Source organism: Argopecten irradians, chromosome 1 (assembly GCF_041381155.1).
Source record: "Argopecten irradians isolate NY chromosome 1, Ai_NY, whole genome shotgun sequence".
Classification (NCBI taxonomy): Eukaryota; Metazoa; Mollusca; class Bivalvia; order Pectinida; family Pectinidae; genus Argopecten; species Argopecten irradians.
The window spans coordinates 1,521,869-1,636,273 of record NC_091134.1 but is presented as its reverse complement, the minus strand read 5'-3'; the positions used below and the strand labels follow the sequence as shown (position 1 = coordinate 1,636,273).

Sequence of the window (114,405 nt, the reverse complement as noted above, 5' to 3'; positions counted from 1 at the left end):
TCGTAAAAAAAAAATTTCTTAACGGATGTAAAAGCAATATATCGGGAATATCATATTTGAGGATATCACTGTCATCATTTATCAATGACCTTTATCAAACTTAATCCAAATTAATCCAATGATAATAAAACTCCGGCGTAATGGGAGAACAGTGTTTTGTTATATCTCAGTAATAAGAAGCAGGGAAAGTGTAAAATCATCAGTCCCACGGTGTCTACTTTAGTTACATGTGGAGTAGGTAACTTAGAATCCTGAATAAGCGTCCCTGGTATAAGCTTCAATACAGCGCAAACTGCAATGAAATTAAAACACTCATGATAGATAAAAAATTGTTGTGATATTGTAGTTTATTTATTAAACCAAGTACAACAATAATGGCCATACAGGTTCGCTTTGGTATATCTAAACGATATAAGGACGCCATTTGAATATAAGAATTTATCAGCCATATTGGTTTTGACGCATTAAGGATATGTGATATAGGCAAAGAAAATGGACTTATACATTTCATTAAAATGTATATACTTTTATAATTGATGTAATATCGATCTGCAGAATATTTTGTACTACTGTATTATTATTTAAATAATATTATGACTTACATTATGGTGGGCTATATGTTGTAAAAGAGCTCCACCGCCATCAGATCATAAACGATTTTCATCATTTGAACCTAATTAACACAAACATATAGGATGTTACATGAGTGTTCACATCATATGAGATATTATGTATTATATTATAGGGATATTATCCTTCGCTTGTAAAGGATTTTTTATCCCCTTGCCGAGACACACCCAAATCAAATAACTGATATAGTTTCAGATTCTGGTTTTATAAAAAGGTAAGCAGTAGGACGTACGTGATGGAAAGTATAGATCAGTGAATCTGGATATGTGACTTAGTGAGTTAACAATATAAACCAAAGCTATTTTCATTTACATGTAGTTCTGAGTCTTCAAACTTGCCTTTTGGGGTAATAACTTGCATCGTTTGAAAATTGTGTTGACAACATTTGCAATAGATATATTTTGCCTTTGCCTTTCTAAAACAGCCGTGGTAGACAAGTGTCAATTACGAACACTTTATGACATATGTCAAAGTTATGCCATGATTTAGATAGCAACATAGACCGATTTTATTATTGGCTTTTGGCTGTTGACTCTTTGACTTTCTACGGTTTATATATATTCTTTATAGAACATACCTAGTACGTACTTAAGTGATGCAAAACACATCCGGAATGAAATTGTATGCTTTCTCTGAAATAAATGACTCATGTAAATAAAAAACTAAATTTTAAATGAAATTAAATCTCAATATGCTTATACGTCATGCAATAATCATCCCGAACTATATTTTTATAAATATTTTCTGAAGGAATACATCAGCAAAATATTGTATTCTGCAACAGAAACACACTTTTGATTTTATTGAACAGAATTGTATGTTCCTTTTTTGTTTGTTTGTTTGATTAATTAACGTCCTATTAACAGCTATGGTCATGTAAGGACGGCCTCCCATGTATGCGGTGTGTTGCGTGTATGCTGTGGGAGGTGCGTGTTTTGGGAGACTGCGGTATATTCATGTTCCTTGTTATCATTGCAGCTATCATCAAAGAAAGATGTCGACGGCCTATAGTAGCAGGGAGTCTGAACGGATCAGTTTTGAGTCCTTGGAGAGTCATGATAGTTTTAAAGATGTGAGCACAAATACCCTATGTGCGGACAGAGGTAGGACATCTTGACTGACAGGGCTATCTGTATAAATAGCTACCCAATTTAGATATGTGACATTTATTTTCAAGAAGATGCATTTTATTATTATTTCGAAATCTCATTCATTTCGACAGTCGATGTGTATCTGACATAAATACGGGATGCCTAACGTCACTATCCAGGGTTATTCAGTACAATAGTCTGTTTGAATACTTTGGCGGATCTTATGTTTAGATTAAAGTTCTTGCTCTCACGATCTAACCAACCGACCATAGAAAACGCGCGTTCTTCATGTTAACAAAAATGAACTGAAGTGATGACAATGACCATTGCTACATATCACGTCCGTCAACGGCAGTTTTAAACGAAGTCAAGAAGGGTGTAAGTTCATTAAATGGTTTCTGTTTGACAAAGTAGCACAAATTATGGAAAGATGGACTTCGATATCGTGACAAAAAATGCAAACATTAAAGCATGAAACACAAAAAAAACTGGTGTCCGAACTAATACACAACTAAATGTAAGTCTTTGGTATTTTGAATCTGTAGCATACACAAGTTTTCAAATGGCGCAGTCATTTTGTAACTATAGATCAATGATACAAGCGTTTTGGTTGTTCATTACGTAAATGGAAGGGGGACAACTGCGGTGATCAAGCACGTGGTGGAGAGCGAGAACGTAGGGTGTACGAAGGGTTTCAGGTATCGCACTGAATATCTTTGGCTTACGAAGCTAGGGTGTTTCCTACAGGACACCACAGTCGACTCGATTCGACGTAATTTTGCGTTTCTATGCCGTCTATTTGATCTTGTATGAACTATTTCTTTTATTTGTCATTGAAAATATCCCACGAAAAGTTTAGTCTACAGTACATGTTTATATATTTCATTAGAAGATATGATCAGGGGAGTAAAGTAGACTAACATGAGATAGAAATGAAATTTAAAGATGGAAAGACGAAAAGCTATCACTATTTAAAGTTGTTTGGTTGTCGAATGTTAATTTTTTTGTGATTTGTTTGTCGACTTTAAGGTCCGTGTGGTGACCAGTCTATGACAGACATTGGTAAGAGAATCCAGCTGTTAAAGATGTTGTGTCTGACAGTCATACCTATCCTTGGTCTATGGGGCTTTACATTCTATACTCTAACTGATACCATCAGCAAGAAGACGGCAAACGAAAAAGTAAGCCATTTACTTATCAACATTACGATTAATGCCCACCCAATGTTGTAGAAAAGAACTTATTTATAAAGGTAGCGATTTAATGGAAATACTGCCTAGTTAGTACATGCATTGACTTGAAACAGAACAACAGATGGCAAAATGTCGGACAGTTTAAGCACAATAAAATCGGTCCTTTGAATGTTCCAAGGTTCTAATCGTATACATCATATTTTCATTGTCATCATAATAAAATAAATGTTTTGTTGCTTTATTTTGAAAATTAAGTAAAAGAATAACACCACCATTGTTTCCTTGTCTGATAGCAAAAACCAAATGCCTTAAAACAATCTGCAATGACCATCGTAAAACATTTGGTATCGAACACAGAATTTACATGCAACTATGTCTTAAAGGTTAATGAATTGTGTCCACTTTGATTTAAAACAGACGAAGAAAGAGTTACAGTTGAGTGTAGAGTTAGGAAACTTGATACATCACTTACAACAAGAACGCGACATGAGTGTCCTGTACCTGAGCGCCTTAGGGCCAGAGACGAAGACATTCCTCCTAACAGATTACCTGGAAACAGATAAAGCCATCTACGCCCTGAACGACTGGCCCTCAAACTTAGACAACGAGAAGAGAATGGAGTTCGAATCGCAAGACAAACTGCAGGCGAGTTATGCGTTGTGATTAGTGATTTGGGGTCTAGGTTTTAGAAGAACTATGACAGTACTCAATTATAAAATCATAAAAAAATAATTAAACTTTAATCTGAATAATGATTGTAGCGTTTCCAATTTATCAAACTTATCGAAGAATGTGATCAACTTAAAGTTCATAGATAACTGGTGCAAGCTGGTTTGTAAATCGGCAAAGTGATATATTGGTCATGTCTTTTTATTTCTAGGAATATTTGTCTCGCCATCGTCAACTTCTCAGTAAGAACCGTTACAACATAAACAATGAGCTCGAGTTCTACACCAACATCATTGACGTAGTCATTGTGTGGTTGTACAAGTCTATCACACAAGGAAAGTTTGCTGTGGTCTGGAAAACGCTGGTAGCATACCTCAAACTCACCAGTGGCAAACAGGACATAGGTAAACCGAAACAAAATCTAGTTACAAATCTTAGTTAGCAGCATGCAAGTTTTCGTAATTCTTTTCGCCAAACCAAGTCGTTGTTAATAAATCTTTATCAAATAAAATTTCATTTCGTTTTAGGATTGGTATTTTGGAGATGCATGCATGTTTAATTTTGTGCGTTGGAATTTTTGGCCCAGAGTAAGATTTCTGTATTACAATCTCAAGATCTCGACGACGATATGAATGAGTATCCTTATAACAGCTCTTTCCAAATCCATATTTATGCATTTCAATGTCCGATAGAATCGTGGAAGACTCAATCACGCAAAATTATTCGTTTTAGGATTGGTATTTTGGAGATGCATGCATGTTTAATTTTGTGCGTTGGAATTTTTGGCCCAGAGTAAGATTTCTGTATTACAATCTCAAGATCTCGACGACGATATGAATGAGTATCCTTATAACAGCTCTTTCCAAATCCATATTTATGCATTTCAATGTCCGATAGAATCGTGGAAGACTCAATCACGCAAAATTAGCCGGCAGAATATTTCTTTTCTTTTATACCTACGGGTGTAATACTGGTTCATACCATGCAATACACTTATGTCGTCTGAGATTGTATTACATGGCTACCTATACACATGAGCCCTGCAGGTAAGGCGTTAGAATTGTACCTGCTGCCCCTATTGCATGATCGTAAAAGGCGACTAAGTTTAGGATATTATCTTTTCTCTTCTTCCTAACTGACTTCATCTTTCCTAATGCCTCCCTTGGCACCGCCTCACTTTTGGCCTTGAGTTGTGCGTTAGCCCCTGTGAGGAAGGATCTGGGTTCTGTCCCCGGGCCGAGACACACCAAAGTCTATAAAAAGTGGTAGTTTCTGCTCCTGCGTGGCGCTCATCATACAGGGAGTGGGACGACTGGTTCGCCCGTTGTCAGCATAATGTTACCGGGTGGGGTGTGTTGCTTGGTGTCTTCGGCGGCATGCTTCAGTGATATAGCACTATAAAAAGGGCAAAAGTTCCACTATACAAGAAGATACAACACGAACATACCGCAGTCTCCCAAAACACGCACCTTGCACTTCACACACGCTACACACTGCGTTCATGGGAGGCCGTCCTTACATGACCCTGGCTGTTAATAGGACGTTAAAAAAGAGCAGACAATACACTTATGTCGTCTGGGACGGTTTTACTATAAAAGAAGCAGACAATTGGTTATGGTTTAAAATATCACACATTTTTTTCGAACTTATTTGAAAATGACCGGATATCATATTTGTAGAATTGTAATAGGAAAGTCATGATTTGAGACAACAATACTCTATCATATGTGGATATGAAGGATTTTTTAATTTTGAAATACAAAAGCCTCAGGTTTTATAACATATTGTGACCCCCGATCAAAAGAGTAAAATTCAATTAATGATGTATGTGCTGCCGTTTATTCTGCTAAGTGATTTATTATGAACTTTATCGAATGTCCAATCTGTGAATGTGTTTTCTTTTTTACATCTGTTATAGGCATTGAGAGAGCTCTAGGAACTCTTTTCTATGTGCAAGGCGGTTTTCAGTCCTATAAATATTTCGAGATGTACAACAACCGCATCAATAGGTACGTATGTCAACAGTGTGTCGTAGACAACAAATAAATGTTAGTATAGCATTGGACATGTTTAGTTGAGAGTTGTTTACTTTTTTTCGGTGATCATTAAAAGATTGCGGAATACCGGAAAAATTTCATTTTATACCATAATATAAGTTTGCTCAGGGGAGAACCACATAAGAATATTTTCAAAAGAATGCAAAATTTGCGAGAAAATTCTCAAAAGATAAAGGTAATCCCTTAAACTATATCACTGTAAAAATGCGGCAGTAATTTTTTTAGGATGCTTACTGCATCGTAGATTATGGCTGCATCTGCTGCAGCATATCGATCGGAAAGGTCTGACATCTTCATGTATTATTGAACATGTCAGATTTACCTTTGTCTGTAGACTGTGATTACAGTACCTTTGATGATGTAACTATATATTGTCAGCTGTGTTATCGCGTTATTACTTGGTATGAATCACAAACGTACGGTGGCTGGGAAAGGACAAGAAAAAATAAAATAAAATATTGCGTGCGAACGCAATACTAATGCGTTCGAAAGCAATACTATTGCTTGTGAACTCAATAATTTTATTTATTTCATGTCCGCTCTTAGCCTCCGTATCTTTCTCAATCTGCAGTAAACTGACAATTGAACTGTGAATTACTCAAGTTATATTTTATTGCGTTCACACGCAATAATTATTGCGTTCGCACGCAATACCATTGCGTTCACACGCAATACTTTTGCGTTCGCACGCAATAGTTTTATTTATTTCATGTCCGCTCCCAGCCACCGTACAAACAAAATACACTCGTCTGAATCAAATACGTGTTATATGTATGTATAGTTATTGGAGATTATTTAAGCATACAGCCCATGGAAATGACTTGTGTATACTACATGTATTGTATAATCCGGCCCTACATCTGTTTTATAGATATATCGATACGCCATAGAAAACCTACACGTACGGGCAAATTCACAATTAGTTTCCGGGACAGATAAGAGAACCGTGGTGCCTTTGAAATAGATTATATCATACGGTTATTTCGACCTTCTTTGGCTAATTAGTGATGTTCAAGGTCAACGCTCTAAACACATAAACATACCATGTCCTATTCTAGGTGCCGTGCGCTCTATATGAATACATTTCCCATCCTTTCTATTCCAGGCTCCGTACGTTCTATAGCTACTCTAGGTTTGATGCACTCCACCTGAAATTTTTCTATATCTCTTATAGGTTCCACACCCTATTTTCCATGCAAAGCATTTATTCTAATTCTTTGTTCCGCACTCTCTAGCGATAAATTCCACACGTTCTAAATATTCCATTTTTATTTTGCTAGGTTCAGAACATTCTATACATTTCATATTACATCTCCTATTCTAGGTCCAGTGCGTTCTATGCATCATATTCCACATCTCCTATTCTATGTTCATTTCGTTCTATACATCACAATCCACATCTCCTATTCTAGGTTCAGTGCGTTCTAGACATCACATTCCACATCCCCTTTTCTAGCTTCAGTTCGTTCTAAAACATCACATTCCACACCTCTTATTCTAGTTTCCGTTCGTTCTATACATATTACTCCACATCTCCTATTCTAGTTTCCATTTGTTCTATACATATTACTCTACATCTCCTATTCTAGATTTCATGCGTTCTATACATAATACTCCATATCTCCTATTCTAGGTTCCGTGCGTTCTATACATTTTACTTAAAATTTTCTATTCTAGGTTCCGTGCCTTCTAGACATATTACTCCACATCTCCTATTCTAGGTTCCGTGCCTTCCATACATATTACTCCACATCTCCTATTCTAGGTTCCGTGCCTTCTATACATAATACTGCACATCTCCTATTCTAGGTCCTGTGCCTTCTATACATATTACTCCACATCTCCTATTCTATGTGCCGTGCCTTCTATACATTTTACTTCAAATTTTCTATTCTAGGTTCCGTGCCTTCTATACATATTACTCCACATCTCCTATTCTATGTGCCGTGCCTTCTATACATATTACTCCACATCTCCTATTCTAGGTTTCGTGCCTTCTATACATATTACTCCACATCTCCTATTCTAGGTTCCATGCCTTCTAGACATATTACCCCACATCTCCTATTTTAGGTTCCGTGCCTTCTATACACAATACTCCACATCTCCTATTCTAGGTTCCGTGCCTTCTATACATATTACTCTACATCTCCTATTCTAGATTTCATGCGTTCTATACATAATACTCCATATCTCCTATTCTAGGTTCCGTGCGTTCTATACATTTTACTTAAAATTTTCTATTCTAGGTTCCGTGCCTTCTATACATATTACTCCACATCTCCTATTCTAGGTTCCGTGCCTTCTATACATATTACTCCACATCTCCTATTCTAGGTTCCGTGCCTTCTATACATATTACTCCACATCTCCTATTCTAGATTCCATGCGTTCTATACATAATACTCCATATCTCCTATTCTAGGTTCCGTGCCTTCTATACATATTACTCTACATCTCCTATTCTAGATTTCATGCGTTCTATACATAATACTCCATATCTCCTATTCTAGGTTCCGTGCGTTCTATACATATTACTCTACATCTCCTATTCTAGGTTCCGTGCCTTCTATACATATTACTCCACATCTCCTATTCTAGGTTCCGTGCCTTCTATACATATTACTCCACATCTCCTATTCTAGGTTCCGTGCCTTCTATACATATTACTCCACATCTCCTATTCTAGATTTCATGCGTTCTATACATAATACTCCACATCTCGTATTCTAGGTTCCGTGCCTTCTATACATAATACTCCACATCTCCTATTCTATATTTCATGCGTTCTATACATAATACTCCACATCTCCTATTCTAGATTCCATGCCTTCTATACATAATACTCCATATCTCCTATTCTAGGTTCCGTGCCTTGTATACATATTACTCCACATCTCCTATTGTAGATTTCATGCGTTCTATACATAATACTCCATATCTCCTATTCTAGGTTCCGTGCCTTGTATACATATTACTCCACATTTCCTATTCTAGATTTCATGCGTTCTATACATAATACTCCATATCTCCTATTCTAGGTTCCGTGCCTTGTATACATATTACTCCACATCTCCTATTCTAGATTTCATGCGTTCTATACATAATACTCCATATCTCCTATTCTAGGTTCCGTGCCTTCTAGACATATTATTCCACATCTCCTATTCTAGATTTCATGCGTTCTATACATAATACTCCATATCTCCTATTCTAGGTTCCGTGCCTTGTATACATAATACTGCACATCTCCTATTCTAGGTTCCGTGCCTTCTATACATATTACTCCACATCTCCTATTCTAGATTTCGTGCCTTCTATACATAATACTCCACATCTCCTATTTTAGGTTCCGAGCCTTCTATACATTTTACTTAAAATTTTCTATTCTAGGTTCCGTGCCTTCTATACATATTACTCCACATCTCCTTTTCTAGGTTCCATGCCTTCTAGACATATTACCCCACATCTCCTATTTTAGGTTCCGTGCCTTCTATACACAATACTCCACATCTCCTATTTTAGGTTCCGTGCGTTCTATACATAATACTCCATATCTCCTATTCTAGGTTCCGTGCCTTCTATACATATTACTCTACATCTCCTATTCTAGATTTCATGCGTTATTTACATAATACTCCACATCTCGTATTCTAGGTTCCGTGCCTTCTATACATAATACTCCACTTCTCCTATTCTAGATTTCATGCGTTCTATACATAATACTCCACATCTCCTATTCTAGATTCCATGCCTTCTATACATAATACTCCATATCTCCTATTCTAGGTTCCGTGCCTTCTATACATATTACTCTACATCTCCTATTCTAGATTTCATGCGTTCTATACATAATACTCCATATCTCCTATTCTAGGTTCCGTGCGTTCTATACATAGTACTCTACATCTCCTATTCTAGGTTCCGTGCCTTCTATACATATTACTCCACATCTCCTATTCTTGGTTCCGTGCCTTCTATACATATTACTCCACATCTCCTATTCTAGGTTCCGTGCCTTCTATACATATTACTCCACATCTCCTATTCTAGATTTTATGCGTTCTATACATAATACTCCACATCTCGTATTCTAGGTTCCGTGCCTTCTATACATAATACTCCACATCTCCTATTCTATATTTCATGCGTTCTATACATAATACTCCACATCTCCTATTCTAGATTCCATGCCTTCTATACATAATACTCCATATCTCCTATTCTAGGTTCCGTGCCTTGTATACATATTACTCCACATCTCCTATTCTAGATTTCATGCATTCTATACATAATACTCCATATCTCCTATTCTAGGTTCCGTGCCTTGTATACATATTACTCCACATTTCCTATTCTAGATTTCATGCGTTCTATACATAATACTCCATATCTCCTATTCTAGGTTCCGTGCCTTGTATACATATTACTCCACATCTCCTATTCTAGATTTCATGCGTTCTATACATAATACTCCATATCTCCTATTCTAGGTTCCGTGCCTTCTAGACATATTATTCCACATCTCCTATTCTAGATTTCATGCGTTCTATACATAATATACTCCACATCTCCTATTCTAGGTTCCGTGCCTTCTATACATAATACTCCACATCTCCTATTCTAGGTTCCGTGCCTTCTATACATATTACTCCACATCTCCTATTCTAGATTTCGTGCCTTCTATACATAATACTCCACATCTCCTATTTTAGGTTCCGAGCCTTCTATACATTTTACTTAAAATTTTCTATTCTAGGTTCCGTGCCTTCTATACATATTACTCCACATCTCCTATTCTAGGTTCCGTGCCTTCTATACATAATACTCCACATCTCCTATTCTAGGTTCCGTGCCTTCTATACATAATACTCCACATCTCCTATTCTAGTTTCGATTCGTTCTATACATATTACTCCACATCTCCTATTCTAGGTTTCATGCGTTCTATACATAATACTCCACATCTCCTATTCTAGGTTCCGTGCCTTCTATACATAATACTCCACATCTCCTATTCTAGGTTCCGTGCCTTCTATACGACTGCTGAGTTGTACTCTACTAGAGTTGATCGTCTGTATTCTTCTGGAGTGAAAGGTGTTGGCACCAATATCACAGGTATAATAAACAACTTCCGGTACGAGATACAGCACCACCAGACGGGCACTATATGGGTACCGAATATACAGGATGCACGCTACTGGTAAGTTACTGTCTTTATCGTGAATGTGTCATCTTTTCGTTTTCGAATTTACAACATACTATTAAAACAGTTTTCCTGATTAACTTGTTTTATTGACCAATCGAACGCGTTGCCGCATTGTTTCAGGTTTGACAACATGACTTTGTATCTGGACACACTATTGGACATCCAACGTGACCTTGGTTACGAGATTATCGCCCGCCTGGACGTGGTCATTGACGGAAGCACACGCGATTTGTCTATCAGTGCTTCTTTCCTAGCTGTGGTGTTGATCATGTGCCCACTTGTGATATTTGCCACTGAGAACCTCACCAGTAGTATACAGAAATATGCCTTGACCCTTGTGGATAAGACTCGAGAACTGATGGAGGAGAAGAAGAAGACAGACTCTCTTCTTTACCAGATGGTCCCTAAACCGGTCGCTAATAAACTACAGAAAAACATACAAATCGATGCCGAGTACTTTAACTCTGTGACGATTTTGTTTTCTGATATCTATGGATTTGCCGGGATGTCCACTGAATGTTCCCCTATCGAGATTGTTGACTTATTGAACACCCTGTATCGGATGATTGACGATCTGCTCGATGATTATGACGTTTACAAAGTAGAGACAATCAATGACTGTTATATGGTTACATCAGGTACTGGTTATATAGCTGATAAAGTAATCATCGATTTGATTTATATTAGTTCAATAGATAGGACTAACTATTATTTGTACGGATTAACATATTTGCATAATTTTCTATTCAATGCGTTTGACATTTTACATAATAAATTTGACAATTTGAGGATTAACTTGAATAGATCTTTTATGTTATGGAGATATAACAGAAAAAAATTGATTGTACTCAAGCGGTTTATGATGAGAGTACACTCAGATTTTTGTGTTATATCTCCATAACATAAAAAATCTATTCAAATTAATCCTTATAATTCAATTTACTAAAGATAATCTCTCTTCAATACTCAAAATTCATTTTGGGACTCTTTTCATTACGCCATCATTTCAGCTAATCAGAAGCAACGTCACAAACGGCCACGAAATTTTTTGCCTTTATGGGCTTATAAAGTAAATTTTTAAGCTAATGAAAATGCTCGTAACAAGCAAAATTGAATTATTCGTATTTAATTTTTCCGGCAAAGAACAAAGTCCAAACGTGTTTCGTTAAATTTTATCATTTTCTTTCCTTTTATACTGATGTCTTGTTTATTCCTATATTATTATCAGTTTGTATTGATCTCTACCTTCAGGTATCCCGACGAAAAATGGAAATCAACATGTTTCGGAAGTTGCAAATTTCTCTCTGGCGCTGCTCTGGCTTGTCCAGACTAAAACGTTCGTAATTTCCAGGAACAGAAATATCCAGCTTAGGGTCGGAATCAATACCGGTAAGTCTTCTAATATCCAGCTAAGTGTCAAAATCAATACCGGTAAATCTACTTATATCCAGTTAAGGGTCAGAATCAATACCGGTAAGTCTTCTTATATACAGCTAAGTGTCAAAATCAATACCGGTAAGTCTACTAATATCCAGTTAAGGGTCAGAATCAATACCGGTAAGTCTACTTATATCCAGCTAAGGGTCAGAATCAATACCGGTAAGTCTATTTATATCCAGCTATGGGTCAGAATCAATACCGGTAAGTCTTTTAATATCCAGCTAAGGGTCAGAATCAATACCGGTAAGTCTACTAATATACAGCTAAGTGTCAAAATCAATACCGGTAAGTCTACTTATATCCAGTTAAGGGTCAGAATCAATACCGGTAAGTCTTCTTATATACAGCTAAGTGTCAAAATCAATACCGGTAAGTCTACTAATATCCAGTTAAGGGTCAGAATCAATACCGGTAAGTCTACTTATATCCAGCTAAGGGTCAGAATTAATACCGGTAAGTCTATTTATATCCAGCTATGGGTCAGAATCAATACCGGTAAGTCTTTTAATATCCAGCTAAGGGTCAGAATCAATACCGGTAAGTCTTCTAATATACAGCTAAGTGTCAAAATCAATACCGGTAAGTCTACTTATATCCAGTTAAGGGTCAGAATCAATACCGGTAAGTCTTCTTATATCCAGCTAAGGCTCAGAATCAATACCGGTAAGTCTACTTATATCCAGTTAAGGGTCAGAATCAATACCGGTAAGTCTTCTAATATCTAGCTAAGGGACAGAATCAATACCGGTAAGTCTACTTATATCCAGTTTAGGGTCAGAATCAATACCGGTAAGTCTACTAATATACAGCTAAGGGTCAGAATCAATACCGGTAAGTCTTCTAATATCCAGCTAAGGCTCAGAATCAATACCGGTAGGTCTTCTTATATCCAGCTAAGTGTCAAAATCAATACCGGTAAGTCTTCTTATATCCAGCTAAGGCTCAGAATCAATACCGGTAGGTCTTCTAATATCCAGCTAAGGCTCAGAATCAATACCGGTAAGTCTACTAATATACAGCTAAGGTTCAGAATCAATACCGGTAAGTCTACTAATAGCCATCTAAGTGTCAGAATCAATACCGTAGGACTTCTAATATTCAGCTAAGGGTCAGAATCAATACCGGTAAGTCTTCTAATATCCAGCTAAGGCTCAGAATCAATACCGGTAAGTCTTCTTATATCCAGCTAAGGCTCAGAATCAATACCGGTAGGTCTCCTTTCTCACAACCTTAAATATCCTCGACATGTTTATTTTTTTGTTTTTTTTTTCGAAAAAGCCAAATAGCGAAAATGGCACAAATCAGCCATAATAATGTTGTCAGCAAAGTAATTTCCGTGTTTATTTCTCTCTTTCATACTATATTATCCGCAATAATTTTGTTCGCATTCTACCCAGGTGTATTTCATTTAATAATGTATTATTCTATATCAGCCACTTAATTTGTGTGAGTTCTTACAATTATCTCTATGTAAACTTAATATGTCAATCTATTTACTGCTAGTAAACGTTTGTCCAATCCCATTGTTTATATTTAGTATAAATAAAATATGTTTAAATCAAAATTTATTTACAGTAAAAATAATTTTTTTTTCGGTTAAAAAACAAATAATTTTCCAATTTTATTATATGTTCAAAGTGATGTTCTCCATCGGTCGAAAAAAAGTTCTTGTACATAATACAGTTTGTGCGTAAACGGCCATTTTAACCTGCGATTTCAACAGCAATTTATTGTAGTCCAATGTTCCATACAAAATAAATTAGACTTCATTGCTGATACAAACCTGTTCTCATTGTTATAGGTCCTTGTATGGCTGGAATTGTGGGGTCTGTATTACCGAGGTATTGTCTTTTTGGTGACACCGTTAACACAGCGTCCAGGATGAAATCATACGGACTACGTAAGTTGTAATAAATTTTATCAGGAAACCAAAGAAAAGGCAAACTTCCAGATAGTGTGCTATTAACGAGTGAGACGATATGATATTTAATTAAGTGTAACGAATACCCAGATACTGGTAAAATCATTGGCAAACAGGATTAGAGAAAGGTGACAGTTGGTGCACTGAATTGTCCCTGAATTGCCATAGTGTTGCTCATGACAGTTATCATACTGAAATGTTAGAACGAATATACCTACCGGCCTACAAAGACGACACCATTTTCTGTCAAAAAGTCTTTTGAGCTACAATATTGCTGCTAACTGAAATGTGTGCAAAACAATTGACGAGTAATTCTCGTTTGTGTATGACGTCATATTGATAAAGAGAGTATTTTATCGCAACTATAAACGGTACATTGTACCTATCAACATCTTGGGTATTTAATTGAAACAATAATATGTATTTTTACTTACATTTACCTTTTGCTTTATACAGCCAATCGGATTCACATTAGTTCCAGTACAGCAAGTGCTCTCTTTAAGACTCGAAAATATGTTACCCGGAAACGCGGGAGTATAACAATCAAGGTAGGGACTGTTTGGTTATCAGTACCAAACAAGTATCTATAACAGAGTCGGATGGTAATTAACTGTATTTTTCTGCAATGTGCTGTTAACTTGGTGAAGGTAAGCGCTAAGACATCAAATTGCTTTCTCGTGCTCTCTTTGTAAGTTGTCATTGACTTTGAAATACATTGAATTGGGTACATGGCTATTATTTTCTGGGTATTCTATGTGTTAATAGCCAAAGTATGTTTTAACATATTTATATTTTAGAGACACTAGCATTGCCAATTTACCTCATTATTAATCTTTTTACAAATTCGTCTGACTATTGTCAATTAACCGTAACAAGACCGATCGACCTAGACATTATCATTTGACCTTGCAGGGTAAAGGTGAGATGAAAACAGTATGGCTGATTGGTAAGGTCGGGGACGACAAGAAATTTGATCCAGTTGACCAGGACGAGGCTGTCAATCAGACAATAACAACAGATGAGGTTCCTGGTGAAATATTTCAGCATTATAATCACAGCTTCATTTCTAATCTCCCAATCCCACGCCTCGGGAGGATATCGCAGGTACGAACTCTTCATGTTGTTTTAATTAGTCCGGTATACTTGCCTATATCGGTAGGTTTTTCTTTTTTGACTTTTCCTTATAAATAATTTATATAAGGCAATTCTTTTTAAAGCTTATACTATAGGTAAATTTAGCGGACTAGTTGTTTATTTGTCATAGTATTGATTTTTAACGGTAAAAATATGAACTGAACTTACCACTTATCTCTCGATGATGAAAATAAGAAATTTTTGCCTTCAATTTCCAAGTCTTCAGAATAGAGAGTTCGTGATAGTAGAATTCTAAACGTCTACAGTGTACAATCAAGGAACTAAAAAACACGAATCTATCATTATCAATATTGTAATTGTTTTAGCAACTTTTTATGAGATTTATATCGAAATCCGCTTACGATATTTTACAATATGAATTATGATGTTTCGTTCTGTAGCGCGACCCTAAACCGATGGCCCCAGTTCTTGCCACGTCTAATAATTTGGTTGGAGCTTTTGGCAAAAACAGTAGAAGTGACGAGATAAAGAAGATGGAGCTGCCTAAAACGCCGTTAATAGACGAAATGAACTGTCCTGAGACAGACGTAGAGGACGAACAGCGCGATATGAACTGTCCTGAGACAGACGTAGAGGACGAACAGCGCGAAAGTAATCACGACCAATGTGAAATAAAAGATTGACCTACTTATGGACGACTGTATTGAAACTTAACGTCACCGGTAATGACGTTAAATGCAGGGTTTGGTTGTCACCTGCATGTTTGACAAACTGTTGTGTACCTTACAGGGGACTATCTAGATACTATATTATCTAATGGGTGACGATTAGCATTTGCCCGTAGTTGAAATAATTAATTGTTCAATAGAATTCAGGTATACACAAAGGAAATCACGTTATTGTAGGAAGTAATTTATGAGGTCCTCCTACTTTGTAGTCGACCTCTGTGGACACATTTAAAGGAATGTTTTGATTGGTATGCATTGCAAATCTTATAAGAGGCTTTTAGTAGATTGAAATATGTTTTTATGTACATTTACCTGAAGATGGCCAAGAGGTCGAAAATTTGTGGAAGGGATATTTATACTATTCAATATTTTAGTAGATTGTTTGTTATCATTAATTCATTTGTTTTTCCATGTAGAACATACAATTATACAATTGTGTAAAAAATATCAATTTTAAGACAATTATTCTTTGGTAATTTTATAGTTCATCATGTCACATTCATGCATCGAGCCGAAACTGTAGTAACTCTAGATTTAGATCTAGTACTTGTCTGTAAATGAGGTATCCGTATCTAAACTGAGAACCAGAGTTGTCTGTAAAATATCTAACTTACCCCGTTGTTTTCGGCGCTCTAGCATAAAGCTATATTATAAGATTAGGCATGTAACACAGCCATATGTATGAAAGCAAGAAAATGTATATGTATAACGAAAGTATTATGTCCGGTGTTTTCGCTGGATTATTCCATCTTTAACGAATTCTTTCATCCATAGAAAATATCACAGAGGTTGGTGGGGGGGATAACAAGTTAAGAAACTTGGCTTTAACTTCTGTAATGCTCTCCTATGGGAAATGTTCAGTTAGGAAATTTCTTTAAGTTAAGTAATGTTCGTGAAACTTAATCCCTGATTCATTCGTAAATTTCTTCGAATTCAATTACATAGTAATTTTCACGTTGTTCTGTAACTGTTCTAAAACAGGCATACACATAGAGTACACACTATCTCGATGGACTTTTTGTTTAAATGATTGTCCTGAAGTGTGTAGTAATACACAATGCATGTAACTTTAATATCGAGTAATGATATGCAGGCATAAAGTCTAAGCAATGACGGAGGCATGAATTAAATGAAATATTCGTAGGATTTGCACAAATATCAAATGTGAGATATTTTTCTTTCACAAATATCAAATGTGAGCAATTTTTCTTTCACAAATATCAAATGTGAGATATTTTTCTTTCACAAATATCAAATGTGAGATATTTTTCTTTCATTTCATTCAAATTGTTACCAAATTGCCAAAATTGTTTGCATACAAATACCAAACATACGTGCAATGCTTTAATTAGTTTTTGATATATATCATCATACCTAAGTTGTTTTACTTTTGTTGATATTTGCTTCTAACTATTTTTAATAGAACCCAAGCCCTCTTTCGTAATACTATTTGACATTGAGATATTTTCCAAAACATTTCAAGAGAAGAAAATTGCGTTCGCTATTAATGAATAGTTCATCTTCATTTAATTTCTGTGTTATTCGTGAAAAAACACTTCTTTTCAATTCAATCCTTGAAGATGCTATTGCCGACAGGTCATAAAGGATAATCATCGTTTGAACTATAGTTGGTGTTTAATGTGTATATAAATGTGTGTCTTATTAACGCAAAAATAATATCAAATGATTTATTTTGCTTTTGGTGCATGCGCAATAAGGACTTCATTCCATATAGGACATAGTGTCATTTATTTTTTTCGGGATGCAATTAATTATTTTTGATATTTTTATTTTGAAGTAAAGTTAGAAGCTCAAACTTTTCAATAGTGGTAATGGTGTAAAGTAAGTAACATTTGTAACTGAAGAAAAATACTACATCATCTGCTCCTATTTTTGATAGAGAAAAAATACCATTTGTCAGAGGTGGAGCATCTTAAAGTCAGTAGTGGAATATATCATAGATAATATTCAATTTACCAATTTATTTAATTTGAAAAGGAATAGTTTATATTTTGTATATAGCTTGTGATGTTTAAATGTAAATTTTTAATTATTTTTGTTTTGTTTTCAATCAAATTTCCTGTTCTGTTTTTTTACGTTGATGTTTCAGTAGTACAATTACAAACGGATCTCTATCAGAGGGCGGTCATATGAATAAGGAATATTGACCTTTTTTGTTGTCATCAAACATACAATACATTAAAATTATCTATTCATGACTTCGTTACCAGTATGTCCACAGACAGTGTATAGGCAATGGTGAAGCAATGGATAAATAATTTTAAAATGATTTATTTAAAATATTTTTTTATATAAATGTAATAGTGTAATTAAGAAGCTTCAATGTACCATATGCAATAAGAAAGATTTTGTGTTACGTACGGACTTGGTTTTTGTAATACTTAAAGTTTTCATTTATCAATAATTAAAAGTTGATCACGGAAATTAGTTCTTTCTTGTTTTACTTTTTTTTTATTTCACGAATTTAATTCGTCCAAAGTCTGTTTTACAAGAAATGTTCGTGGGTACTTAACCTTGTAACGATTCTACATTGTTTATTGAACAATGATTACAGTTATCGTTAAAACAATCACAGAAAACAAAAATCTGAAAAGCTAACAATTTATATTACAAAGAAGTTATTTTGAACACTGATGGAGACCTACAAGACAACGGAGAGACGATGTTTTGAAGTCAACATATATCATTTATCATAACTAATCGTCACAAGCTATCCTAATCAGCAACCCAGGTGTCTCAGTGGGTTATCGCATACATCAATTAAATAAAAAAAATGAAAGCGATTTAAGATATGTAATAATATTGAAAAACAATCAATAAGTACTTAATGCGTACCGTTCCGATGACTAGTACTATTGGACCCTGTCACCTTCATCAGACATATGACTAGCACTTACATTCTATGGGTACTGTGTCTAAGCCTGACTTACATTCTATGGGTACTGTGGCTAAGCTTGACATACATCCAATGGGTACTGTGGCTAAGCATGACTTACATTCTATGGGTACTGTGACTAAGCCTGACTTACATTCTATGGGTACTGTGGCTAAGCTTGACATACATCCAATGGGTACTGTGGCTAAGCATGACTTACATTCTATGGGTACTGTGTCTAAGCCTGACTTACATTCTATGGGTACTGTGGCTAAGCTTGACATACATCCAATGGGTACTGTGGCTAAGCATGACTTACATTCTATGGGTACTGTGTCTAAGCCTGACTTACATTCTATGGGTACTGTGGCTAAGCTTGACATACATCCAATGGGTACTGTGGCTAAGCATGACTTACATTCTATGGGTACTGTGTCTAAGCATGACTTACATTCTATGGGTACTGTGTCTAAGCCTGACTTACATTCTATGGGTACTGTGGCTAAGCTTGACATACATCCAATGGGTACTGTGGCTAAGCTTGACTTACATTCTATGGGTATTGTGACTAAGCTTGACATACATCCTATGGGTACTGTGGCTAAGCTTGTCTTACATTCTATTGGTACTGTAACTAAGCTTGACTTACATTCTATGTGTGATGTGGCTAAGCTTGACATACATCTAATGGGTACTGTGGTTAAGCTTGACATACATCCAATGGGTACTGTGTCTAAGCCTGACTTACATTCTATGGGTACTGTGGCTAAGCTTGACATACATCCAATGGGTACTGTGGCTAAGCATGACTTACATTCTATGGGTACTGTGACTAAGCCTGACTTACATTCTATGGGTACTGTGGCTAAGCTTGACATACATCCAATGGGTACTGTGGCTAAGCATGACTTACATTCTATGGGTACTGTGTCTAAGCCTGACTTACATTCTATGGGTACTGTGGCTAAGCTTGACATACATCCAATGGGTACTGTGGCTAAGCATGACTTACATTCTATGGGTACTGTGGCTAAGCATGACATACATTCTATGGGTACTGTGGCTAAGCTTGTCTTACATTCTATGGGTACTGTGGCTAAGCTTGACATACATCCAATGGGTACTGTGGCTAAGCATGACTTACATTCTATGGGTACTGTGTCTAAGCCTGACTTACATTCTATGGGTACTGTGGCTAAGCTTGACATACATCCAATGGGTACTGTGGCTAAGCATGACTTACATTCTATGGGTACTGTGGCTAAGCATGACATACATTCTATGGGTACTGTGGCTAAGCTTGTCTCACATTCACATACATACTATGGGTACTGTGGCTAAGCATGTCATACATTCTATGGGTACTGCGGCTAAGCTTGACTTACATTCTATGGGTACTGTGTCTAAGCCTGACTTACATTCTATGGGTACTGTGGCTAAGCATGACATACATTCTATGGGTACTGTGGCTAAGCTTGACTTACATTCTATGGGTACTGTGACTAAGCTTGACATACATCCAATGGGTACTGTGGCTAAGCTTGACATACATCCAATGGGTACTGTGACTAAGCTTGACATACATCCAATGGGTACTGTGACTAAGCTTGACATACATCCAATGGGTACTGTGGCTAAGCTTGACTTACATTCTACTGGAACTGTGACTAAGCTTGACATACATCCAATGGGTACTGTGACTAAGCTTGACCTACATTCTATGGGTATTGTGACTAAGCTTGACATACATCCAATGGGTACTGTGGCTAAGCTTGACTTACATTCTATGTGTGATGTGGCTAAGCTTGACATACATCCAATGGGTACTGTGGCTAAGCTTGACTTACATTCTATGGGTACTGTGACTAAGCTTGACATACATCCAATGGGTACTGTGGCTAAGCTTGACTTACATTCTATGTGTGATGTGGCTAAGCTTGACATACATCCAATGGGTACTGTGACTAAGCTTGACTTACATTCTATGGGTACTGTGACTAAGCTTGACTTACATCCAATGGGTACTGTGGCTAAGCTTGACTTACATTCTATGTGTGATGTGGCTAAGCTTGACATACATCCAATGGGTACTGTGGCTAAGCTTGACCTACATTCTATGGGTACTGTGGCTAAGCTTGACTTACATCCAATGGGTACTGTGGCTAAGCTTGACCTACATTCTATGGGTACTGTGGCTAAGCTTGACTTACATCCAATGGGTACTGTGGCTAAGCTTGACTTACATTCTATGTGTGATGTGGCTAAGCTTGACATACATCCAATGGGTACTGTGGCTAAGCTTGACTTACATTCTATGGTTATTGTGACTAAGCTTGACATATATCCAATGGGTACTGTGACTAAGCCTGACTGACATTCTATGGGTATTGTGACTAAGCTTGACATACATCCTATGGGTACTGTGGCTAAGCTTGTCTTACATTCTATTGGTACTGTAACTAAGCTTGACTTACATTCTATGTGTGATGTGGCTAAGCTTGACATACATCTAATGGGTACTGTGGTTAAGCTTGACATACATCCAATGGGTACTGTGGCTAAGCTTGACTTACATTCTATGGGTACTGTGACTAAGCTTGACATACATCAAATGGGTACTGTGACTAAGCTTGACTTACATTCTATGGGTACTGTGACTAAGCTTGACTTACATCCAATGGGTACTGTGGCTAAGCTTGACTTACATTCTATGTGTGATGTGGCTAAGCTTGACATACATCCAATGGGTACTGTGGCTAAGCTTGACCTACATTCTATGGGTACTGTGGCTAAGCTTGACTTACATCCAATGGGTACTGTGGCTAAGCTTGACCTACATTCTATGGGTACTGTGGCTAAGCTTGACTTACATCCAATGGGTACTGTGGCTAAGCTTGACTTACATTCTATGTGTGATGTGGCTAGGCTTGACATACATCCAATGGGTACTGTGGCTAAGCTTGACTTACATTCTATGGTTATTGTGACTAAGCTTGACATATATCCAATGGGTACTGTGACTAAGCCTGACTGACATTCTATGGGTATTGTGACTAAGCTTGACATACATCCTATGGGTACTGTGGCTAAGCTTGTCTTACATTCTATTGGTACTGTAACTAAGCTTGACTTACATTCTATGTGTGATGTGGCTAAGCTTGACATACATCTAATGGGTACTGTGGTTAAGCTTGACATATACATCCAATGGGTACTGTGGCTAAGCTTGACTTACATTCTATGGGTACTGTGACTAAGCTTGACATACATCAAATGGGTACTGTGACTAAGCTTGACTTACATTCTATGGGTACTGTGACTAAGCTTGTCTTACATTCTATGGGTACTGTGGCTAAGCTTGACATACATCCAATGGGTACTGTGGCTAAGCTTGACTTACATTCTATGGGTACTGTGACTAAGATTGACATTCATCCAATGGGTACTGTGACTAAGCTTGACTTACATTCTATGGGTACTGTGACTAAGCTTGACATTCATCCAATGGGTACTGTGACTAAGCTTGACTTACATTCTATGGGTACTGTGACTAAGCTTGACATTCATCCTATGGGTACTGTGGCTAAGCTTGACTTACATTCTATGGGTACTGTGGCTAAGCCTGATAGAATGTGGGTACTGTGGCTAAGCTTGACTTACATTCTATGGGTACTGTGGCTAAGCTTGACTTACATTCTATGGGTACTGTGACTAAGCTTGACTTACATTCTATGGTTACTGTGACTAAGCTTGACATACATCCTATGGGTACTGTGGCTAAGCTTGTCTTACATTCTATGGGTACTGTGACTAAGCTTGACATACATCCAATGGGTACTGTGGCTTAGCTTGACTTACATTCTATGGGTACTGTGACTAAGCTTGACTAACATTCTATGGGTACTGTGGCTAAGCTTGACTTACATTCTATGGGTACTGTGGCTTAGCTTGACTTACATTCTATGGGTACTGTGACTAAGCTTGACTTACATTCTATGGGTACTGTGGCTAAGCTTGACTTACATTCTATGGGTACTGTGGCTAAGCTTGACTTACATTCTATGGGTACTGTGGCTTAGCTTGACTTACATTCTATGGGTACTGTGACTAAGCTTGACTTACATTCTATGGGTACTGTGACTAAGCTTGACATACATCCAATGGGTACTGTGGCTAAGCTTGACTTACATTCTATGGGTACTGTGACTAAGCTTGACTTACATTCTATGGGTACTGTGACTAAGCTTGACTTACATTCTATGGGTACTGTGGCTAAGCTTGACTTACATTCTATGGGTACTGTGACTAAGCTTGACTTACATTCTATGGGTACTGTGACTAAGCTTGACTTACATTCTATGGGTACTGTGACTAAGCTTGACTAACATTCTATGGGTACTGTGGCTAAGCTTGACTTACATTCTATGGGTACTGTGGCTTAGCTTGACTTACATTCTATGGGTACTGTGACTAAGCTTGACATACATCCAATGGGTACTGTGGCTAAGCTTGACTTACATTCTATGGGTACTGTGACTAAGCTTGACATACATCCAATGGGTACTGTGGCTAAGCTTGACATACATTCTATGGGTACTGTGACTAAGTTTGACATACATCCAATGGGTACTGTGGCTAAGCTTGACTTACATTCTATGGGTACTGTGACTAAGCTTGACATACATCCTATGGGTACTGTGGCTAAGCTTGTCTTACATTCTATGGGTACTGTGACTAAGCTTGACATACATCCTATGGGTACTGTGGCTAAGCTTGTCTTACATTCTATTGGTACTGTAACTAAGCTTGACTTACATTCTATTGGTACTGTGACTAAGCTTGACTTACATTCTATTGGTACTGTGACTAAGCTTGACTTACATTCTATGGGTACTTTGGCTTTCCTCGGGAATGTTCGGGGGAGTTCCATCCTAGTCACGTAAGTATGTGTATAGAACATCTGATTGTCGGAGAACAATTCTGGGATTGTCTAACGGACAATAGGTTAACAGGTACATGTTTCCTGAAGAAAAAAAAACATTACAGGTAATACCCTATCCGAAACATTATCATCAGCTTTACCCCCGTTTTTGCATTCAAAATAGGCCTACATACACGCAAACACTTGTCTATCCTCCGTACAATACAATAAAAGTCATGACTATAAAGAATTCAGTCTATATCGCTTTCGTAGACTGACACATACACGACAAACATTCAGCAGTTCAACGGTCATACCATCAATAGGCTATATCACAGTTACTTTCCTAGGTTGAAAATCAAATATGGCGGCTCGCTTCACTCCGGACCGCATCACTACCTTGACAACGATACTTACCGGCAGTCGTTCCGCCTCGGTTATCTCAATTTTTTTTGGAAATGGACATTATTGATATATTATCAAATTTAAAAAAATCAGCATAATTTAAAAATAATTTAAAGTTGTCATTATTATATTTCAAATCAAACTGTAGCCATAACATTCAACAATCGGAAATATATCTTCGGTCATCCTTATTACCGTAGTTACCCAACTTAGAAACCATCATCGTATTAAATTTGACGTAAAATTAGACCTATTTATGTAAATATAAAGATTGAACAGTGTTTTGATTGCGTTAAAGGTGGTATGAACGCAATGGGATACAGACATATTCTACATGTAGCGCTTTAAGCGTTCATACCACCTTTAACGCAATCAAAACACTGTTCAATCTCTATAAATAATATACGGGTAAACCAATGCAAACATTCAATGACATTTAGATCAATCAATGTATATAAGTTTGGCAATATGTCACAATGGTATTCACTGGTGCTTTTTGGTGACAATCTGTGTTAAGTACGAGTATACTAAACACTGGTTCACACAGATGACAGATATGCTCCATAAATAGAGTTGGTATAGATGTTCTGCACAACCAATTGTTATATCTAGATCATTAAATGTCTATTTATTACGTGTGCATCTGCTTATTTTAATTATTTGGTATAAACGAAAACATGAATCGGTACTTACGTTATATTGTTGAAGGCCCACTACCTTTCCGGAGCAAAATATAAAGATTACTTTAAAACATTAATTACCTCAGAAAATATATACCGATGGCCTACGATGAGGTTACAACATCAAACATATGCAATATTTCCTGTGTAATATATGATAACAATGGAGAGTCATTTCGCTGTTTTACCGTCTGCCGCAGTGATAGTCAACTACCGTGCGGTATTTAGGACGACGGGGGAAATCATAAGACGACCCGCGTTATGAAAATTAACATTTTACTTATTTTAATTAAATTGTTTAGGAGGTGATAATAAGTGTAGTATTAACGTTAAGTTAATAACTTTTGCCACTCGACAAAATTACAAATCTCGTTTTACATTCCCATTTTAAAAATCAAAAACCGTTTCGGAAAGGTAGTGGGCCTTTAAAGTACACCGTATTTTTCTACAGTCCACCAGCTGCATATATACAGTTTAAAAGGTTCCATACCTCATACGGTCATTTACGGTGCTCCATATTAACATCACTTATATACTCTGAACTGTTTGTCTTGATTGGTCGTCATTGTGACTCTCACTGTGGCTTCATTGTTTTAGAATTTAGATTTAGTGACTTAGTTGTTGTAATGTGTTTTGTGTGATGTATCTCCTGTTTGTATACGTATAAACATGTATATAAAGTCTAGTTGGTTATGGATAATTTTCTCCAAATTACGAGGAAATTAACACGATAATAAAAATGAAATATATTCAGGTTTACGAAATCTTCCCTTGTTATCATAAACAACGAAATAACACAAGAAAAACTGTTCAGACTACGTGATATTATTCGACTTTCTCTCGATGATTGTTCTAGCACTGCTGGTGTTGATGGGGTCTATTTTTAGACTTGAAGGTGATATCTCATTGGATATGCGTGTATGCAAATCTCTACATCTTTAAATGTTAATATAATTATATGAGCAGTTACATGTATTAGACAAAGGGTGGCGAGATCGAGCCACTCCGCCAACCAATTACAGTGTTATAGTAGTACACAATCAATGGGATCAGGGAGCCACTAAAAATCATGAATCTTCTATTTTGATTTCGCAGACAACACGTATACCTATAAAGAATTGTTTACTCCAGCTGGCTGATGGTTGATGAACGTGACAGTGTACACATCTTACGTACTAGACACCGAGTAGTCATACATGTACATTAATTAAATATTGATGAAGGCCATGAAAAAATTAAATGAGTCTAACAATTAAAAAACCCAGTTTAAATGTACTAAACTGTTCATAGGTCACGCTACAATAGTTCAAGTTCAAACGTTCGCCTGTATTAATGCTAAGATGACAATCAGTGTCTAATATAGCGAGTGGCCAGGCTCTTTGATACACTGGAAAATAAACTGTTCGTATAGTGTATATACACTACTACATTTTCTGCCACATGATTGTGACACTTTGGTGTTACTATTAAAACAAATAGACAGAAAATACATGTACGTCAATTTCGAGATACCAAAATGGCGAGAGTGAAGTATGATTTTCTGTCGCACTTTCCGTTAATTGTGACGTCATTTCCTGATATGATATCGATGACGACATAATCACCTCGAATCACAGAATATTGCATCATGACGATAAGCAAATGTTACAAAAGGAAACTTAAAATATATTTTTAAAAATGAAGTATGAGTTCGAAATACGTTTTTCAAGAATCTTAAAATTTTCGTGAGTCGTTTACAGGGGTGATATAAGTGGACTGCAGTGCATCTGGGAGAGATTGGGTAATCGTACTTTACCGATGTAATTTTTACATCTGAAAACCTCCTATTGAGGCAGTAACCCGGTTTATCTATACGATTCCACGAAAACTAACATCATTTAATCTACCTAGTTATAAATGAAAATAATTTAACTTTTATAATAAACTTTTTTATGGAAAATTGCCATAACTAAATGAGACAAAGCACAATCAAAATTATCATAATTCATTTTAATCATTTATCCATTTCGCTGCAATGAAGACTGCAACACTTTATTTGAGGAAAATCCTTTGAAAAACGAGCCAGTCTTTTGATAATTTATCGAAATTCATGAGATATATACTATAGTAAAACATGACGTGTCCGAATACTGATGTCCAGTCGCAAAAAAAACCGAGTTTAATTGAACAGAAACAATACAACAAATCCGGAATTTCGCTCTCTTATACAACACCAATAGCAGAGCCAGAAGCGCGATCAATTTATCGATCCTAGTTTCCTGCCATTTCATCACCTTCAGCTGACGAAATGATGCTGGAAAATCCCACGTGCAGACGGTAGCGAAAGTCACCTTGGCCTTCCAACAAGGAGACCGGGCCCCGCCTTACAGGGCGAATTTATTAAACAGTTTTCGACGACCAATACCGAAAAATCCGTTAGATTCCTATGATACAACCCGAGAAGTTCCGTGTACCACCATATATATCTATATGGGATTACCCTGTCTGTCGTTCGATACACACGTGCATAATTATTCAATAAATGTGTTTTGCCGGTACGTGCTCGTCTGCATGACATAGTGCAGCTCAACGATAAACACGTACCGTCTCAAATATCTGTTTGTTAGTTAACGTGGACACATTACGCAAGCTTTGAATTGTGCTTTTAAACTTACAGAACACACCTATCGTCTGCATACGGCAATACAGAGAAAAATTACCGGCGTGCGTAATCTATAAATAGCGTGTCAGCTGTGTCTTTCGTAATAGCAAGGGGTATTACCGAATCTCCGCTATATTATACAGGACCAGTACCTAGAATACCAGAGCTGATTCGATATCTAAAGGGAACACTTACATTGATATACGCTATACCCGAAGACAAATTCTAAAATGTCGAACTTTAAAGTTTATGTTACAAGAAGGATACCAGAACCTGGATTAAAGATCCTGAATGACCAATGTGACGTCACGAGCTGGGAGGGAGACGATGCTATCCCAAAGGAGGAACTCTTGAAGCACATGGGTGACATCGATGGCTTGGTGTGTATGCTGACGGATGACATTGATAAGGAGGTCATTGCAAAAGGCGGTAAGTACTTCTCTTTCCATTGTCTCTGTTTATATAATAATAATGAATAATGGAGTTTATTTGCATTCGATTGCACATTGAGTCAAATAATCTTCTCAGCATAGTTTGTACACATACAATAATTATAAAAATGCTACTAAACATATCAAAGAAATATCATATCACCAAATAAAAATATCATATCACCAAATATAAATGATAATTTCAGCCAAGAGAAATACAGGATATTGTCAGAAGTCTACACATAAAAGTCATACAACATATATCTCATGTTGCAATGAGTGATAATGGAATAATTAATACAAATGTGTGTCTTGTATACACATATGCGAATATGTCAAAAAATAACATTTGACAGATTTGATATACGCTATACTATAGCACACATTAAAACAAGAAGCAGATGTTATAAACACTGTTATCGTATGTGAGGGGGGTCATTTCATTGTGCATGTATGTGTTGTGTATATACCCATTCACTTTTTGCTATATCGGAAAATATTGCTTACGTCATATAGATTGTGTTATCTCTTCCGAAAAGCCACCAGAATCTCCTTAGACCATAATACAATAAAAGCATGATGAAAATGAGACTACATTGTGTGTATCAGCAGAGGGATCTGAGAATTAGTTACAGATTATATATGCATGGACCCACCAGACACAGGGATCTGATAATTAGTTACAAATTATATATGCATGGACCCACCAGACACAGGGATCTGAGAATTAGTTACAGATTATATATGCATGGACCCCACCAGACACAGGGATCTGAGAATTAGTTACAGATTATATATGCATGGACCCACCAGACACAGGGATCTGAGAATTAGTTATAGATTATATATGCATGGACCCACCAGACACAGGGATCTGAGAATTAGTTACAGATTATATATGCATGGACCCACCAGACACAGGGATCTGAGAATTAGTTACAGATTATATATGCATGGACCCACCAGACACAGGGATCTGAGAATTAGTTACAGATTATATATGAATGGACCCACCAGACACAGGGATCTGATAATTAGTTACATATTATATATGAATGGACCCACCAGAGTGCTCTTAGACTATAGTACCATGTAAAGTATGATTTTCATCGTTTTTTGATCTAGACCTCTGTCTATTCCGCCATTGTATTTTTTAAGCATAACTTCATATTTCTACACAAAAATATGACGTCGTTTTTTGTGGTCAAACTAGTGACGTAATAATCAAAATGATAATTTCACTGTCAATGCTGCATTCCGATTGGTCAAAAGCGAGTGAAATCAAAAGAAAATATCAAAAGTGATATATTCACTCCAGTGAAATTATCACTTATATTTTCACCATAAAACCTTACATTTACTGCGAAAAATGTAATAAATATACATAATATTGATAAACATGAATTACGTATGAGCTAAATATAGCATTCAATTCACTAATAATGTTTAGGTTGTTTTTGTCTGATGTCTGGTGCACAAACAATCTATATATATAACCTATATATACAACCTATATATGCACGTTATATGTGTTGTACATTCATGTACACATACATTTAGTACCAGGGACTTACATATGTCCGATTGTCTCTGACCGGTATCCAGGCCACCGGAAACTCGGTGTATGATGTTGTTCACAAACATGTGTACCTAAGAATGTGTATAGTTTCGGTTAAATAATTTCCCGGTCGATACGGTTTCCTATGCTTCCGATGTCACGTCGACATTTCATGCATGTTTACTGCTTGTAGTGCACATTGTGCACGTAGACCATATGGAGTAAACAAACTGTCTCTGATCTGTACAAAATATTGTGCGCCTGATAATAATAAAATTTAGGAGTAAACATTACGCAATATTATTATGATATACGTACGTGTCTGTCATTTTTAAAACGTTATAGCTCTTTATCTCTGAACCACGTTGGCTTAGTGGTGAACGCATCTAACATTGTGTCATTAGTCTTAGAGGTCAACGTGTCTGACATTCAGTCATTAGTCTTAGAGGTCAACGTGTCTGACATTCAGTCATTAGTCTTAGAGGTCAACGTGTCTAATATTGTGTCATTAGTCTTAGTGGTCAACGTGTCTGACATTCAGTTACTAGTCTAAGAGGTCAACGTGTCTGACATTCAGTCACTTGTCTTAGTGGTCAACGTGTCTGACATTCAGTTACTAGTCTTAGAGGTCAACGTGTCTGACATTCAGTCATTAGTCTTAGAGGTCAACGTGTCTGACATTCAGTCACAAGTCTTGGAGGTCAAGGTATCTGGCATTCAGTCATTAGTCTTAGAGGTCAGCGTGTCTGGCATTCAGTCACAAGTCTTGGAGGTCAAGGTATCTGGCATTCAGTCATTAGTCTTAGAGGTCAACGTGTCTGGCATTCAGTCACAAGTCTTGGAGGTCAAGGTATCTGGCATTCAGTCATTAGTCTTATAGGTCAGCGTGTCTGGCATTCAGTCACAAGTCTTGGAGGTCAAGGTATCTGGCATTCAGTCACTAGTCTTAGAGGTCAACGTGTCTGACATTATCTTTAACTCTGAACCACATTAGTGGTCAATGTTTCAAACTTTAAACACCAGGCCTACAGTATCTTAGTATGACCGTAGTTGACTGGTTTATATGTGTTTAAGTTCTAAACACGTCATGCTCTCCAAAGACATTTTGACATGTATTCATGTAACAGATAGCACAGACAGTTTATGAGGTCTTTGCCATGATTCGGACGATTTGTTATGACGCAGTACAAAACGAAACAATTACTTCTTTCTGTATCGGTGTATTAATAGAAAATCGATTCTGTGATCACAGACGTGTGTGTTACCTAATATACATTCCGTGTTGTATTAATCATACCATCTCACCTCTGGATTCATGTATAAAGACATGGCTACATTATATAGTTACCGTATTAGCCGTAATTAACGCCTCTATGTCATCAGAACCTTCCCCTCATTTTGAGGAGGTTTAGAAATGATATCGGCGCTATCACTCATCATCACAGACTTAAGTATAATCACTTTCTTATTTATATATATAACAATCACTAAATCATACGAAAAGGAATTCGATTTGGCCATTAAGTAAGTGTAATCAAATGGGTTTTATATCTTAGGATTATAACTGCACAAGCAGTTCTAAACGGTTCCTAACATTGTATTTACATAGAAATGAAATATGGACTATATCGTGTAACAATTAACAACTCTTGCTTTCAGTAGCTTTCCGTTAACCGAAAGTCTACAGACTTGGTGCTGTGCCATTCTTGACTTCTCCCACCGCGTGATATTTCACTGTACCATTACACGAGGAAAAATGTTAAGCTCATTGTATCATAAACAAAAATTACTTTGAAAACATCGGCTATAGCCGTGATATCAAAACGGTACTCGGTTTGAAAGAGGGCCGGGGAATAAAGAATGCGTCACATTGCAAACCTCAAAATAAGTGTATCTCTTACTGCAAGCACAATGATTGCTGACCTTGGTTAACCTTTGCTCGCTGACCTTGGACTGGCATCTTGTTCTTCGTACAATTGTTGATAAGAACCAGCCCTCCTGTTCTCTATAACATAGGTATAAACATGCGATATTACAATAAGATAATTGACCTTATGTATGTCTATGTAATAATATATTCGCCATTTGTATAGTACATGTACTATCTCACTGAAGCACACCGCCAAATATATACATCTAGCCCGGTTACATTATGCTAACAACGGGCTAACCAGTCGTCTCACTTCATAGACTGCTCAAAATGCGTCTCGGCCAGGGAACAAACCCCAGAGCCCCGCTTACAGGTGCGAGCGCTCAACTCAAGGTCAACCGTAATAATCTTAATGCATATATCTGGTTAGTGGTCAATTTATATCTAAATTATTCATCATAGGTCCATTTCATTTCCTTTCGTTTCATTTCATTACATTCAGCATGGATTACTCACGAGTCTTTGCTTGTCTCGACACAAATCACATTACCCTATACTAATTAGGACCAAACAGCACAATAAAATGTCGTCAGTTATTTTGTTCTGTGGCTGCATGTATGTTTAATGTTCCTTCTTATTTATCAATTAAAGTGGATATGTCTAATTCTACTTATGGGTGTGTTGGTTTGTTGTAGGGTCGAGGCTGAAGGTGATCACCACAATGTCTGTAGGGTATGACCACATAGACACAGAGGAGTGCCGAAAGAGAAAGATTGTTGTGGCCAACACTCCGAATGTCTCTACCGACAGTGTGGCCGAACTGACCCTATCTCTGTTACTACTGACTGCCAGGCGGCTGGTAGAAGGTAATTAATTAATATAAGCTACTCACTAAATAAAAAGGGTTTTGATATTATATAAAACGAATCTTTGAAAACTTTTTTATGTTTTCAACATAGACAGCAAAATGAAACCGCAAGAGAGCCTAAAGACATCCGATAACTATGTAATAACGTACCCCAAACACCTCTTTGTTTTTCCACAAAAACAAAATATTATGTTATCTTCTAATCTTCTATTTTCGATGATATGATTAATATCCTAACTTCATAGCAATGTAGTCATCAATTATAGTGTATTGCGACATTAATCTATCGATAGGAATGTAGGTTTTCAGGACTAATATACCGAGTCGAGAACAACATCTGTACATACATGTACATGATTGAAATGTTACTTTTTGATAGGAGTGGACTCTGTAAAGAATGGTGAGTGGGGTCCTTGGAAGCCGATGTGGTTATGTGGGGTGGAACTGACCGACCGGACCATCGGGATCCTCGGACTTGGCCGTATCGGTTATGGAGTGGCCAAGCGTGTGAAGCCGTTTGGAGTCCGTCGTATCCTATACCACGATGTTCACGAGGTACAAATTAATTATGTGAAATGTTTTTGATAGATATTAAGATATAATTTAACATATAATTATACATTTATAGTCCAGTAACACAGTCCATCTGTTCATCATAAATATGTATTGCCAACTTCTATTTAATCTAAAACCAATTGGTATTTAACATTACGTCATTCGGCACAGATGTGTGAGAAAGCGATTAATACTTTTCCAATGAAACTGTTAGTTCATAATTAAAGAAGGAATTATCATTTTAATGTTAGTCATCAGCTTAAGACCCAACTCCAATTCTTAATATTACTGAAGTCGTCTTGATAAATATGTCTGTCATAAACATGAGAGGAACAGAATTGTTGTTTGGTTTGTTTGATGAAATGCCCTGTTGGCAGTGGGGTCATTTAGGGACACAGGGACCTGGCACGAAAATTTTTCACCAACAGTATATATATGTATGTATTTTACTATATTATACATACAGTATGTATACTGTTGGTTAAATTTTTTGTGCCATATCCCTGTGTTTAGGGACGTGTCGGGTTTAGGAGGTGATACCCGCCCTACACGGGTTTCAAACGATACATCGCAACCACTAAAAAGTTGTGGTCATAATACCGGTCAAGCCTCTTATCCATGCATATATACGTACAGCTAATAATTTGTCCGTGCGTGATCCCGTTTGAAGCTGTCGAACTTATCATTTCAGGTGAGCTATGCTAAAGAAGTAGATGCAGAATTTACCGATTTTGATACCATGGTAACAGAATCGGACATGGTGATCATATGCTGCAATCTGACGGCCGCCACAAGGCACAAGTTTAACAAGGAAACTTTCAAAAAGATGAAGAAGACGGCCATCTTGATAAACAGTGGTCGAGGAGGCGTTGTGCAGCATGATGATCTCTACGAGGCGCTCACTTCCGGTGAAATATATGCTGCTGGATTGGACGTCACTGAACCGGAACCGCTACCCCATGATCACCCACTTGTGGGACTACAGAACTGTGTCATACTTCCCCATATGGGAAGCAACACGTGGGATTCCAGAAACCACATGGCCGAGATTGCTGCAAGGAATATAGTGTCTGTTAAAAATGGCGAGGACCCGTATGGTCTTGTGAACTAAACAGGTGCAAGCTATACTGTGGGGATTCAGAAAAGACAGAGTGAACTGTGTTTGATAAGAAAAGTTTATATAAATTCTGTTCTATCTAAGGATTATTGTTTTAGATTCCATTTTCATATTTCGAAATCAGCATTAACTGTCGCTTTAAAGTGAATAGTCGGGCAAAGAAAACCAGTCTAAATGCGTTCATTGGCCTCCAAAAGTTCTCACATATTAATACGACGGCCAAGTTCTGCTTACATTTCCCAGTTCTGACCATTGAAATGAAGAAAAGTTGAAGCATTGAAAGCGAGGCTGCGTGGAAAGGTAACCACCGACATAGTCAGTCGGGAGGACGTTTTCGGATTCCTTTACTTAAAATTAATTTCTTCATACGCAGACAGATTTTGATGAGAGATTTTCTATTTCTATTTCATTAGAAATTATACTGGATACATTATTCACACCATTTTTACCGACTTTAGCCATCCTTGCCCGACTGTTCACTTTAACGTTTAGTTGCAATATTTAGTCAATGAAATATGAAATGTTTTAAAATGGCAAGATAGGAATGCGGTTCTAAGGTAGAAAGTATGTCTACATTTAAAAATACAACCCTTCATTATTTTTTTTATATCTTTTTAGAGTCTCGAACTCCTAGAGCATTTTTTAGTATCTTTTATTGTCAGTGTTTTTTATGTTTGTGTTTATAATTTATAATTTTACTCATTCCATGCAATATTTAATCATAATGTAATATTATGATGTCAATCAATGTCTGTTTATAAGGTATTGTCACTTCACGAGCATCTCATTTTTTAATGGAATAAAAATATATGTTGTCTCATTTAATATATATTCTATATGCTAAAATAACATTTCAGTCAATTAAAATTTATTTTCATGCAAATTTTTATGAAAATATTCTTTCCTCAATACTCATATCCTATTTTACCTGTTATTTCCAGATAATGATATTCAGTTTCATAGAACGCTTTGGGATCAATCATATCAATTACAACGGCGTAGCTAGGTTTGGAAAGATCTGCATGCTTGGGGGTGCAGGAGGCGATAGCCCCCTGCTCAGGGTCCAGGGGCGAAGCCTCGGTAGGGGGTATGGGGGGAGGGGGGCGAAGCCCCCCCCCCCCTTCCCCCAAAAACTGACGGGAAATTGTTACAATGTAATAACTATTTAACCTCATTGGTAACTATAAACGTATATATGAATGTATTATTTTAACTTAGGACAAAATTTTGACGAATATTTTTAACAAAATTAAGATTAAGTTCACGTGTTTGGTTTGTTTACGACAGCAAGTCAAAAGACCAGTGCCAAAATGGTGGAAATTGCGTAAGCCAGTCCCCGAACACGTCAATAAAAAAATGAAACATTATATTTATGACTTAAGATTTCTACCTATTCTGGTCTATTTAGATATTTTTTTCTAAAAATCAACAACAAAAAATATTGAACTACATATTCGACAAAAAACAAAGCCAACTATTTCGTACCCCGGAAATCATAGGTAAACACGCGTTTTAACGGGCTGTAAGTGAACCAAAATGAAAAAAACCCAACTTTTTCATTACTATGGCGAAAAACATGTTGTAAGTGCTATTTTTGAGATGTTTTGCTGTCATTTTAACATAATTATTTGTTTTTAGAATATTTCTAACTTTCATACGATGTTGTTTATTTTGGTGATCGTAAGTGTTTGCCGATTCGAAATGCACATTTGTTGGTAACTTGGTAACTGGAAATATATTGACTATTCTAATAAATTTCCGTAATGGCCAAAAAGTCTTTCAAATGTGCACAAAGTTATGTTAGACATACAGTCGGTCACACATCACGTGTATTTATACGTCATTTATATTCTGCAGCGTTAGTGTATACAAATGTTTGTGGGTTTTTTTTCTGACTGTACAAAAATGTTAGTCAGATTATTTTTGCATGCTCGAGCATGCAAGCATGCACGGGCGCTACGCCACTCAATTAAATAATTGTTATATTCTTGAAAATTGCTAAGAACATCGGAATTCTCAACTAAGGGAGGTAAATCTTACTGATGTTGAAGCTGCCAGGCACTGATCTTAGATTTAAAAAAAAATCAAATAAATTAAACCCAAATTTTACATTATAACTTTCAAAATTGGGTCCATTTCTCTATCCGCCGCTTTTTTCAGTATTCGAATTCATTTTATTTGAGTCGATTTATTTATAATATGTATATATGTTTGTGCAACACAAATGTCTTGGTCTACATTGTAGTTAGAAGAGTCCTTGCTTGCCATTTGTTACTTTTCATTAATTTGATCTAGTATTTAACTTGAAAGTGAATAGTTTCCTTTCTATTAATCTTGAATTTTGAAAATTATATATTTTTCTCTTTTCACATTATAACTATATTTACAAGTCATTATATGTATACAATTTACTCTATAGTAGAAGCTTTATATTTTGACGCAATCTGATTAAAATACAGATCCTTATCATAAGAGGATCTGAGGAAATCCCATAGGGATCCTATATTTAACGGAGTGATTATAAGGATCTGTATTTTAATCAGATTGATTTTGACGCTTTCCAAAGGAACTGTCCATAGCATTTAATACCGGTTACTGTTATTGAATCATATGATATGCTGTTAACCTGGGTCTTTTTTGTGGGGAACATTGGAGAAAAGCACTTGCCCGCCAAATTTAATTCACGGCTATCAATGCCAGGCATGTACCAGTGAAGAGAGAATTTTGTACAAAATCGAAAATATACATGATAAGTACCAAATAAAATACTAATATTAAACAGGGTTTGCAAAACTACTTTGTACAAATATTACTTTTCAACCATTAATAAAACTAAGTTTAATTCCTGCAACAATATCCAGATTAACAGCATGCGATCTAAACACTATATAAAATATGGTGTGTAGTTCTATTTTTCAAGTGTTTACAATTGTTGAGATTCTAATTATATAAACGTTATAGAGTGGTGTATCTGTAGTTTAACACAGGCATCGATATCAGAGTGTAACACTACTGCTTTAATGGAAGGCGTCACATTGAATTGCTGAAGATGTATTATGTAATGTGAGGGAAGGCGTCACATTGAATTGCTGAAGATGTATTATGTAATGCGAAGGATCTTGCAGGTGGTCAAGCGAAAGCACATTTTCAGATCAGATCACTGATTTTCAGATACAGCAAGTTAAACTCTTACTTCGAAGAGCAATGGAAAACTTTCAACATCATCTTAAACCATCAAAATCAGCCAAAAACCGAAACTTACCGATTTTGCTGGCATCATGCATCTTTGATGACTGTAATATAAATTACGGTCACAAGTGTGTGCACAGTGCAGATGGTATTTTGGTTGTACTAAGTACTGTTCTATCCTTGTGCACAATGATACATTATAAGCTTGATCCCGTTGGACACACAATAAATTATAATAAGCATTGCAATTGGTGTCACAGGGACCTGGCACGATTTTTTTAAACTAACAGTATACATATATATATTATAGTATATATATATTGTATACTGTTGGTTAAACATTTTCGTGCCAGGTCCCTGTGATAGGTGTTCAGCTTGACACCGCGGTTAACAGTTTTAGTTACTGCTTTAACACTTGTCAGCGGTACAACCTGTGATGTCTGTGTTTGTATGGTAGCGAGTCGGTAATGAAAGTATTATGTATACAGAACGTTCGTATCACTGGTGTATAAAGGGAGATAAGAGATATGTTTTTCTATCTACAAATATGAGGGTCGGAGTCGCTTTGTTACAATTGTGCTTGTTAAGTGAACCGTTCGGGTTCTATTATATTGTAATTTTGCGGTTTTCACAAAATATTTACTGTTAACTACTTGTAATATGTTTTACTAGTAATCTTAATTTATCTTATTATTTTTTGTGTCGTATATTGAAAAATAAAGAAAAGATATTTTTGTACATGTACCTACCCAATTATTTGTGTATGGTAATAACAAGTGTATCATTTACTCAAAGATATTGGGCTAAAAGTTCAAGTCACAAAGACGTATGATATACACATGTAAAACAGTTTTCGATGGAAACCAAAATGAAAATGTATGGAAAATAAATCTGAATGCTGTTGGGTTTTAAATGTTTAACAAATCAAATACATATAGTTGGGACCAAACCGGTGTCTAATTTATTGGAGGGGGTCCAAGATATTTGATATTTGCTAGCGATTTTAAATCGCTGATGAATTCAGAATTCAGACTCGGGATATGCATGAATATAACTTACATACAAAAAGTATGTTAATTTACAAAGTGACTTTTACAGATGTATTGTGCTATTTTTAAACTTATTTTGACCTATGAGTTAAGTATTCCATCAATTATATGACCAAATGGTAATTTATTAGGATTTGATGATCTTATCGGAGATGTAACTAAAATATCCTAAAAAAATATGGTTTAGTTAAATTACATATCCTGGTTCCAGGACCATATGATAAAGGTATGCTTTGTGGGATTTCGGACCTTTTCTGACCTCAAACAGATCAGCCAACATATAACGTACAATGTACCGTTGGCATCATTCTAACTAATATATCTTCCCATATTAATTGTGTATCTATGACCCGAGAAAATGGGCCAAAATGGCCATATAATTTGATATTACAAGTAAGTGTCGAGATTTCAACCACGAGTTAGTCACTATAACGTTTTCGTTTGATCTAGTCTGACGTATTTATCAATATAGGTGCCATATAGAGTCTGAACCTGATAAAGGACATCTTAATATTGTGATAGAACGTTTTCACGTCATTTTTTTTCTATTTGCTTGAATCATGGAATAATCATTCTGATTGAGGCCAAAACTTCGGCAAGGACATCATTATAAAGTGTTCCTAGAAAACTTGTCACGGAATATAGATATTGTTTACGTTGAAAATGACGTCATGTAACTCACCGTGTCCTGAGAACTTGTTTACATCATTATGACAGATTCTTAGATATTTCTTTATTAGGTAATGTATATTTCTTTGTATTCATGAATTATTTACTTTATGTTAATGAGATAAGATGTTGTTTATATGAATTCATATTTTACACGTGGAGTGCCATGATTGTTTATTGTTAAGAATGTCAAGGTCAAGAATTCCCTGGTGTATTTACTAGTGAAATCTAGTACACATGTTTCTGGCTTTGCATGGAATTATTTCCAAAATAAATGTTTGTTTGTTCAAGACACGAGTTTAATTTGTTCATTTGTTGTGGAGTGGCAAATCCATGTGCTGTCGACGTCACGGAAGTGGTCGTCGCCGCCGACGCCACAGCAACAAAAACTATTATAGGTCATTGTATGATCGACTGACCGGTGTAACTTAACCCCTAATCCCAGTAATAACCGATCCTTTGCTACTTTGAAGTGTTATGGCTAAATAATATCCGGTTTGTGATTTCCTTGTCTTTTTCCGTATCCGTGTGAATCAGTTCTAGTTTATGCACTGGTTCCGATCTAACATAAGTATATGTATGACTACTCCAACAATGTTAGAGGTATAGCACGACGAGACACTTTTGGAACATTACGTCGTGTCTAACCTCTAACTTCCGATAGGCCATTTACCCGATGCTGAGGGTAACATTTTCAAAGTTTGGATTGTGACAATATAAAACGTTTAAATCATGATTAAATCGTCATCAATGTCAAATACCTACCTCTTTTTTCATAAATCAACATTTTTTTTGACAAAATCAGCCGTAAAATCCATCGAAAACAAATATTTACATCTCCTAACGTAAACTTTCATGACCCAGACAAAACTTTATGATGAAAGCGATCCGCCCGGTAAATAGAAAAAAACTCATTGCAAAGTCCCCAAAACGTTTGATCTGCCTTTACTTTTACTTGCATTCTGCCCGCTTGAATTCACGTTCCGTTTTTTGTAGTAACCAGCCGCCATATTTAAAACTAGGTCAAAATGTTACGGAAGGGATTCATCATATCTAATCCGCTAAAATACTTTTTATGAGGCCACAAATTATAGGTTTCCTAGATAAATGGGATAATTAATACCTAAACTGTAAGTACACATCAATGCTATCACTGTTAGAGCAAGAAATATTGATATTATTGTACTTTTCCTTCCGCCTTCATCTGACGTCGGAAGCTGCATCAAAGAAATAGGCCTTCGGAAATGAGAGTCGACAGTCAGCAAAATAACGTCCGATAAAAAAACGGCTGACCAGTCGACTCTCATGTTATGGGAGTAATGTATGACCAATTATTATACATACATATATACTTATATTGGAATCGAAAAAAATGTGGTCCGTTTCCTGATCGTTAATGACGGCTAAAATGCTGTTATATGTTTTCTTCCGAAATGATTTTTCGAGTCTTGATGATGTTTCGCTTAGAGTTGTCGTTCGTTCCTGTGTTGAAGACTCTAATATGACAAGTTTAGTTGTCATTTATTTATGGATCAATTTTATTTTATTAATCTAATGAGCTTCTGCAACAGTCCGAAACACACCATAGTCTATAAAAGTGACAGTTTCTACTATTGCTTAATGTTTTAAGCATAAATGGAGTGGGACGACTGATTTGCTTGTTGCCATAATTATTTTCTTATCTTGATGGATGTTTTATTCTACTACTTTGGCCTGCAGCGTTATAATTGCACATCATTGCACATGATCGTAAAAGGCGACTAAATCTCGGAATTTGTCTCCTCTTCTGGCTTAAGCTTCCTTCTTCCTAACGTCTCCCTCCTTGACAGCGACCACCCCACCCCCTCCCTTCTCCGACACAGACTTTAAAATTGACAGTCTCTGCTCCATTTAAAGTGGGTGAGACAACTAGTTTGCACGATGTCAGCACGGGCATTTGCAGACTAAAAATAATCCGACCGCATGCTCATCATGGTAATAATAATATATTATCTCAGATAATATTACCAAGAAATCTTTTGTAATATCTTTTTTGAAGCAAAATGCGTGCCCGTGTGTTTTTCAATACAACATGATGACCTGGTGGGCTGTCCGGTGTTTCATTGAACTAACAGTAATGAAATGTTGATATTTCGACCTTAATAAGGCTCTTAGCGCCAATTTGTCAGGTGAAATACAACTTTAATTATAAACCGTGCAATTCAGCCCTTAATTAACCACCTAGCACTAATTATTATTAATCTAAGCCATTATTGTAAAATTTTAATTCCTAACCGTACGAAACATATAGGCATGTTGTATAGCCATCGTTTTGACATAGGCTTATATAACTAATGAACTGCCAGCACATGTACATTGCATCATCATCATCATCATCAACGTCAAGTCCGATGCCAGCTATTGCGACCTTGAACATTATATGATGTAAGTCCGTTACGTACATGTACTCTTCGTCAAAACTCGGCACCTGCCGTCAACACGGCATCACCGATACCGTCTAAATGTCATTGTAGAAAATAGTAGTTGAATCAGTACATCTACTCATTATCGAAAATACATTTCATTACACAATGTGATGATATCGTACTCTCGGTAATATCTAAGGAATCTTATTAGTTCGATTTCAGATCGTCACGCTGCACTTTTTAAAGTCAGATTCGTGTATTTAAATAGTATAAATTATATGCTCTCTCTGTTAAAATCGAGCTCCAATTGTGAGAGAATGTTTGAATGATTGAAACTTTCAAATACACATTATGTTATCATAATTGCAGTATTGACATTTTGGTTGCTAATAAATTAGTTTATTCGTAAATTTAGCTGGCTTTGGTTTATTTTGTACAGAATACAAAATACATTTAAGAATGTATCACTAATTAAGTTACCTTACTACCCTTTCGTGTGTAAATTCACTGAAAATCACCTATCCTAGCTATATATAGATATCCTAGGTTATTTACGACATTTTAACCTGCTAATGAATCTAATGTCCTGTAGCGTTGATATGGACATGAAAGCTACCACATTTAAATTTGATTGAGAATTCGTTATTTATTTGATACATGCAGTATATACGTTGAATGATTCAAAATAGTTTATAACAGACCAGTATCATAACTCCATGGACATAACACAATATGTAGGACACTTTGTTTATGATATTTATCAGTGTTTTATCTCTCTTCATGTTTGTTCATTCAAATCGAACAAAAAAAAATGAAAATTTATCTTGACTTAGCTCTTATATTTGATAACATGATAGCACCTGAGTTCGGATCTGAACTAAGTTAGCTTGTGCATAATATACCATTTGTACACAATAAGCCGAAGTGCTATATCTAGATCTATTATTGTCGCTAGTTCCCTGTCCGGTCATTGACATTTGACCCAGATATACAGCTGTACAACACGTAATCAATAAAACAGGTCCAAAACACTGCTTTTCTCAGTGATAATTGATTGATTTGTTCATAAGATAATTTCGTCATCCTGATATATTGAAATATGCATGCTGTGCTTGAGGTAGGCATCAATCGATATATATTTATATATATATATATTTTTTTTATTTTTTATTTTTTTATTTTTTTATATGTTGCATTTATCCTCCCTCTCCCATATTGCTATACAAGTAGATCTAACAGTTACATGGTTTAACGTGTACGTGCAGTACAAGTGCTTACTTAAGCCAGGGCACTTGTCAGATTTACCTTAACATATTTCTAGCTTTTGGTGAAAACATTTCTGATGACTGCGTGTTTTTCGTGCTTGAGTTATTCGCAAATAATATACCTTGGGTTGTCATGTATTTGTTGTTTACGGGAAGGGTGTGTGCAAATGGCGCGATTTGATTGGTCGACAAGTTGCCTGCCCATCGCGGAAAACGAGGCTTATAACGTCATATGTGAAGGCCGTCCTATTTATAACGCGTCGAGCAAAACAAACTCCGACTTGGCTGTGTTTACGTTAGGACCGAGAATCTGACTGGAGCTTTCAAGATGAAACACCGGCCGAAAGTATACATCACCCATAATATTCCACAAAAAGGAGTTGATACCTTACTCAAAGCTTGCAATGTTGCCATTTGGGACGGAAATCAAGCTGTTCCCAGAGGAGAGCTTGTCAAAATGGTGCAGGGTGTTGACGCTATCTGGTGTCGGGCTGTGGACGAAATCGACAAAGAACTCCTCGACTCAGCAGGTAACATTCTTAATCTCGATGATAAGTTTTGTAAACACTAGACTTAAGTGTTTTGTACATATTCTTTAATGACTTTATGTCGGTTCACTCACGTCCTCTAATCCCGATAACGTTTATATAAGTACATCATATATCCAGGCTTAGTTTACATGTGTTATTTTGTACATGTGTGCATGTGTTAATTCCTCAACATTAACATGTAGTACATATGTATACCGTTTAAATTTATTCGTTCAGTGCCATTATTTCATTTTATTTGTAGGGTCCTTGATTTCAAAGTGCCGGTTTAAATTCAATTAGGCCTAATAAGCTTGACACTTAGTATATACAGTATATGTATATGTTCTGTATGAGTTTCATAACGTTATGAATGTCGTTGTTTTTGACACTATATGATCAGTAATAGACATGGACAGTGATGTTCACTCAGAAAATAATGAATGCATGAGTTTATTGGATCATTAATTAACCACGTACGTGATGACAATCATTAATTAACTGATTAGTATAAATTATTGTTTAATTATATACCTAGCGGTAATCATTTGGTATCTTGACACCTTGAAACTCCATAAATATTATATAAATTTATGTGTTCCAATATCATAAATCCAAATAAGATTGAAAAGTATAAAGCTATACTTTTTATTAATTTTTTAGATATATCAATTTCGTTAAAAATGAAGAAAAAAATGTTGATCCGATAACTCGGTTCATATTTTAATGATATAACCTGGCATTTGTCTATATGTAAAATACTTTAACATTTCAATGTAATCACTGGCTCATTTCTTGACTTGACATTCCCCCAACGTTTTTGTTCGGAATGTCTGGATTTGATTGTTTTATTTGATCTGATTATTTCATTGTATTCTACGTTGGGTATCGTTTATTATATCAACATATACTATTACCAGCAATGATCATTGAATCCAAAGTAAATTACATAGCTATTACTAGAGTCGTGGGAGATATTTCTCATGCATGCCAAACTAAAGCATGTTTACAAATATGACCATAATGTCAGTCGTGTTTTAGACTTCATTATTCAGACTGGAAAGTATACGGCAAATATTTACATTCGCTAAAATATCGTTCAAATTTAAATCAGTGATATTTTCATTAAAGTTTAGTGCCAATTACATTGGGTTTAATTAAATTTAACAGAGATAAAAAGACACTTTTGATACAAACTTTACATATATGTGTATCGCGTATCTCACTTAGTGCTGGTCCGTGATTTAAATCCTTATATTTTACGATGTACACCAACCCTTGTGGATAATTTACTGAACACTCACGTGGCCCGCCAACGTGAGATTGTAACGCTAGCCGGCTTCATTTGTATTTCTATAGTACACTTAAACTTTTTTGAACATTTTTTTGTGTGTTTGATGTAATCAAGCGACAATCACGCAACTTTTCACACGTTTATAGACAAATTAACTCAAACTTTCCGGTATTAAAGTCCGATTTTAATTACAGGTGTATTAGTTTTCCGCCCACACCTGGTATACGAAACCGCAGTGTCATGGATGTAGGTTTTTACGTATCATTTGTATCACCGAAAATGTCATTTTTTAAATATAAACAAGAGACAGCTAGAGAACTATAACGATTGAAACAAATCTTAGTAGAGTAAACGTTGATCCAAATTTATTTTCCTCCTGTTTGGTAAGTTACATGTATTTACATTGTAAAATGTAAACATGTATGATGTACATATAAACACGTCTGAATCAAATTGAACTCCATCCATATTTTTCGTACTGATATAAATAAACTTCGGGCCTCTGTTGTGTCGTTAGGTTAATTATGTATCGTTCCTTTGCCTAATTGACTTAATAATTCGGCCGATTTCATCATCTATGATCACGCCATTCTCCAGTCTTTACGCCGAGTATGATGCAAGCCCACGCACTGACCACGCTACGTACGTATACGTATCAACGTAAAACACACGTGGGGGCCCACGGCTGTTTTGGCCATCCGTATGTATATATGTATATGTGTGATATCTCACTGCGATTCTCGGTTAAAATATAAGAAGACATACGTTTACTCAAAATTAAGTTTAAAGAATGTATTAACTTGCTCAGATGGCATCTCTAAAAAATTGAAGTACATAGACTGCTTCCCTTATATATAGATGACTTTATTAATAGAACGCATTCAGATATCATTACCTGTTACATGGATATTTACATTTAAAAAAACTGACTTGACAAATATTTCGACACGTAACACTATTGCTGTATAGTAAATGTAGCTTCTTTTAGTGTCACGGGAAAGATTTTACTAATTAGCTAAATTGTATCGGCAATTTGAAAGTATAACCTCATTGTCATGGAAGTAAAATATCAGTTTCTAAGTAACAAAAGACAGATGACTGACCTTTAACCATAAAAAAGTCTTAGCAGTGGTAAACGTTGATATACATTTAGTCTCTTCTTAGTTGATACTTGCTTGGTTATTTACCGAGAAATGTAAACATTTATGATGTAGATGTACCCGAATTAAATTAATTGAACTTTATCCATACTTTTCCGTATTGTTATAAATAGATATCGGGCCTCTGTTGTGTCGTTAGATGTCAATTATATTGTTTCCAAGCCCAATTGACATAATAATTCGGCCGATTTCATCATCTATGATCACGATCACGCCATTCTCCAGTCTTTACGCCGAGTATGATGCAAGCCCACGCACTGACCACGCTACGTACGTATACGTTTTAACGTAGAACACACGTGAGAGCCCACGGCTGTTTCGGGCTTCTGTATATAGCCGGCCGTTTGACCTTACATACATATAATTTTGGATGATGCATGAGTGATTTCTGGCATTACATGTTGAAAGCCTAAACTAAATAGGTTATAACCGACCTGTTACTGTACAAAAGTATACACATTAAGTAGATTTCGCCACTTTCCTTAAAAAAAGTATAAATAAATAATTACAAAGAAAACAAGGAAGGCGTTAATAATGATGTTTATTATCCGGTGGTTCCTCTATAGACTTGAAGTACACAGACTATACATACCTCGTCGATGTCATTATCAATATAGCCCATTCAAATATATATCGACTATCTAGCTACTTTCTCAATACATTTTTTAACAATAACCTCACTGATTTGACCAATGTTTCGCCACAACGTCATGTGATAGAATACAAGTTTTTATTTTTTACCTAAATTACATCAGCTGTTAATTGACTTAATAGCATTGCATCATCGTGACGTAGTGAATCCCCGAACATGATGACGCAATCACACGCACGACGAGAGTGGACCAAATTCGTAAGAGAAGTTTCCCTCCAAGTTTAATAACTCGTTAATATTTATTATTATGTAAACTTTATAGAATCAAACAAAAAATATCGGTGGTTTCGATTTAAAGAAACATTGAGAGGCACGTGTTAAAAAATCTAGATTTTGTTCTGAGATAAGACGAAAGCATCAATCCATTTACGTTCTATGTACACAGGTTATTTAAACTGAAGGATGTTGCTTAAATGTGTAGATGTCACGAGTATTTACTCCCTTGACGGTTAAAATACGAAAGTTGTTGGGATGCTCTTGTCTGGATAAAAAACGAAGTTACGTTATAGAGAGCGCTTGTCTGGATAAAATACAAACGTTTTAGGGATGCGCTTGTGTGGATAAAATACGAACGTGTTAGGGATGCGCTTGTCTGGATAAAATACGAACTTTGTAGGGATGCTCTTGTCTGGATAAAATGCGAATGTTAAAAGGATGCCTTGCCTAATGATTTTGAATTATTAAATACCACCAGAGCATGCAGTGTAATGAACTACGGGTAGCCAACCACTGTGTGACTACAAAGCGGCTGAGTACAAACCCAGTTTTAAGTCATATTATCGAATCGTGATTTTATTTAAGATTAACATTTCTATAGATAGTCACACACTTTTTAAAAGACAGTCATTTAAAAAATTGTCGTGTTTTGTTTTTGAATAACTAACTAGAGTTTCCGAGAGAAGTGTCAATGCTAGCTGGCACACGTTTTACTCTACCGAGAGAAACGTGTCGAAAGGAGGAAAACATGTACATTTAGGCTAGATGTTATTAATTTCATCTTACCATTTCTTTTGAATTCTGCGTTACGTGCTAACTTACAAATTTCAAGGTCAAAAGTTTTCACTTTCAGTTAAGTGTAAACATTTAAATATGCAAGGCATGTACGTTCAGACACCTATATATCTATCTAAAGCTCTTCTGTAAGGTAAAATCCAATATAATCTAGTTCCCACTGCGCTGACACAGTGCTGGTCTGATTGGAACCAAGTCATGTGTGTGATGGGGCACAGGAATCGGAAATGGAAATATTAAATGTATATTGTGTATGAAGAAGAATCAATTACCTTTTACATACATAATCTCAATAAAAGAAAACGTCAAGCATCCCTACGCCATCATCTACGTCACAACTGTAATAAACGTGTTATCAAATTAGCATATTGTTGATTATTTTGTTTATGTTTTCATGTGTAAACAGTATAACTATATCTGTGTCTCTTTATTTATCAACCGTAATTTATTTTATTCGTTTGTAGCAACAAGTCAACTATAAATAATAAGTGAAAAATATTTCAATAATGTCATAACACGGACTGAAAAGGACCGGTGAATGTGTGACGTGAGGAATGTAGAAATAAACATTTTATCCTGTAAATGTAGCGTGTAAAATGCGGTCATGGTATTCATATCAAAGTGTTAATGTACAGAATGAGATACTTGGTATAAATGTTAAAATCAACGGTCTATTAAACAAGTGAAGAAATGAATTTAAAAAATTTTCAAATCGGATTTACACATTTTAACTCGAACCCCTTGGAATAGTTGTCAGGTAATGGTCATTTCTTAGTGCTTCTCCCTGGGTAACGCAAAATTTCTTCAGCCAAATTTGAGCTATATGCTTTTTGGAGTTATCGTTCCTACAGATAAGACCGTTTACCTGCAGTGCATTCTTTAGTAGACTAGATCCATATTACGTAATTGTGTGTCATTGTATTTATTGGCACTTTGCTGACTCAGCGTCCAAACAAGACACCGCTCAATTTTAAAGCCTCAGTGATATCCAGATTCTCAGATTTTAGACGTTGGTTTTAAAGTGAACAGTCGGGCAAGGATGGCTAAAGTCGGTAAAAATGGTGTGAATGTATCCAGTATAATTTCTTATGAAATAGCAAAATAAAATCTCTCGCCAAAATCTGTCTGCGTACGAAGAAATTAATTTAAAGTATAGGAATCCTAAAACGTCCTCCCGGCTGACTATGTCCGTGGTTACATTTACACGCAGCCTCGCTTTCAATGCTTTCAACTTTCCTTTACTTTAATGGTCAGAACTGGGAAACGTAAGCAGAACTTGGCCGTCGTATTAATATGTGAGAACTTTTGGAAGGCCAATGAACACATTTAGACTGGTTTTCTTTGCCCGACTATTCACTTTAAATTTATATTCAGTCTTCCACGTCCTAGTTACGAGGTTGAGCCTTACGTTCAGTAACAAGGTACTGACCGAAAGTCGGTAGTTTTTACCCCATCTTCTTTTTATTAAAGTTAGTTATAATTAACTCACAGCTTTCAAAATGTATTTTAAATATGAATAGATTTTAAATGCCTTTGCCTAACCCACTTTCCAAGAAGCGCTCAACCCTACTTTCCCGGTATTTTCCCTGTAATTATATACGGACATCCTGGATCCGCCGACACATTTAGCAACAATGACAAAACATTATCGTCGTATATAATCTCACCACCGTGGCAAGAATAATGGACGGGGCCCATGCGACCGAGAAAAAAAAAACAACCGACAAAACGAAATAAGTCATTAACTCTGAAATATTGAAGCGGGTACTTGTGCCTGGACGATTCCATTTGTTCGATCAAAGAAGGAAGTATTTTTGAAATAGTTCATGAACACATGCAATGCTCTCTAGTGACATTTCATATATCGGTCACCCGAATTGCACTTCTATGACCTAATGTATGTAAATACTACCATTGACAACAAGTTGTTTTTCAACATATATAGGTTATAGGACACGTACCGCGGCACAACTCAGTACTATAATTCTTTGTAATTTGTATCATCAACGCTTATCTCATAAAATTTTCATTTGTATCTAATTTATATCACGACATGAAGGCAAAAAAGTTTTAAAATGTAACTTTAAACAGGTGCATGTTTACCAAGTAGTCTGCCCAATGAAATGCAGACAAAATGTACAGTGAAACCCTAAACCTCAAAACACACACTAGAACATTGCGTGACATCCAATCAGAGATGATAATCAAGGGCATTACGTTACCATACATGGACAGAAAATAGACTTACTCGAAAATAAATCTCCCTTTTGACGTCTCAATATTGTACAAAGGAGACTGTTATAGACTGACGTCATGCTCTGACGAGTTTCCCCCCTATTCCCACCCACACCCAATCCTTTCTCTAAAATTCTAACTTCGACGACTCTCTCTCTTTCCCCAGCTATCATATATCATTCTTCAACATAAAAGGACAATAAATTAAATTATCAAATGTCGTGTGTAGAGAGTTCTGTGTATGTCTCTCACGTAGATGCAGCCAACTAGCCCTGATGTCCGCCCACTAACTAACGCAATAGCCCTTTAATTAGGAGTAATACCCTTTGGCCCTTTAGGGGTAATACCCTTTGGCCCTTTAGGGGTAATACCCTTTGGCCCTTTAGGAGTAATACCCTTTGGCCCTTTAGGGGTAATACCCTTTGGCCCTTTAGGGGTAATACCCATTGGCCCTTTAGGGGTAATACCCTGTTAGAAGGACGATGACCCCATATTGTCGACACAGTATATATTAAGGTTGTTCCTACATACTGTTACCTAGTCAGGTGGATCGCCATTGTTCGCGACCCGTAGTATCCATTTACGTCATCGCCCATTGATAGGGATATGCTAATTAATAGATCTATTTGTACTGGGAGAGCGTACGTGACTTATAGGAGCAACACCTGAATCACACCGTCATGTAGATACACTTATGTTATTCTGTAATTATTATCAGACGTTCACCTGGGTTAGATAAGAAACGTGACATTAATTCCATTCGTCCGTAATTTCATAAACAGCTTGTTTGGGGTGTTGTTTTGGTACGTTAGATTTGAACTCCTAAGACTGGCCAATAAATGTCCATGTACGATCTAATATTACCAGGGTGATGGCCGCATAACTGGATACAAACATGCTCGCGTGCCAAATACCACTAGCACCACCTCGGCTTCTGGCATGATCAGTGTGAAAATACACTTAGCATATACTGATATTATTACCATAAAAGTTCCTTTAGTTTGTCTACAACCGTGTGTGAAATCACGTCTTATGTCAGTTTTAGCTGTTCAAGGTCTTAAAAAGGTGAAATTAATTAATTTTAACATCTCATATTTCACTCAATCAAGGACTCCTCGCACGTGACAATTAGCCAGATGCTTGATTTAAAGGTCATGGAATTTTAATGCATTTAACCAAGAGTCAACAGCAGCAACACTTTAATATAAAAACATTTCACTATATTATAAAACATTTATAAACACTTTGCGGTCAATGAGGTGAGGATTCCATCCATCACACAATACCAGTTACATTTTGTAAGTCGTTGTCGTTCAGGTTTTACAACCATTCTACTAATATAAAGAACTCTACTGACATGTGATCAGTGGCCTGTTTGTTTTTAGGTTATGTAAGACTGATGACGCTATTTCCGCCGGAGTTCGTCTGTCCGTATATGGTTAGGCTATCCCCGGTATTATTTTGATATTAGATATGTTTTTGTGTTGTTGTTATTCTATTTATTAATAGACCAGCCACACACATTTTTACATATGGTATTTGGCTGTCTTTACAGGTCCCAATCTCAAGGTCGTCGGTACGATATCTGAGAACCTCAGCCATATCGATGTTGATGAATGTAATCGACGTGGAATCAAGATCGCTACTCCACCTAAAATATCCATGGAAGCAGTCGTCGATCTAACCATCGCCATTCTTCTCAAAGCAACATCATCAGGTAACTTTGAGGCCGTTTACTTGTACTATTATTGTATTGGAGGAATTGCTACTAATTCATTTTCGTCAATACTGCATTATTGCAAAAGAAAATACTCTGTCTATCTTGACACCCACCTTATTTTGTCGTTTTGGGGGCAGACATTTTTTCAGTCCTATGATAAAGATAAAGTCATAAGAAAGTTACTGCTTATTTGAACATATTAGAATATTATATTGGTTAATATTACAATCGTACCAAAACTGGGGTCTCCTGCTTGATACTACGCTACGAATAAGAATACAAACTACAAACGTACGATAAAAGTCATGGATTTGACAGATTGTACTTCAAAAATGATACATGTACCACTGATAGACAAGTCAAAAATATCACAATGTCAAGCAAAGACGTAGGGAAAGTGTACCTAAAGATGACCTTCACTCAAAAATGGTAAATACGAATATCACAAGGAGACCAACAATAAACACACAACTCACATAAACGATACAGTGAACGCACGTACTTCACATAAAGTTATAGTAGAATCATTTGTGTTATGAAGAGTGAAGGATTTATGGATAGGTTTGATTCCGAATTCCCTCACGACAAATATACGGACACCCCAATGATAACATCGATACATACGCACTAGCTAGGTCGCATCGCCATTGATTATCGTTTCAATCCTTTAACGAAGATGCTGTCAGCTCTGCCACACAGACCAAATCGTGTAGTTATTGACCTGCAGTGACATTTATCAGTAATAGGAATATCTTGTTTAACGTAATTGAATACCTGTTTAAACACATTAACTACATGTAGCTATGATACTCAATCCTAAACGGAACGCGTTTTATATAGGTCACTGTATTAATATAGAGGATGTATGGATTTTCTCTCGTTTCTTGGAACACGAGTTTACATTTCTTGTTTGGATAAACCTTTTGTAATGATTGGTACCAGTTTTAGGTACATGTCAAATTGACCAGTTTTGTGGTAGATTCTACATTGTATGGCATGTATTTGTTGATTTAAACCAAACGCATGTTACAAATGATAACTCATCTTTATAGTCTTAGGGTTTGATAAAACGTCCTGCTTATTATCAAAGTGTATCTTGGTATCGAAGAAAACATTAAATCGTACATACATTTGTAATTGTTTCGTTCTTTTTCAGATTCCAGTACCAGAAGTGTTACAGAAGTGACAGATGCCAACCAAAACCACCTAGTATTTCAGGGCAAGACGCTAGGGATTGTTGGCTTGGGGAAGGTCGGTCATGCTGTTGCTAAGCGACTAAGCCACATGGGAGTCAGTCGCATTGTCTACCACGACATTTCCAAAATACCATCAGCTGAAGACATCAGTGCGGAATACTGCCCAATAGAACAAGTTTTGGAAGAATCGGACATTCTGTGTCTCAGCTGTAAACCAGATACACAAAACGCACGGAATTTGTTCAACAAAGACAGTTTTAAGCGTATGAAAAACAGTGCAATTTTAATAGACGCATCAAGGGGTCGTTCCATAAACTATACCGACCTGTATGAGGCCCTCCGTACGGGGGAAATCAATGCCGCAGGACTCGACGTGCGTGAACAGGGACACATTTCCTTCAAGGCACCCCTCGAAGGACTCAGCAATTGCCATTTCTTTCCTTATCAAGAGGTCAACCATACATGGGACAACCGGAGTCAGACTTCCGGTGTCCTTGCGCATGACATCTTGACCTTACTCACCAATGCTTAATGATTCCAATTACGACAGCGGAGGATCCCAGCGACATGAATAAGTCCTTTTTTCACAAGCATCACATTCCTTCAATAGGAAACTATTGTTTTTTTAGCAAAGAGACCATTGAAGACAAGTTCTTTTTTAAGCAATACTGTTTTCTGTGAGAAAGGTAGTTAATGCAGTTTAAAGTGAATAGTCGGGCAAAGAAAACCAGTCTAAATGCGTTCATTGGCCTTCCAAAAGTTTTCCCATATTAATACGACGGCCAAGTTCTGCTTAGTTTCCCAGTTCTGACCATTAAAGTAAAGAAAAATTGAAAGCATTGAAAGCGAGGCTGCGTGGAAATGTAACCACGGACATAGTGAGCCGGGAGGACGTTTTAGAATTTCCATACTTTAAATTAATTTCTTCGTACGCAGACAGATTTTGACGAGAGATTTTATTTTTCCATTTCATAAGAAATTATACTGGATACATTCACACCATTTTCACCGACTTTAGCCATCCTTGCCCGACTGTTCACTTTAACAATATTCTTGTTACTGGGACCTGCTGGATTAAAGGGGATATTTTTGTGATAGGGGAGGGGTAAAAAGAAGGTTAAACATTCTTAAAACTGCATAGTTCATGGCAGACTTACGTATCAGTCTTGTTTTACACGTTTTATCTTGCACTACATTTTTATATTGAAGGATTGAGTCCATATCTGATTGGCTTGTCCTATAGAGCTATGTGGTGAACGTGTCCAAATGTGTTCATTCTTATGAGATTTTATATAACAGGTCACATTTGACTATATCCTATTGTATACAATTTACATATTGATAAAATGTATACATTCATTATCTGTGAACTTTTGTCAAGTTTCTATTTTAAAGGGCCATACATGCAACATTCAACACATTCTGTAATAACAGATGGCTATCATTTACGACTGATCTCTTGGAGTTTGGTGCATAGAAGTATTTACTTGTGTTCATTTATAGTGTTTGTGAACTGTGACCTGACACGATATGTCATTAGTTACAATACACAAATGTCATCGGTCACGAAAGTCATCATTACTTATGTGAATGCCATCTGCCTTTGATCATTTCGACTATATACCAATCAGTTGCCTTTTCCATTAAGCAAATTATATTTTCTCGATTTACTTGGCTGGTGAACCATGGCCAATTGCATACTATTTGTCAGAATTCTCAGTAAATACAACGCTGTATCCTCCTAGTATTTGACTAAAGAGGTTATACGCGGAAGATCGGAAATTTTAGGACTAAGTTTCGGTAATGACTCGAAACATCAGATAATTACATCCTATTAGGAATGACGCATTTAAAATTCAAAATACTAATAATACATACATTTTACCGTCAACTGTACCAGTACTCCTTTGCTGTTTATTAAAACGTCTTTATCTTCATACTAGATCTGATTACTGAGTACTGAATCTCATGACGTCACATGTTTAATTGCATGCCGTTCTTATTTCTTATTTCTTTTATTTTTTTTTACCTACCATAATTGTTCTACGTATTCACTCAATAGGTTATAAATACTGTTAGGAGTAAGTGGGGGATTTTTTCCTTGGTTACGGCATATATCCATTCCAATCTTATCAGCTTGGGTTGGTTTTCATTTCTCCAAAATGAAACGACTCTTAAACGCTACTACTTACAAACACAAGTATATAGGTTTTTTTTATAATTATCTTTTTATTCATGATTTTCATTCAGTACAATTAAATATACAAATACACTCAATAGTCTCTCAAACACATACATACTTACTTAAAAAACATACACTCATATATTTAACACATGCATACAGTATACATTCACATACATACAAATACGAAGCTTAAATTTCTAGTTCATAAGGAGAAAAAATGATACAAATTAGGAGTTTGGAGATGAGGGGAAAAATCATATTGTACTGAATATTAAGGAAAGGAATCAAAGACAGGATTAGAAGAAAAAGAAAAGAGTGATAGAGTTATAAAGAAAGAAAAAGGAAAATGATAAAAAAGTTAAAAGAGTCTTGGTATATAGTTACAGTGAATCGGAAAACAAAGTAAGAATATGGTGTTGACCTGAACAACACATCCTCAACTTACAATGACTATGATATGTTTATTATTCCACTGTTGTAACCACACTCAATGCACGATGTTATTTTACGCCATTATGCAACATTATATGGATATGTACAGGTTGTTATTTTCCAGTTTGCACAATACGTAGAGATTATTATGTATATATGATACGTATCAATCGCCATATCTGTGACAAATTGTATGTCGGTTAAATTACATGTAACTCATAATTGTACATGCCAAAATATTAATGTAGCTTAACGTCTAAATCATTGCATTAAACACCCAAAAGCAAAACAGCGGTAAGAAAATGATGTATATGATAAACACTTGATGCAGGAACATGGAATAAAGTATTGGTTATGATAAGGTTGTGTTTAATATGATATAATCATATCAATGTTAACAGGTACCCTTATTTGTGACACTAAGCGTTGTAATTATGTGGATAAATGCAACCTTTTCTTTATATTTCATGTAAACTTAAATTCTTTGTCTTGTATATGGAATACTATATTGATGACAATGATTTTAATATGATATGCCAATTCTGTACATAAAACGTGTATATATATATATATATATCATTCCCGGTGGTTCTTGGAACAGATTATCTTCCAACTCTACTTATAATATATCATGATGATGCGAAGTGGTGTGATATTCATGCTTTACTACAATTCTTTTATAATTTAGTAATATAATGATATATATTGTAAACGAGAAACACAGGCTTTGTAAAGGGAAATAACTCTATATTTCGCGTTAGACTAGTAAACAAACGTTTGTCAAACTCTCTCAATTGCTTACATTATAAATTGGCAATATGACAAATCCATTTATGTTCAAAGTTTTAAGTCTGTTAACCACTACATCAGGCTATTGTTGTTTGTTAGTTGATAGTCCCGTGTCTTCTGGACATTAAACCTTAACTGTACATATGTTAATGTAAAACATTGATAACTGGGTGTGAAATATTATCCAGTGTGAAACGTTTTAATCACGACCTAGACGGTGTAATAATGTACATATATGTGGCCTAGACATTTCCATACAATATTCACCATATAACATCATAGACTCATGTCATAATTATCTAGTTACATATCCTATCATTCTATCATATTTTGGTACTATACGGAGCACGTCTTTACTAGTGTGGATGAACCAGGTGTGTTCATTTTAACCATATAGAAACCAGCAATGGTAGTTGGTGCGAATTTCCAGGAGATATCTTAAATGTGAAAATATTATCTTAATAGTAACAGAGGAAATATTTCCATTCATGTATACTACATATTTGCGAGATGCGGATTAGTCTTTTTAAAAACTCTTTAAAAACTCTCTCTTGGTATGCAGACTACTATTACTGCTTACGGGTATATGTTCATTGCCTAACTAGTAGTACTATATCTAGGATATTCTCTATGTAGTTATTATTTATTTTACTTTCTTCACAATGCATTAGTTATGATGTGCCTTTGTATAGAATGTTCACTGGTATAAAATACAGAACATGGATCACATTGTTGTTTTGAACAGAGTGACCGACACATGGAACTAAACATATATATATGTAACTGAAGTAATCATACATTTAACTTACTAATATTAGAAATTTTTGGACTTCATAGTTACTTCATGTACAAACATTGTTGAAGAAAATTGATTCCTAAAAACAGCTTGCTGTAAAAATATCTTAAATGTTAACTACTGATGTAAAGTCCATGTGTTGTATTCGATCTATTGGATTTATCATAAAACCAATGAACAATGCAATATTGGCTTTTGTTCTGTTATGTAATGCAGTTAACAAAGACAATCGGGAACCGTCGGTACTTTCCAGGACATATAATTCTTCAGACGACCAATTTTCTTCCTTTTCTGACAACATTAAATTTTTACCGTATGGATAAAACGTTTTAGAGTATAGGATTAGATTCGTGACTCCATCAAATTTTTGACACCAACATAATGAAAGCAAGAGTAACGAATGGATTTTGTATTGCTGGAAAATACTGACGAAGTAAAGATAGACATGTTGAGGTGTTGATTGAAAACATTGACTTTAGTCAAGGCAGAATTGTGTATGTATAATATCAGGAAAACTGTTGTTATAAACAATTTTATGTTGCTTCTATTGAAATAAAACTTCGAACTTAAAACCTGTTTTTATTGTTTTTTGCCTTTTAACTTCCTACCCTTTCTTGTCATTTAAAGGATACTAAAAACCGATCAAAAGCGTGTTTACAACGGAAAAACATTTTCATTTTCCATTTGTCATTGCTTTAATAAGGGAACAGAACATAGTTTTCAATGACTAAAGGATACGGTGCATGTAACTTATTAAAGGGAAATAAGTCAAACATCACGCGGCGACAGCGTTGGATAAAGAATTCCTACATTTTTGTGTCGTATTTTTCATACTCACGGATCGAGCTGAGCTTTTAATATGTTATTCACCAACAAACAAAAATAACCTTTGAGAACTTTCAATGTACAATGTATATGTTTTAATTTTACTGGTACAAATGAGAGCTGGATATGATTTAGGTAGGACTGCAAAAAATAATTACATTTACATTTACAATGAAGTGGAATTAGTAAATACGGCTAGACAATAAAGCCAAATGTCGTTTCACATTTTATTAGTAACATGATTTCTGCTGGTAAGTGTTTCCATTTTAACTTACATATAATAATGCATAAAAACACAACAATTTTACAGTTCATATTTTCTGTGTTATAACTAGCGTTTTTAAAATATAAGGCATCTGAAGCCATTTGAATGATTTTTACTGCTTAATTCATGAATGAAGAAAGAAAATAACAAAATTTTCTATTATCTTTTTGACTTAAAGGGCGCTGAGGCGGCATTGGGGGAGCTCGAAGCGAGAGAATGGCCGACGGTAGCTGTTTACATTTTTTCAATGCGATCACAGACACATATATCGAGAGGAAAATTAAAAACCAACAATTTTTGCAAGTAGAGTGATTTTCAGTCTACCGATGAGATGTGTTGCATGAAGCCAAGGATGCACGATTCGTTCAAGCTAAACCACATAAGTCATGCGAGTATGGGCGTGGGGTGGTTTGTTTACATTTTTCGCTGTCAAAATACGGAGCATGCGGTGGTTTTATGTAGTTTACAATTCCAAAACTAGACGAATTAAGATTTTCATTAACATTTTAAGGTGCTATTAGAAGTAAAATTTCTCCATGACTTGATCTTTAAGCCAACCTGTTAGCATACAGCTCTTGTTTCCTACATTGTATCGCGCACAAATTTTGTAATAAATCATAATGCAGTATTTCTATGTTAATTAACTTTAAACACACAAATGTACCCATATATTCAGGAACTGATTGACAGGAAATAAAGTCATAAAAAGCAATTGAAATGTCGAAAATGAAAATAAGACTAAACACATAATTTAGATGTCTTAATACATTCGTCAGTACATGAATATGTCTTTTGCTAAAGATGCATATTTGAAATTTTACATAAGACATTGATAATGGTTGAACACTACACTATCATAGATAAGTTGTAACCGTTTTTAGAAAGGAAATCTTTAATCTTACTTTCAACTAATTTCACGTGACATCACTCTTGTCTCCAAAATCGTACACATCTCTTTTGTCATCAGGCGTTAACTTGTTATTTCATTCAAGATGTTTTCGACAGTGTGGAAGACGTCAATAAACTCCGTATACAGCCCATTGTGGAAAAATGTAAAATTGTAAAACACGTACTGCACCACATTGAAATGGGAAACCGTCCTTAAATGACCCTGGTAGTTAATAGGACGTTAAACATCACAAATGATACCAATCTACAAGGATAGAACTATACATAGTCTTTAACATCACTAAAACATCCTGGAGGGAGGATATACGATGTGACGAGTATTACTTCGATATAACGCAAACACGTGTGCAAATGAGAAAACAAAGTATGTTGTTCCTGACATCTATGGGAAAGTTAGAAAGGCAGCTTTTCGACTGTTTCAAACGATATTTGTTACATTGCGTCAATATTATGTCATAACACATGCATAATTTGCAGTCAAACCTTTCTGATTTTGTTTTTTAGGTTTTGGAAAATTGTAAAAACATAGAAACCACATCATATTTCATGATGTTTTTGTCCTGAGAAATTACACTTCTGTCAGACTATTTTGAGTGACATGATCCGGCATCTCGACAATCAAGTTTCTTTTTCGTATAAGGAATACGATACTACCTGATAACGGTAAATCATAGTAATAAATTAAATTCTTTTATTTAGTTTAAATTATGGTCCTGTTTAGGACACAGATATAAATACTAAAACAAAGTCAAATATGCAGAAATAGTTGCTAGGTATTGTAGCGATAGGATGCGAAAATATAAGCTTTTCCCGAAGGCACGTGCGTTTTGATATTTAATATTGGAAATCATTCAAAGAATACAAAATGTAGTATATTTTCATTTTGTTTGATCTTTTTGAAGCTAAAGTCGTCCTCAAGTATAACAAATCAGCAATAGTTTATCTTACACACTGTTAATGATCAAATACATATCGTCACTGTTACCTAAAAGGTTTCTTAACATTGTCAACTAGAATATAAAGCGATAAGAACAAATATAGAGCATTTATGTATCAAGGTAATTACTTGCTGATAATACTGAAAAAAATCGCTCTTTAAAATAAAAAGAAATGTGTTTCATTTTTTAAATCTCCTAGGATGTTGATTTCTATTGGTCAAATTAACATAGTACATGTTCTTGTCTTATTTGATTGATGAAAGTTTCTCAGAATACATGTGGATGATAAATGATCCCGTCGACATTAAAACTTACCTATATAAATACGCCTGGTAAGATTTGAAAACACAGGATACAATAATGAGGCCCGTATACTTATTGGCATTGTTCGTGGTACTGATGGTGTGCGCATCGGGGCTACAAGGTAAGCATCTTTTATTTCTCTTTAACGTAAAGCAAAAGTTATTTTAATTTTTTTTTTCAAAGAATCATATCAGTTCAGCTGGATACGTTTCATAAAACTGTCGATTTGCTATTGTTTTCCTTTTTTAAACACTCATTAAAATAGTTTTGGTTTTATAAATTTAACGTTCTATTCTCAGTCAAGGTCATGTAAGGACGTGCCAGGTTTGTTGGTGGGTGAAAGGCGGAGTACCCGGACACAAACCAATGTCCAGCGTTCAATATCTGGCAACTGTCCCACATTGGATTCGAACTCGTAACCCAGAGGTGGAGGACTTGTGGTAATATGTCAGTTCATATTAACCACTCGGTCTCCGCGGTCCTTTTTGTAACAGCATAGCGATGGTCTCGATGTCTATATGTAGCATGGAACTTTTTATTTGCTTATTTCTTTTAATAAAACAAGTTGCCATAAAAGAGAACGAGAGATATAATGATATATTGTCAGCAATGCTATCGTTTAGACGTGGCAGGCGAGCTTGCAAAAAGGCAGTGTACGATTCGTTGTTGATCTACATACATGTAGGTGTTTTCATAGGTCAATCTTTAAGTTACATATTTCAATGTTATGACTGTTTTATTTTGTTGTTTCAGTCGCCAAAACTCGCAGAAGGAGTAGCCGCTTTTGTGTCTGTGTTCGTTCGCCGTGTCCCTGCAGTAATTCATGGACAAGCCGTAGGCGAAATAGACGAACTTTCCCGAGAGGACGGTAACTGGCGTCACCCAAATGTCCAACCAAGATAATACATTACACAACGAACACACTTACTTCTTGTACTATACGGTTAAGAAAGCATTCGTGGAAGACGAAACATGTTTTTATGCAACGAACAATGATTTAAAACCAAAAATAAATATATTTTAGACGATTTGTTTTATTATTTTTTCCTGTAAAATGTCCAACATATAAGTATAAGCAAATCTTTAGGGACTTAAAGTTATCAGTACCGTAATTTTTATGCTCATGATGCATAGTGAGCTTTTGATATAATCTTTACCCCCAAACGTTACCAACATTTTGACAAATAAAAATACTGACAATACATAGGTTTCCGTTTTATGGCGCAAAATAAGAGCATTACTGCCAATATATGACATGTGCGTCTACTGTCCAGTGAAATGAACACACGCTGTCAAGACAAGAATCCAAGCTGTGGTCTACAATTTCGTTTAACAGTCTTATAGCGATATTAGTAATTACGAAATGACGTATTCAAAAATGTTTTCTTCTACACATACAGAACTATTACAGACTTACAGTGCATAAGCATCATGCATGTTTGTCCGTACCTTTGAATGATTTTTACAGTTTTAATCGTCAAAACTCTGGTTTCGATAGATAACTAAAAAAATCACGTCAAAATTTTCCCAACAGATAACTTTAACTTTATTTTAAAAATGTTTATGGGTTACTTTGATTTTCTTACAAAAACTTGTTGGAGTTCAATCACACAGACAAGCTAGCGTTGCTCTGTGTCTTTTGTTTACATGTAAACAACCCGTACTCAGAGGGGTCCAGGATACGATTGATTAAAATAACAGATAACAGACAGATATAAATCTATTTACTAGTATAAATAAATGTCAAATCTCTCGCATTCAACGGAGCAAAGTGACCGCAGCTATATGTTTGCTATATAATTTACAGAACAATAACGGAGACAGATATTTGTTGTTATTGTCATTTATTAATGACTTCTCCAAATTATAAACAATTATAGCATAAAACTGTTTCTCTGATAAATAGATAATATTGGAGATTTTCTTTTATTTGAACAGCAAAGGTAGGAGTAAAGATAGACACCGATGGCTAAATTTTCTATCTTGACTACTACATGCTATCAAGTACATATTTGAACAAGGTCAATAGAAAAAAACACTACATTATTAAAAACGCAAAGTGTACTCCAATTACACATATAAAATATGTTATTCTGAACGCCACGTTTGTATGTTTTTCCACTTGCGAAATTTTGTCATATACAAATTTATAACCTAATAAAAGTAGGTTAGTAAAGTTTTCTGCGCAGAACTCTATCACTTAACTTTTATCACAGAGTGGACTTATTTGTGCATTCCTTACTATATGAATATAAAAATCTAGAAACAAAAAACTTGGCTTTCAGATCACCATAATGCTATATATGTAAACACATTTGCTGGAAAATTCTATTTTAAAGAAACCATGAACGATTTGTATGTCGAGAGGGTGGTTTTAGTTCGTATACTTGTGTTATAGTTCATAAGATTTATTTCATTCTTTTTAATTTGTAAATTAAAAAAGTGACGAATTAAAACCAAGTTAAGGACCATAACAGTTTGCTACATATATTAATAATTTTACTCAAAACGTTTTATTACTTTATTGTAAAATTGTAATCCAATTCCTCATACACGTATTGTTGTCAAACTTTTTTATATAAGGCCTGTTAGTTTATGCTGCTCACACAATGTAATATGGATAAAATTAATTGTCTAAACATGTATGTTTTGTTTAAAATGAGCACGAGTTTCAAAATCCCTGCTGGTTACACAAACAATACACGTTTTCTCTTCAGAAATTGTTTGTCCTCCCAATATAAGCATATTTGAAGTAATTGTAATTGTTATATTATCCTAGTTGGGCGCTTGTGGCCGCCATGTTGGAATGTCGTTGGGCGTGTTCGTGTACGAATATCACGTCCTGGCTTTTTGCGGAGCGGTGAAGGAACACAGCCATGTTTGATGGCTGCAATAACAACACAAAACACCATCTTAGTCAATAAATACGACATGAAAACATTCTACGTATATCTCCGTTATGACACGTACAATGTATACATGCTAATTTATACATCATAAAACTACATCATACAACGTTAACGGTAGTGTTGTAGAAATATCATTTGCGGAAATATTTCTTAAAATATTAGCAGTAAAAACTTTTGCGTTATGTTAAAGAGAAATAAATTACATACCTTGTACTCCCGATGCGCACACCATCAGTACCATGAACAATGCCAATAAGTATACGGGCCTCATTGTTGTGTTCTATGATTTTAAATCTTGCCAGGCGTATTTATGTAGGTTAGCTCTAATGCCGACGGGATCATTCATTATCCACATTCTGCTTCATCAATCAAAGAAGACACGGGGAAGGGAAATAAAATGTTAATTTTGACCAACGGGAATCAACATCCTAGGAGAAATAAAATATTTAACACAGTTCCCAACTTTTTATCTGGAAAAACGATATTTTTCAGTATCAAAAATATTCATTACTTTTACCAAGTCATTTTCATCGAACAAAACCTGTTTTAGGTTAATGATAACATGATATTAAATTACTATTGACGGTTTACATGTGATCATTAGCAGTAATTTATAGAGTTGATTATTGCTGATTATTGATGGCAACTTTTTTTTTAAATCATACAAAATACAAATAAAGTGTATTGAGGAGTTGGAAGGAGGAACATCGTTGAAGAACTATCATTTAAAAAAATAACAACAACCTACAGTTCTGTCGTCTTTCTAAATCACCTCGGTCGGTAGGGTGTTAGAATTGTACCTGTTGCCCCTATTGCATGATTGTAAAGGGCAATTGAATTTAGGGTCTTAGCTTTTCTTTCTTCCTAATAACGTTCTTCTTCCCACCGTCTCCCTTGACACTACCTCACTTTTGGCCTTCGGTTGAGTGCTCACTCTGTGCGCAAGGCTCTGGGTTCTGTCCCCGGTCTAGGCACACCATAGTCTATAAAATGGTACTTTCTGTCCCTGCTTAGCGCTCAGCATAAAATTAGTGGGACGACTGGTTTGCCCGGGTGTGACCGGGTGGCGTATATTATTATTTTGTATAAGAAGACAAAACACGAGTATGCATCAGTCTCCCAAAGCATAAAGTTTTATTTTTTCTTGATTCGCCAATATCCTCCAAAGTAAATAACAATTCAATTCCAACCCATAACTTAAAAAATACATCCTTAAATGATATAATATTTTTCGAAAGTCAGCGGTTATAACTATTTAGCTTGTCATTAATTATTTTCTTTACTCATGACGGCGATTATTATGGATCCACCTTCACCCAAAACATCAATATTTGAAAACTTCTATTTTAATGAAAAGTTTCAGAGCATTTTATTAACTAATTATAAAAATAACCATAGAAAGTTAATACAAAATTATTTATTTGACATGATTGGATAGAAAAGAAAGAGATTTTTAACATAGCTAGTCGATATAAGATATCAGACATGTGATAATAGTCTGTAAGAGTTTATCTAGTCTTTTAAGACTCATAAGACAATAACATTTCTTTTTCCAAGTACACAAGCTTATCTAGAGTTTACCTGATCTCTGCTCTCCATCATAAACAGACAAATTAAACCTGATCGCTTCCTTTTCATTCTCTTACTTGATTGATGCAGCAGGATTCACAGAATTTGGGTAATGAATGATTTTCCTCTGTTTACTGTGATAGCAAACCTTTATAAACACTTACAATTAAAGGTAAACATAGAATACAACAATGAGACCTATATACATATTTGTGATGTTCATGGCACTGATGGTGTGCGCCTCGGATGTACAGGGCAAGTCGATTCGTATTTTGCCTGTTCATATCATTGTTTTTGATGTTGATGTTGTTTAAAATGTTCAATAAACGTAACTTCAAGCAAGACTTTCAGTAAAAAACATGCAATTGTACTATTAGAAGGTACACTGTATATGTAATATGAAATGTTGTCATGATGAACTCATAATTGCAACAGATGTCGTTATAGGAGAAGTTGATCCTCCCGGTCAGTATTTGCTTACATGTACCAAGGACCTTTTACATCCTTTGTTATTAACAAACGATAGCAGATGTATTTGAATAATGATGTGAAATGTCCTGATTTGTTACTCACAGTTTGACTTATTTGGTGCTAGATACTACAGTACGTTAGAGCACCATAACTCGACAATCCAACGAACACTATGTCAGAATAAGCGGTAGTGTTGACAAGGAGGAATACAAGATAGCTTATGGACATTAACATTTTGTTTTGTCAGCACAGAATAATTTGAAGAAAAAAAGTAAAATGTAGTCTTCTACTTTGCCATATCAAATATAAAAATAATATCACTGCAGACTGTGTTTTATTTTTACTTTCAGTCTCAGAATATGTGCATGGTAATTAAAGTATCACATACTAGTTTGGTCAGATCATTTGTAGGTTTCGCCATATCCAAACTGCTTAAGTATTAAGTTGATGAGGGAGATAGGAAGATTTGGCAAAAGCTCAAGGAAAAAACTTAATAATTTAGATTAAAAAATTTGGCTGTATTCTTTTTGTTTTATTGCTTTTTATGGGTTTATTTTTATTTTTGCCACAGCCATCAGACCAGGCAGGAAAATGCCTTCTTGTATATGCAACCACCTGCCGTGTCCATGTCTACAACCTTGGCTTGGTTCTCGTAGACGAAGACGCCCAACTAGGCCAACTTGGCGCCGGCGCTAGAGGCGCCACAACATATAGACAGCCGATGGTAAATGATACAACAGATAAAAGAATTATCAACATGTTCGGAAGTTTTTAAATCATCGAACATATGAGAAATCAACAATAAATGAAATACATAGAAAAGACGTTTATAGAACTATTGACATGTGGCATTAACGAGGGTCTTGTTCTGTTGGAAAATAAATGAAATCATATTGTGTATGTAATAAGTTGTTTTTTATCTAACGTTATGTAGAGACTGCTTACATAACGGACTCAACATTGTAAATTGGTTAAAAAAATGTATGAACATACGCATTACTGTCTCTTTTCCGTGTTTGCATTTTACAGAGTTGTCTCCATCTGCGGTTAGGTGTTGATGGTGACGTCATAGGTGTACGAGTAAAACGGCACCAGTTATTCACAAAATAATGAAGTCATAATTAATACTGAAGTTCAGTTTATCCTTTTACGTAGTGCAAAAAATCTGTTACTGAGTAATAATAGTTCTAGTCCGCTAAACCTGCCTATATCATTATACTATTTTGTGTTGCAACTAAAAAATGCCTAATAATATAGGCAGGACTATAACATTTCATGCTAATAAAAAGAAATCACATACAGTATAGCGATATCGATACAAATTTAGATGGTTTCAGTGTCTTATCACTGTCAATCCCCGTGTATGCTTGGTGTTTTATACGCTAAATAGGGATTATTGTGTGAACCTACAAAGGGAAGTAATAACACAGCACATACATTATACTGATAAACAAATCATAATCACAAATCAGAAAAGACATACTAATAATGCAATGTTCTGAAGAAGGTAGACAAAATGATATAAGGTATTATTACATTTTTCGCAGTGAAATATAAGGTTTAATGGTGAAAATATAAGTGATATTTTCACTCGCCTTTGACCAATCTGAATGCAGTATTGACAGTGAAAATATTATTTTGATTGTGAAGTCATTAGTATGTGCAGAAAAATGACGTCATATTTTGTGTAGAAATATGACGTAATAAATGCAAGGGCAAATAACTCTGTAAAATACCATAGCGGAATAACCTTTGACGGAACTAGTAGTTGTGGTCTCCTGTAAATGGAAGGGAGAAAACAAATGGAATAAATAGAATATTCATTGTTTCTTGATGAATACCAGTATTTTGCACGTCTCGTGAAAAATATCAAAGTTTCCACTTCACTCGATGACACATTACTGGTGTTCAACAAGAAATGAGGAATATTCTCTATATAACTAAACCATAATTTACAGTAAACAATTAAATGATTACAATATAAACATATTTTGATAAAGGTCTTATATACCGATCACCACAGGAAACCTGACACGAATTCCGAACAAACGGTATATATACTACACTAGATAGTCATAATGTAATCCAGACTCACCTTTCTACACACTGAAATATACACACTTTATTGTTTACATACATATATAGGTTAGGTTTATTTAATGTCGTTTGTACAGAGTTCAACTACAGTAATTGTGCATCATCCGACACTCATCCGACTGTTTGACATCTTCTTAACGGTCTGGTGACGATTGAATGTCCATGTAATTGTCGTAAAGTCTTGTTATAAGACAACGCATGGATGAAGTTTACCTGATTTGAAGTTTAATATGGACTATGACTTTACACTTATAATCAACATTATAAATGGGAAGCAGCAAAGATGGGGTACAATTCTTGCCATTTTGACATCTAGCTAATATAATGATATAAAAACTTGTACTAATGTCCAGGGTTAAAAACCAGAGATGAAAATGAAAACTATAACATAGAAGTTTCAGACAAAAGTGTAACCATAAAGGTTGTCACACATATAAAGACAACAACAGTGTACGTGTTTTAGATGAATGTGCACATGTTGACTATTAATGTATCATGAACAATAATAACAGCAATTAAAAACCTTATAACCGGGAAATCCTATATGAACACACTATAGGATCGTTGAATCACTGAAAACTAATATCGTCATAGCAATAAACAGCTTACTTTGTTTAAATTATACCCGTCCACCATTTATGTATCACCGAGGAGGCTTTTACGGAAGCGTTGCGTTACTAACGCTGCCAACGACAATGTGGGTACATTAATAAAGAGTTTAGTAGCATATTCTTAAATATTTATAACCATTGGTCCCAATGGTGGATTTACCATAGAATACCGCAAAATATTTTCCGTTTCCCTGTCCAAATCATACAAACTGGAAGCATCGCATAATTGGCGATCTCTCCTTCCCCACTTGTATTACTAAAAACTCTCAGATTCAATAAGCAGCGATGGACGAGTGATAAAAAAGGTTCTACCTTTAAAGGGACAATTCAGTCTAACAGCACATTAAAATTTGCATATATATCAGATACAAACCAGTTCTTTAGTTGGTTTTACTGTGATATGCCAGAGCACACTGTATTGAAATGTATGGGAAATGTTCAAACTCACTTGTTGTCCGCCATTACACATTGTGGTCGGACGCCTTGTATACTGAGCCCTTGCCCTTGCCAGTGCAGTAAAGCATTTTTTTGTCTAAAATTACTCAAATCGCTCTTACAGTAGTGTGTTTACCTTATTAGGTGCATGTTCATGTCTAAATATTATTTCACCAACTCCTCAGTGGTTCTGTGTTGCATTTGATTAAAATACACGACTTTGGCTCGGGTATGGGTACAGCATACATTCTATACCTGCTTAATCGTATCGATCAACGATTTGGAATTTCAACGGTATTATTCATAATACTTAACAATGTCGTGGAATTTGAAAATATTTCTTGTTATATGTTTCATAAGGAATATGGAACTATACATTTATGTCATATTTTGCTTCGTGGTTATGAAACAGAATTAGCTTCATTGAATTGTCCCTGTAACCCTTCAACTATATCATCGAGTTCGAGATCATTACTTGGTAGCGCTTGGTACTAGGCGTAGTATTTTTTTTTTTAAATTAATTTCTCATGACTTTCTATATCCTTTAAACTGTTTCGTTTTAGAATGGCTATAGCTTTTAATAAATCGGGATGCACAAAGTAAATAGTCTTACCGTGTACTGTAAATATGTTTCAATACGGAAGAAGGAATTTATTATGTCATACATGTATATATACCTGACGCGACTTAAATAATTACGCCTGATATGAATATAAATCTAGTTCCTGGTTTAACCGCTAGTGGGTGGTGTTTATCTGACGTATTATTCTTACATAAACAGTGTAACGACAAACGAAATAACTTATCGTCAAATACTTATTCATTCTTGTCAACATGAACTTATCCACGAATGTTACATTTTCGTTGGAGGATGAAGATTGGAATGAATTTAAATCGAATGGTATCCCCATTGTTGTGTTTTTGATATGCCTGTGTGCAACTGGAACTGTTGGAAACATGCACGTATTCCTGGTGTATTTACTAAAATATAAGTCAAACATATACAAGACGTTTATCCAGTGTTTAGCTGCCGTGGATTTCCTAGGATGTGTACTCGGTATACCGATGTCTCTTTACATCATCATACACACGTACTCTGTACAGTCAGCGGCTTTCTGTAAAGGTGCCAGGACACTTAGCTACTTTGTTGGAGCATACTCTCTTCTACTTCTGGACTGTATCGCCATAGAACGTTATCGGAAGGTGTGTCAAGCCACACGTGCTCAGTTCACGTTAAAGATTACCCGTGTGATATGTGCTTCATTGTGTCTTCTTGTGATAGCGGTGATCATTATACCCGTTGCCATTATCTATGGCATCAATGAGAGGATAACTAAAACTCATTCACTCATTGGATATGAATGTACAGTTTTAGACCAGTACAAAACCTCAACGCTCATAAAAGTATACCGGGGGTTTGTCTTTTTTGTTTTCGTGGTCCTCTTGATCATTGCAGTGGTACTCTATACTTTGATCGGAAGAAAAGTTTATACTCATAAAAACAAACTCAGAAAAACTGATGAGTTTTTGGCAACCGAGCCTCGCGTTAAAGAATCTAAACAAAGAGATGTCTCACTATCGTCAGCAGATGATGGCAACAAACATGGCAACAGGCAACGCCAAGACAACGACTCTGGAGTTATTACAAGCGCTGTTTCGACACCCGAAACTTCCAAATCTAACTTATCTCATGAAAGTCATGCTACGACGTTATATCCCAACGGCAATTTTGTCCAAAGCAATGTCAATGAATTCAAAAATCAACCAAAGGCCGGAGCAGAAATCAGAAACCTTGATACATTGAAGAAAAAGAAACGAAAAGCACTTGACAAAAGTATAAACCTGACTATGATATTTCTTGTTGTTTCAATAATATCGTTTGGGGGTTATCTCCCCTATCTTGTAGTCACGTTGATTCGGAATGTAAACAAATCCCTGTACCAGAGCTTCACGGACAATTATGGAGCCCTGGATCTGTTCATTCGTTGGATGATTTTCCTGAACAACGCCATAAACCCGCTGGTGTATGGCTTCATGGACAGCAAATTCCGGAGAGAATTAACAAAGCTGTATGGTCAACTTATGTCTCACTGTTCAGTATGTAGAAAGTGAATTTATATGACGTTTTGATAATGAATGTCAAAGTAACAGTTTACGAATAATTATTGAAAACAAAATTTAAAATATGTTATGGATTACTTATATTTTGTATTTTATTCAAAGAATTAACTGATTGCAGTAATTATATGGATAAACCTAGAACATTCTGCCACTTCAGAATGTAGCACACTAGTGGAAAGTTATAGTCATTAAATTTTAGATACACACACGAAGAAAATAAATTAACCAAGGGAGTTAATTCTAAATTGTGTTTCAATGCAAATAAAGATGATCAACCATTTTACGACCATGTTCATTCATATAGATCAGCAGAGTTTGAATACGATATGAATTTATTTAAGTCTTTGATGTCACTTTTCTTCATCGGAGTGTGAGAGAAATTTTATTTGCAAATTGTGTGAATCCACGTAGACTATAATCTTTGATTGTTTCTTTATAAGGGCGCAGAAGTGCGAAGCACTTCTAAGGTAACAGATACACGAAAATATAAGAAAAAACACAATCTTCAAAATTCAATCCTACACACTGACAGCTTCAGTTTGCGGCCGCCATTTTTTTCATACATATGGGGAGGTTGTGCGTTACGCCGGTACTGCTCTCCCCAGTAAATTTATATTTAACTAATGCAATTGCATTAATAATTATTTACACGAGTAAAAGAACATTTTTTATTATCTTTAATAATAATAATAACACTTAAATTAAAAGCTATAGAATGCAGTCAAAATATCCACCAAGGCGAAGATGAGCACAAGGAATCATGACGTCACATAACCTCAACAAATGGCTCGAAATCATTTTTTTCTTGAATGGACACAGAGAAATCCGAATCTTTGAGTTCATTTCTTTATGCTAGACAATTATTACATCATATACTTCTATAGTTTAAAGTGCGTCCTTTTATTTCTAAATTATGTCTTCTACATGAAAAATAAAATAAAATTAACAAGTAGAGGCTTCGCTCTGATTCCTATGCCGTGCATGATTCATATTAAAACATCAGGCTGCGCCCTTTAAGGCCTTGCCTTCAGTCATATTAGTAGTATAAAGAAAAATAATCTACCAATAAGTAAGTCGGATTTATTATGAAGACAAATATAAATTAAATATAGTGTTACATTTGTATATAAAAATTGAATCTGCCAAATAGAAAGTCGGATTTAGAATGAAGACAAATACAAATTAATTATAGTGGTACATGTATGAAAAAACGAATCTGCCAAGTAGAAAGTCGGATTTAATGTGAAAACAAATAAAAAATAAATATAAAAAACAGAACTATATTAAAAACAGGTGTCTTCCAGTCAAATGACGATGTCTGGCATGATGTACATTCCTCATAGTCTTTATTGTACTGTAACTTTAGCAGGAGTATAGCCAAGCTAAATGATGAGCATATGTCTGCTATGTCACATCATACTTAGAATTTCTCGACACTTGCAAAATTAAATCCTAACTTTATTGAAATCAAAAATTACTTTAGTTGTCTGATCAATCATTTTATTTTTCTCTTATACTTGCCGTTACATTATTAAGCCATACCACTGTACCGAGGATAGAAGACGGACGATTTGTCCCAGGTTGGTCTCCACCCAGGATCGTTCGGGGTGCCATCATTGAAATCATAACGGTCAAGCCCGGCTAACAGTTTAGCTTCTTTTGTTGCTGCAATATCTGGCATCGTATCCACAGCATAGATATGCTTCCGGTGTTCGGTATATGGATTTCCGGTTGTTGATCTGAACACTATATTTTTCTGGGAAGGCCAATGAGCGGTACTACGGAAATTATCATATGCGAATTTCTTTGTCTTGTAATCCTCATCAGTTGCCCAAATGGCCGGTGCCATGCAGACGAAAACGACAAAGCGCCATCTATCTGAATTGCTCCTGCCTCGTTTTGGTAAAACAGCGTCATGGACCGTACGTGAGTCCCATACGACCATTCCGCCCTTCGGAACCTCAATTATCCTTTCGGTGCAACCTTGTTCTTTATACCAAGCAATCCATTCTTCCTTTAAAGGGAAGAACTCTTCCTCATTTGCCTCGTCTTCGAGGACCATAGCGTCAGGAAAAGCTTCCTGGAATCTGTCGTGATAAAGATGAGACTTTTCAATAAGTCTCAGACAATGATCGCCCTGTGTAGTCTCCTCCAGGTATACAGCTCCTTGATAACAATGTAATCCTTTCCTCGTCTTTCCTTGGTCAAGGTGAAACCAGTTTGTATCCTCACTTCTGTACTTCCCTCCGCCTATTTTAATGGCAACAATACTTTGTATCAGTGATTGCTTTCATTACGAAAATTAACTCTTTGAACATATTTTCATGTCTATCCATCAGATGCATAAAACACGGTTAATTGTTCATTGGAAACATGCTTTAAAACTATCAAAGCAGATAAATGAGATCATTAAAATGTTTGATAACCATACATTGTGAGCCAAGCTATTTTATTGACCTCAACCGGCCAGTTATCGATACTTCAGTCCCTTGCTTTTTCTTCAACAACGTAGCTTATAGTGAAGTTTGTTTAAAATGTGTTTCGTATAATGTATCTTCATGCAATCTCATAACGTTAACATGCATCGAGGAGGATAATGTTCTCCTTTTCTCAACATCACGCACTTATTACTGAAAAATAGTACTTATCTATTTGAACCGATTCAATATTTCTGAGCTGTCTCATGTGTTTTCCGTCATACATTACCGAGTTCCGGTGGTATCCCTATGGCTATGCCATCCATACTACAAAGCAGCTTTTCTGTTCTCCACAAAGAGGCAAACACAGGCTTTGATTTTAGTCGAACTCTCCACGTGGCATCGAAATGACCAACTCTGTAGTAGTGCATCAGCGAGTCATGGCTGAAAGGGGGGTCGTCTCCAAACTTCTCCACCCATTCTTTGTACTGTCGGGTGTAGCTATCACAATCTTCTTTTGATACCACTCCCGGAACAATGGAGTAACCTTTTGTCTCGAGGTCGTGTGACAATGAACTCCTTGATAGATTAAAAATGTATATATGTATATATTTTATTTTAAAATATCACTAAATCTGATCACTTAAATTACCAGCCAGACATGAATCCTAATCTTCATTCGTTTACATTTGTAACAGTGGGGTTTTAAGTATTCGCCCAGCTTCGTGCTTACAGGCCAAAATCGGGTATACGAAAAACGAACAATTGTGAATCTGCATATAATACAAACGTCTTCTTAGTATACAAGTGTATATCAATCTTAACTCATATGCACCAGGCTAATCAACATGAGAATTGACATCTTCGGAAGATCAAAACTACTTAGCGTACTTAGGCCATATTTCGTGAGAATTCTTTTGCTTTGACTATCTTTTCTTATTGTGTTGGACACACTAGCTCAACTCGATTTGCGCTCTTCTAAGAAGAGAAGTCTTCTCAGAAGATCCTCCAGCCTATAGACGGAGACGGAAGAGCTTCCAGAAGAAGAAGAGCTACAATCGAGTGAACGGAAGTTATATTCTGGAAGTAGAAGAGGGCAAATCGAGTTAGGCTAATGTGAGTAGGTTAAATGTGACAATGAGTCCTATCTGTTTTAACAAGGGTAATAGTTATGTTATTATAAAGGCTCTGTAAATTTCATACCTGTCCAGGGCAGTGGGAACCATGTTCACAATGATGATGCGTCAGGGTTCTGTGATAATTACACCTACTGTTAACCACGTAATAGTATAGTATACACATTATCTTATGTAGCGGATACACAAACTGTTTTAATCTGTAAGGATATAGTCCATATATATTAGATATTCATATCTCGTATCAGTCTATACATATTATGTACCTGTATGTATCTGCACAGACAGGCCTAAACTGTACAACTACGGCGTCTTTTTTGTTTATAAATTATTCGCAACGTCTTTGTTTATAATATAAACCTAGTATAGTTGGGGTATGTCTGCTGATCAGATTTACTCTGTGCATGTTTCGTTGAGATAAATGCGACCTTTAAGCAAATGGTAGGTTGAAATACTCTTCAAACCACATACGTACTCACCACACGCTATTCTGGTTTGCCCGTTGTCAGTATAATGTGACCGGGTGGGGTGTATTGCTTGGTGTCTTCGGTGGCATGCTTCAGTGATATAGCACTATAAAAAGGGCAACAGTTCCACTATACAAGAAGACACAACACGAATATACCGCAGTCTCCCAAAACATGCACCTCGCACAACATACACGCAACACACCGCATGCGTGGAAGGCCGTCCTTACATGACCATAGCTGTTAATAGGACGTTAATAAATCGAACAAACAAACAAACAAACACACGTTATTCTGAATTATTCTATCTTCCCATTGTTTTATATACATATATACATGAAGGTAATCAGACCTATTTGGAAGATTACAAGAGACAGAATAATTAGGATTACCCACACATACTCATATATAGCATATAACAGAATATTGTCCAAATAAAATCCTCCATTTTGAGGGAAAAGAAGAATAACCTTTATTGACACTCTTCCATTTTGAACACTATACAAGCTCAGGATGAAGAATAAACGTTTCACTCCAATACAATGGTAGCGAATGAAACACTATGGACGCTTTAGAACCATGAGAGCTTATCTCAAACCACAAGAATTGACACAATTGATATAAATAAGGTCCAAATTGACATTCCAAATATATCTATATTAATGTGGAGGAAGGATGGAATTTGGAGTGCATGCGCGGTGCCAAGGCAAGAAAAAATAAGGAATAAATCTAAAATTGAAATTCGTGTGGTCAAATCACAATGATAAGTTTTATACGAAAATCTTGAACATTTCACCTTTTCCTTTATGTCACTGAAGCGTCCATATCATGATCAGCCGGTTAAATCTCTTTTTAATCAAATTCCAAAGAAAACCTCTCACGAGGAAGTCTTATTTACATAAACATGATGGAAATCATTTGTTATGCAGTGACTTTCAAAACACATCCATTCAACATCAACATTTATGCATTGTACATGTACTAATCTCCCGTAAAACATCATCAGTATATATATTCAGAGCTTTACGCCACATAATCTAAGTCTGTATCAATGTAACGTGACGCTACCCACATTCGAATTCTTTTTAAAGATAATTGTAAAACATTTCTAGCGTGTGCTTGAATGCAGGTTTGTTTTTATTGACATTCTACCAATAGATGGCTTCAGTTTTAATTCCATGATATATTTACTTGTCATCCGTGCAGATATATATAAATAGAGATCTTTGAAGCATGCCTTGTCCAGCCAATCCTCGATACTCTAGCTATATAGGCGTCCGATCACTGATGATCTCTACACCCCTGGACTATCCGGCATAATAAAACTGGAGCCAGCTGAGAGAAAAACTCTGAACCAATCACAGGCAAGCAAAAAATTCCTTTGAAGACTACAGAGAGCGACTCTCAACTTCAAAGCCACGCAGTCAACCACGGTGTACCGTAGTACGATTCTTACCTGTTCTGTTCTGTTGCCTCCAGTTTTACTATGAGGTAGTAGTCGAGGGGTGTAGAGATCGAATGTGATCGGAACCCCTGGAGTATCGAGGAAGGGTCCAGCCCTGTGTTTCAGCAGGTTTGAGTACCCAAAACAGATCGCCTCCCAAATAAAATTTGATTGATAAATGCCGTAAACATCATAAAAATGATTGAATGCGTTTCAAAGTTCAAATATTATTTAGTTCATTTAAGTCACATTTCTGTCAAAAATATCCCGTTCAGCAATTGTTTTTCTTGTTTGTAAAATATCTATAATGTTTTTAAGATTGTCGCACGACGTCATTTCCCGGAATTTTTCAGAATTTCATTATTTTCATTTTCAAAAACAGATAATAAACGATTTGAAAGCAAACGACTTATGGAAATTACAGTTTATTTATTCGGACCATTTTAATAATTTATACTCATGGCAGTTTTTTTGTTAGTTAATAGATTGTAAAAGGATAATTCTGTATAACTTGTTTTAAGATTGTTTTGTTTTGGATACCGTCACGTATACGTTCTAGAAAATAATTTTAAATATTTGTAAGAATTTTTTAATCAATGATTTATAAATAAAATCTATATGTTTATTGTTAGGTAAATAATACATTTAGCCAGTAATTATACTTGTAATGTATGCATTTATAATAAATTTAATCGTAAATGAATGAGTAAATTGTCAGTACTTACTGTACTCAGTAGTATGTGTGCTTCCGGATTTAAATTTTCCGTCAATGTACACATGTGATTCTAAAATTACACAATCCAATATGGCGGCCTCCATGAAAAGTAAAAATTGTGATTTTTGAGCAGGGTTAACGTTACATTCTCTAAAATGACGGAGATACGAGTTACACCCTTAGGTAAAAAATTGTATTTTTTTGTGTGCGTTTTAATTGATTCGATTTGTGTACTTGACAAGTGGTCAGGATAACTAAGCAAAGGATACATTGTACCTGTATAAGTCACCACGATCTGACGATCTGGATGTTTTTAACGTTACAGTACCCGTTAATGAGTTTCTATTGGTGGTAAATCTATCTTAAATGCATTATCAGATACAATTCTTATTTTATGTTATTTACGCTGATTATGTGATGTTTAGTTTTAAGTAAAAAAAAAGAAAAATAACAAAAAATGTCAATTAAGAGTTTATAATTTCGGTGGATAAGTCTTAAATGTTGCACATCTTATCATAAGATGTTAAGATCCTTCTCTTATCTATTTTTCAGGTGCTGGCCAGGGTATGTAGAACATTGATCTTAAAAAAGATTGAAGGTCATAGTGTAACTGTATACAGGGCTCTGATTATTTGACCTGCTAATTACTGTATACATAAAATTCTAGAAACCAACATGATCTGAATCAGTACATGTAATTTCTAACGTTACGTATAATCATAGACTGAAATAACCTCACATCCAATACTGTACATGCCAAAACTTTAGACAGCTTCAAAAACTCTCTCTCATCTTCTAAACTGTAAACGTCATTGAACTATGTTTTTAACCCTATTTATTTCTATGTCACTTTTTTGTGGCTATTTCCTTTTTTTCTGCAAGAAGTGTATTATTCTAATTGTGGATAATATTTGTTTTCTTCAATTATTCTCATTAAGATTTAAAATTTTCACTGCAATTTGCGCAATCACCCATGGCCAAGGTATCAAAATAGTCGGAATGTCGACTAGTGATACCACAATGGCAGAATTCGAAGCAGAAGAAGTATACAAATGTAACGGTTGTAGTGGAAAAGATATTACCATCTGACTGATTTTTCAGCTTTTCTAGGCTTTTCTACTACAACAGCTAACCATTATTACATTGGTGGGGATCTGATTTTCAAGTAATCTAATTTAAAGATCTAATACACTTTAATTCAAAGTTGCATGATCAGATCCATCCAAGTAACATAGCACAGATAAATGTAAAGCACTACTGTATTATAATATTTGTAATATTTTAATTTTTTTATTGTAAAAAATTAAAAATAATGAAAATTAATGAAAAGCGATGAACAGGATATATTTAATAAAAAATAGTATAACAACAAATTTTGTAACCTTTAGATGTTGGTCGTAGCTGTATTTTGCTTTCTATTGGCGGTAAAAATGTCATGCTGGACTGTGGAATGCACATGGGCTACAATGATGAGGTATGTATGAAAGTTATTGTTGTTCAGAATGGAGAATGAAAATCCTAATTGTCATATCATTGATCTGTGTTGTGCAAAAATTATATCTTCTAAATTTTACAATTAACTTTCAAAACTTTGCAAGTTATAAAGAAATTAGATAGACAAGATATTTTTTGAAACAGTGATCTTTTAAATCATCATAGAATGTCCTTTTACTTAACAATTAACACTAGTATATGTATAGCTATCAATGAGGGTATTACATGTGTAATAAGATATTTTCACATGGTATCAACTTCAACAAAGAACCATAAACCTATTTTTATAACTTATCTGGAACTGTAGAGTAATGAAGATGTCCTATCAACTTCAAGGGGACAAGGTTTGCATGACTGTATTTTGAAATAAAACCATTTTAATTTGATAAAATGAATATGATAGAGAGTTAATTACCTTTCTAGCATACTTTTGCATACTGTAGTCAAATGTACGGTTATAAATTATGTATATATAATTTTTGTTGATTTAAAGCGACGGTTTCCTGATTTTACCTACATCACCAAGGAAGGCAGACTGACACAACACCTGGATTGTGTAATTATCAGGTAAAAGAAACATATATAGAAGGCACATTTCCATTTCTTTCTGTCTTGAATCTCTGGTGATAAAAACTTATTAGTATAATATACTATGTAACATGGTAGTTTGCCGTGCATCGTGCGTAAAACTATTTATACAAAAGCCTACTCCTCCTAAACCCTTGAGTGAATTACATCCATATTTGGTGTGAAACATCCTTGGGGAAGGACAATCATATTTTATATAAATGAGATAGGTCCGACCCCTAGGGGCAGAGGGGCGGGGCCCCAAAAGGGCAAATTTTCTTAATTATAGCTTTTAAATCCTACTCCTCCTTCATCCATATTTGGTGTGAAACGTCATTGGGGAAGGACAATCATATTTTATATAAATGACCCTTGTTGACCCCTAGGGGCTTAGGGATGGGGCCTCAAAAGGGCAAATTTTCTTAATTTTAGCTTTAATATCCTACTACTCCTTCATCCTTGGATGAATTTCATCCATATTTGGTGTGAAACATCATTTGGGAAGGACAATCATATTTTATATAAAAGAGTCTGGTCTGACCCCTAGGGGCTGAGGGGTGGGGCCCCAAAATGGCAAATTTTCTTAATTTTAGCTGTCCCAATTCCTGTTTTCAGGTTTCGGTCTCCGATCTCAATGAAAAATTTGTCTATAAAGGTTTTAATTGATGCCGAACAACATACAACATTTTCTTAAAGATTTTTGGTATTCCAAGATGGCCGCTGGCCTACTTCCTGTTTTAAGGTTTCAGTCTCCGATCTCAATGAAAATTGGTCTATAGGGGTTTTAAAGGTCCACTACCTTTCCGAAACGGCTTTTAATTTTTAAAATGGGAATGTAAAACAAGATCGATAATTTTGTAGAGTCCTAAAAAAATTACTAACTTACTGTTAATACTACATTTATCATTTCCCGCCATCGTCCTAAATACCGCGCGGTAGTTGACTATCACTGCGCCAGACGGCAAACAGCGAATTGACTCTCCACTGTTTTCATATATTACGCAGGCAATCTTGCATATGTTTGGTGTCGTAACCTTATTTTAGATCATCGGTATGCATTTTCTGGTGTTATCAATGCTTTTTAAGAAACCTTTATATTTTGCTCCGGAAAGGTAATGTGCCTTTAATTGATGTCAAACAACATGAAAACATGGCCCTCTTGTTTGACTAAGTATTTGCACAACATATCATGATGAGTTTCCTTTGAGTAAGCAGAACCTAAGTCATAAAGAGCATTTGCCATTTCTTGGTACAAAGTTAAATATTTTTTTCTTGTCTGGGAACTCTGAAATTTTATTCAAACATCAGAAGTGTGGTTTATCACGTGATAAAAGGCCTTAAAGACAATTAAAACCAAACCTTATTCACCTGACCTTATTATAACCTTAAAATAATGTTTAAAGATGGTCCATCGCTGACAAATGGTATTTTTTTCACTATCAAAAACAGGAACAGAGGATTTAGTATTTTTTTCAGTTACAAAAGTTACTTATTTTTCACCATTACTACCATTCAAAAGTTTCAGCTTCTAATTTTACTTTAAGTTAAAAATATGAAAAATAATTAATTGCATCCCGGAAAAAATCTGTGGCACTATATCTAATATGGAATGAAGTAATGATTGTGCTTGCACCAAATGCGAAATAAATTATTTTATGTTATTTGTTGTTTAATTAGGTATATGTATATATACTATTAAACACCAATTATTGTTCAAATGATGAATACCATATATGCTCTGTCGGCAGTGGAGCATCTTTATTTACTATAAATGTCACCAACTGTATTCTAATTAGTTCTTCTCTAATGTTCTCAGCCACTTTCACCTGGACCACTGTGGCGCCCTGCCTTACATGTCAGAGATGGTAGGCTTTGATGGACCAATATACATGACACATCCAACAAAAGCTATTTGTCCCATTCTCTTGGTAGGTAACATTTCAAGTTATAGATAAGTTTAATGAAGTCTAGAAAATTATTGGTATCAGAGGAATTTCAATTATCATACACTTATATACCCATCAGATATTGACTTACGAAGGCACTCTTTATGTAGTAAATAATTTGGAAATTTTTGATACGTCATAATCTACTTTCCATCTCTAGCTCCCACAACAGTCTGTCTTTGCAATTTCTTGTATTGTAATAGTTATTTATTTAATTTCTATTGTAATAATTATTTAATTATCTATTTATCATTTATATTTCAGGAGGATTACAGAAAAATTACAGTAGAGAGAAAAGGAGAAACCAATTTTTTCACGTCAGAAATGATCAAAACATGTATGAAAAAGGTCATAGCTGTCAACCTACATCAGACAATGCAGGTCAGAGTTGTCCTCCTTCATCAACAAGTTCTGAAAGTGATATTTCTCACTCCTTCTCAAACATTTTAATATGAAATTAATGTTATCTTTGATGTCTTTTGTAAAATATTGAGCTGATCAATGTTTTAGAACATGAATTTAAATGTCATTATAAAGACTTTGCCTTTTGTACCAAGAAAATCATATTGGATGTTCCTTTTTGTGATCAAGAATGCATATGGTCAATGCAAGTAATGGTTATATAGCTAAATTCTAATGCATGTAGCAGGGCAAAATTGTCTGTTCACCTCATAACCAATGCCCAGTCTGTATATTTGTACTTTATTTAGTGTTCAGTTGTCCTAAACAGGTTGATGATGAGATGGAGATCAAAGCATACTACGCTGGCCACGTACTTGGAGCAGCAATGTTCCATATCAAAGTTGGACAGCAGTCTGTTGTGTACACAGTAAGTTTATACAGATGAGCTGAGAGGGGGCTATGATTTTGTAAGTTTGTAATTTGTAAGTCATTTTCTTCTTTGTTTCTCTGTATAGAATGTTGCAAATATTTGTTTCATGTTTCCACAATATGGTGTTAGGCTCATACTAAACAACGTATATAAAATGCATCATATTGTATTGCATATGAAATATATATTACAAAAACAGTGAACAATACAATGAATAAATCTTTTTACCACTGAATAAACAAACAATTGGTTGAGTAAATAGTTTCAGCAAGTCAAGATTTAACACCAAAGTTTTGAGTTGGCTCGTAATTTGTAAAATTACATGAGGTCTGACTAATTACATTAGGTAGCTATCAAATAAGTTAAAAGAAACAATTTAATGTTAACAGCAAAATAAATAGCTTGACGCTTATATAAATTTATACAAAACCCTATGCTTTGAAAGTTTTCCTGCTCACCGAATTCACGGACGACACAGGTTATAATGAATTATTCATACTAAGCCCTAATGCAATACAAATGTTTTCCTGTGACAATATGTGAAAATTCAAATGCTAAAAAAAATATCTTGTTGTAAATCATGCAGAGAAAGGACTAAATCAAAGTCAAGATGAGTGATCGTGATTCGGAAACTTTTGTCAAATATCAAATAAATATTGAACATCGCTCGGTGGCCCCCATTTAGTCAAACAAACCGAGGTAAGCCGACATTGTGACTTTGTTGCCAAGAACATCATTTGACTACCGTAACTATGTAACGTCTGTCCAAACTCTTTGGCAATAATCGTAAATTCTATAGCGACCTGTTTAAAATGAAGGCATTTTTCCAAGTATCGACTTTCAACAACTACTGTAACGAAGTTATTAAGAAATCAGTTCAAATATTCTTTGATAAAACTTAATTTCAACTACAGCTACTAACAATATCGGGATGAAATCTAACTGGACTTTTTGTTGATAGTTACGTATAGTGTGGTTTTAATCAGTCATAATATTCGTGAAGTTATGTTAGTAAGTATTACTTACACATGTACATCAATTGATTTGTATGATGACTAGGGTGACTACAATATGACTCCAGACCGACATCTTGGAGCCGCGTGGATTGATAAATGTCGTCCTGACTTACTGATCACCGAGTCTACCTACGCCACGACGATCCGCGACTCTAAAAGGTGCCGTGAGCGAGACTTCCTGAAGAAGGTGCATAATTGTGTCGAGAAAGGAGGAAAGGCGAGTAGAAAATTAAAAATCATTTCAATCTTACACGATTTTTTACTTGACAGACACATACTTGATTATTTTTCTCCCATACTTAAAACAGAAATGATGAAATTGCAATTGCTTTCAAGCATTTTCATCAGAGCATCATCACAGGGACGTTACTATGTGTCAAAATTGATGACGACACACAGCAATGTAAACCATAGTTATGCCATATAAAAGCTTAGCAAGCTACAGAAAACAAAATGGAATAACTAAGGCCAAAAAAAATATGTCTGTTTAGGTTTAGATTGGCAAAAAAAAAATAGGGTCAGTCAGTCGGGAGGATTTGTTTTTAGTGTCATTCACTCTAAAATAATGGCCGGAACAGAATTCTGAGATCGAAATCCCGACTTTTAACTTTTTTAAGGGTCGGGGCCTAAAAAATTAGGGTTGGTCGGGTAACCCTACACAGACGTATTATTTTTTTTTGGCCTAATCACTTTGTTTATTGGTTTCCAGGTACTGATTCCGGTGTTTGCTTTAGGACGTGCCCAGGAGCTGTGCATCCTATTGGAGACCTACTGGGATCGGATGAATCTCAAAGTTCCAGTCTATTTCTCTCTAGGACTGACAGAAAAGGTACATTTCAAGATTTTTAAAAAGGATATTAACTGTTATCAAGCCCACTAAAAATACATTTCTCTTTTGTCGGAATGATATTGCTATCAATTGTTCTGACATATTTTCTCCATAATCTTTATAATACTCATAATTAGGAAACAATTAATAGATGATGTACCTAGTAAATCTTGGTTTCTCCTCAACAGGCTAACCACTACTACAAACTATTCATTACCTGGACGAGTCAGAAGATCAAAAAGACTTTTGTACAGAGAAACATGTTCGAATTCAAACACATCAAGGTGAGTTTGATAGAATTTAGATCAAGGTCGCAGAAAGTATCAATGAAAGTCACAAGGAGACAATATGGATGAAAACATTTTAATCAAGCTTACAGAAATTGAAGATCTGTTTGGTTGTCATGGCGATAGAATGGTACCTTTGGACTTTTTAAGTTTAAGATCACCACTAGGGTTAGGGTTGTATGATCTAGCATCATAAAGTTTCACAAAAGTCAGGGGACCATATAATAAATGTAATTTGATTGGTAGAAATTGGTTCTAACAGAACTTCAGTGTATGCCTAGCCAACTGCTTATCATAGCAGATGATACATGTGGATATATTGAATACATACATACATAATACAAACAAATAAGCATATTAATCTGACAAGTTTTCATTTCCAGCCATTTGATCGTGCCTACATTGACAACCCCGGACCAATGGTTGTGTTTGCTACCCCGGGAATGTTGCATGCTGGGCTTTCACTACAGATCTTTAGACGCTGGGCACCAAATGATAAAAATATGGTTTGTAATAAAAAATTCTGTCCAAACTCTTAATTCATTTTCAAAGGTGAAAAATGACTCCACCCATCAAACTTTTATATCTGTTAAAGGTGAATTGTTTGCTGCGTTATGATTCCACCATAGATTATATAAAAAACAGTGTGTGGATTCTTCTTGTTCTGCTTGAAATTTCCTGAAATACATGGTGGCCACCTCAGCTGTCCAAAAAAGCTGTTAAAAAGCTTCCTTTTAAATTTCAGATTCAGCTGAAATTTTACTTGACTGATTTTGGTCAATTTTCATTATTAACTCTTCTTATAAATGTGTATTTAGTTTCCTGGAATGTGTTACTGACTTAGAGGTACATTATTTATGTGCTACAGGTAGTCAGATGACCCTTAGTCCCTTTTCGATTTATCCTATTTTGTCATTCATTTAATAGGTAATTATGCCTGGTTACTGTGTAGCTGGGACTGTTGGACATAAAATTCTCAATGGCATCCGAAAACTGGAAATGGAAAACAAACAAATGGTATGTACAGTGTAGACATTTCTTTTCTCTAAGTGAGGTAAAATGCCTCTATCAATTTGACTCTTATTGTTTATATGGCATCAAACCTAAGAAACAAATCATACAGAGATTTAGATATGGTATCAGGAAGCATTATATTATTTATCATGATCTTATTATCAAATATCTGTATGGAAAGGGAAGTAATTATTAAATATCTGTTTAACGTTAAGGAAGGGGAAGTAATTTTCAAACTACCAAGTGAAAACGTATATATTTACTGGCTAGGCACTTTAATTCAAACAAATTTTATTTTCATGTTTTGATTCAAAACTGCTTTTTTAGATTATTTACATCATTTAGTTAGATATTATTGTAATGCTTCTTTGCTTGAAACAGATTTGTAGTGATTTTTAGCTCACCTGGCTCGAAGGGCCGGTGAGCTTATGTCATGGCGCGGCGTCCATCGTCCGTCCGTCCGTCGTCCTTCCGTCCGTCAACATTTCCTTTAAATCGCTACTTGTCATAGAGTTCTGCATGGATTGTAACCAAATTTGGCCACAAACATCCTGGGGGAGGCGGAACAGAACTTGTATAAATTTTGGCTCTGACCCCCGGGGGCAGGAGGGGCCGGCCCAATAGGGGAAATAGAGGTAAATCCTATAAATCGCTACTTGTCCTAGAGTGTTGCATGGATTGTAACCAAATTTGGCCACAAACATCCTTGGGGGAGGGGGAACAGAACTAATATAAATTATGGCTCTGACCCCCCGGGGGCAGGAGGGGCGGGGCCCAATAGGGAAAATAGAGATCAATCCTTTAAATCGCTACTTGTCCTAGAGTGTTGCATGGATTGTAACCAAAATTAGCCACAAACATCCTTGGGGGAAGGGGAACAGAACTTGTATAAAACAAAATAGAGGTAAATCCTTTAAATCGCTACTAGTCATAGAGTTCTGCATGGAATGTAACCAAATTTGGTCAGAAATATCCTTGGGAGAATAAGAACTGAGTTTGTATAAATGTTGGCTCTGGTCCCGGGGGGGGGGGGGGGGCCCAATAGGGGGAGGTAAATCCTATTATCATACTTGTCCAAGAGTTCTGCATGGATTGTGACCAAATTTGGCCACAAACATCCTTTTTGGAAGGGGAAAGACTTGTATAAATTTGGCTCTGGCCCCCGGGGGCAGGACGGGTGGGGCCCAATAGGGGAAATAGAGGTAAATCCTATAAATCGCTGCTTGTCCTAGAGTTTTACTTGGATTGTGACCAAATTTGGCCATAAACATCCTTGGGGGAAGGGGAACAGAATTCAGAATATTACTTGGCATTTCAAACCAGGTGAGCGATACAGGCCCTCTGGGCCTCTTGTTAAACTAATAGTTTACAAGATTTTTATTGCATACATTAATCTCCCTTGAATATAAGCTTGAAGAACTTAAAGAAGCTTGAATATTATTATTAACACATAAATGTAACCAACTTGTGCCTTTTTGCTGTGTATTTCAGTTGGACGTTAAGCTAGCTGTAGAGTACATGTCGTTCAGTGCCCATGCTGATGCTAAGGGTATCATGCAGCTCATCAGTCAGTGTGAACCAAGTAATGTCCTACTAGTACATGGGGAGGCTGTCAAGATGGAATTCCTCAAAACAAAAATCAAACAAGAATTCAGTAAGTCTTAGATGTACAAGTTCCTTAAAACATAAATCAAACAAGAATTTAGTAAGTCAGATGTACAAATTCCTCAAAACAAAAATCAAACAAGAATTCAGTAAGTCTCAGATGTACAAGTTCCTTAAAACATAAATCAAACAAGAATTTAGTAAGTCAGATGTACAAATTCCTCAAAACAAAAATCAAACAAGAATTCAGTAAGTCTCAGATGTACAAGTTCCTCAAAACAAAGTCAAACAAGAATTTAGAAAGTCTGATGTGAAAGTATCACAAAACAAAATTCAGTCTCACTATAAGTCAGCTTTATAAAGTTCCTCAAAACAAAAATCAAACAGAAATCCATAAAATCACATTTACACAGTTCCTCAAATATGTAAATAAACAAATTTCAAAATGCCAGATTTGCAAAGCTAGATCATCAAAACTAAGTCTACAACAAACAAATATTCAGAAAGTCAAATATGCTATTTCTATCAAAGCAAAATTCAAACAAAAAATGAAGAAGTCAAATTTATATTTTGTCTTTGAGATTAATTTTCTGCAAATGATATCTTTTGTGCTTTGAATCTGATACATTTCCGTCTCAAATTCTTATCATCAAATGCCTCTATTTGTTTTCATTTTTTCTTTGATCACTTTTTTAGTTTTAAGAAATTCTTTCTGAATCAGTTGTGCAAACTCAAGATGTTTAATAAGCTAAATAACATATGGTAATATGATAATGTTATTTTGTGATAATAATTATAAACTTTCATAATTTGTTTTTTTTCCGAAACATTTAATAAGTGTATTTATATGCATGTAATCGTCTCCCTGTTTAGTTTTCACAAAGATGGGAGCTTTAAGAGTGTTAAGATGTTCAGTTTTTTGAGAACTTTGCCCTATGAAGTTTTGGTGACCCATTAGGTATTTAATTTTATATAAACACAGTGTTTTACATATATTTTGGGAGGACACCGTCCTATTTATGTTTTTCTTTACCTGACAGGTATTGACTGTTTCATGCCAGCCAATGGTGAGACAGCTGTGATGGAGACGAAACACAACATACCTGTAGATATCTCATTATCTTTACTAAAGAGGGAAGCCTCTAAAGTCGGTAAGTTGAACATTATAGATATATCTCATTGTCTTTACTGAAGAGGGAAGCCTCTAAAGTCGGTAAGTTGAACATTATAGATATCTCATTGTCTTTACTGAAAAGGGAAGCCTCTAAAGTCGGTAAGTCTAACATTATAGATATCTCATTGTCTTTACTGAAGAGGGAAGCCTCTAAAGTCGGTAAGTCGAACATTATAGATATCTCATTGTCTTTACTGAAAAGGGAAGCCTCTAAAGTCGGTAAGTCTAACTTTATAGGTAACAACCTAATACTAAGAACTGGTTTTCTCCAGTCTCTCTGACGGTGGAAACTCACTGATCAAACCCGTAAAATGTTATTTTTTTGTTCAGATTAAGAAAAACCATGTGTCTTGTTCAAATTAAAATCTTAATTCTATTTAATAGCTTAATGTTCCTATTAACGATAAAGTCAAAACTTTAATTCATCATGTCATTCTCTTTGGATGAATAAATCATTTGTGATGATAATTTGTGTTCCTAATTTCTTTTAATTCAATGACACTGTATCTCTATAGGATTTACATACATGTAGTATGAAATGTAAGTTTTTCCTACCTCTCCACAGGCCTACTGCCACCTGATGCCAAGAGGCCGAGGGTTTTACACGGTGCTCTCGTGATGAAGGGAAGTGTAAGTGTCTACACATCCAGGTATCATATTGTATGAAAATAGGAGCTACTGTATATTACCTATATTACCTATATGAAGTAGCATATAATGAGAATAATTCACGTACCACCTGATAGATGATTATGTTTGTGTAAGAGTATTGGTGATGGAATGTAACGTCATTTCAGCGGTAAGATTAAAAAGAGTGACCATCCATCACCACTGGAGATATTAGTACCACATTAAGGTTATCGAGAATCACATGGTATATGAATTACATGTATTTTCATTGTAAATTAATAGGGACTAATTTACTGTAGAGTCTGATTCCCTAGTGGTTCAGTCATTTATTCGGAGGCCTTCTAGTTCAATTATAGATAAAATTATTATTTGTTTTATGAATTTTTTTTTTTTTAAATATCTCATTAATATCAATATGTCAAAGACATACATATATGTAAGAACTATCATACACTTATCATTGATAATCTGTTTTGTTTGTAATGCAGAAGTTACAACTGATAGATCCAGCTGATGCGCTGAAGGATTTTGGTCTGGCAGAGCACCAGCTACGGTTTACGTCAACACTGTCGTTTGACGAGGAAGGACCCACCACAGGTACAGCGGATAAGATATACCAGCTGGTGAAGAGGTAAGTACCACAAGGAGATCTGGCAGTTAAAGGCCCATTACCTCTCCGGAGTAACTTATAAAGGTTTCTTAAAAAACATTAATAACATCAGAAAATGCATACCGATGACCTAAAATAAGATTACAACACCAAACATATGCAAGATTTCCTGCGTAATATATGAAAACAGTGGAGAGTCAACTCGCTGTCTTGCCGTCTGGCGTAGTCATAGTCAACTACCGCGCGGTATTTAGGACGACCCGCGTTATGAAAATAAACATTTTATTTATTTTAATTAAATTGTTCAGAAGGTGATGACAAATGTAGTATTAACGGTAAGTTAATAATTTTAAAGACTCTGCAAAATTATCGATCTTGTTTTACATTCCCGTTTTAAAAATTAAAAGCCGTTTCGGAAAGGTAGTGGGCCTTTAACATCATGTCTACACTATTATTAAATGTAAGTTTGATAACTTAAAACATTAAAAAAAATAAAAAAAAAAATTATGTGCCGATCCAAAGGTTTTTTTGTGCTTCGCAAACAAACATAGATATCCTATAATAATGTGAAAATTACAGCATTACAGTCATTGTGATACCATATGTATTGTATATATAGCTTAAATTGTTTTAACATTTCTTACAGCCAACTGAAGGATTTTCCGACGCACTACTCCTCCGATGGCAGTATCACAATTTCCGATTCAGTCCTTGTCCAAGTGTCTGGAGATGAGGAGTCCAAGTCTGTCCTTGTGTCCTGGTCGTATGAGGTAACTTTAACTTAAGTTTAAAATATTGATGAACTGGGCCCTGTGTAATCGTTCAGCTTGTATAGGAATTTATATGATATCAAACAGAAGATTTATCATTATTGTGGATTTGTCAATAATGTTGGTTTTGTTTGAATAAAGGATGAACTACAACAAATTCAGAATTATGTTGCTTCATTGTTATTTGTAAAAATGTAAAAAATAGTCTCACCTAGTGGTCCCTTTGATTTTAATGCACCAGTTAGGAACTGAAAGGTGGCGATTACCGTCCCTTCTCATTGAGTACTGCCCAGGTTCCATAAAACTGTAATGGTATTTATTTCTTATTTGAATTATAATAATTATAAAAATACTGAAATCACCTCACATTTTTTTCAGGATGAAGATGTTGGTAGCTATCTGTTACAGCTGCTGAAATCTGAACTAGTTACCTGAGGGGACACAGTTTATTGACTACGCAGCACAACTTAGGGGACTCAACAATCCTACACAGGAACTTCACATCAAAACTCTCTGATTATTATCCGTCATGTGAAAATAGAACTGGACTATATCATAGGAGGTCAACAGAGATGTGATTATGTGATAACTAAAAGTTATTCTTGTGTTAAAAGTCTTCAGACGTCTGAAAACAAATTCTATTGGATACAAACATGGTATGATCAATGGTGAATGACAGTTGTTGGCAATCATGGTGCAAAACTTTGTCTAGGTAAACCAATTGTTTGCATTTTAAGATGCCATCAGGATTTACAACTACGATGAGCACTCTGTCTGAAAGGGGGTTACTGGTCATTCATGGGTGTATGACTGTTCGCACAAGTGAATAAAGAAGAAAATGATGTAAATAAGTTGTTTCCTCATTTTTTTGGTAAGAGACTAGATTGTTGTATAAGTTTGTCAACTGTTTTGTCGACTATTTTTGTTGTTGTTATGAATTTATTTTAAAAGATTGCTTCATATGAGGATGTCCTAGGTTTTGAGGTGAAGGAAAACTGGTGAAGTAAACAATGGGAAATTTATCAAACATGTTTTGAATGAATTTATGATCCAGAGGTGACTAACGACACAATGATTTCCAACATAGTCACCCATGCATCTTGTAAAATACTTTCACTTTAATTTTCTGTCAAAGTTATAAAATGGCCATAACAGTCTTGATACTATTATACAATGAACTTTGCTAGTGTTTCAAAGATTAACCAACATTTAACTGTAAATCAGCATAGCAGTTTTTTAATGCAAAGGACCTACATTCGGCCTTATAAATGAGGTTTTTCATGGAAATTTTTTTTATCGATATTTAAACTCATGCCATGAAATATAAGTTTGTATAGAAGAAAGTGGAATATTTGGGTCATTTCCTTTCTTAAGATGGTGTTGAATGTTTCTGATGTGAGAACCTTACTAAAAATATTATCTAAATACTTGGTAAGGAATCAAAACCTTAAATGCAGTCAGTTTCATTGGTCAGATGGATGCAAACAGGCATTCCACTAGCTTTGGTATCTCCTCCTGCCTCTGTCTTACAAACATGCACAAAGGATAAACCATTTATTTTATCCACTGATGTATGACTTATATTTTGGCCATAAAGATGAACACTTTACAGAAAGAGGCATATTATACGAAGACATATCTTTAAGGAGCAATGAAGTCCAATGGGATGTTTCAGAAAGATAATTCATTGCTCTTGTAGAAATATATTCTCATCATGCGGACAAAACACTATGCCTTTAAGATGTATACAGAGAGTACAACTGCAATATTCTGAAAACTGTTAAAGATAGGACTATTAGTTCGATGCTAGAACTTACGACCATCTTTAGATCATATACCTAGATTAACAAACCAGAATGTAGTTTTACTGTCACGTCGTGAATTCGATGATAAAGGTAAATAATCCGAACGGCTCGTCTGAGATTTTCGTTATTGAATTCAAGCCAGAGTAGAAGAGTGCTAGAGAAATAACCTAGTGTTATGTTGGTAATTGTATCTGAACCAGCTATGAACCTGTGATTGATCTTGTCCAAATTTGATCTTCGAAATCCACCCAGTGTAGATGATATTTTAGTACATGAACTTATTTGTTAACAACATGAAGACCCCTAGAAGTTTAATCATACCCTGCCTCCACTCCGGTTCCCGGCAAGACGACCATCTGTCAGAAATCTTCCGTCCGTCGTTCAGAGCTACGTCATCGAAGCTAGAAGACCCCAACTTCAAATCCATTTTAGACTATTGAGGAAGACAGATAGTTCATAAAATTAGAAGAACTGCAAGACAGCTAACTGTGAAATCAAACTGGTAGGAGATTAGTAAGAATCAGATGTACAGTTTATCTTAGATCTTGGAGCAAAAGGAGTCGTGGGTTACAGCAATAGATAGTACTACATTCACTACCAGTGTTTCCAGCCCAAGTTACAGCAAGCGCTGATGCCTCATTCACTTCGTTTGTATTCAGCATTATTGCTTCTTGTTATCTACGTGATTTATAAGTACTTTAAGTCAGCAGAGTTTCAATTGATACTGGAACTGTCAAATTATATTATATAAATTTTATTTATTTTGCATCAATTACAAAACAAGTTATACAACTTATGCAAATCACTCGCAATGGCCCGGAAGTAAGCGCGCGAGGAATCTAAGTGTGGGAGGAAACCGGAGTGCCCGCAGAAAACCCACGTGATCCGGCAGGTGACTCCTAACCTTTTCGCGTCCGTTCCGGGGATCGAACCCCGGCCGGCTAGGTGAAAGGCGAGTGGCTTAACCATTACACCACCCGATCACTCACTTTCAAATGATCACTCAATTGTCCTTGTTCCTATTCGAAAGATTATATGTTTATCATTGTTTGGCATTACGTTAAGAGAACCCATTAAAGATAACAAGGTAAATTTTGGTTTATTATCATATGTGTATGTGACTGGTCAGTAACAACAGTTATTTAGAGAGATAAGCCCACTTTTGGCTTACAGAACAGATCGAATGAAGTGCTCCATTTCATACACTGCCGTATAATCGTGTACACATAATATAGGTTAAAGTTCTGCATCTAGTATTCACACAGTTTGTAGCTTTTAAAAATTCTTATTGTGATCATCATGATAGATTTCATTACTGTACATGTATATGTGTGTTGCTTTTGATAATGCAATAATTCTTCAAATGGTTTGTTTCTCTTTTAAATTATTTTAGTATTTGAGTATGATATATGTATACAATAACCAGTGTCAGCAATTGATAACATTGACGTCTATGGATTTTCCTTCTATAGAATACATGCCATTACTCTTTATTAATGGATAACAATTATGGTAGAATTGATTTGTAAGCCGAGATGAAGTATCACAATGTCAAAAATACATTGTTCGTTTATTATGAGTTAAAAAGCATGATTCTATTAATAGTTCAAATTGAAAGGTAGAAGTTTGAAATGAAATATGAATATTGAACATTAAGTAGATCATAGAATGGCAGCTCTTATATATTTCATCAAAGCTTCTATGTAAGATGGTTTATGTCATAAAGTCGCACAAGAGTACCTTTCGACAATAAAACAAGATTAAGCCGACACTCAATAGTTTGAATGTTGCCATAGAAACATGATATTGACACCAGGACACAAGTATTGATCCGTTCTGGCACTTTTCTCTACAAAACATTTCCCATCTATTAAGGATATGCTCTGATGAAAAGTCAAAATTTTCTGATGACTAACCTTTTTTCTAATATAGATTTTAAAGCATCAAACTGTACAGATTAATGTGACCTAAAAGTTAGAGAATTCAGCAAAAAAACGGAAAGCTGCAAGCGCAAAGGTATTTGTTATCAATTACTCATACTTTTCTGAATGTAGTGTTGCTTACGTTTATGCTTGTATTATATGGTATACTATTCGAATGTTATGTAATCACATACATGTCTGTGTCAATCTGGTGTGTCAAGAGAGTCAATAAACTTGAATAGTAATTGGGAATATACAATACACTCATACAGTTTCCTATAAAGATACATGGAAGCGTTAACGTTACCATTCATCAATCAGACAAAGTTTAACTTCATGCTTTGTAGCAATGTAACTGTGGTGGCCGAGATTAAGCAACTTTTAGACAAAATCCATCCTCGATACTCCAGGGCTTCCGATCACTTACGATCTCTACACCCCTGGACTATCTCATAGTGAAATTGAAGGCAGCTCAGCTGGAAACATTTGACCAATCACAGGCTAGCAAAGATTTCCTTTGAAGACTACAGAGAGAGCGACGCCTAACATCAAAGTCACACAGTCAACCACAGTGTACCGTTATACGGCTCTTTTGATGTACATCAAATGACTAAGTTACCTGTTCTATTGTGTTGCCTCCAGTTTTACTATGAGATAGTCCAGGGGTGTAGAGATCGTAAGTGATCGGAAGCCCTGGAGTATCGAGGATGGACAAAATCCTTCTATAAGCCAATTTGGATACTGACATTGTCAATGAACTGACATTGTCAATGAGAAGAAAGGGTAGCACATCATGGATGAAAAAGATCGCTCATTTCCATGACCATCTTTCACGTTTTTTTTTATCGTTGTTTAAGCGTTCGTACCCGAGCGTATGCAATCTACATTAATTGAAGCTTAATACTGACGAAGGCCAACACATATGAATTCAACACATATGGATTCAACTCATATGACCGAGTTTATGACTTCGACCTATATAGTGAAGCAGCTAAGCACACTTGCTGTATTTGCTTATAGTCAGCTTATCCACTTAAATGCATGATATATAAAGATATAGCTCGCAAAGTTGGCGACTATCTTGAAATACAAAATGGCGGTCCTTCTACATGAAGTTTAACACTACCAGAATGTTCCTAAGTATCAATAATATGGGTGTATCCTAAGTATCAATAATATGGGTGTAGACGTTTAAAGTTTGGGTTTAGCTGGTATAGAACGTGAGTTATGGGTCACAGAAGGCCATTTTGAAAGCCAATATGGCGGCCGGTAGGGGCCATGATTTTTTTGGGTAATTTTTTACCTGTAACTTAATGTCCCAAAGAAGCCATATGCAAAGTTTCATGCTTTCTTCAAACTTTATACGATTTTGCCGAAAAATCGACCTTAGCCGCTCCACTAATAAAGCTTTAAACAATAAAAGTACAAAAAAAAAATCCTGTAGATCATGAATTCCGCTATCTTTATACCTGAGATATTTATAACTTAGGGTTTATGTATGCGTGACTAGGCAAATTCATATATAATAAATAAAATTCTAAGCCCTACTAATCCAGGGGCGCCATCATCAATCAGTCTTTTTCGACTGCCACATCATGTCCGTAGTAGTTGAACCAAATATCGATTTCCTTTTCATTCCTCCTCATAACAGTGAATAGCTGCACTAACCGCCCGTCGGTTCACATGAACTCAAGTCTACAACCTTAAGTCTTTTACATGTTATGTAAAACATTTGTTTTGTCATTTTATATATTTTCAGGTGATTTTAGTAAAAAAAAATCTAAGGATATGTGATCGTTTTGATACGTTTATTATTTATTCTGGTTTTGACAAGTTTAATGTTTTATTCCTACGACATGTAAAGTTATTGAAACACCAAGTTCACTTTTGAAAATGAGTGGTCCTTCATTTCAGCATACATCATCGGTTTTACTCTTCCAATAAAGGAAGCAAATGCACTCTTTATTCATTTTTAGGTATCCTTAAGGACTGATTGCATCAAGACACATTGATCACCGGGCTTTAATTGATTCATTCATGAAGTAGATAGGTGAGCAGCAATCATATGTAAAATGTATAGAAAAATGATTGAGGGAATATTATATTCAATATTATACTGTGTTGAATTATTTGTCTTTTCTCTGTGTATACTATTATCAGATTGCTAATTCTACATTGACAGACAGACATTCTTTATTTCCTCTGAATCGAGATTGCGTACATGTCATTTTAACATTTCAATTTAACTGCAAAACGGACGTATTTACATTATAATTACAAGAACTCAGTCATTGAGGAGTACATTCATCTCCGTAAACATCCCTTCCACTGCATTGCTTAGAGCAACGATCATATTCTGCCATTCGATATCCTCCAATTGAATAAGTGTCCTTCCACCAAGAATGAATGAACACTTTTCATCTGGCTCTAATGTGTCAAAACTAACGTATTTCTCTACGCTAATACAGTTTACAATTTGATCATATAAGTTGTCCCTGCTTTTGTACAGTGATGGACACTCAACTAAGAAATGTTTTACGTCATTGTCCACTCGTTTGTTGCACAGTTTGCAAATTGCATCGTTAAGCTCAACCCGGTACGAAAGTTTGACCAATTCACAAATTTTCCACGTATTTTTTGGAAATTTCAGTGTTAAATCCCATAAGGGATTTGGTCCGAGAAAATGGTGAACTGCCTTATAATATGATAAATTAGGACGATTTTTACATTTTTCCGACCATATATCAAAGTAAAAATTTGTCACTGCGTTTTTAATGAACGATTTCCACTGAAATTCTCTATAAAGTTTCACCGGAGATAACAAAGTCAAAGAAGAAGGCTTCAATGCTAAATTTCACCATTGTGTCGAGGATATCCACGATAAAGCTGACGTTTCTAAGTTTTTGTGGCGTAAACATAAATGTACATAAACGAATAATAAAGAGAGTTTTCCAAACAAAAGACGACTTAGCACGACACAGCTTGTTCCATAGATACAGTTTCCTAACTTCCACATCCGACCATATATCGTCAGGTAGATCTATAGCCCTGGCAGTTATAGCTGAGGGTGATGTTTTCTCAAAGCTTTGGCATCTTCGCGCAGCGTACCGTATTGTTGTATTCAATATATCATTAAAGTGCAGTTGAACTGTAAAATTTGGACTTTATGAATAAAATAATTGAAATACTATCATTAAATTATTGATAATAAAGGTCTATCTCGATCACAAACATTCAACAATTTATACACCATTATACTTCAAATTCAGCCGCATTAATTTAAAACACAATAGTATCTGTTTTACCATCATACCTTGTCAATATTTTTGAAAATCTTCCTTTCTTTATGACCTAGTTTTGAAAGCTGTACTGATCACCTTCTGATACTTGTGATTCCGAGCTTTCATCAAGTCTGTCGCTATATTATAAAAACTGTTTACAGAGTGTCTCAACTATAAGGATGAACTGTTTCGACGTGCTATTTGTTTCATTAGGCCAAAAATAACTCTTACTTTGTGGACAAAATCTTATTTTGATAGAACAACAACTCATACTCTTTGGACAAAATCTTATTTTGATAGAACAACAACTCATACTCTTTGGACAAAATCTTATTTTGATAGAACAACAACTCTTACTCTGTGGACAAAATCTTATTTTGATAGAACAACAACTCATACTCTTTGGACAAAATCTTATTTTGATAGAACAACAACACTTACTCTTTGGACAAAATCTTATTTTGATAGAACAACAACTCATAATCTTTGGACAAAATCTTATTTTGATAGAACAACAACTCATACTCTTTGGACAAAATCTTATTTTGATAGAACAACAACTCTTACTCTTTGGACAAAATCTTATTTTGATATAACAACAGCTCTTACTCCGTGGACAAAATCTTATTTTGATAGAACAACAACTCTTACTCTGTGGACAAAATCTTATTTTGATAGAACAACAACTCTTACTCTGTGGACAAAATCTTATTTTGAAAGAAAACAACTTCTACTATGTGGATAAACTCTTATTTTCTTGATAGTTATACCCATGTTATCTGCCCTTTTTTACACATCTCCATTGGCCCTGAAGGTAGGCCGTATGAATTGTGCTTGCTGCCGCTATTGCATGAACGTAAGATGCGACTATTTAGAATCTTACTTTCTTTCTAACTGACTTTCTTCTCTCTAATGTGTACCTTGAGACCACCTGATTTGTTGCCTTCAGATGAGCTCTCGCCCTTATGAGGAAGGCTTTTGGTTATATCCCCTAGGCGAGGCACACCATAGTCTATGAAAGTGGTAATTTCTGCTCCTGCTTAGCGTTCAGCATTAATAGATTGGGACGAGTTTGCCCTTTGTCAGTATAATGTGACCGGATGGGATGTGTTGCTTTGTGTAGTCGGCGGCATACTTCAATTATATAACACTATAAAAAGGCAAGAATTCCACTATAGAAGAAGATGCATCACGAATATGTCGCAGTCTCCCCAACCACGCACCTCGCACTTTACGCACGAAAGACATCACATGCACCATATGTCGTCCTTAAATGACCATGGCCGTAAAAAATAGGACGTAAGTATGACAAACCAAACCAAATCCAATCTCTATACCACAATTTTCAGAAATGCACAGCACTGGTAGACCATTTGTGGTACTTTTCTTATGCGTATCATTTTTATGGATTCTCCGTTATGAAAAAAGAAAACTTAAAACTGACTCCCCAATAGACATCAGATCACCTGCTATTTTTCAGAGGTTATACATAATGAGCATGCAATACTCATCCAATAATTCCAAAGATATTATGTGCATTTAGTTTCTGGTAATTGCTAATAGTGGAATTTGCATAAAAAGTGGAGATTAAAATTTAAAAAAGTAACGAATTGGCGAATTTTATTGTCCTTAGGAGTCTTTCTTATAAAGCCTGACCAATGTTGTTAGGACGTAAATCATTTTTTTATTTCGCTGCGTTGAGGGAAATATCTTTTAATCAGGATGACCATAATATTGTAAATGCAGCGAAAATGATCTTCGCAGTAAAGTTTTTCCAAGGCGCCATAATATAATTCACTAGATTAAAGAAAACTTTCATTGTATATCGTAAGAATGAATTGAATGGCTGGTGTGATTGCTGTGTTTGTGTGAATGTCTATATATTTTGGTAGGCTGCGGTATGTATGTGTCAGTTTGCAAAGTCATGCCTTTTTATAGTGCTATCTCACTGAAGCTCACCGCCAGAGAACGATAGCACACACAAAATACTGACACGGATAGCACACCCCACCTGGTCACATTATACTGACACCGGATAGCACACCCCACCTGGTCACATTATACTGACACCGGATAGCACACCCCACCTGGTCACATTATACTGACACAGGATAGCACACCCCACCTGGTCACATTATACTGACACCGGATAGCACACCCCACCTGGTCACATTATACTGACACCGGATAGCACACCCCACCTGGTCACATTATACTGACACCGGATAGCACACCCCACCTGGTCACATTATACTGACACCGGATAGCACACCCGACCTGGTTACATTATACTGACACCGGATAGCACACCCCACCTGGTCACATTATACTGTGACACCGGATAGCACACCCCACCCTGGTCACATTATACTGACACCGGATAGCACACCCCACCTGGTCACATTATACTGACACCGGATAGCACACCCCACCTGGTCACATTATACTGACACCGGATAGCACACCCCACCTGGTCACATTATACTGACACCGGATAGCACACCCCACCTGGTCACATTATACTGACACCGGATAGCACACCCCACCTGGTCACATTATACTGACACCGGATAGCACACCCCACCTGGTCACATTATACTGACACCGGATAGCACACCCCACCTGGTCACATTATACTGACACCGAATAGCACACCCCACCTGGTCACATTATACTGACACCGGATAGCACACCCCACCTGGTCACAAAATACTGACACCGGATAGCACACTATATAAAATCTACGTAAATCCGTGAACTAAGTACACTGTCTTTTAAATACTCTTTCTGTAGGAATATAAACCCCAAATATCACTCGCACACTAGGACGCATTAACCTAATGCACTTAAGTTTGAACAAAAATGATTGAATATAGATTACACACAATGCATATACTATATATAATTATTCAGATGCCAAGAAAGCTTTGAATAATTTCGCCGCGGTGTCCTTTATATATAAAACTACCTACCACGCTATATAGATGTAAATGAGTCCGTCGACTGAGCGGTAAACCGTATGAAGGGAGTAATTATGCAATCCTTCTGGGTGTTTTCGATTCTACACAAATTAAATTTTAATAAACGCGATAACTTGAATCAGAGTTATATACTGTATACTGCACAGGGTCATGTCTATTTACAACTCAACTAAATGAAATACAATAACGTCAAATATATTCAAGGAATTATTTCATATGTTTGTATTTTGTATTTGTTGCTGTTTTTATGCACCAGTTAAAAAAAAACATCATTCCTTATATTTATGTTTTTACCACCCATTTCGTTTAATTTGAGATTTTTTCCGTAAAATAAACCTGTCAACGCTATAATCATATGTATTAAAATGGAAATATACTACTTGATACCATTTTAATTTATTGAACTACATTTATATCATTATAAGTATCATTAACTTTACATTTTGTAATAGGAATTGATATCTGGGCGATATTATTCAAGCATAGCTAAATCACATGCTTAGTGAAAATTCCATTTCCTATTTGCTGCAAAGTACTAAGTACAAGACGAATGGAGTTCTTTTCTGGAGTTAACCAGAAATTATTTTATATTGATTCAAAATGGTTTTAAGCCTACTGATCTTTAGAACATACTATAAATGAAAAACCCAGTATGTTTAATGACAAATTTTTTTCTTTCTAAAACTCTTTTTTAAACATTCCTGTCATGTAAGGTAATTTAAACAATATCTCGTTTCGTCCATGCTCAAACTTCTATTTATTTTTCGCTTGAAAACAATGTATAATTATGAAAGTGTATACTACTACGACGTACAGGCATGTTAGTTATATAGCTATCTACAGGATCAACTGATAAAACAAAAACTTCAACGTCAAATATCGATCCGTTGATCTTACCTATTAGATTTCTGTTACAAGCAAAAATTCTAGGAAACCTTTTGACATTAGCAACGTCAATTTGATTTATACCAAACAACACTTACCCTGGGTATAGTTGTAGACAGGACGCAATGTGCTTTACGAATTCAAATTATCCTATTATATATTTGTCAAGTGTAATTTAGTTTGTTTTGGTTTATTAGATCACAGGGTATTGGCTCTATAAATACTATATATACATCTATATATGTGTAATACTGTACCACATGAACGAATATATATAGAGCCAAAATTCTGTGATTTGATAAACGTCCTATTAACGGCCAGGGCCATGTAAGGACGCCATCCCATTTGTGAAATGTGTTGCGTTATGTTTTGGGTGGCTGCAGTATATTCATGCTGTGACACATTGTAATAGTGGAATTTATGTTCATTTTATTAGGCTATCTCACTGTCGAACACACCGAACAAAACACCCGACCCATCACATTATACTGCCAACAAGCGAACCAGTCGTCCCACTCCCTTAATGATGAGGGCTAAGAAGAAACAGAAACTATCACTGTTATAGACTATGATGTGTCTCGTCCAGGGGACAAAACCAGAGCCTACCTTACAGGGACAAGCGCTCAACTAAAGACAAAAGTGAGGCGGCGTGAAGGAGACGTTAGAAGAAAAGAAGAAAGTCAGTTAGGAAAATAGAAAAGATAATATCTAAAATGTAGTCGCTTTTTAAGACCATGCAATAGAGGCAGCAGGTACAATTCTTACACCCTACCTGTAGGTAGATAGGTTAAGCTGTAACGTGTAACGGAAATAGAGATAGAAAATGTGTGGAACCAATTTGTACTTTATACGTTCACGTTGGTTGATTTAAGCTATTATTCATGTTATATCATGAAACGTTTTTTCTTGGATTTTATATTGTCTCCCACATTATTGTGTATTAATGATCCTCTTTACATTGATGGGATATACATAATTTTGCAATAGAAAATTTTCTATTCTGAGTGGCAGTCGAAGTTAATTCTAATTTTCAATTTCAACGAAATTTTATTTCAAATAAATTGAAATCGGATCAAACAACAGGCAGTGCCTGTGTAAGTTCTCTCCCTGGTAACAAAATGTATATAAACAAATGACATGAAAGAGTATTTGAAAGCATTGGAAAGTATGTGTTTCAGGAGTCATGACAGTATATGAGATATTATTAATAAGATTATAGATAGTAATTTTGTTTTTCAAAAATTATAATAATAAAGAAATGAGAATGCAGCAGCCATGAGGAAATTATGAGTTGATTCCAATTCTTCTGCGTATATCGTCACACAGTTTTCGGTTCATGTGTCCGACATGCTGTTTTTATAGGTCTAGGAAACCCAGAAACACACCTGAAATAACTTAAAGATAAACACGCCTGAAATAACATAAAGGTCTCGAGAGTACGAACATGACGCAGGATGAATTGCTATTTATATCTTTTTGATAAGGTGTTTTTTTCGGATATGATTGATTTTCATAAATATTAAGCTTTTATTTATAGCTTTCAGATTAACGTCATCTTATAACCATCTTTCATCTTTGTGTAATTATCCACAAAATTAATAAAAGAATATATATCAATAGTCAAATAATGCAGCGCATTATTATGTAATGTTATCAAACGAAGACAAAGTCCGTTTAGTATAACCCCTTTGTAATTCAAATTATATCAATTATATTTTGTAGACTGAAAAACGTTGATACATGTATGTAATTATTTATGAATAACAAGTATAATTTATTTAATCTGCCGCTCCCACATTCTATTCAATATATGAGGCTTGTCATGAGATGGCTCTTAAACGGTTAACATTTTGACATCATCATTTAACTTATAAATAATTTATTCGATACCATTAAAACCCATTGCGACATAACTGTTTTATTGCCAAATCGTTATTTATGTTGCTGAAGGCTTAGATTTAGATAACTAATATAACGTTTCAAGATGTTGATCAATGGACAGTTAATAGTTATCAGACGAATAAAGAACGTATGGCCTACTGCTAACAATACCAATGTTAATATAATTATTTATCATCATCTGATCATGGCCTTATAGTAATATCAAGGGATGGTACAGTGCCCGAGCCGACCATGAGGACCAACACGAGGCAATACTATGAGACAATAGTGCCTTCTTAACCAGGCCAATACGGGTTGAGTTCATCACCTAATATTTGTTTAACTTTGGCATTTTGATTACTTACACTGTACATCAACCAAGAAACAGTTAATGTGACCCGCAGAAACATTTATCTTTCAGTCTACGCTATCATTTTCATATAAGTCATTGATCGAATTTCTTTAAAACGAGATTTAATTTCTCAATCATAAATATTGAAAGTAGAAAGATTCTATTGAAAAGCATTTGTCTTCTTTCTGTGCATATTCACATGCGATCCGCCATTTTGAAGTCTTGTTTCACGCAACGTTACAATGATGTTATAATAACGTGCAATGGTGATGTCATTAAACACAAGACAAGACATACATATTCACACCAGGCGATGGATGTCGTTTCACATTTCTAAAAATGGTTAAAAGTAAAACCGACACAAAACATATCTGTATAAGAGATTAAGCCTTTTTTCGTTATTCTAAAACTTATCTTTACTTTATTTCTGATAGATGTTATATATATTTACCAAGGAGATAATTATATAGGCACTACCTGCTGTTTAATCCTATTTCAATTTAGTATTGAAATAAAATTTTGTTGAAATTGAAAATTAAAATTAAAAAAAGTGTTTTCACTCAGTTTAGAATCGCAAGAGATAGTTCGAAAACAATTCATCTTATTTATGCATGATGCATATATTTAACGATTGACAACATTATGTAATCGCAATTCCCATATACATTGCGGCCCATGCATACTTTTGGAAGTTGATGTTAGCAAGGAACTGTGTTAGATGAATTCTAAACTCAGACGAGTAATAAATATCATTAGTGACTTTGTTGCTAATTCCCATGCGAGAGGGAAGCAAATATCAGTCATTTGTAAGTAAACAATTTTTTTTATTAATCATAGTCTCAAGATAAAAAAAAACCCAATGATTTTCAATATCACATGAGACCATGAACTTCTCGCTACAATCGATATTTGTAAATACCTCTCTACAACCAATGCATTTTAAGTGTCAATTACTATTTAAAATATTGAATTATATATAACGTTTGCTGCCAAACCTATCTCCAGAGACAAATATAAATTGAAGAATTATCAAGGCTAGAGGTGTTGTTCTCTGTTTACCAATATCATAACCACAGTGATGCAAAAAACACATTCATTACTGTTCTAAGTAAAACAAAATACTTGTACACTAAGGGAGAGGTGAATTTACTTAAGGTTTATAGACATGAGAGTCATGGAGTTATTTAAAACCATACTGGATACAATGTATCATCGAAATGGTATACAACATTTCTAATGAAAATAGTTTGATGGGAATATCTAGATTAATAATGTTGTACTTTATGAAAAACGGTCTTGATTACCCATTTTTTAAATAAATACATTAAGGATCTGTTCTGGTGAGGCTTTAGTCTCGTTTTCAACATTAATCAAAATCTTGTGATTTTCAAAACAAATGGTCTCAATTTGTCGCAAGTTGCCATATAGAAAATATGTCAAAAAGTAGACTTCTTTTACTTATTTTTTTTACACACAAATTTTAAGAAATAACCAATTTGATGGCCATTTTGAAAAGATTCATTTCTATTACTTTGTAGAAAAGTGAAATTTCACCCTTTTTACTTCAATAGTTTTACTTAGTTCTCCCGTGCAACAACATGTTTAGCTATATCAAGTTATTTTTTGCTATATATTTTAGGTTCACTGAGATGAAAATGATAAGCATTTTAATTTTGAATCCTACAGTACATGTATTGGTTTTTAATTTTTAGATTTAAATGAAGATAAAGTGATTTCAATATTAAGCCAGAAATGCTGAAAAATAACCAATTTGTGTTGGGACAAATATCAAGCACACTGACCTTCTATTTTTATGATGGTTTTAGAAGCAGCAACTTTTGCTGCAAAATTTTAGAAAAAGTTAGTCATCAGAGCTTTTTCTGTAAAGCTTTGAATCTGCCAAAAATTGTAAAAAAAAACCCGGGATAATTCATTTTCAAAATTTAGGGGGTAGCATATACAGCTGTTCTGAGTAAAAATGAGTTGACCATGTGATATCCGACATCTCATTTACAAATATTGATGTTGTATATTATTTTCACATTTATTTCCTTATTTCTAGAAGTCAGTTTTACTAAAAAGTCGATTCCTAAGGCACAATGACAGTACCAACTCAGAGTTGTCTACAGGTCTTATAGACGGCCTAGATCTCGCTTCGATATGCTGTGAGAAACACATCACAACAACAACTAGTCGTAATACGGGGCGCCAAATGGGGGATTTTGTACACGAAGTCCAATTTTGTGAAGACAATAATGAAACTTGTTCAACAAAAATGAATTCATATTAACAATATTTATAACATACATGTATTACAAAAATAAGTTTTGTTATAAAAACAATCTTTCAGTGGACAAAAGTAATGACAAAATTCAACTTTGTAGTACAAAATTCAGTTTTGAACATAAAATTGAATTCTGTCGTAACAAAATTATTTTAGTCTTACAATTTTTTTTATAATAACTTCATTTCCGTAATAACAAAAATAAATTTTGCTAAACAAAAATATCTTTCAGTGGACAAAAAAAATGTTATGACAAATTTCATTTTTGTGGACAGAATTCAGTTTCGTCTGGACAGAATTCAATTTCGTCTCGACAGAATTCATTTTCGTCAGTAAGTATGAAAATGAGTCCATGTTTGACCTTTACTTGTAAGCTGCTAACCGATTGGTTGAAACGCTTACAGTTCGCTCATTCTTTGGCGAAGGGTAACCAGACTTGGGGGTTGTGATAGTGAACGAATATTTGTTGAATATGTGCGTAATCATTATGAAAATTCATGTGCATTTCCCTTGAAAGACTATTTTCCATAGAGTATCCATTTCTGTATGTACGTAATAGGCCTGTACTTGATATCGTAACCTCCCTCCCTTTCTACTAGGCCTAATATATGATATTCCAGAGCATGCACCTTTCACAAGAAGTCGGAACATATTATGCTGATTAATAAAAGTATATTAAACATCCACATGATACAAACACAGATGTTTGCGGTCTTCATCACCGTGTGCGCGTGCCATACCAACGGTCACTATATCAAATAAGAGCCCACGTTACATAATCGGGATGAGATTGAATTTTGTGTTCAATTTTTACTTTTGTCTAACAAAATTCAATTTTGTCTAAACAAATGAAATTTGTCATGACAGAAATTAATTTTGTGTTCAATTTTTACTTTTGTCAAACAAAACTCAATTTCGTCCTCAAAAATGAATTTTGTCATGACAGAAATAATTTTTTTGTAGACAAAATTGAATTTTGTATTCAATTTTTACTTTTGTCTTACAAAATTCAATTTCGTCCATAAAAAAGAATTTTGTTATATCAGAAATGAATTTTGTGTAGACAAAATTGAATTTTTTGTTCAGTTTTCACTTTTGTCTAACAAATCTCAATTTCGTCCACAAAATGAATTTTGTCATGACAGAAATGAATTTTGTGTAGACAAAATTGAATTTTGTGTCCTGGAAGATCATTTTGTAAGACGAAAATGATTTCGTTATGACAGAATACACAAAATTGATTTTGATTACAAAAGATAAAGTCCCAATGGGCGCCCCATATCTAAATTGTGATATTTGACCTATATGTCATGAGATTCCTTAGAGAGTGAACATGTTATTTATTTATTTGTTTGTTCGTTATTGGCTTATTGTCGTTTGGGGTATCCAGGTCTGTTAAATGTTAATTAGACATCGGATCGTACGGCCGTCATAAAAAGGAATACAGATTAAACATTTATTGTAATACCTCGGCTAATGTTTCAAGACTTAATATTACTTGAAGAAGGATAAATATCGGTATGCATGTATTTAATAACTATTATCATAATATGGGTGAAAGACAAAGGGGCAGACCGCCTCGAAAATTTGACAATATTTTGTCAACACTGCACAGGTGTGATCAACAATTAATATTGTTCTAAAGCCTAAACATATCTGTTGATGGAGACAACTATTTACTCAATTAACCAAACACATACATCGAACCTAATGACAAATTGTATTGGAAAGTTAAACAGGAAATTTCAATATGCGTGAAACCTGACGAGAGAAAACGCCCATTGAGACGTTTTGTTAATCAGTCATGGGTAAATATTTCATGCCATCCATCGTATAGGTGGAGTCCAGAAGATACAGAGACAATCTTACTGAATGTATAAGTATGTCAATTGTATTGTATTTCTTTAGCGTGTTCTCTTTCAGAGGACCTGGCCTTCCAGGAAGAGCGTTAGACTTGTACCTGCTGCCGATAGTGTATTGCACACATGGAAAGCCGTCAGTACATAGTACAGACCGGTTATAGGACGTTAATCTAAAAAAAAAAAATGGTGAGGACATGGTATCATATCTAAATATGGCTTAAAACCGATCGTGGCGCTAAACAGTAGAATGTTGTAAATTTTGTTAAATTCTACTTGATCGTAGTATTGTATATTCTGTTCATCATGGCTTTGTTGTTTTCATATTGACAATACGCACCTTTTACCTCGATCTGCCATTAACAGATGCGTCATGATTGACCTTTTGACCAGACAATATATGTAGGACATGCTACAATATATGCATACAAGCATGAGACAATGGTTAAATAAACACTTCCCGGGGGTAATGGGTCGCTGTAATATTCATCACTATTAGGAATATAATAAAACTACATATCATGAGATATTAACCAGCAAGATACAGTTTGGGTGGACAACAGAAATAATCAATTGGACGTCGCCGGACTGACTAAATATTGATTATCGTTCAGTGATCGTTTGTACTGGTATGCTAGACTATGTACTCGAACAAAGTGGCGTGGTTTTGCCAATCAAAGATGATCTTTACCAAGATTCCTAGAACGTAGGGTACTGCTTCCTCCTAATGTTTATGTCAAGATTGCATCATTCATTTAACCTTTGGTTCATTAAGAACGCAGGGATGTAAAAAGAAATTTTCATATTCCATATTGTGATACTGGGACGATGAAATGAATCCTTTGATAGAAGATTGATCTAACGACGGTATCAATCCAATGAGTATGTCTTCCTATCAATGGCAAGCGATGGAAACCAGTTAAATATCTAGAGGAGTGATCAGCAAAAAGAGTTTCTTTGATGGCCAAACACATTGGGCGTTTGAGTAAACTTTAGGACAATATAATTACGTATATTATATTATCAAACTGTCTACCTATATAATGAGTTTGTCGGAAACTAGTTCAAGCACAAGTTCGGAGGATTCCTGAAGCATTTAACACTGTATCGCTCACCAAGAGTTTCTTTTTATAAGAGGAAACTATTAAGATGGATTCTAGCGAGAACGTTACTGTCAATATCAATGGCACAAAGTTTGATATATCTGAAAGGACATGGCAAAGTATTAAAACATCTCTGTATGAGACTCATGGGGGAGATAAAATGTCCCAATTGTTCACAAAGAATTCTGACGATTATTTCTTTGAACGTCACCCACAATGTTTCTCAGAAGTGTTGGGCTATTTCCAGAACAGAGGTCTTCATATGCCAGGGTCCATATGCCCTATGGAGTTTAAAGAAGAGCTGAAGTTTTGGGGAATAAATGCTAAGGAGATGTCGAACTGTTGTTACAGTAGATATATTGGGTTCTTTGATGACCAGAAGATGTTGAATATGCTGGATACAGACGAATCTAACAGGACTAATGAGAGACTCTATCTCGACAGATGCCGTCGACAACAAGATTGGAGCGGGGTGGAGGCAACTGTTTGGAGTGTCTTTGAGGAGCCTTCATCTGGAAAGTTGGCCAAGGTACTGTACGTTTTTCAGGATAACATAGTAGCAATAAAACAAATTATCATTCTAAAATAATACTAAAAGAAAATGTCGGCTACATTGCTTTTTTTCTTTTCTCGTGTTGTGATCGCCAACATCTCGTTAAAACGGAGGTTTAAAATAGTTAATTCAAATATTTAACAACTCTCCGTAACTGTTAATGTCTATAAAGATTTCGCTATTGCTTGTTTGGTTTTTGGGACCACGTTAAGGTCTTGACATCCCATCAATATAACCCTATTCAAAGAGTGTTTGGTTATGAGTTCTCAGCAAAAAAGTAAATATGGTTCGAAGTGTTCATCTGTTGCTCATTTTCAGATATTTATATAATTTTATTTTGCTTTCATAATATATCATGTCCTTGAGTAAAATGGGTGTGGTTTTCCGTACATTGACATAACAAGCGTTAGAAAGACTCTTTCTGTTGCTCACTTTTTCCGAAAATCAATCATAACTTCATTCTTAAGTACAAAATAATCGTTAAGCCTACAAAAAAAACCAAAGAACAATATTGGCATAATAATTTTACAAAACCTACATCGATCGCATGATAGATCGTTCGGCAATTATACATTTTCATCATGAACCTGTTATGCGGATACACCCTTACGTTTGGCTTAACAATGAAAGGTAAGCATTAATAAATGCGGAGTTATAAGCACATTTTCTGGCTTGCACGGCTTGACAATGTAAGAGGCCTCCGGTGTTTCCTGTTACGTTTTTACATTTAAACAAAGGATGAGCTTTTAGTTGTTTATACGTCTTTTACTGCACCATTCTTACAGGCTAGTCAAACTCAATAAAACCTGGAAAGGTTACCTTTAACACGAACCATTATTGAAAATTATATGGTTATACATTATGCACTTCGTTAATATTGATTTGGCTGCCTTACTGCATTTTACATTTCTGTACTCGTGTACCCTGGATTAATTCTAACACTAAATCGAAAAGTCCGCAAATCATTTTCATTTGACGACACATTTTGCAGTTTTGAATGATTTTTATTTGATAAGGACTTCGCTGTCTTCAAACACTTTCTAACTTTATCATGATCACTCGAGAGGTTTAGAAATACGAAGCATTCCTAGGCCTGTTATACGTTTGCTTACACATTATTGACCACGATGACAGATTCATAAATAATGCAATGATGTATCAATACAAGCTGCTCTATCTGATGATAAATAGTGATTATCTTAATATATAACCCATTTATATAATTGATAACCATTGAAAACCAACTCACGGGGCATTATTGATAGCATAGCATTGCGTACAATCTAACAATGTTTTTTTATGTGGCTGTCATTTAATGATATACCAGTTTATCTGATATTATTACATTCGTATTATCAGTAATTCTGAATAAATTCGTTTAATTGTTCAATTGGTATTAAGACATAATTATTTATGTAAAATCACAAAGAATGTTCCCGTAGTCTTTATTGAAATCACATTAAAATAAAATTAAAGCGATACGTGTCATTCAATAAAAAATGTGAAATCAATTTCTCTTACAATTTCTGTTTTCTGTGTCCAGTTCCCTGGCCGAATTTTGCTTACATGTCATTCTGCTGACTGTTGTGATAAAACGATTCGAAGAGTGTCAACCTTTAATTACCCATGTCTGTATACGTAAGTAAGACATATAAAACGATGGTGTTCGCCTCCGTATGTTTTGCATGTACCTGCTGTCTCGTATTCAATGATCGTAAAATCCGACTCAATTTGAGATAATATCAATTTTTCCTAACTTTCTTCCTAATGTCAATCTTATTGTCGCCTTACTCTTGTGGACAAAGCTCTGAGGTCTGTCCCCTGGACGATACTCACCATAGTCTATACAAATGGTAGTTTCTGACATGCTTAGTAGTCCTAGCTACAGTAGTCTCCAATACTCGTACGCTTACATGTTTTAGGTCGTCCATTGCCCTATCAGACAACAAACCAACAAGACTACTTGTATGATTTGTAATCGGATAGCAGTATGCTGCTGTGCATCTTCATCAATACATTTCAGTAAGGTAGTGCTATAAAATTATTCCTCTGTCACAATGAAATGTATCACAGATATATGTTATCAGGAAGAACTGTTTTTAATTAAAGTTATATTGCATGCTAATATCACTGTAACGATATGTCACTTAAACATTTGATATTTGAACATTGACATGAAACTTGATGATTTATCTCCCCAAAAGCATATGTCGGCCTATAAGAGAGCCGAAATCTAGGGATCCTATATTCCTGGTTTTGAACAAGGCGCCTTCAATCACCGCCATGTTCAGTGACTTCGGGTTTGTCGGATTCCGAATCGTATCTCGTGACTGACGTTCGTCACGACCTGGACGTGGTGACCTAGGTATCTAGCGTACGTGCACATGTGTTTGTTCACGTTTTCCGTAAAATATTGTGTGTATCAAATATTATAATGTGCGAGCATTATTTTCTTTGCAGTGTTTTGTTTATGAAAAATTGTTGACAATTTCTCTTTGTTTTACAACACCCGTGTTACTTCGAGATGGTCGCGACGATGTTCGGAGGAGTTCGTAATGATTCGACGTCTTTCGAGCTAATTTTTACGTGTACACGTGAAAAAGATTTTTTACTTTTATAATCAAAAATACTTCCATTGCTACAAGTTCATAAAAAGTGGTAAAATTAGACAGTTTAAACCTCGGACAGACGAAAAAAAAGTGAGTAAAGCACTTAAACAGTTTTCACCATGACAAGTAGATCGAAAGTTATGGACCATACAACTTTAAGGTCGTACAACCTACAATTACGTTTTTCATTATCACAAACTATTCCATCTATTATGCATGTATCACATGTCATAAACGAGATGGATATGCAATCGGATCTTTTTTCTGAAGCATTACATGTTACATGATATTGTAAATTAATAATTGCTGTTCCATTTGCGCAACGATTCCAGTGGCTCGTTTGTTCAGGGTTATATCGTCTGAGTAAATTTGTGCATACTAAGGAGTGATGTGTAAACTTGTCACCTACATCCTTCCTTAATGGAGTGTCTCGTTTCTCGGTATATTCCAAAATGTCACTTATAGTACAGTAATAGACTTATAATCCCTAAAACAAATAAAGGATATTGATACAGATATGACGATGATACTTAACAAATGCTAGCGTATTTTAAACCAGACATACATGAAAACGGAAGTACACAGCTAGTGACACGAGACTGAACGTTATATAGCTAAGCAATGAAATCCTTCATGAGTCCCCTGACATTCGGTTTGATTAAAACGGATAATGATAAAACCCTTCATCTTGTGTTCGATTATGTGATAGTTAATAGTTGTACAGTGCGATAGTTATCCAATTGAATTACGATTAATGCTTATTTTACGCTTCCTAAAAGACGCTTGCACACGCATGGAATCATTCTATTGGCATTCGCATTTGTTGGTATATCAAGTTACACAACGACGCTTACAAACTTTATCACAGAATTGTGATAATGTTCTTATTAAAACGATTTTTATGACTTTCAAACAGTGTATACTCAAATGTATATTCAGAGAAAACTGATATCAAGTTCCTCTTTAGTCAACGATTGTGACATGGATGTCTACCGTAAAATTAACAGATAAATCACTGAAGCGTAACGGCAATAGGCCAATAATACTATAGTGAGTAAAACTGTTCTTCTATATCGTACATGTTTTATTTATCTCTGGTATATTAGTGCGGAGTCTGCTTCAGGCGTCCGTTTTACCTCGCTGTAGATAACCACTTGGGCTTCGTGGCACTTTGTAGACGAACAAACTTAATACATAAATTATTGTTACCTTTTTCGGCCACGGGAGGTGATATAGAATTTATTATTCTATTTTGTTAAGTTACACAATTGATCACACTTGAACCGAGATTATATTGATTTTTAATAACAATCTAGCAAATCAGCATTGTGACATTTACATTGAAGACTTTGAAATAGATTCACAATTTCTGTTTATACATACCTTTGGACAGAACATTCAAACTTGGATACTCAAGTCAAGAAGCATAATTATGGAGAATGATGAATTTATCACTGTGAATATCAGTGGCACAAAATTTGAAGTTTCGCGAGACACGTGGATCAATATCGAAAGTAACTTACAGGAAAAACACGGCCTGAAGGAAGTCGCCAATCTGTACAAAACAACGAAACATGGTGAACTGTTCTTTGAAAGGCACCCAAGCTGTTTTCCAGTTATTTTGGGATATTTTCAAAACAGAGGATTGCATATGCCTGCATCTATCTGTCCATCGGAATTCAATGATGAAATAGAATTTTGGGGTATTAAATCAGAAAAGATGGAAAAGTGTTGTTACAGTAGGTATGTGGGTTTTTTCGATGATCAAAATGTTCTAAAAATACTGGACACAGACCAAAACGCAAGGAAAAATGAACGGAAAGAAATCGAGAAACGGCAGCGAGGGACAGGATGGAAAGCTCTGGAGGCAAGAGTCTGGGGTATTTTGGAAGAACCGTCTTCAAACATGTTGGCCAAGGTATTTTCAGTTTCTAATGCAATCTCATAGAATCGCATCACAAGTAGTATTGTGTGGTGTTTCATTAACTGCCTGTAGTAACGCATACAAGTCACTGTCTTCTTTAAACCTGATTCTATGAAATATATTTATTGTTTAAACTCAACGGAATTGGACATGAGTTATATAAACTCTTTATTCCTTTCCTTAATGACATAGATAAATATAAATGTCTGTAATAAACAAACATCGAGTAATGACAACAAGATGCGAAACAAATTAAATACATAATACAGTACTATGTTTTCAAGAAAGTGAGAGAAAAACGAAAGGGAGTGTAGAGGGATCGGGAAAAAGGGGGGTTGTAATTTATTTGTAACAAGCGTTTACAACAATAATTGTTCACAGTCTCCACAAAGTCAAAATTTGTTACTAGAATTTCAAATCTATGTACAAAATTAAATGCAATTGTATCAACATAAAGTTAATGACTAATTAGTAAGGGCATCTGTAGATTTATATTGAAATCCAGTTTATCTAGATAATGAAAGTCTTTGAGTTTTAAATTGCTTTCATTAGAATAAATAAGGACTGCCTTTTTCGCACGTATACCTACAGATACGGGGTGGATTATTGACAAGATTCGCTTTCTGTTGCCAAGGAGATATGACTGTGTTAGTAAATTTATGGATGTATAGCTTAGGAGACGGTTATGGTTGTTTAATCAGTTAACAATTATAAGGTCCTACTGTTTCAGTAAATTTACTAGTATACCACCATCATTGGCCAATATTACTATATACATGTAGGGGTCAAAGAAGTAATATCAACAGGATTTTCCAGATGACACGGGATCCAATCAAACGTAAGTCTGTTGGATACGAATGACTTCAAATGGTAAATATGGGACAAGGACGTAATTCCAATCGTGTGGACAAAAAAAATTGTCAAATTTTCGAGGCGATCTGCTCCTTTATCAAGACATACAAAACGAATACGATTACATAATAGGATACAAACAGTAATGCGGGACAAAGTAGACAAATATTTGTCTACTTTGTCCCGTTTTGTATGTCTTGATAAAGGGGCAGATCGCCTTGAAAATTTGACAATTTTGTTTTGCTTTAATTAACGCTTTCTTCATTTTTTCAACTCCAAGCTAGGGAATATACTCATTATTTCGAAGCATCTACTCATAAGATTGAGATATAAAAAAGAAACAGCCTGTTTAATGTACGGTGCTGATATTAAGATTGTGCAGTTTGTACCGTAATTTAAACCGACCACTTTGATCTACGGTATTGCAGAAATACATATATAAACCATCGTAATATGACTCCAAGCTAAGAAATATATTCCTTTCGAACCATCTACTCATTAACTCAAAAGATATTAATTAAACCGAAACAGCCTGTTTGATGTACGGTGTATGGAATATATTTCCTGCCAGAAGATAATGTCTGGACATGATATTAAAACATTATTCGAACAAAAGCTATTCACGAGTTTGATGCTGACTAGACTCTTGGGAGAGGTCTAGGTAATATTCCTTGGCTGTTGTATTGAGCTCTGTTTACGGTATGTAAGGATGTGATAATAAAGCTAAACCAATAAACATGTTCCCTGAGGTCTAATTAGCGGATTCTGGAAGCGTCATTTTACACGTGATTGATAGCACCACCGGCTTTTTCAAATACAAAGCTAATATTAATTATCGTATCTTTGGCATTACGTTCAAAACACATAATCTGATATCAAAAGGGCAAAACGTCCACTGTTACAAGGAAACTCAACACGAATGTTGCAAAACATGCAAACATCACACACCACAACACATAGCTCAACCTATAACAGGATATATGGTACCTTTACTTTAAAGAGATGTCACATATTAACTACGCATACTCGCAAACAAAACCATTGGCGTAGTTTGTGTGGAAATGATTAAGAAATAATAACAATATTCGGCGTATTTCTTTCAATAGTCTATTTCCGCACTGGACCATGTAATAGACGACTGGTGTCCGTCAAGCATTAT

The 114,405-nt window shown here is 35.3% G+C and overlaps 12 protein-coding genes across 12 annotated transcripts in view; 11 read left to right on the top strand and 1 right to left on the bottom strand.

Moving 5' to 3' along the window:
• Positions 1-1,614: 1,614 nt before the first annotated feature.
• Positions 1,615-18,472, top strand: LOC138314814 (uncharacterized). Its single transcript, XM_069255367.1, has 12 exons — positions 1,615-1,733; positions 2,751-2,902; positions 3,332-3,559; positions 3,795-3,987; positions 5,502-5,592; positions 10,664-10,843; positions 10,970-11,487; positions 12,101-12,238; positions 14,091-14,189; positions 14,667-14,758; positions 15,123-15,314; positions 15,746-18,472. The coding sequence occupies exons 1-12, from the start codon at positions 1,625-1,627 to the stop codon at positions 15,986-15,988; spliced, it is 2,235 nt and encodes a 744-aa protein (XP_069111468.1). The 5' UTR covers positions 1,615-1,624; the 3' UTR covers positions 15,989-18,472.
• Positions 18,473-18,956: 484 nt separating this feature from the next.
• LOC138308656 (uncharacterized) lies at positions 18,957-20,270 on the top strand. The gene has a single exon (XM_069249697.1). It carries the CDS (start codon positions 18,957-18,959, stop codon positions 20,268-20,270), a length of 1,314 nt encoding a protein of 437 aa, XP_069105798.1.
• Positions 20,271-20,286: 16 nt separating this feature from the next.
• LOC138308646 (internalin J-like) lies at positions 20,287-21,303 on the top strand. The gene has a single exon (XM_069249688.1). The coding sequence runs from the start codon at positions 20,287-20,289 to the stop codon at positions 21,301-21,303; it is 1,017 nt and encodes a 338-aa protein (XP_069105789.1).
• Positions 21,304-21,309: 6 nt separating this feature from the next.
• LOC138308636 (internalin J-like) lies at positions 21,310-21,963 on the top strand. The gene has a single exon (XM_069249679.1). The coding sequence runs from the start codon at positions 21,310-21,312 to the stop codon at positions 21,961-21,963; it is 654 nt and encodes a 217-aa protein (XP_069105780.1).
• Positions 21,964-22,136: 173 nt separating this feature from the next.
• LOC138308626 (internalin J-like) lies at positions 22,137-23,872 on the top strand. Its single transcript, XM_069249669.1, has 2 exons — positions 22,137-22,565; positions 23,372-23,872. The coding sequence occupies exons 1-2, from the start codon at positions 22,137-22,139 to the stop codon at positions 23,870-23,872; spliced, it is 930 nt and encodes a 309-aa protein (XP_069105770.1).
• Positions 23,873-27,471: 3,599 nt separating this feature from the next.
• LOC138314794 (glyoxylate reductase/hydroxypyruvate reductase-like) lies at positions 27,472-39,172 on the top strand. The gene is made up of 4 exons (XM_069255345.1): positions 27,472-28,005; positions 32,131-32,301; positions 32,683-32,858; positions 33,550-39,172. The coding sequence occupies exons 1-4, from the start codon at positions 27,807-27,809 to the stop codon at positions 33,967-33,969; spliced, it is 966 nt and encodes a 321-aa protein (XP_069111446.1). The 5' UTR covers positions 27,472-27,806; the 3' UTR covers positions 33,970-39,172.
• Positions 39,173-42,797: 3,625 nt separating this feature from the next.
• LOC138314802 (glyoxylate reductase/hydroxypyruvate reductase-like) lies at positions 42,798-57,121 on the top strand. The gene is made up of 3 exons (XM_069255356.1): positions 42,798-43,082; positions 50,987-51,148; positions 52,308-57,121. The coding sequence occupies exons 1-3, from the start codon at positions 42,881-42,883 to the stop codon at positions 52,877-52,879; spliced, it is 936 nt and encodes a 311-aa protein (XP_069111457.1). The 5' UTR covers positions 42,798-42,880; the 3' UTR covers positions 52,880-57,121.
• Positions 57,122-68,589: 11,468 nt separating this feature from the next.
• On the top strand, positions 68,590-70,349 carry LOC138314782 (5-hydroxytryptamine receptor 1F-like). The gene has a single exon (XM_069255318.1). It carries the CDS (start codon positions 68,716-68,718, stop codon positions 69,991-69,993), a length of 1,278 nt encoding a protein of 425 aa, XP_069111419.1. The 5' UTR covers positions 68,590-68,715; the 3' UTR covers positions 69,994-70,349.
• Positions 70,350-70,802: 453 nt separating this feature from the next.
• LOC138314785 (uncharacterized) lies at positions 70,803-73,735 on the bottom strand. Its single transcript, XM_069255332.1, has 3 exons — positions 73,623-73,735; positions 72,709-72,998; positions 70,803-72,252 (listed from the first exon to the last, which is right to left on the bottom strand). Exons 1-3 carry the CDS (start codon positions 73,643-73,645, stop codon positions 71,534-71,536), a joined length of 1,032 nt encoding a protein of 343 aa, XP_069111433.1. The 5' UTR covers positions 73,646-73,735; the 3' UTR covers positions 70,803-71,533.
• A 2,535-nt stretch (positions 73,736-76,270) lies between these two features.
• LOC138314776 (integrator complex subunit 11-like) lies at positions 76,271-89,818 on the top strand. The gene is made up of 18 exons (XM_069255305.1): positions 76,271-76,364; positions 76,734-76,745; positions 77,570-77,655; positions 78,169-78,242; positions 80,059-80,170; positions 80,453-80,569; positions 80,919-81,017; positions 82,080-82,253; positions 82,746-82,865; positions 83,054-83,149; positions 83,536-83,658; positions 84,080-84,169; positions 85,658-85,820; positions 86,812-86,922; positions 87,511-87,575; positions 88,064-88,206; positions 88,832-88,955; positions 89,334-89,818. Exons 1-18 carry the CDS (start codon positions 76,337-76,339, stop codon positions 89,388-89,390), a joined length of 1,794 nt encoding a protein of 597 aa, XP_069111406.1. The 5' UTR covers positions 76,271-76,336; the 3' UTR covers positions 89,391-89,818.
• A 17,536-nt stretch (positions 89,819-107,354) lies between these two features.
• Positions 107,355-107,897, top strand: LOC138308616 (potassium voltage-gated channel protein Shaw-like). Its single transcript, XM_069249660.1, has one exon. The coding sequence runs from the start codon at positions 107,355-107,357 to the stop codon at positions 107,895-107,897; it is 543 nt and encodes a 180-aa protein (XP_069105761.1).
• A 4,005-nt stretch (positions 107,898-111,902) lies between these two features.
• The window catches only part of LOC138309286 (potassium voltage-gated channel protein egl-36-like), an 8,390-nt gene continuing 5,887 nt past the window's right edge, over positions 111,903-114,405 (top strand). The window contains exon 1 of the mRNA XM_069250463.1: positions 111,903-112,388. Within this exon, the coding sequence (XP_069106564.1) occupies positions 111,903-112,388 (486 nt within the window). The remainder of the gene's footprint in view (positions 112,389-114,405) is intronic.

Coding starts and splice junctions, on each gene's coding strand:
- LOC138308626 (XM_069249669.1), top strand. CDS start 22,137: ATGGGTACTGTGGCTAAGCTTGACTTACATTCTATGGGTACTGTGACT. Junction 22,566..23,371: donor CTAAGCCTGATAGAATGTGG/GTACTGTGGCTA, acceptor ACTGTGGCTTAG/CTTGACTTACATTCTATGGG.
- LOC138314794 (XM_069255345.1), top strand. CDS start 27,807: ATGTCGAACTTTAAAGTTTATGTTACAAGAAGGATACCAGAACCTGGA. Junction 32,302..32,682: donor TGCCAGGCGGCTGGTAGAAG/GTAATTAATTAA, acceptor ACTTTTTGATAG/GAGTGGACTCTGTAAAGAAT. Junction 32,859..33,549: donor TATACCACGATGTTCACGAG/GTACAAATTAAT, acceptor TTATCATTTCAG/GTGAGCTATGCTAAAGAAGT.
- LOC138314776 (XM_069255305.1), top strand. CDS start 76,337: ATGACGGAGATACGAGTTACACCCTTAG. Junction 80,570..80,918: donor ACCTACATCAGACAATGCAG/GTCAGAGTTGTC, acceptor TGTCCTAAACAG/GTTGATGATGAGATGGAGAT. Junction 81,018..82,079: donor AGCAGTCTGTTGTGTACACA/GTAAGTTTATAC, acceptor TATGATGACTAG/GGTGACTACAATATGACTCC.
- LOC138314785 (XM_069255332.1), bottom strand. CDS start 73,645: ATGGTTCCCACTGCCCTGGACAG. Junction 72,999..73,622: donor GTTCCCACTGCCCTGGACAG/GTATGAAATTTA, acceptor TAATCTATCAAG/GAGTTCATTGTCACACGACC. Junction 72,253..72,708: donor AGGGATACCACCGGAACTCG/GTAATGTATGAC, acceptor CCATTAAAATAG/GCGGAGGGAAGTACAGAAGT.
- LOC138314814 (XM_069255367.1), top strand. CDS start 1,625: ATGTCGACGGCCTATAGTAGCAGGGAGTCTGAACGGATCAGTTTTGAG. Junction 3,560..3,794: donor AATCGCAAGACAAACTGCAG/GCGAGTTATGCG, acceptor TTTTATTTCTAG/GAATATTTGTCTCGCCATCG. Junction 3,988..5,501: donor CAGTGGCAAACAGGACATAG/GTAAACCGAAAC, acceptor CATCTGTTATAG/GCATTGAGAGAGCTCTAGGA.
- LOC138308616 (XM_069249660.1), top strand. CDS start 107,355: ATGGATTCTAGCGAGAACGTTACTGTCAATATCAATGGCACAAAGTTT.
- LOC138314782 (XM_069255318.1), top strand. CDS start 68,716: ATGAACTTATCCACGAATGTTACATTTTCGTTGGAGGATGAAGATTGG.
- LOC138308636 (XM_069249679.1), top strand. CDS start 21,310: ATGGGTATTGTGACTAAGCTTGACATACATCCTATGGGTACTGTGGCT.
- LOC138308646 (XM_069249688.1), top strand. CDS start 20,287: ATGGGTACTGCGGCTAAGCTTGACTTACATTCTATGGGTACTGTGTCT.
- LOC138308656 (XM_069249697.1), top strand. CDS start 18,957: ATGGGTACTGTGTCTAAGCCTGACTTACATTCTATGGGTACTGTGGCT.
- LOC138314802 (XM_069255356.1), top strand. CDS start 42,881: ATGAAACACCGGCCGAAAGTATACATCACCCATAATATTCCACAAAAA. Junction 43,083..50,986: donor AGAACTCCTCGACTCAGCAG/GTAACATTCTTA, acceptor CTGTCTTTACAG/GTCCCAATCTCAAGGTCGTC. Junction 51,149..52,307: donor TCTCAAAGCAACATCATCAG/GTAACTTTGAGG, acceptor GTTCTTTTTCAG/ATTCCAGTACCAGAAGTGTT.